The sequence below is a fragment of the Megascapheus bottae genome, chromosome 4 (assembly GCF_031878675.1).
Source record: "Megascapheus bottae isolate mThoBot1 chromosome 4, mThoBot2.hap1, whole genome shotgun sequence".
NCBI classification, from domain to species: domain Eukaryota; kingdom Metazoa; phylum Chordata; class Mammalia; order Rodentia; family Geomyidae; genus Megascapheus; species Megascapheus bottae.
In genome coordinates, this window is record NC_143512.1 from 75,803,094 (window position 1) to 75,947,272 (window position 144,179).

General features: G+C 37.7%; 1 long non-coding RNA gene, 1 other non-coding gene and 1 pseudogene across 2 annotated transcripts; 1 reads left to right on the forward strand and 2 right to left on the reverse strand.

Annotated features, from left to right (window-relative positions):
• Positions 1-59,171: 59,171 nt before the first annotated feature.
• LOC150064648 (uncharacterized) lies at positions 59,172-102,947 on the reverse strand. Its single transcript, XR_016535180.1, has 3 exons — positions 102,893-102,947; positions 102,119-102,329; positions 59,172-59,464 (listed from the first exon to the last, which is right to left on the reverse strand). It is a non-coding gene; the product is annotated as an uncharacterized LOC150064648 (long non-coding RNA).
• On the reverse strand, positions 67,346-68,061 carry LOC150064649 (dnaJ homolog subfamily A member 1 pseudogene; annotated as a pseudogene).
• LOC150064650 (U6 spliceosomal RNA) lies at positions 99,495-99,604 on the forward strand. The gene has a single exon (XR_016535337.1). It is a non-coding gene; the product is annotated as a U6 spliceosomal RNA (small nuclear RNA).
• Positions 102,948-144,179: the final 41,232 nt, after the last annotated feature.

A 144,179-nucleotide genomic window follows, 5' to 3' on the forward strand; every position in this document is an offset into this window, starting at 1 on the left:
TTGCATCTGTTCATTTTAAGTCATTGTTGATATATAAAAATTAGTCTGAAGATGATTTTATTACACCACATAACAATTATACAGCAATAACTAACCTCTCTACAGTACATTAAATGTTAATTACGCTTTAAAAACATTGAGTAAACTGTGGTAAAACAATACATAAAGACTGAAAGATGACCTGTTAAAAATGCTAAGATTTGAGGGTCTTTTTGTTGTTGTTGTGTAACAAAGTAAAATCACCCCAGAATTTTAAGGTATCTTTTTTTGGCAAGCTAAACTACAAAACTCTGTGAGAGGCAATAAATTGATATGATCCTAAACATTGCTTTAGTGGTTTTGGAATTAATTTGAAACAGCTTAACAGGATACGCTTAAATTTGTGGTATTAGATTTTTTTTAAGCTGTGTTACCTGAAAAATCATGGAATCCACCTAGTTTGATGTTGTGTTACCTAACTTCAGAGACCAGCAATATTTTGTACTAGCCTTGCTGTGATGACAGGCTGGTTACTATGAAACCCCAGTGATTTTTTAATATCCTTCCCAAAGGTCATTAAGTCCTAAATCTGAATGTAAATAATTTTCTCGTATCCTTCCCAAGAATCAGTGTGGAGGGACCATTTGTTTGAAATTAGTTGCACAGTGCATTGGACTTTCCAAAAATAGTGGACCATTTCATTTGGTAGGGATCCCAGTTTGTGGGTAACCAACTTGCATAGAGAAATGGTATCCATTTGGTTAAAAAAAATCAGGAGTTAAAAATATTACTCTTAATACTTAATATATTCTTTAGTTTTCTTATTTTGTAGTCTTCTTTTTACCAGGTAGGCCAAGAAACTCCTGTAGACTATTCTTGTCCGTTACTACTTTATCTGTCAAAAGTAATTGAACATTCAGCCCCAATATGTTTTAGCTGTGGGACATCTCACATTTCCTTAAGAGTTATTGCCTAATTTGTTTTTAAGCTTTGAGTTTGGGAACACTTGGACATTTGTATCCTAGTCCAAGCAGTGATTAAGCGAATCACAAATTCAAAAGGTGGTCTTACTCCGGAAAAGAAACCTACAACAGGAAGACCTTTGATACAAGGAGAAAACTAACGTTTAGACCTAGAGTTACTTTCCTTTGGCAAGGATTGTACATTTTTACATTATTGTATGTGTGTATTTGGTTATACTGTTTCCCCTACAAGTAGAACCAGTAGTTCCCCTGTACATGTGTGGATGTTCTAGCTAATTCAGAATTGACTTGGTTACTTTACACTTGTAGTTGATCCCAAAGTGTTTGCTTACAGTCTGTTAAAACTGAAATGTTGAAGTCTTTATTCTAGTAAAATTTCTGTAATGTTTAATAAAGACTAAATAAAAAGACTGTAAAAATTTATTTAGAATGAGATATGTGGAAGAAATATATTTTTAAGTAAACCAAGTGAACCCATAACACCAAAGAAAAGAACTGATAGATTTATTTATTGACAGTGATAGAATTTGGACTTCCAATCAAAATTTGAGACTATTGGAAAACTCTGTATCCACTAGTTTAATTTCCCAGTACTGTAGTAAGATTTTTCTGATGGGACTGAGGGTTAAATTTTATGAATACATTTTCTTACAAAAAATGATGTATATCAACTAGCTGGACCATTATTTTTCCAATAAACTGATACCCGATATTAAAGAATTCTGCATGAATAAAAACAATATTCCAAAACCCAAATAGACTTATGGGTTTTAATTTAACAGTCAGTAAAAAAACTCACTAGCCAAACTGATTTCAGATTCTACAGTGCAATTTATTTTTAACTGATTATTTCTTGGAGTGCTGGTGTGATATCAAGAGACAATTATATTTTTTTTGGAAAAGACAAGTAAAATATACCACTCCTTCCTCACTCTACATGCTTAGAACTAGATTTTTTCTTCATAAACTTTATGCTAAGCAATCTATCTGTATTTAAAAGAGAGTAGCAAAAATATAAAGCAATGCCACACTTCTCTCAATATTTTTCCCAGAAGTATAGCTATTTTAATGTTTTCAATTTGAATGCATTTAAATCATTACATATCAGTATAGTAGAATTTGCTGTATTTATCATTTCTTTACAGTGAAATTATTAAAAACATTTTTAACCTTTAAAAATAAATGCTAGGGGGGAAAACCAAGACAGGTGGGGGGTGTGGGGGGGAGGGAAAAGGGTACCAAGACATGTGAAAGGGTATCAATGTATGTGAATTAATGCACCTTCTATCTGGCAAATATCATGTAACCCTTTTACTAATTACAATAAAAAAGTAAATAAAATAAATAAATAAATGCTAAATGGGCCGGGAGTTTGGCCTAGTGGTAGAGTGCTTGCCTAGCATGCACAACGACCCAGGTTCGATTCCTCAGTACCACATACATAGAAAACTCCGGAAGTGGTGCTGAGCCTCAAGTGGTAGAGCTCTAGCCTTGAGAAAGCCCAAGGACAGTGCTCAGCCCCTGAGCTCAAGCCCAGGACTGGCAATAAATAAATAAAATAAACGCTAAAAAGTAGAGGTACAAGAAAGGCTAAGTTATCTTTCTTTGTGATGATCAATTTGAAACACAATACTGCCAAGCATTAAATACATTAATTTCACTATATTAGCAATAAATGAGAGACACAAAAGCCTTTTACAAAAATCTGTCTAAAGGAGTTGAATTTGCAATATTTTTACCACTTCTTATTGGAGTTTGAATTTATTTTCTGTCATGATTCTCTGGCGAAATTTTAAAAATTGTCATTTTGGAAAGTGCAGTGCAAGGAAAATCTTCCAGCTAAGTTTCTTGTCTTCAGTGAATTGAAATATTGCTAACATTTTTTTTATCAATGTAAAAAATGAGTTAATTATATTCATGAAAATGCCTCCATTCCCTTTACATTTACTGAATAAAATCAAATACCGGTTTGTGTTCTGAGTAGAGCAGAGATTGATTACTAGTGGAACACTCACATAAGTTAAAAACATGTCATGTTTTGTCACGGTCATTCACTAGACAAAACAATGAGCTTGGGGGAGGTTCTGTGGTTGTGTGCAATATGTTTGAAGATATCTTGTGGGAAAGATGGAGACATTCTCTGTGAATGCAGTGTGACTGTGCAGAATGTCAGTGCATGAATGAACCTTGTCACAGGTAGTCATTGATTTAATTTGTAGAGATTGCTGGAGATTTCAGGTATGACTTGTTTTATCACATGATCTGATCTAAGTCTTGGGCTCAATGTGATGTATAGAATTCCAAGAGCAACTATTATAAGGAGGGTGAGTAGAGGAGGTGAGTTTATCTACTTCAACTCGAAACACATGTGAGTTCCTGTGCCTACATCCAGAATTGCCTGTACAGAACAAGGGAGGAGGAATTTCATTACAAATAACTCATGTGAAAGAGCTACGGTGGATTCTGATTCCCAATAGCTTGCGTATCCTTAAATTTCATTTGAATCCTAATTTATATGTGTTCACTACACGTTCAACATGAATCAACAGTGATATGCTGACCAACACGTCAATGCCAGTGTGCTCGTAACACTGCATTTGAATACAAGAACTGGGAGTCCATGCTACTTCTGTGACAATCAGACACCTTGACATATGCTTTCTCCACATGGCTGCCTGACTTAAGAAGAATAAAGAGAAGCTGTGTATCATTCATTTAATCTCCGTGAAATAATACATTTGTATTACAAACACTGAGGAACTGAAGATAGTTCATCTGAAAACAAGACACGGGGTATGTTGCCGGAGCCAGCCGGCAGAGAATGGGGGATCCCCAACAGTGTGTCAGCTTGTGTGCTCAAGAAGCAGATGAAGTGGTATTGGATGCCCAGAAAATTAACTGGACCATTACATCCAATATTGAGAAAGTTAAACAGGGAGAGCAGGAGCAGGTACACAGCCCTTGATTTGTGTACCTGACACACAGGTTTGTGCCAGGCAGCATTGTGAAGGAAGATGTTCACAACACAACACAACTCCAAGTCTTGACTTCCAGAAAATCCTCAGATAAGCCTCCTGTAAGACCTGATGCCCGTCTAGGTTTGCAGTTGTGTTCACTCATCCCACAGAAAGCAGCCCACCGTGCTCGTGTGCATCCACTACGTCCTGTCAGTCACAGACACACCCCATGTCAGCTTTTGAAGGCACAAAGTTCATGGCTACAGCTCAGAAAAGCATGATGGCTGTTTTTGATTTCACTAAAGAATTCTAATAATTGATAAAGGTCTAGCTCTCTTCAACATGACTTCAAGGGATATGATTAGTAAAACCAAAAACTTAATGATATAGCCTGAACCCATCAAACCTGGAAGAACTTCTAGTAATCAAAGCTGAAAAGAAATGGAAAGATCAGTTTCACAAATTAACAAGCATTGGAGTGTCAGGAGGTAGACTGGAAGATGAAAGAGAGAAGAGACAATCCAAACCTTGGCTTACTTGAAAGGTTGTAATGAGACTCGGTTAGGCAACTTTTATTTTTCCTCCTTTGATAATAGTATGTGTCACCTGTTTCAGTAAGAATATATTTTAAAATCTATTGCTTTGTTTTTTAAGCGAGAAACGATTGCCTCTCTTCTCCCCCACATCCACCGTAGAGTGAGAATCACAGAACTGGCTTTGAATCATAGCTGTTTATTGTTGGGGACATTAACATCGCTCTCCTTAATGATTAGAAAACATCTTAGTCGTTTCTTATCAACACAGTGATCTAGATCTTAGTCGCATGACAGTTTCTGCTTTCCCCCCACCCCCTTTAAAAACAAAACATTTAAAGGCTTTTCCATTCTATGCTGTTTTCGGGCCAGTTAAAGAGTTAAGTAAGCTACAGTAGAGTCCTGAATTTAAGAACTAAAATTCGGGAAAGTAGCCCAGAGTCTGTTTCCAGAAAGAAGCAGTTCCCCTACACTGGTACAAAAGAGACTGTTGCCATAGCAACAGTATCTTGACAGCAGAAAAGATGGCTGGCGGGTACACACACAGTGCTCGGGAAAGAGGAAAGGGCCTCTCCACTCATTTCACAGATCTCAAGTTTCAGAGCTGCGTGGTCTATAATGGTGGAAATCTTTTGAGCAGTATTTATTTTGGTGGGAATTAGTGTAGCTCATAATTTGGCATAAACATGCTTTCCAATCTATCCTTAGCTATTACCACAGATTGTGGGCCAGATTCTTCAGCTAAACCTTTCTCAAGGTAGATTTGTTCAGTGTCATCATTCTTTTCCTTCCAAAATCTCTGATCAGATTCTTTAATCTTCCACCAGTTTCCTCTGTTATTTTTGTGCAGGCTGTGATTTTCATGTAAAACATTTAAACTGCTTTTCCTTTGACTTTACCCAATTCTTTGTAATTTATGTTGTCATCCAATTTTTAAAAGGCTAAACATTAATCAGCATCCAGTGTATACTGACTGCCTTTTTTCATTTAATCAAGTAGTCCTTGGTGAAATATTTTATTGAGGACCTAACTTCGGAGATTTTCCTAAGAAATTGCTGCTTGAAGTCAGTGTGCCTAAATGCAACATAGAGTGGTCTATTTATAACCGTAGGTAGATGGGCCTAGAGTGATCTATTGTTAGCTGTAAGTAGACTGATCTATTTATTAGAATGTTCTTTAGCACATGATCATAGGGTTAAGTTAGTTAACTACATAGCAATACAATTGTAAAAAAGAGAGGCATGAACCACTGGTTAATGGGCCAATTTTCAATACATGTTTCCAAGCCCCACTTCCACCTGCAAATATACTACTCCATTCTCAATTAATAATAATAAGTAGAAATAACAAAGTAATCTTTTCTTCTGTGTGCCCCAAGGGTATTCCATTACAGATCCATTATGTGGATGCATGACTTCTCAACCCAGTCTAGACATCTTAGGAAATTCAGCAATGCATATAAAGTAAATGATGTTCAGAAAATCAAGTTTCCTATGAAGCTTAATCAGTTGTCTATGACAGATTTTCTTTCTTTCTCTTTCTCCTTCTTTGTTTTGTTCTTTCTAGGACAGGACTTGAATACAGGGCCTCACACTCTCACTTGGCTTTTGTTCAAGGCCAGTGCTCTACCATGCTTCTACTTTCAATTCTTTTACTGGTTCATTGGAAATAAAAGTCTCAAGCTTTCAAACTAACTGTTTCAGATTTCAGTTTCCAGAATAGCTAGGATTATAGGCAAGCCAACAGTACCTGGCTATGTTTCTTAAATGTGACCTTTTCTTCCATTTTTTCCTGCTTGTAGGTCTCAAGTGAAAGTCAGATACACACTCGTCTAGCTATATCCATTTACTTACAACCTTGAAGTTGAAATGTTTTAGTCACTTCTTCATCAAAACTGAGGAAACAAACTAGATAAACTATAAAAGTTGAAAATTTTTAAATCTGAGATTTAAAACTGGAGCAGATTAGCTTTCAAATTACATGAATGGTGAATTATTAATAATTAAATGATGAATTTATATTCAATTTGATGTTAATGTGTATGTTTTGGGAGACATTTAAAATAGATATGTAAAAGAAACTTTAGACATGACGTTGATATAAACAGCAAATATTTTTACTTATTCATTTGTTTATGTGCATTTGTTTTGCCTCTATAATTTTGTCATTGAATGAGTTTAGTGTATTAAGGCCAAATTTTAGTAAAGCAAATAAATCTCTTCTTCATTTCATAATTTTAGATTTTATTCCTCATGTCTTGATTTCACAAAGATCAAGCTAGACATTTATCTTATTGCAAAAGAATCCATCATTTCAATGTTAGACAGGACTCTCCATTGTGTTCCTATACTATAGTCTTGAATATCAAACTTATATGAAAACAACTAATAAACGTAGAAAAGATCCATCAAAATACTTGACTGTTCATTCAGTTTAGGTCAACAATCTGCATAGCCATTCTAGAAAGTTAACTTGAAAGAAGGAATTGACCCTGTGAAAATATGTAATGGTGAAGACCAGTGAAGACCGAACAAGTTTGTTGGTTTTACAAGGACTGGTTTTGAGATGAAGTGCATGAGGTTACAAACTGAATGAGAGATACAAGAATTCACAGTAAGTACAATTCAGTTGAGAACCAGCCATGCCACCGGTAGTTTATTGACGCATTTAGGCTTTTATTATACTACTAAAATACATATAATATTATGTATAATTTGGACATCATAATTTTTTTGAAAAATAATTTTCTGTATATTTTTCAATATTTTCATATCATATTTACCTTTTCTAATGTTTATAGATTTTATTTAAAAATACACTTTCTTAGGGTAAAAAAATACATCTAATGCATCATTACCTAACTCATCCTTGAACATTTGTTTAGCATCTTGCAGTTTAGGTGTTTTGGATTCCATAGAAATGTTCTATGTAGTTCCATCAGGAAACAAACAATTTAGGGGTGGTGGAATATTCTTCTTTTACTTTACACTAAGACCTGAAGTTTTGTTACTACAAGCTCTGCTGCAGCAACAAAAGTGAATTTGTTCTCCCTGCTGATATGAGGAAGAAGGTGAAGCAACATGAAAGTGTTAGCTAGCCAATCTTCTATGCTAAAATCTGGCAAGGCTACTAAAGTAAATTCCTATACAGATGACACTAAATATTAGATAAATTTCTCCACATAGTTAGAAAAATAATTTCTAATGTTTTAAGTGAGGATGAAGCAGCAGCTCTTGCAGGAATTATTAATAAATAAAAGTAGAGAACAACAGCACAAATTCCATTCCCTTAGATATTAGCAACATGGTCAAATATACTGAGATGGTCCTGTTTTTTTAATCTTCTGATTTCTTTCTAGTTTGTTTTTGATAAAGGTTTAAGCCTGCCTCTGCTGTCAGATATTACATATTACTTGCATACACCAATATTGATAGCTCTTTGGCTGAGCTAAATAGTAGATGACTCACCAAGAGATCATCAAATGTGTAGTAGTAAAACAATAAATAAATGAAATATTTGTCTTTCTAATCTTGGTTAATCTCACACAACACGATTTCTATTTCTATCCATCTCTCTGAAAGTAATATAGTTTCATTCTTTATGGCTAAGTATCTCATTGTACATATGGACCACATTTGCTTTGTCCATTCACTGGATGACAGGCACCTATGTTGATTCCATAGGTTGGCTACTGTGAATAATGCTGCAGTAAATGTAGCATGTAGATATTTCTATTGTATGTTGACTTACATTCTTACATTCCTACATTCCTTCAGACTCCTTTCCTGATCTATAATAATGAATGAAATAAATGATAAGGCTTTGATTCGACACTTATAAAAATCTTAGATTCAATTACAATGTAATAAACAAGAGGACCACTTCAAGTCACTTAAGAGAAATAAAACAATTACTACTGGGCACAGTGGTTCATACCTGTAATCCTAGCTACTCAGGAGGCTGAGATCTGAGGATCAAGGTTCAAAGCCAGCCCAGGCACAAAAGGACCTGAGACTCTTATCTCCAATTAACCTCTAGAAAACTAGAAAACGGAAAGTGGGACTTGGCTCAAAGGTAGGGCATTAGCCTTGAGCTGAAGAGCTCAGGGACAATGCCCAGGCTGAGTTCAGGCCCCATAACCCACAAAAAAAAGATTATTTTTTCTGAAATTGTATCTGTAGCATTGAATTACAGCAAAACAAAACTATTATGAAGGGCTATGGACTCTACACACACACACACAGACACACACATATATACACACACACTTTTGGGTTTTTTTAAGTACTGAATAAAATAAGTATATAAAATTCTATTGGTGGAATGTAAATTAATATTTTCTCAATGGTAATCAGAATGGATATTCCTCCTCAAAAAGCCAAAAGTAGCACCGCTCTATCTATATGATCTTGCTATATCACTCTTGGACACAAATCTGAAGGATGATTTAGTATTTGATTTATAATGAGAGAATGGACCCAACCTCCAATTCCTGTCTTCTCACTGTCCTGGACGGGAATGTGAATCCAGTTCTCCTTCAAATTGGGATGGAATTAGTCAAAGCTCATGCACAATCTCAAGGATACAACTCCTCCTGACCCAGCTCTCAACATGATCTTAGACTATATAGGAGTGGGTTTTTTAAAAATATAAATAGCACTTTTTCTCCAGGAAATATTTCAGACAACACTCTACCTGAGTATAATTGCATCATACTCAGCAAAAATCTTATTTTGAGCAAATCAAAATATATTAAGCAAAAGAATGCATCCACTTCTCAGTATTCTGGGACTATGAACAGTCAGGCCCTTCCCAAGATAAAAGGAAGAACATCTTAAATCACTGGAGACTAGATGCATCATGAATACTGGTTCACTACTTCAACGTGAAGTTGGTTTTTGTCATGAAGAGTCACAGAGATGGTTAGTTAGCCATTTAGCCCATCTTACGCTGCTGGGGGAAGCTCGGAGGCATGTCAGAATAAGAATAGTCTGAATAAAATTGGAGAGAAAGCTTAGAAATGTATTATATTTTCTATATGTTTGCCTTCCTACTTGGAAGCATGAGTCAGCCTTAAAAGTTAATTCATTCAATAGCTCTTGAATCCTAAATAAATCCTCTGGCTAGATGAGAGTGTGGAGAATACTAAGATCATTTACAAAGAGGCTGTGTCCTCAAATAACTCATTGGTTAGAAAAAAATGCTGCCTGGTTTTACCTTTCATAATGATGCAGCGTGAACTATACATTTGCAGGTGACTGACCCAGTTCAGTCAGAAAGCATGATCATGAAATTCTGTAGTCTTGGAATTGCCTGGTCCTTCTGTTGGGGTATAACATGACTCTAGCCAACACAGCACCATTCACTTTCATGGCAGGTGTATATAAGAATTTAAAAGAAAGACAGAAATATTGCTTTTGTCATGTGGATTCTCATCAGGGTGTGATGGCTAGCTAATGTACTTAAAAAAAAGAAATAGAAACTCATAAGTGAACATAACACATGATCTGTTCACATGTTTTCCAAGATTCTACCTTTGAGTTGATTTGTATTAACACTACCACTCTGTGGCTCCTTTCCTGGTAATTTGTGTTAGAGAATCTATTTTCCATTCTATAACTGTATGGCCAAATATGAAAAATTGAATTATTGAAGACAAGAATATTACACAGATATATCATATTGATAGATTTGAAAGAGAAGGATACATCTTTTTTTCTGAAAGTAGATAGAGGGTAAAAATGGAAGAGGACATTAATTTTAGCAGCATTCTTCATATTTTCTAGGAATCAGCTAATACTCAAGTTTGGAGATCGGAGTCCACTCTGCAATAGTAAATGAATGGCTAGTGCCCAAACATAAGTATGAACGGTCTTTTGTTTTTTCATCTGTCAAGTTACCACTGAAACCTTGGCCAGGGGCACAAAGGGCTGTCAAGATACACATAAATGGACACAGCACTGCAGGCAACACATAAAGATTTGGAAACTAGGTCCTGTCAAGAAAATGAGATAAAGATCAGTGCAACTAAAGAACGAGGGCTGGGAGACAGGGGACCCTAGAACACTCCTTCAAGTGATCAAGTCCACCATGGTTTGATTGAGTCAAGTGTAAAGACTCAGTCCAGCCTAGGCCCATATTTCCTCTTAAGCATTGGTGATAATAGAAAGAACTAGAGGCGAAGGGAAATGGAAGGTAAGTGCATTACACAGGAACTGAGGCACACAAATGCTTCTGACCTTCTAAACGTCCTTGTTTAACATTGTTGTGGGGTCTCATTGGAATAACTTAGAATCCATCACTACATTTCATTTGTCATTTGCATGCCCACAAAAGTCTCTACCTTATTGGAAATAAAATCAATATGTTCAAGATGATGACTTTTTGTAAGAAATATGGTACTTAGGAGTTAGAATTAAAACAGCAAAATAGGGCCGGGAGTTTAGCCTAGTGGTAGAGTGCTTGCCTAGCATGCACTAAGACCCAGGTTCAATTCCTTAGTACCACATACATAGAAAAAGCTTGAAGTGATGCTGTGGCTCAAGTGGTAGAGCTCTAGTCTTGAGGAAAGCCCAAGGACAGTGCTCAGGCCCTGAGTTCAAGCCCCGCTACTGGCAAAAAAAAAAAAAAACAGCAAAATAAATTCTGACCCTTCAACATGTTAAATTAAAGCCCTGGTGGGAGATACCTGCTGGCTCTCACAGCTAGCCACTGGCCAGCTTTTGGGGTAACCTCTTGTAGGTGGCATACAACTTGACTGCAAGTGTTGTAGAATGGTTAGCTGAGATAGAAGGTTACCACGAAGGCAAAAAATGGTATTTCATTGAGGGCAAGTGAATTTCAAAAAGGATCCTCCAGTAAAAACATCTGTCTGTGAATCCCTTGGTAAGAAATAGTTTCCATACCCTGCTACACAGAATGAATAATCAGATCAAACTCAACCCATGCACAGAAAGACCCTGTTCAAATCAACTTCATAGACAAAAAAGACTAACTGGTGAGAAAGACATGAAGTGAAATCATAACTTGAAAGATACAGTCTATGGATACATCCCAAGGACTGGGATGAAAAGAGTAAAACAGGAAAGAAAGCGGTAGAAATGATGGTCAGCAGTACAAGGCATTGAAGATGACTGAGTTGAGCCTGAATTGGTGCCAGAAAAACTCCCTTAAAAGTGGAATGCCTGCCCACTGCACACATTTATTATGCTACTGCAGTATGCGGCCTTTTGAGAGCACTGTCTGTCCCGTGCTGCTGCCCCGTGGACTGAACTCATGGAGAAGAGTGACTGTGGACTCACTTGTGTGTTCCCAACACCTACCAGAGGATCGGGCATGGGAGAAACCAAAAATGTTTGCTAGAAGCACACGGAATGAACTATGACAATATAAAGCTCATTGGAGCACAAAGATTAGTATTTTAATCTAATCTAGGTAACAAAGAGAAAGGGAGAGGCAAATTGATTAAAGTAAAAATGTTTGTAGAAATGCAAATAGAATGCCTTTGTATGATATTTTTTATACTGCAAATAATTGCCCTATTTTCTTTTTTTTTGCCAGTCCTGGGCTTGGGCTCAGGGTTTGAGCACTGTCCTTGGACTTTCTCAAGGCTTAGCACTTTACCACTTGAGCCTCAGCACCACTTCCAGCTTTTTTTTTTTTTTTTGCTATGTATGTGGAGTACCGAGGAATTGAACCCGGGTCTTCGTGCATGCTAGGCAAGCACTCTACCACTAGGCCAAACTCCCAGCCCCCAATTGCCCTATTTTCCTGAGTAATTTTCGAGTATTTAAATGATGCTAGAAATAGGACAAGAAAAGGTAAACTTGTCTTTCTTGTAGCAAATCATATTTTCTTTTACCAAAGTTGTGTTTTGGGAGAAAAATTGCTTTGTGTTCCTCCTTCATATGTATGATCATCTCATGCCTGTTAATCTTTAACCAGAGCCAGGATCAGTCACAATTTACTTAACAAAGAAATGAGATCCCTTTGCACTCATACTAAGTAAAATATTTGTATTGCTTTATTGGACAATGAGTTCTATATTTTTAATCTGGTCTATACAGGATAATGTCCAATCTTAAAATGTCGCTGTAACCATTAAAGAACAATTTATTTGAAAATAATAATTCCACCTTTCGAAAGTCAGAATGCAAAATTAAAAATCAATTTAAAAAATCAGAAATCAGGATAAATCCAATCATAATTAAACTTGTCCAACAGTAAAATATGAGCTTATCTCTACACAGAGGCGCTAGCCATCCTATTTATATAACCAAATTAAATGTCTTTCAGTCAGAACCAAGAGCAAATGAGAGAGCTACCAAGTAAAACTGGAAATGTCAGTATTATTGTTGTTTGTGCTAGTACTGGGGCTTGAACTCAGGCCCACAGCTCTCTCCTAGAACAAGCTGACACTCTACTGCTGGAATCACAGTTCTACTTCTTGCTCATTGGTGGTTAATTGAATGTGATAACACCATAGATTTTTCTACCAGGGCTGACCTTGAATCTCAATCCTCAGATCCCAACCTCCTGAGTAGCTTGGATTACAGGTGTGAGCCATGGGCACCCAATCAGAAGATTTAGTCCTAATCAGTTTCTCTACTATTTAATGGAAGACAAGATAAACTGTCAAGGGAATTCCCTGGAGGGTTAAGGCCATTTCTTATAATAAGTATGTACAAAAGCTTCATAGTGTAGTGAGAAACTCGGGACTTGTGTTTTACTTGTGAAAAAAACAGAGCAGAAAACCTTGAATCCTCTCAGAAGCTTAATTGGGTTGCCTCATGATTTCATGTTTCATTATTGCTCTTCCCAGTTTCTGAACACTCAGGAAGTATTCATTTCAGTGATAAATCCTCAACACTTTCTGTAGCGTAGTGAAGAAAACTTGTTTTGGAGAGAACAGGAACTCAATCTAAACATCAACTCTTACTACTTCTGTCATCTAACTACAGAATGTTAGATAAGCAGTACCATCTCATTGGGTAGATGTACATAGTAAGTGACATTATATACAATTCCCAAATAAGGTGATTGAGAAATGTATCTAGTAGAGGATATTTTTATGCAAAAGATTTCATAGAAAGGAACATCCTACAAAAAGGGAAGAAACAAATATACACTGCAAAATAGAAGAAGTGCCACATAGGATTTAAAATCACTTGGGGCGAAAACTTGAATCAGTTTCTGATAGGCATACCACAGTAGGAGGCCAGTTATAAATCCATAAGTCCCATAACCCTTTGCCCTTCAGAAAATGATCACTTAGTTCTTTAACTCATCATGTGGTATATCTAATGAAACTAAGACTCATTGTCCTTTCTTGTTCCCTTGTCTCTGTGGGGAAAGAAATGCCTGTTACAGATAATGGCTGGAGTAATTTATGAAAATTGCTTCCCATTCACTGTATTTTGCAATGCATTCAGAGTCTGTCTTTATACATATGTCTTAGATAACTCAATTTGAAAACTACTTTGAAGTTCTGAATTTTGAGATGGAAAATATTTTTTCCAATTTTTTATCATACACATCCCTCCATTTATCCGGAGTGTGCCTTTAAGATTTTTCTCTTAAGTTTCATGAACATTTGGAAAATGCACTCTTGTGAATACATAAATACCATACAAGTATGTATCTATTAATCTCAGGATCTTGACCAGGGAATGGAAATAAAGAAGAAACAGGAAAAAAGAAATAAATGTTCTCATTTCCCTCCCTCCATACCCCCGCGGAGCACTAATGGGTTATAAACCCTTTCAGATACCTAGAGCAGAGAGAAAAAGCGTTGCCTTGGTAACAGGAAGACCAGTCCGTTGCATACTCTCCCAGGAGCATCTAATTTATTCAGCAAATGCAGGCTAGAACAGGTGGCTAACCTAGATGATGCCAAAAAACAATTGCTCTGGGACACAAGTATCCCCCATTGTTTCTTATATACAAAATATTGTTCTGTCTTATATAAAGAAAGAGGAAGCGAGACACATTTCAGCATGGAGCCTAACACGTAAGTGAACAAGAGAGCTATTGGCATTTACTGCTCCTGAATTTTCTGACAAAATGTGTGTTCATTTCATGAAACAATCAATACAAACCTAAGTCTACTACTTGCACTGAAAAATGGAGCTCATTCTAAACCCTGTATCATAAAAATCTCATGACGGTATATGGTATTTTAATAAGTCAACTATTGTTGTCAGTGTTAAAGCAAAAGATTTCATTGCTACATTTCACAACTTCTTGCACAGAAATTCTAATTTCATAAGCCATCAGAAACATATGACTATTTGTAATTAATTTTGAATTGTCCTAATTTCAAAAAATAAAGAGGAGACTAAGATAACCATAGTTGAAGGTCTACTTGTTATTGCATTAAATAATGTCATCCATTGTAAATATAAAAGTCTGGAAAACTAGTGATAAAATACAATCTTTTTCACATAGAAGAGGGACTTTCTTAGCTGGACCCAAATTTTCTCTTCCAACCAATAAATCTTGAACTTGGGAGAGCTGAATCTTAATTCACCAGGCTCTCTCCCTCCCTGTTCTGTTTATTTGCTGTTTTCTCTATCTGAGTCTCCTCTGCTAACATGCCCATAGGTTGATCCATGTTTTCTCATTCTTCAAATTGAGTCTTCTAGAGCTTAAATGTAATGACCATGTTCAATTCATCTTCATCCTCACAGTATTACTGGGCATCAAATCTAGTACCAGTATAAAATCATAAATGTTCGGTAAAAAGATGATGGAAGAGCAAATGTATGAAGGATATTGTGTCTTTTTGTTTTCTAGGTAAGAGATTGGACAAACTCCATACCTGACCCTTTGGCTCATTTGCTAGCACTCTACCAACTGAACCACAGCTCCACACCCTACTGTGTCTTATGTTACACCAAAACACAACTAGAGAACTTGAGAGGAAGAAAGTGGTTGGACAGGGGAAGGGGAGGATAGAGGGTATAATACTCATCAGGATGAATTGTACACAAAATATGACACGTTGAATTGAAATTCTTTGTTCACCTATTCAAAAATAATTTTAAGTGATAAAAAAACAAAAACAATAAAAGGGGTCACAATCTGTATGATTCTGATATATGATGAAACTCAGAAATTAGAATAAAACTAAAATTTAGACAAATTACAATGAAAAATGAATAATCTGTTCAGACGAAGTCTTACATATTTTTTGGTGCCAGTCCTTGGGCTTGAACTCAGGACTTAGGAGCATCGCTGAGCTTTTTCACTCAAGGCTAGTGCTCTACCACTTGAGCCACAGCTCCACTTGTAGCTTTGCTTTTCTTTTCTTGCCTTTATTTTGGTGGCTAATTGGAAATGAGTCTCATGTTCTTTCCTTCCTGGCCTGGCTTCAAACTGAGATCCTCAATATCCCCGCCTCCTGTGTAGTGTGACTAAATAGGTTGGAGCTCCTCTTTTTAAATATGGAAGTCAGGGTATCTCCAAACTGCTGACCTTGGGTATTCCTGGCCTCAGTACTTCCACCAACATTCCCGTGCTTCCAAGAACTGAGCTTGAAAAATACCAGGCCCAGCTTATTACACATTCAATTTTATATGGCTACTCCCAGCTCCACAGTAATTGCACATGCAAGTGTTTGTTGAAAGTGACATTTGAAAACAGGAGAGACCAGATAGGAAGCTGAGGTCTTGGCTTTTCTCTATTGATTTGCTTTTGAAACTCTCCAATTGTTTCCCAAGGTGACCCTTGCAGAGTGAGGATGTTTCCTTGGCAACGGGGATGAGTGCTTCCAGCACACAGAGAAAATGCATCTCTGTTTGTTTTGTACTCAGCTGCCACCCAAAGAACCTCTATTGCTTCAAAGAAAGCAAGATCCTCTCATTTTTAAGCACCGATTTATGGACTGTATACTCAAGAAATAATGGTAATTATCAGGCTTAATTTATCTCAATAAGAGAACACATTTTCTATATGGATGCATTTTCCATAATCCCTAATTCCCTGACACATGTGCCCAGGCGCACACACACACACACACACACACAGACACACACACACACACACACACACACACTTCTTTCTTACACATATATTACTATTTATTTTTTGCTGTCTTGGAGCTTGATTTCAGAGTGTAGGCTCTGTCCCTGAGCTTCTTTTGCTCAAGGCTTTTTGCTCTATCACTTGAGCCACAGCACCACTTCTGACATTTTCTGAGTAGTTTATTAGAGGTGAGCAGCATGGACTTGCTGGCCAAGGCTGGTTTCAAATTGCGAATCTCAGCCCCTCTCGAGTAGATCAGATTACAGGGTGAGCCTCCAGTGCCCAGCTCCCTTTTAACTTTTGCTTCAAGTATCTGTGTTTCCTATCTATTATCTGTCTTTTATACAGCTCTGTTTTATTTATTTTACATTTCTAGTGATGCCTTTTTTCTTTATCTTATCCTCCATTACACATGGAAATTTGGGCAATAGATCATGGCTTAAGAAGGCTTGATTAGGGATCTAGAGGCTTGATTGAGTTTGGCCTAGTGGTAGAGTGCTTGCCTAGCATGCACAAAGACCCGTGTTTGATTCCTTGGTACCACATACATAGCACATAGTGGTGCTGAGGCTCAAGTGGTAGAGCTCTAGCCTTGAGAAAGTCCAAGGACAGTGCTCAGGCCCTGAGCTCAAGCCCAGGACTGGCAAAAAAAAAAAAAAAAAAAAAAGGCTTAATTGTAACAACCAACAGTAAGATAGTACTTATACTTGTGCAAGATGTGCTAGAAAAACAAGTAAGCCTTGAAACCTATGTTGTTTATTATGTACCCTCCCCTTTCATTCAAATATGCATGGGAGTGTGTGTGTGTGTGTGTGTGTGTGTGTGTGTGTGTGTGTGTGTATTTCTTAAGGCAAGCATTGATGACTCATGCCTGTAATTGTAAAATTGTGACTATTCAAGAGGCTGAGATCTGAAACCAACCTGGGCAGGAAAATCTGAGAATCTTTTGTCCAAAATCTACCAAAAAACTGACATGGAGCTGTGGCTCAAGTAGTAGGGCTCTGGCTTTCATCATAAAAAAGCTCAGGAACAGTGCCCAGGCCCCTGAGTTCAAGCCCCATGATAGTCAAAAAAAAGTAATTACTGAAATTGAAGAATTTTGTTGGAAACATCATCCTAATACACATCTCTAGATACTAGGCTTATCTATATAATTAAAGAAATAGATTTTAAACTAGAGAATTATAGATCAAGTTACTCAAACTCATAGCTCAGATTTTCAGGTATAAACTATGAAGAGTCCTAAGAATAAGCAGGAAAATTACAGTAACTTTTTATCTCTGGCATCCACAAAACACAAAGTTTAAAATGTCATTCAACAAGAATTGTTACAGATACACGCATTTCAAATATATGTATGCTAAAAAGTTAGAAATTTTGATCTATAAAAGATGTATAAAAGTATTATATTCCTACTTTATATGAAAAAAATGACCACCAAGCGAGAGAGAGTAATGTGTATGTGCTGGTTAGTCATTAACTTCAATTTAATACTAGAAAGCCTGATTGGGCTTTGTTCACCAACTAAAATGTTCACCATGTTTTCAAAATAAGGGCTGTATTTTACTTTGTTAAAGGTTTTGTTTTTTTAATATAATGTTCAACTTCAACCATCTCTATAATTTTTCATCTACTGAGGCACATGCGCCAGTAAGGATGGTTCCCCTGTGAGAGCAGCAGCAGTTATCATTTACAATGGTGTAGTAAGTACTGGGATCCATTTTATAATGCACATTCAAGAAAATCTATGGGACAGGCAACAAGCATTGGTTCAATGCTTTGATCACACTGGGGCTTAACAGTGCTGAAATTCTCTAGGGGTGTCTCATGTTTCCCTCTTCATGCTCACAAGATGGTAGGGCAACCTTAGCATCCCAATCCATTTTCAAGAAAGAGAGGAGAGGGAGTCATGCCAGCCAAAACTCAGGTAGAGACAAATCCTTTATGGAACTCTTGGCAAGTTTATATGCATGAGTCACTATCCTTAACTAAAACATATGGCTATTCATTTTAAGCAAACATGAAAAGTTGATTTGATATATATATATCTACCATATATATACTATATATATAATATATATTGGATATTTATATCTAAGGATGAACTAAAAAGATTGTGTGTCTATTTGAAAATGTACATACATTTGAAGTGCACTTATATTTGAAAATGTGCATATATAATATATGATAGATGGTAGAAAGATAAATGGACAGATAAATAATGCATAGATACATAGAAGACCGTAGGTGATAAATAGTAGAGATAGACAATAAATATAGAGAACTGATTAGATAGATTGATAGTTGAGAAATAAACAGATACATATATATATATGTATATATATGACAGGAGATAGATAGATGATAGATAGATAGATAGATAGACAGACAGACAGATAGATGGATGATAGATAGATTAGATAGATAAATGTAACTGGAGAACTGGAAGATTTTAGGAGACAACCAATGAGGAAAGAGGTTCAGTGAGGGAAAATGTCCTTTACTGTAATCTTAAAATAAGGAAATAAAGTATTTCAGTGAGACAGATGACATGAAGCCACATATAAATATTTTCAAGTTCTTTTCATGGTGGAATATGAGATTCAATTCAGATAATAGGGCAGGTGGCTAGTTGCCAAAACAGACCAATAGAGGATGTATAATTGTTTAGGTAACATTAAGAACTAGAGTGCTTTTCTAGTAATCCAGTTAAGGTAAATTATCAAATGAACTATCATCCAGAAACCTAACTACTTCTGAAGTTGAAAGTTTTAAATCACTCCACAATATGAATACTGAAAATAATATGTATACATACACATTAGAAATAGCATAGAAATCAGAAGGATTGTACTACAAGCTATTTGACGGTTGACTTTCTTTCCATCACTGTCACACAATCTGGGACTTCATGGTTGCTAGGTGAGTTACTATAGAATCAGGTTAGCAGCTTCTAGTTCTTGGTTATCTTTGTCCCTCTTGTCCTTCTGAAAACAAGGGTGAAATCATCTGCTAACTCATCTGGATCCTTTCTAGAATATGTCTAGGAGAGTCGCACTTTGCCTTTGCCTCTATGTTCCTAGGGTTTACAACCGTGAACCATGAAAAAATAGTAACAAGTATTGCCAAAATAGGCAAAATTTAATCTGATGTAGGTCAGCTTTCTTTTACTTTGAGGAAGAAATCAAAAAAGTCTGCAAAACTCTACTGCAACATGGGTTGCAGATAGTTACAGATCAGATCCTTCTTAAGGAAAGAGCTCCTGGTGAAAAAGGATGACATTGTGAAAGTCTTGGGAGGGAGAGCCACAGGCTTACCCTTTGCCTCCATACCCAATATGCAATAGTTTGTAAAATAATGTCCTAGCAAGTGACTGTCAAAGTGATGACAATCAATACTTAGTTCAAACAGTGAAGATAGAATGGCAGGTTTCCAATGAACATTCAGCTCCTGAACCACATTTCTAAGAATATTTCAAATTCAGTTTTCCATCAAATTGGAGTTAAGCATACACACACACACACACACACACACACACACACACACACACACAAAGACACACAAACACACACCAGTAAGCATTAATAATTTCTAATATGAAAGAAAGAATTTTCTAAGAACTTTAGTGTGTTTTTCTTTAAGAAGCAAATTCAAACAGTCTCATGATAAATAGAATTCTATGAGAAAAAAAAAAGTTTCAAATTTTTTCTTTACTATCCAGGGACAATTTTTAACAAAATATAGGCTATACCACTTTGAATGGCTGGAAAATTTAAAACTTAAATTTATGAAAAATAGTAAGTTTTATTACTCAAATCATCTTTTAAATTAAAGTTGTGTCTAGTATAGTAGACAAATATATAACAGAATAACAGATAAGAAAGTATATGAATTTGCAATGGTTGAGTTACTGCATCTGTAGAAACACTTAACATAGGCTCTACTTGACACTTGTGATTCTCCCCATTATTATGCTACATGCAAACTTAGCCTTCGCTATGTACAGGATGTATTAATGTCCTATGAATATGAATGCACACATCACTTAGTGATTTCTCAAAATCATGAGGGGTGCAGTCTCCCTTCCCGCCTAAGTACAAACACAAAGACATTTTTAGTTCAGTATTTTATTCCATTCAGTGAAAAGGAATCAGTACAGAAGAGAGACAAAGAGAGAGATCCAAAGGAAAACATGCCAACACCAGACAAGAATAAGTCAGTGAGAAGCCAGAAGGCGGAAGCTTTAGGTGAACATTACCTTTTCTTCACAGTGAGAATCAGTGCTCCATGCTCCTGGCTGCCTTTTTTTTTTTTTTTCTACAGTGCTGATTTCAAGCCTCCAGCTGAGAAGGCAGCTGTGCAGAGAAGGCTCTGGTGGGCTCAGCGGGACTCCTCTGCTAATGCTAGCTGCTCCCACCACCTCACCTCAACCTTTCTTTCAGTTGTCATTAACAATGCCAGAAATGTGAAACGTTGCCCTCTGTCCCAAAAGATGGTACCAAGAGGATAGCAGGGACAGTCTCTCTAAAGACTTCAAATGCCTGTACCACCTTATTTTCTTCCTTTTTTTTTTTTTTTGTCTTTTGCTTGTTTGCCTTGTCACCTCCAAAGAGCCAGGCATTGGCTAGTTTTCAAGATATTTGAATTTCTGGAAAGCTTTCATTAATCATAATCTGCACGGAAAGTTGAAGCATATGGGAGGAGTTGTGTCTTCCCTCCCCTTCTCTCTGCCAGAAAAAAAAAAAGAAAAGGAAAGAGAAAGCAAGCACTCACTGTGGCTCTACAATTCTTTCCTAGATTACAGCATCAAAATCCAACTTGAGTACTAAAGAGAAATAAGTTCTATTTTATGCCTCTGAATAAAGTAGTGATGGAAAATTAATGCAACTTAAACTAAAGCTACATTTCTTGCAACACTCTGGAAAATTCAACTAATGGATATCTGGGATACTAGAGTCATATTGAAAATGTTTATAAAGTACTCTGGAAAAGAACTGAAAAATAATTTCAGAGAAAGTAGCTAGAAGCATCATGGTGTGATGGGTAGCTACAGGACAGGGCGAGTATCAGATGGCCAAAAATGACTCAAGGCAGAGATTATGGTGGCTTGTCTTTATAGTCAGTGGTAAAATAATTTTTACATTTTGCAATGTGTTTTTGAGTTTACATATACATGCTTAATGCATAAAATTACATACTTGTGTTAGTATGAATGTTTGAAGGTATTTTATTTCAGTGTTTTAAATTTTATTTAATTTATTTCAACAACTTTATATGTATTTTATTATATTGTTGAATGCATTTGAGAATATATTTCTTACCTCAAAGCTACAATCAGATGTAATTACTTGTAGGAGGGGAATAAGTCTCAGTTATTTTAAAAGTGTTTTTTTAAATTTATCTTTCACTTATTTGGTGAAAGATGTGGAATGGAAAGACTAAAATTCGGAATTTCCAAGTTATATATGTATTAGACATTTATAATTATAAATTTATAAACCAAGATTCCATTAAAATATTCAAATATTGTTGACATATATTCTCAAGGATAATGCATTTGTACATCAGATGAATTTCTGGTCAAAATATTTTGGAAAATAGAAGAATATCCTGACTACCACTGAGAAACAAATTAATGTGAATTTCACTGCTTAAAACAAACCAGTTGATGTTTTTTTGGAAATTTAAAAGCATTTATTTTATCAAGACTCTTTCCTTGCCATTTTTATAATTTCCATGTCATTTCAATTTTCCTTACTTATCTAGTCATAGTATACATTGTTGTGATTTTCCTAATAGCTAACTTTTTTCTCTGAAGCAAAGACAGCATATTTAAGAATACTTTTCAAATGAATAGCTGTATTCAATTTTTCCCCAAGACGCTTTTGAATTTAAAAATGAACAAGATAACTGTTAAGAAACTGAGCAGAATAATAAGGTCTAAATTGTAATATTTGGGTCATATTTACCACCATGCCCCAAAGTAATTTCAGGTAGCTTAAATAGTCAGACTTAACAGTAGAATTAATATAGCTTAATTTGTGATGAATAAACACAAGGCATGGTTGACACAAAGCAAAAACACTGGCTGAACTATATTAAACTTTAATGTGCTGAAACTTATTTTTTATGTTTAATTGACATGTAACACATACGTATTTATGGAGTAAAGTATGAACGTTTGTACATGTATGTCATATATAATGAATGGCCATGTCAAGGTAAATTAGCATTTCCATCTCAGATATTTATAATTTGTATGTGTCGAGATGCTTCACTTTCCTCCCATTTAGCTGATGCAAACCATTGCTACGTAATAATGCTTTGTTGCCTCTCCAATTATTTTGTGCCTTCCAAATTATTCCTCACCACTATTCTGATCTTAAAGGAAATTAACATTATTGGCTTTTCTATTTGAGAAGCTAAACTTATTTTTAGACTGGACTGTAAAAGTATGTTTAGTTTATTATTTGAAGGGATAATATGTATTCAATAAGACACATAAGGCTTCATTTGTCTAAAATATGAAGAGCAAATACAAACCTTAAACATGCATGTGGAAAAGATTCAACCTGCCAAATAAATATAAAAGCTCAAGTTAGGCTAAAATTGGATTCTATTTCTACTTACTAAACCACCATTTTCATCATATGCAATTTACAACAAAGTAGCATTATATATTACTATTGATAGTTCACACTGAAATAGCAATTGAGCAGGAAAACATGACAATACAAAGTAAAAAGAACATAACTACACATGTTTCTGGGATTCTATTGTTTAACATATTTACCCTCAGCCTATTTCACTGCAGAATTGCCAACAAAATAAATAATTCAGAAAATAAAATGTTGGTCCTGCCAACCTACAGTTTGAGGTAGGTTATCATAACAATGGCAAAAAAATATCAACAAAAAACAGGTGCTATGTGCCTGTGACCAGGTCTGGAGCAAGACATAGACAAAGGACTCTTTGGAACCAGGAAACAGCTGACCAGCCCCTCTTCATGCTACTCAAGTGACCTGTGCTTACTTACCAGTGACCCCTCAGCATGGCTCAGACATTACTCCTCCCAGAACACCACAGATTGAGAGCCCGTGGGTAGACTGGTCCTACTTTCTGACAGCATCCAGTTTAGCAATGATTCGTTCCTTCTCAGCCCTATGGTAACAGTCGTGCAAAAGCCCAACTCTTCTCCACCGCCTTGCCTCAAATTCCACCAAAACGTCTACAACTCCGCTTCGCTTTTTCCCTTCATTGCAACACGCTACATGAATCTCATTTGCTTCTCTCGGATGTGTTTTTAGTTTTTGGCTGGTAGAATCAATAACTTGTGCAGTGACAGTCTATCATCCTGAATATTATACAGCTATTCTAATGATAGCATGCAAAATAATAAAATATGGTAATACTCGCATGAAAAACATGGAATGAAAATGCACCATCTGTTATGGTTTTTAAAATACTAAGTTTATTGGTGTTTTTCCTTCCAGCCATTGCTTCCTCATTTTCTTTTCTACTTTTTTTACAGTTAAAATTTAGTGAAGATTGCTAATAAAAAAAAACAGCACTGTCAAATATAAGTAAAATGTAGCTGAAACCTCTCTTCCTTAAAAGTTAAGATGTCAGCATGTATATAAAGATCTCATTATTTTCTTGTGTTTATTTTGATAAGTAAATATATCAAAATAAATGCAAGATGGATGCATATTTTAATTAGTTTGCTGTCCCTACATTAATAAAAATAATAACTGATTCATCCCTCCACAATAATTTGGTTTCTTAATGCATATAAATAATTGATCTCTAATCATTAATGATCACTTGTGATGTGCAACAATGAAATAATTAGTGACAGCCATTCACTCGTTCATTCTCCCACTCTCAGTCATTATTTCATCAACCCCATACTGAGTTGCTTTAGTTTTCTCAATGTTCTCCAGCTCTAGGTGCCAATGAGGTAAAACTAAATATGATGAGCTGCCCAGCAGAAAGAAACTTGCTCTGCAGCAGGGAGGCAGAGAAGGCCGATCGCCGACAAGCAAGGCTCAGGCTCTTTGACCTACCCAGATGGTGCTTGGAGTAAGACCAATGGTGATGCACCACCCTGTAGTGGTCCTGCTATGGAAGAGGATGGGATGGTCCAAGATGACTGCAGTGAAGAAGTGATGCCCGCAGGATGCCTAATGGCAAGCATGTTATCAGGCACCAGAAAGATGGAAGAGCATTCCAGTATACAGAAGAGTATACAATGAAGAGCTAAACAGAGAAAGACAATTAATGCTCTGAGAGATTACAAAAGTTGGGATCAGTATGAGTGTAAGTTGTGAAAGATCTGTGAAGGGAGTGGAACTTGACATAGATCTTAGAAGACGAGTAGGCATGAGGTGAGAAGAGGAGAAGTTTCAATCTGACATACCTTATTATCAGCTACCTAGGATAATAGACAAGATCATTTTTTTGTGGGGGTCGTGGAGCTTGAACTAGGACTGGGCGTTGTCCCTAAGCTCTTCAGCTCAAGGCTACTGCCCTACCCTTGGGCCAAGCCCCATTTCCCATTTTCTAGGGATTAATTGGATATAAGAGTTTCAGGTCCTTTTGTGCCTGGGCTGGCTTTGAACCTTGATCCTCACATCTCAGCCTCCTGAGTAGCTAAGATTATAGGCATAAGCCACTGTGCTGGGCAAGAGAAATTTTTGCAGGATAATTTTTTCTAGTATTCACAGAGGATAAACAGATAAAGATAAATTGGGAAACACAATTTTAGCTTGGCAGCAAACACTACACATACGTTTATAACTACAAAATTAAATCAGAGCTCATGGGTACCAAACATTCATTGCTATGGTAACTAGCGGTCAGTTGATGCACTGTCTTCCTTTACCCAAGATGTTGGCCATACAGAAAATTTTCTCAAAAACTTACTGGAGAGTTATGTGTCCTAAATCACATATGCCATGAAGACAACATTGTTTTATATTAGGATTCTCCCTCTGTGGTGCACCAAAGGAAATTTTCTGATAGTGTCTACACCAGGATTTGGGCCAACCAGGATTTTTCTTTAAAAAAAAAATGAGAAGGCAATGCTTTTTTTGCAATTAACCAACTAAAAGAAAAGAAAAGAGAAAAGAAGTTTGATTTTTGAAGGAGAAAACTTTTGCCAAATTCCAGAGATATAAAAATGCAAAGTGCTGGAAAGGATACATTTCAAACTTTAAATTGGGTTTGGAAGTGTCGCAAGCCTAGTTACATATGGCAGGCACTCAGAGCACATGCCAAAGGAGGCAAAAAGAGTGTGAGAATGTGTGACGTCTGATCATGCATATGGGAAACAGAACAGGGAATAAAAAGAGAAAAATCCAGAGCAAGTGGGCCCTGTTTCTTCAGCGAGGAGAGTCAAATGAAGAGGAAGTTTTGATGTGAATGAGAATCCCAACAAATTCAGGTTGTACAAACTATCTTAGCTCGACTAGACCTTTTTTTGGCATGATGATTAGCATCCTTGTTTCATTTTATTTCTTGAATTTAAGTAGTTAGACAAAGGAGTTGGCATTTGACAAGCCAGTTATGAATCCAGTTTATGATCAGTTTTACCTTCCTGAGCCATGTTACTTCTTTCTCTGGAACCATTTCTTTCCTCTCTTCCACACATGTAGGAGAATCCTGTTTCTCTTGTGAAATTAAAGTACACAAACAAACACATAGGAGTCGGAACACAAAAACAATCATTTTGGTCTACAGCATATTTAAACTCACACTTTTCCTCTTCATGATAGTCAAGTATGCTAATTTGGAGGATGGATCAAAAGAAAAGGTTTCTGTTTCAGAAATTGTTGAAGGATTTTCTTTGAAATATGGCACATGCTCTTTGTTATTCTGTGAAAGGAAGCAAAGAGAACTCTTTGAATCTACTTTTAAAATGGTCCTACTTATAAACTTAATTGCATTCACATGTATTCAACCAAGAAAAGGATACTGTTTCAGACTTCAAACTCATCTTACTTGTTTAAGAGAAACCTTGATCTGATGAGTTAATTTTTCTATTTTTTTCTCAGAGGGTTTTCAATGGACTTTCCATATTTGATGAATTTCATTCATTTTGAACAAGTTCATACCCAGGCTTACAGTTTATTATATAATACTATATAATATATAAATTGTACTATATTATATATTTATATGTTGTATGTCACTTATATTATATATTATTTTTATCTCAAAGTTGTCATACAAAGGAGGTGCCAAGTAACAAAGCAGTGTATGAATACAATGAATGCATCTTGGTCACTGTTACCCCCCAACATTCTCACCCCTCTTAAACATACTTCTTCCCTTACTTTTCTTAATTTTGTGGTTTACACAATTCATTTTTTAAAATTATTTTTTCGATAAGTTCTTCACTGCATTCTCCCCCCCCCCACTTTCTCTCTTTATTCGTCTACTCCTCCCCCTGAGTATGAGATTCTCATCAACATTAAAAGCCCAACTTCTAAACTATGAAGACTGGGGTGATACTGACTTTCTGATATTAAACCTCTCAAAAATTGGAGTTTCTCTGTTTGGCATATATTTAATAAATGCATTTAATATCCATCCTTTGCTCTGATGCTTTTTATAGAAAGCTTAGCAATTGTACTGCTCACTGATTTTCCTTATACCCCACCCAAGCCCTCTTCTCTCTACAAAGGAACATATTATCAAATATAGAAATGAAATGGGTCCAAGAGAGTTACCTTCTATCTAATCCTTAATGTGGAAATGAGAGGTTTAAAATGTAATTTCATCTGACTACTCAGAGGTTCCTTTTAGGAATTCATGAATGAATAGTAACTGCGTATGTGATTGTGACCAAGGCAATCAAGTGACCATATAAGGAAACAGGGTAAAAAAATATCCCATTATGCATTGCTTCTTCCTTGCTGCAGATATTGCACACAGAGGAAAGCATGCTTGCCTATCTCTCCCATCATCTGCCCTTGCTACATATACTGAGACAAGCTCTTACCTGGGACCTTCTGATTTCACAAAGAATTGGACAATTTTTACCATTCAGAGATATTTGGATAGTGAAGTGACAAAAATCAGAAAGTCACAATATGATCTATTTATGTATTTTTTATTTTTAAAATCAAAGACATTTTCTTTACAAATTTCTATAATATTTTCCCCCCAAAAAAACTTAGTTGGTTTTTGTGTTGACATAGTTTCCCTAGAGCAAAGTCATAATTCTTTATTTTTACAAGTATTTCTTCAGAGCACCGAAGTACAACTCAAATTTCTAACTGCAAAAAATAGTACACATAATTGAGATTATTGGTAACTATGGTTTTTAAAAATATTACAAGACTCTTACCTCCAATTAACCTCTAGAAAATGGGAAGTGGGGCTTGGCTCAAGAGTAGGGCAGTATCCTTGAGCTGAAGAGCTCAGGGACAGCTCCCAGGCTGAGTTCAAACCCCATGACCCCCCCCCACACACACAAATAATATTATAAGCATTTAAGTCAGTTTATAATTTATATTGAAACAGTAATCTCCATAATTTATACCAGGATTGGGGCTTGAATTCAGAGTCTCATGCTCTCAGTCAGTTTTTTCATTCATGATTGATGCTCTATAATTCGAGCCAGCTTTTTCCTGGTTAATTAGAGGTGCCTTCTTCTCATAGATATTTCTTCCCTGGCTAGCTTTATACTGCTATTCTCCAGGTGTCTGTGTCCTGAGTAACTGTGATTACAGGCATAAGCCACTGAGAGCTGGCTAGCAACTACTATGTTTAAGGAAAAATAATTTGTGTTCTAAGATAACCTGCTTTACAATGTATATGGGAGGGAGGACTAAACCTTAAGACTTTTTAGAATACTTGTTTTGTGATATAATCCTATATATTTAAATAAATTTTCTGGTATCTGTTTATATTTGTTTCTTGTCATTTTTATTAACATTAATTGCACAAAAATTTCCATTGTGACATTTAGCAGTAGGTATGTAATACACTTTGATCAAATTCACTAAATTGCTTTCTTAACTACCTTCTCTTCTTCATTCCTTTTTTAACAGTTTCAGTGAGTTTCAGTGTACTACATATATATATATATATAATGTACTTATATCCATGTATTTCTAATTTATTAATTTTATGTTCAAAAGCTTCTGAAGTTATCATCAATATTTGAGACATAAAAGTGCTTATGGAAAAATCACCCAGAATGCCTGGGTAGCTGAGTGATTCAGTGAGGTCTAAAGGTCATTCTGTTTCATTTGATCATTGAAGACATTAAGCACAGCCTGCCCATTCCATTAGCAGTGATGGATCTTCCTTCCCTAGATGGAAGTACTGCATCATGCAGACTTTACAGAAGATGAACAGGATCATCACCAAAACTCACCAATGTTTTCAAAATACATCACCTTCTTCATGTGTTCATTTGTGATACATTAGCAAGCCTATTAACATCTCCATTCTGAATTATCTATCTCTCTTAATTTTTGACCTGCTAATAATTCAAAATGCATGAAAGTAACAATTAAATTCTTCTCTGTTCACTTCTTTACGCTGACCAGATATTTGGCATCTTCCTATAACCATAATAAGATTCATTTTCCTTCTTCTGCTTGGTGTAAATAGGTGGATATAAATAATTGCATGATGTTGTACTATAATTTCAATAAGAAAGTGACAGAATAGAGATGAGAGAAGACAAATGGCCTTTTTTCTTTAAATTATGAGAATATGGCTATCCTGATGTCACTTCAGATTATTAAATAGAAAATTATTTTTAATATATGAAAATCCACATTTTGCTTTATTCCTGACAGTTAAATTTCTAGTAGATGACTCATTTCCTGCTACAATCTACAGATTCTCTTTTTTGATATTAATTTTTTTGAGAAACCAGGCCATCATTTTTCTAAATTTTCTATGCTACAAACATAGAAGCACACATCTATAAATGTGTGTTTTATATAGTATATGCATATGTGTGTCTATGTGCAAATATACATAGAGACTACACATATGTATGTAGATAAGCATAAATACAATTTGTATTTGTGTGTATATGTACATATAGAAGTACATCCATATGAATGTATAAGCACATATATAAGTAGCATAGGTGTAGTATGTGTGTGTGTGTGTGTGTGTGTATGTGAGTAATCGTGGAAACAGACATTCACAGACAACAAAATGCTACCTGAATTGTTGCCAAAGATTTAAGTCATGTAATAATTTCCCTGATCCATCCAAAAAAAAAACCCTTCTGCCTCTCTGTGTTACTTCCGTACAATCCAGCTAAGATAGCTTCGAACCAAAGGTGAGTTTTCTTGACAGATGTGTGTTCCTACTAAGCTGATAATGACATTGTTGAAGATGAGATTTTTACTGAAGGCACAGAACACAAAGTAAAATGCCAAGGGTTGTCCCCTTCAGAGAGCTAGCCACTGAATTATCCATGAGTGACATGTGGCCTGACGCCATTCTGTCAGCAGTAGAGACCCCCATCACAGTCAGCAGGGAGATGAGGTCATTGGTTGGGTATCACTGCCTGTGAATTGTGAAGGGGGAGGGAAGCCAGCCAAGAAGGGCTACAAGAGACAACTCAAGAGCTTAGTTATATCTTTGGGAGTTAGGAGTATGGATTGGTTCGACAATAATTCTGAGTGTCTTTTACAACTGCTACGGTATTGGCATTGACAAATGCTGTGACAGGATCCCAAAACGGGCTGAGCTGGAAATGACCTCCACATCTCCATGATGGAAATATGAGCATCAGAAAGGAAGAGATTAGAGAACTCGGAAACTCACTGCCAAACTTCAGCATCTCCATGATGCAGCAACTGAAAAACTCAGCCTAGATATTTCACTGAATTTGAGCTACTAGAAGAGAGAGAAGCAAGACGGAGAAAGAGTGAGATAGACACAGAAAATGACAAGCAAGAATCACCCAGAAGCCCCTGCAAGCCAAGTCAGTCACAAAGAAGCATTCATTGCTAATCTTTGACATGATGGCTCCTTGGATCAGGACATTTGAATAGCTGGAGCAAGACCGTTCTCTGGAGTTTATTCTGGTGTTTATTGCCTAAGTACAACTGAAAAATTTCTGAGACATGAGAGCTCATCCAAGGGCAAGGAAGGAGAGGACTCTTTATCCTACTTTGTATCCATGTATAAAAAAAAGTTAATGGCAGAAAAGGGAAACATTTGTTATCTTTTTATATAATTGCACCCAAATCACTAAAAGGATTCTGAGATCAAGGCATCCAGTTTGAACCTTCACCATTCTTCAGACAAAGCCAGGTCTCTGATAAGTCACAAGGAGAAGACCCCATCACTTATGTGGCCTGATGAGTTATCCTATATTCCGGTAGGTTTGGATTTTACTGGGGACTAGTTCTAGAAAAAGAAAATGTATAAAATCCAGAAAAGAGGTCCAAGATCAATTGCGTGATAGGAGTACTCCGTAGAATCTTTTTATTTATTTTTTTATTTTTTGGTGATGGTCTCAGGGCTTGAACCCAGGGCCTGGGTGCTGTCTCTGATCATTTTTGTTCATGGCTAATGCTTTATCACTTAAGCCACAGCTTCTAGCATTTTTTGTTTGCTAATGGGAGACAGAGACTTATGGACATTTCTATCCTCATATCTTAGCCTCCAGAGTAGCTAGGCTTATAGTCATGGGCCACAAGCACTCAACCCAGATAGAGTTTTAAATGGTTTTTACAGAAATTGCCTGAGATGCAAAGCTTCAACAACCAGCCCACCACCTGAGGGTTAGAGAAGCAGCCATCCTCCGTAGATAGACATGCAGTAGGACAACACATCATTAAACCAAAGCTCACAACTTGCCCTTTGATAGCTGATCACCATGAAATGTACTACCAGCCTGGAGACTTTTTTTGCATATATTTTTTATTTTAATTAATAGAAGGGTTACATGATATTTGCCAGATAGATGGTGCATTAATTCCCATACATTGATACCCTTTCACATGTCTTGGTCCCCATTTCCCTCCCCCCCACCGCTTCCCCTCATCTTGTTTTCCCCCCTTCCCTATCCAATTTCAAATAACCAAATACAAATATATCCAATATATCACATAACAAAGTGAGATACTGAAACAATATGATATAACCAAGGGACAGGAAAAGAGATGAGAGATAACATAGTACCTTAAGAACAACAATCATTCATTATATGGCTTATGTTTCTATATCCTAGAGATCCTTTCATTTAGCATCCTACTATATGGCCTTTTGTATCAAGGTTTTGCTCTATTGCAAATCTCTGCTAGGAGAGCCCAAGGTTTCTACTGATTATGACAAAGGAGAGAAACCATTGAGCCTAAGTTCCTTTGAGTCTGGCTTACTTCACTTAATATGATCTTTTCTAAGTCTTTCCATTTCCTAACAAATGGAGCAATGTCATTCTTTCTGACAGCAGCATAGAATTCCATTGTGTACAAATACCACATCTTGTTGATCCACTCATCAACTGAGGGACATCTAGGTTGGTTCCTTATCTTTGCTATGGTAAATAGTGCTGCAATGAACATTGTTGTGCTGGTGGATTTAGTATGTCTTTGTTTCTGGATGACAGCCTGGAGACTCTTAAGGGACAAGAGCTAAAGGTCAAGGAGAAATAGATTATCAGTTCTCAAACACAGATAGCCTAGCACCCTATTACATTCCAATTATTTGGAATGTCAGAGAACTTTTTTATTTCTGTGCATTGTATTTACCACTAACATTAAAAACTGGAAAATATTTGAAATGTTCTATAAAGTATTTTTAAATAACAAGTAGTGTTTTGGGTAAATGCCTAGGAGTAGAACTGGCTACAATAAATCCACTAATACAATTATGTTCATTGCAGCACCATTCACCACAGCCAAGGACTGGAATCAACCCAAATGCCCCTCTAAGGATGAATGGACCCCCCCAAATAAACAGAAATATGGCATATGTACACAATGGAATCATTTTACTCACCTATTAGGAAGAGTGATAGTGTACCATATGTAAAGAAAGGAAAGAGTTGGGGGGAAATATGTTAAATAAGCCAGGCCTAGAGAGACTCACTTATATGAGTAAACTATATTTAGCTTATAAACTTGTAAATAAATGCATTGAGTGGTATGTAAATACATACGAAGTTACATATAGATATGACGGAAATATGATAAACTCAAGGGAGAACTCAAAAAGTGCAATTCCTTAGAAAGATAAAGCTGAAGTTTAGTAAAAATAAACCTCAGGAAGCAGGTATTTGAAAGGACAGGATAGGGATAGTGCGTCAAAGAGAAAAGGGTAGACAAATGAAAAGATGAAGAAAGGGAGAGTGTCGTCAAGAATCCAATGTATATCTTACAAAATTAACAAGAGTGAGGGATGGTGTGGGAAGAGAGTAGACGGGGCAGATAGAAGTGACATTGATCAAAATGCTCTGTATTCATAGCTGCTTTATTAAATGGCAATTCCTTTGTAGTACTAAAGACAATAAAAATAAAATGGAAAATACCTACTGTACACAACACAGAAAGAAAACAATGGCATTTCCTTTTTACATTAGGATAAAAATTAAGACAAATAGTTGTATTTTCCAAAGAAAAACAATAATGAAGGAGATTCGTGACTTTTTTCTGTCGATTATGTGTCATTACCAAGAATTAGAAATGACTGTGATTGTTCTACTACCGTGAACAGACTACACAGGTTAAGGATGTAAGAAATGTGGTTTGTGACTACATAAAACTAATACATGGAACTAATAGCTACATAGAACTAATCTTACATCCCTAAAGTTTTTCAGTGACTTATCAAAAACACATAAGGCATGTAGTACAATGGGACTGCATTGACTTGTGTAGTCTAAGATGGCTGATCTGTGGAATGTGTTTAAATATATTTCAATAATGAAATCAAGAAGATTTTTGCTACTAGAGCCACAGCTTCTGTTCCCAGCTTGGTGACATGATACTATGAGTAGAGCAAAATGGAACACCGAGACCAAGAACACACAGAAAGGCACAGCAGGTTCTTGAAGTGTGGATGGAAGGTGATTGCTTTGTCTTACCAAGAGAAACCTCTGTGACCATAGATGACCAGGTGAAGGGCATAGCATTAAAGAATTCTACATATTAGCATACAGAAAACAGAATTATATGCTGTCCCTTCTCTGTTTCCTTGCAAGGGTCATTAAGTGAACACTGGAGCAAATTAGTCTAGGGACTACAAAATTATCCTGTAATTGTAAGGGTAGTTGATAGCACATTATTGAACCTAAGAGTTGGGCTCATAATTTAGAATTAAAAGTGGGCTTACAAAATGTTGAAGAAGTGTCTGGGTTTGCCTCCTGGTCCTGCTATTGGCAGAATATGGGCCAGAAATTTTCTCTGCATGTCAGATATGTAAGATCTAAGTAGAAGAATGAAAGCTTCCACAACAAAGACAAACTATGTATCATGTGGAACAAATGCATAAAGTTCCAAGGTACAAAAAGTACTATTGGCATTGAAGACAAACTAACAGAAGGGGAGAAAACAGCCTACTTCAAGGTGTGTGTGTGTGTGTGTGTGTGTATGTGTGTGTGTGTGTGTGTGTGTGTGCGTGTGTGTGTGTGTGTGTGTGTGTGTGTGTACCAGCCAAGGTAAAAAGTCAGGAAGACTTCATCTCAACCAATAAGCCAGATGTAGTGGAGTATGCCTGTTGTCTTAGGTATTTGGGATTGCAGTGTAAGTTCAGACTTGGAGAAAAATGTGACAGTATTCTATAGACATAAATGTTTTATTACATAGGTTAACATGTATCTATGACATACAAACCCTCAGCTTAATTTTAATTATGTTCTAAAATCTAAGTGCCAGTGATTGTAGATAGAGATTCCCTTCTTGAATACTTGTTTGTTAAGCATGACATTTTAAATACGATGTAAAAATCAATGTTAATAAATTCTTTAATTAAAAAAATATATATCACTACAGCAAAAAGCTCAAATGGTGGAGTGATACCTGGCAAATATGAGCCCTTGAGATTAAACACTAATACTGCAATATATTAATACTTTTTTACCATACATATTTTACTATATATAGTAAAAAATACACTGCATGAGGGTAATAACACAGAACAATAGAAAACTATGTTCTCAAACATAACTGAAGCAATTTCAGTATCTCTGCAATGTTCTATTTGAAAACTTTTGTAAAGATGCCACTAGAGCATTATCTGTAATGTTACAAAGCATGGGGGGAAAGAAGATATCACTGAGGGATGTGCAATGTTCTAAATATCACTGGGCTCATTCATGCATCAGTTCTTTCAGAACTCTCCTCTGGCTGGAAACAGTGCAAGTAACCACTGGACAGCTCTAGTGTATATCCTTGGGAAATCTGTGCAGTGACATGTTTCTTAGATAGAACTAATCGCTCTGGAATTCTGTGATTTTAATAACGAATTAAAGTAGAACTCCTTTGGGGAGGAATGCAGGGGAGGGGAGTGACGAAAGAGGTGACGTTGATCAAGATTCATTGTCTTCATATGGAATAGCAACTCCTTTGTGCAATTACTTACAGAAGAAAATTTTACAAAGCATTTAAAATATAGTAGAACCCCTTTCCTTTAAAGGCACTTTCCAATATATGTTCTCAGGGAAGGTGATACTTTGCTGTCTCCTATTATACAGAGTCAAATGCAAGTCTCTGAGTGTGTTGTATCTGCTTCTGGGGGACCCTGTGGTACACACTTCCTCAAGTAGGAGACAAAACACCATGAGAAAACTTCTATATCTTGTGTCTATTCCTATCTTACCCAGTTCACCTAATGAATTCATGAAAAATTTGATCTATGAAAATGTGAAATGAGAAAAGAATAGCTGTTGATTAGTTTATCAATGGGCTCTTAACACAATCATTATGTTGATCAGATAATCCAGTTCTTAGAACTCTTAAAATAAATTTACCTGACACTGATGAAAAGGGAAGTTAAAGTTGTACTTTCTTTCAGCCCAAGTTTGGAAATAATGCTTACTCAGCTACACTCTAGAACAAACCTGTCTATCAAATTAAAAGCAGAAGAAAGACTCACCCACTCAGATGCTAATTGCAGAATTAGGCTAATTCATATACTACAGCAATAAATGTCTCCAACTGCCACTCTTGCTTGTATTCCACAATGCCTTTCCTTCAACTTACAAAAACCTGTTTCCTTTTCACCTTCTACATACTCCAGATCTGTAATTTTTAACTCCCATAGCCTAGAACTTTGCCATTAAATTTACACCTGACAGATCATTGCTGCACATTATCACAATTTCCAAAAGGAAGCTCTAGCATCTTTTCAGGTAACTAATCACACAGAGGCTGCTATGTTCAGGGTATTGCTCCTGGTATTTTCAGCCAGGATCTTTTTCGCAGACCTCACCTCTGGCTGAGGCGATTCCATGGAGCTTTTGCTGATATTAATTGAAGCAGAACACAGATTACTTGCTCATTCATTTGCTAAGGCAGTAAAGAAGCCAAAGAAAAGATGTTCCTTCTGGACTTTACTTTTGATGCTACAGCCCATATAGTTATACGTTTAAATATCCATTTGAGAAGTTGTTCTTTTCCTCAAATCTACTAATGAGGCAACAGAAACTCTGCTCTCTGTTGCTAAAGTCAGTAAATTTGTAAGTGGCAATTAAAGTGCCTCTCATCACTATTTAAAATCCTAAGTGCATACCACACTTTGCAGGCTAAAATTTTTTCTTAATGTAATTGTAGAGTCTTCCCTTTTAACGGGCAAAAATTTTAGCCAATTAAATATTTCTGTGAGTTAAAACAGCACGCAGCATGTTTCTGCCACTGTCAGCACTGGATGAGTTTGCTAAGCTCTCTACCCCTGCACCAAAAGGGGTACAGAGCTCATTGTCAGTCTCTCTTCCATGTCTCTGATTCTCTGACCTTTTAATCTGAAATACATTTGCACTTATTCCAAAAAAAAAGGAGCTTTTATAAACTGTCAGTGGGAAAGTAAACTAATGTAGCCACTATGGAAATCAATATGGAGAGATTTCTTTTTCTTTTTTTTGTATTTTATTGTCGGGGTGATATATAGAGGGGTTATAGTTACATTCATCAGTGATAACCCTTCCCATATTTTTCTCCCACTTTCCCTCACCTCCTCCCTATCATCTTATTTTATCACCTTCTCTTCCCTATATCAAGTAAACAGATTAACGTAATACAATATACCAGATACCAAAGTCAGATACAGTGACAGCATGAGATAAACCATAAGGGGAAAAATGAGAAAAGAAATAACTTCACATAATACATTAAGAATAAACAATCACAAAGATAAACCTCTTGTTATTTAAAAAAATAATTAAAAAAAAAACATGACGACCATATGATCTGCTATACCACTCCTGGACTTGTATCCAAAGGAATACAAATAGCAATCAAGAGAAATACCTAGATCAGACCACCATAGTTTAATCCAAGGATCCAGGGAAGACCAGACAACAGCGTCTCTCAATTCTGGCCTTTCAGGAAGAAACGCTCACATTCTCCCACTGCGAGAAGAAGACCATGAGAATCTAACTACTCTTTAACTACTTTTTCTAAAAGTTACTCTCTGCTCACATTTTACTAGCAAAATAAAAGTTTGGATGGTATCTACATTTAGGGTTTTATACTCCCCAAAAGATATGGGAGTATAAACCTCCAAATAGAAAAGGAGGTAAGGAAACATCATAATCCATACAAATGTTTGTCATGATACTCAAATTCACATAGCTTCCCATAAAAGACACCTTGACTTTCTCATTAATCTAGCATTTGTGGTATGTAGTTTAAAAATAAAATATCTGATGCTCTTGCATATTGGGTGCATACTGAAAACTCAATAATAGCAGAAATAACAATGAATTACAGAACAAACAAGTAATAAATATTACATTGTCAACTGGCCATGTAATTGCTACAGGGAGATGAATTTCCTCCATGGGAGAATAGCAGGACTGACCTGAGGTCATATTGTGCTAATCAAGGTTGGCTCCATGCCTGGCTGAGTAAATGAAGCATATGGAATGAGTTAAGAAAGGTGAAATCTCATGGAGCTGAAAGTAACTCCCCACTGCTCTGTCACGACATCTTCCTGCCTACTGGGCCTAAAACTCCCACCCTTAACCAGCTTATTTGACTTTCTCATCCAAGTTTGAACAATTAGGAGCATTGCCTAGAAAAAGGACAGAGGTGTTTAGGCAATGACGAGAATCCTAAAAAAGAAACAAAACCACAATATTAGGTATATGACTTCAACATCAGAATTAAGAAAACCATAAGCCTACTTCTCAATGCCTCTTGGATCATATCTTAAGGAATATGCTTAGAGAGTGCTATTTTTAAGGAAGTAATCAAAATGTTTTAGCTTATTAAAAGAAAATCAAGATAGCTAACTGCTGAGAATATGTGCTTTAATTGTTTTGTTTTGTTTTGTTGTTTGTTTGTTTTTGTGAGTCCTGGGGCTTAATGGGCACTGTCCCTAAGCTCTTCAGCTCAAGGCTACCTGCCAACTCTAGAGCCAAGCCCCACTTTCTGTTTTCTAAAGGTTCATTAGAGATAGGAGTCTCAGGTCCTTTTGGGCTAGCTTTGAACTTTGACCTTCACATCTCAGCCTCCTGAGTAACTAGGATTACAGGCATGAGCTACCAATCCCAGCTTGTGCTTTAAATGTTTTAATAGCATTGCTTATACTAAAATCTCCTAGAACTATCTTTTTTCAGTTAGAAGACCACAGTCTTCTAACTCTTTCTTGGGGCAAAATATCTTCTCCTGTACCTCAGTCAACATCCACTCCTGGCATCTACTTCAATCAGAAAATATAGAGTAAAAGAATGGCATCTTCGGAGGTCCACCCCTTCTAAAAATAAACCTAGTTTAAAGGATTGGAGTCTGATCTGAATAGTCAGTTCTTCACAGCATTAATTCCTCCTTTCTGACATGGCTTTCAGCTCAGTAATTCTCAAAAATAACTATGATTAAGGGTAGGTGTGGCATATCTCATCTGACTAGGCAGGTGCTACACTGGTGGCACTTTTTTCAGGAACCTGGTGTCTACCAGTACATTACTGGTGGTAGTTATTGGAGAAAAATCCCATGTAAAACCTGCAGAAATATTTTTAATAAATAAAAACTAAACTAAAGTGGCCAGCCATAACGAAACTTGGAAACATAGAAATTGGGTGATATTTCTCTAACACATAAAATAATTATACAGATTGCTGTCAATATTGCATAGTATTAAGATGAATGGCATATGATAAAACAGGCACAATACGTAAAATGCTTCTCTCATGCAAGAAGGGAATTGTATTAAGCCTTTTCATGTTTAGTTAAATTAGACTTGGCTAGATTCAATAATCAGATTAGAATGGAGACCTTAATCTAGTTAAACCATTGGGTTTTTTTTAAAGGATACAAAACTGTTGCAAAGATGAGGTGCTGAGAGAAAAATCCATTCTCTACTGGAGAATGGAGGTAAAAGATCTAGAAAACAAATGGTGGTCACAAAGTTAAAATTTATAGGAAAAGCTGGCAATTAGCTTTAAAGGTAACCAATTTCTGTCTCTGAAAGAAAAGCAACTTGATATGGAAGGGCAGAAATATACAGTAGTTCCTCCTTATCCTTGTTTTCACAAGTTTGGTTACCCATGATTAACTGTACATGATTATCATCACAGGGAAAGTTCTAGAAATAAGGAGCTCACAAGTTTTTGTGTCCTCTTCAGTGTAATGAGATGAAATCTCATTCCTCTAGTTCCATCTCACTCAAAATGTGACTCATTCCTTTGTTCAGTGTGTTCTCACTGCATGTACTATTCTCCCATTCATCTTCTGCTCTACTGATTTTCTGATCTCTTGTTTATACCTGGGCCTGGACCAGCCAGCACTGAAATTTCCCTGTTTATGCTTTCCTGGTACTTACCAGGGCACCCAACTTTTACTGAGATGGGCTGGCCTTGAATCTGAACCCTCCATTAACAAGTAGGTATGAATATAGGTAAAGTCACTGGGCGAATAAAACATTTGAAGAGAAAGAAACAAGGGACAAAGGGAGGGAAGGGAACAGAGGGGAGTGAGGAAGGGAGGGAGGAACTAAATTCATATAACTTACTAGAGTATTTGAAAATGTTCTGTTTACTTTGTAGTTGTTAATTTCTTTTTGTGCCTAAATAAAAATTAAACCCATCATAGATATGTATATAGGAAAGAAACAGCATATATATCATATACAGTTTATGGCCTTGGGGGTCTGGGAAGATGTCCCCCATGAAAAGGTCAAACCACTATACATATCGTTACTGGTAGTGGAGGAACAGCTATGATTTAGAAACCTTTTATATATTTTTTAATTTGCTTTATCTTTTATTCAATTAGTAAGTATTTATTCATTATCACACCACTGATACGTTAGGATAAATATTTATTTAAGGTTCATCCCTGAAGTGAGGAAACTGACTTTCGGATAGAACGTCACAGCTGAGACAGAAAGGTCAGAGAGTTTCCTACTAGGATGATCAGATATTCTCTTGAAAAAGTATCTTCGATTTCTTTCTAAAAGCTTGTGATTCCAATGTTTGGAAACTTTTTGTTATATGGATTGTGATACCTTTCACCAAGGTTGCCTATGAAAAAAATGAAATCAACCAATTAGGATTCTTTCTCCTACAGAGTAACATGAGATATTACAATCTGAAACATTTTTTTCATTTTTATAGTAATTAATAGAAGGGTTATATATATATTTTCCAGATAAAAGGTGCATTATTTCATAAACATTGATAATTCTTCTCATGTTTTTGTCCCCATTTTCCTTCCCCCCCCAAAAAACCCTCAAATCCTCAAAGAAACAACAACTCAATTAACAAGTAATTAAAGACCTAAAGGGAGACAAGGTCCTCAGAAAAGGACAATAGACACAGGAAGAAATGTTCAATATCTCTGGCCATAAAAGAAATGAAAATCAAAACAGCATTGACATCCTACTTCACCCCAATCAGAATGGCCATTATCAAGAAAACTAACAATTACAAATGCTTGTGGGGATATGGCCAAAAGGGAACACTACTGCACTGTTGGTGGGAATATAAACTTGTTCAATCGCTCCGGAAAGCAGTATAGAGGTTCCTCAAAAGACTAAACATAGAACTTCCTTATGACCCAGCAATCCCACTCCTGGGCATGTATCCAATCGACCACAAACAAGGCCACATTAAAGCTAGCAGCACAATCATGTTTATTGTACCATTGTTTACCATAGCAAAGATACAGAATAAACTCAGATGCCTTTTTGTGGAAGAATGAATCAAGAAAATGTGGGATATATACACAATGGAATTCTACTAATTCATCAAAAAGAATGATATACCATTCATAAGGAAATGGAAAGACTTAGAAAAATTATATTAAATGAAGTAAGGCAAGCCCAGCAAAACATAGGTTGCATGGATTCCTTCAGTTTTGGAAATTAGAATGTGCCTATAAATCTCTAACATACTGGATGTTAAAAGAAAAAAAATATACTGGGTCATGATAAATTATACAGGTCTCTCTAGTCATTCAAACAGAATAATACCAAATGAAGATATTCTTAGGAGAGGATAGCTTTAGCTCAATAGCTATGTGCATCTGACCACATAAACTAATATTGATTGAAATCAACTGTAGGAAATGGAAACAAGAGAGTTTTTCCCTCTTTGTTGCTGTCTTTTTTTTCATTTCCTTTTGTTTATTTATTCACTTATCTGTCTTTGGGAAGGTAACTAAGAGGTACAGAAATGGTGGGAGAAAGGGTGAGCAAATTCAACAGTGAAACTCACTTGACACTATGCTGAAAATGAACCACACAACTTGCAGAGGTGGCACAGGAGGAAAAATCCCAGAGAGAGCAAGGAAAGGGGTAACATTGTCCCAAAGAAATGTGCTCTTCTTTTTGCAATGTGATATTATTTAAGAAATGTATTCTTTATCTGAATGTTATCCCTCTGTAACATTACCCTTACAATAACAAAAAATAACAGAAAGGATAATCACAATGCCATCAACTAACTTATCATGATATCAATTTTAGAACCGGAAGCCCCGTAAACAGATCTAAATACAAAGCAGAATATTTAGAAATATCCCCACAATACAAAATCCAACACCATCTAAGTTACAGTTGCCACTTCTATCATCTGAAGAAAAGATGCTGTTAGTAAAGAGGACAGAATGTAGCAGATGAACGGTAATGCCTGAATCTTTTCACACTTTTAGCTATTTTTGTAATATTAATTTTAATTCTAGATGTTTCAAGGGTGTATTTGTCTTAAGAAAAATAATAAGAAGGGGCTGGAGTGGTAGAGTGGTTGCCTAGCATGCACAAAAACCCAGGCTCGATTCCTGGGTATTACATACATAGAAAAAGCCGGAAGCGATGATGTGGTTCAAGTGGTAGAGTTCTAGCCTTGAGAAGTCTGAGCTCCTGAGTTCAAGCCTCATGATCCCAAAACAAAGATAAATAAAAGGAAAACTGACATTATAGGAAGGTTAGTTTCCATGTTGGGGTGTGTGTGGGAGGGGGGAATAAACATAATTTCTTTCATCATGGCCTGACTAAGTATAACTAAAATCCATGGACATTATTGATAAATTAAAAATCAGTAGTGAGCTCATGATATAGCGTAGACATGGATCTACAAAGACTATATTTGAGAACGTAAATAGACAAGAGATGAAGACAAAAAATGACAACAAGCCATGCAAAACTTTTATCTCTCTGGCTTAGAAACCAAGAGAAACATGGCCTGGCAAGAGTAGGAACTTTTAGACAAGAGAAATATCCATGTAGCAAAATGCCACAGGAAAAACTCTGGGATTTTACTCCCACTCAGTTCAAAAAAGGACCAGATGGGACCAGAGAATTCCGCCCTCTCCAGCTTGAGGCAGGCCACAGCCTCCTCCATGGGTCCAGCTCACAGCTGGGGAGAACAGCCTGCATTTCCCACAAGAGTGGCACCAGAAGAAGCCTCATTAGGAAAGTGTGGCACCAACCGTCATGTAAAGGTGACAAAGAACCTAACACCAGTGTACCAGAGATGTTGTAATTACCTGAGAAAAATTTCAAAGCAGCCATCAAAACTATGCTTTATAAGAAATTTGCAAATGCATTTCAAACACAGGAAAAAATAGGAAACCTATATGGAACAATCTATAAAGAAGATAAAGCCAATGGCAGTTTTTAATATGTTTCAGATAAAGAGTGAATGGCCAAGACAGAGGAAAGACTATGTATTCCTGAAAGACAAGGAAATGTGTTACCCAGAAAAGGGAAAATATATATATGAAGAAAGAAGGAACTCAGGAACCTAAGCAAAAACAGAATCATGAACTGTGGCTCACACCTTTGGAGGATGAAGAACCAGGCCAATTGAGGCAGAAAAGACTTCAAGACCCCTTATCAAGCCAGGCACCAGTGGCCCACACCTGTAATCCTAGCTTCTCAGGAGGCTGAGATCGGAGGATTGCAGTTCAAAGCCAGCCCAGACACAAATGTCCATGAGATACTTTTCTTCAATTAAGCACCAGAAAATCAGAAGTGGCACTGTGGTTCAAGTGGTAGAGTGTTAACCTCGAACTGAAGAGCTCAGAGACAGAGCCCAGGCCCTGATTTCCAGCTAACCACAGACCAATAAATAAATAAATAAAATTTAAAAAGACCCTTTATCAGCTAAAACCTGGGCAGTGATGTACACCCTGCATCCCAGAAACAAGAAGAAGCCAGAAATAGGCAGATCAATACCTGCCCAGACAGAATTTTTCTCAGCAAAAATGGGTGGCGACATGATTTAACCACAGAAATCCTACCTAGGAAGCACGAGGCTGTGAGTTCAAACTTCGGTACCAACAAATTAAGACAAAATAATAACAACATAGCTAAAGCTTAAAACTCAAATCAGAATTTTTTGATAAATAGAAAAGTATCCAAAAAGACAATGCCTAAATCTTCCCCAGTTTAGTGGAGGACTATGCACAAATTGTTTTAAGTGGCAAGTCTTTTATACAACTACTATATAAAGTTAATTTTAAAACATTAAAACAAACCAACAATATAAGCCAAGGAATCCATACCAAGACATACTACAGTCAATTTTTTTTAATTAAAGGCATTTAAAAATTTGATCAAATATATTTCTCATGAAATAGAAATTAAAGATCACAAAGAGAAATAAACAGATATCATCCTGAGGATGACAAACTCCTACATTAGTCTCAAGGGAAATGAAGAGAACTCTTAAAATCTTAAAGATTGAGAACACTTCTTTAAAAAAAAATCTCTAAATAAACCACTTCTTATATTTCACTGGGCCAAATCTGATTCTATGTTCAGAGAATGCTTTGGGTTGATTGGCTTTAATTTGGATTTTTCTAAACCATTCTTTATAGCAAAGGAGAGGAATCCTTGATTCAATTAGAAATTAAATCCCCTCCTGATAAAATAAGACCCTCCTATTTCCCAGAAATCCTAGAGGTCTCTGCCAGGAAAATTTCCATCAAATCCTGTCCTTCTGATAACAGAGTCTGGCTGAGCTCACTGCAGCTTTCTAGAGTTCCATCTCTTCTTTTGCAGATAAATTGATTTTTCCCTGTAATTAAAATTCCTAAGTTCTAATAGCTGATATCTCCAAGACAGAATTGTAATGTCAGTAGGAAGGATGACATGATGACATGGCTCCTATGAGAGCAAAACCACTACCCTTTTTTTTTTTTTTTTTTGCTTAGCTCTCATTTAAGAATCTGTGTTTCATTCAACAGCCTTTTCCTCCAAATTGAATTTGCCATGCAGTGTGCCTATAAATTTAGTCATAAACAGCTCCAAACATCTGCTGCCAGCCTAGTCAAGAAAGAGCTTAGAATATTAGACTCGCTTGCTGTAGTTCTAAAAGGCTGAGATGGAAGGGCCTGGCTTCTGTGTGAGGGGTGTTTGTGCCCTTTGTACCCTCTCAGCCTCTCACTACAGAGCCAAACAGATCCTTTACACTAAAAACTAGGTGTCACACCTCATCTCCCACATCCTATTTTACAAAAACACCAACACTGAGTCTCTGCAAAAGGATGGCTTAGCCAAATCATGAGTATTTTAGATCCATCCCCAGGAAGCCCAACTGAAAAATTAAAACTATTTTTACCATACCTCTAGGATATTTTTTTCATTACATGAGGGCACTAAGATAATTTTAACTCAAAATTGTTATAAATTCTAAAACACAGCTCGACTATGTTTGTTCTTCTGACACAGGAGTTATTCTAAATACATCTGCCTGTGGTGGATGCCCAGGCAGCCACCCTGCGTCTCATGCATGCTGTGGTGTGTGTGCGAATCATCAGAGGACTTCTGTAGCAATGTGGTTAATGCCACCTGTAAATTTACAAATAGAGATGTGAAGGCCTTCTCCATGCTACCCCTTCTGAGGTTCTTCCGCTGTGGAGTCACCAGGATTTCTTTGCGCATCATTCCTTTTGTAGGCTTGGCACTTTAAGCAGCTAATTTGTGACACTGCCTGCCACAATTACACTGGAATGGAGACCAGAAGGCCAGATGCATCCAGGAACCTGAACGACATGCATGTCACCTCTGAAAAAATGTGTTCTTGCTGGGTGCCAGCAAATGGCACATGAAATCCTTATGAACTTTCTGCTAACAGATAATGAAATTTATGTCCATGTCAGCAAGGGACACATAATAAAATTGTGTAACTATGTTTTTGTAAAAAATCTGAAACTACTTTATTAATATTACACAGAGGGGGAAAAACCCCTCAAGAGGTGTGTTATGAAAACATAGCCTATAAATACTAACAAAAATCTAAATCTAGCAAGTCTAAAAATATGTCTGGATTTATCTTACACTATAGATTCTGATGATATCCAAGAAGGAATTTTAAAGAAAGTTGCGGTGAGTTATAGAACTCATTGCTAAAATATTTAATCTGGATTTGGGATAACAAATAATTTGTATTTCCCAAAGCTACCCATAATGTATCTAGAAAAGAAATATAGTTTCCCCAGAAAACAAGCTGTAGTAATTGATGATCAGCAAGATTCATAAATTGAGAAATATCACCCTATGTGGCAAAAAGAAGCCGAATTCTGACTGACTTGAGTTCTTGGGCTCTGGATGGTTAGTGATAATTTATTAAGCACTTACAGTGTAAAGACAACTTTTCTGGCACTGGAAAACAAACAATAAACAAAATAATGGACATGCCTATCTTTAAGAAATTTATAGCCTTCTAAAGTATAAGGAGAGTTATGGCAGTACACAGTGTAACTAATAAATAATAATGAAGGTTTTAAAGTCTCTACAGAAATTAAGATAATTTCATACCACCAGTATTCAGAGAAGTCTATTGGGGGGCATCTGAGGATAGGCCCATTTTTTAAGGCAGAGGGAGCAGTTAGATATGCCATGACACCTTTTTGGCTCCATGCAAGAAAAAAAAATTCTATTATGCATTTTTACCTAAGTCTCAATGTGTAAGGATGGTAGCTTTTTGTTCCTTTGAACTCAGAGGTAAGTCTACCTACTGTCTGTGCTGCACTAACACGCCCCTTCTTTTCACATTGGAGCAGATCGTGATGATGAAAGTTATAAGGCTATCGAGGAAGTGTGCCCTTTCATATCTACAAGGGCTATTTAAACTAATTACACAAAATATGAAATTTATTTCCCCAGCCACACTCACCATTTGAACGACTCTGAACCCACAGGGGATTATGGTGCCTGCACTGGTAGCACAGAGGGACACCATTAGACAAGATTGCATTTTTCTAATGACAGACTCTCATTTCCTCACTACCCAGTCTCTCATAAACCTCGGGCACGAATCTTTCACTCCAAAATTTATCCTGGTCCAAATTTCATTTTATTCTAATTTTTGTTTTCTGGATTTTTTTAATCTCTTGTTTGTATCAGGAAAAGTATAGATATAGATGTGACTTAATTTGATTATGCTTATCCTAACACCATTGTCTTAAAGACAAGGACATGTGTATCTATTGTGCTCAGACATACCATCTTCAAAACAAGACTTAGATCGTGGCAATGTATTTGTGGGTGAAATCCCAATCCTTATAGAGGAGAGGTAGGGCCAAAAGCAAAAGAGGGTAGAGGGCTCTTCCATGGAGGGGGTGATCCATGTATCTGTGAAAAATTGGAAAATGAAAATAGGCCTTTAGAGATGAAAGAACCAGGTCTAGGAACAGAGTATTATGAGACCCTTCCAATAGCATGTTGGAAGAGCATGTCACAGCTGCTACAGACTTGGTATATCCTATAAGAAGAGGAGCAGAGGTGCTCAAGAAAAGGAGTAGGGCAGAAAGAAAGGAGGCAAAGCCTAAGTATTAGTCAAGGGCCAGGTGGGGTAGGGCTGTGAATTAGGTACCTATTATAGCAGCATAACAAATTACTCCAAGATTTAATACGAAACAACACTGATGATCTCGCCTGTGGCTGCGGGTTGGAACTGGTGGTGAAGCTGCCCTGGATCTTCTACTTCAGGGGCTCTTGCACTGGGCATTCACTGTCTCTGTTCTTCAGTTTTCCTCACCAAGCATGCCATCTGTTGTGCGGCCAAAGCTGGGGTATCCTGAAAGCTCAGTTCTGATGGGTCTACTTTATTTTAAAGCATTTTTTGCATAATTGTACCCAAGATTCAAGTCACAGTGGGCTTTGCACTGGACTGTTGCCAGTGGCTGCTCCCATCCCTTGTCTTGTGGCTTCTCCAATGTAGCAACTTGCTTCATCACCATGAGAAAAAAAAAAGAAGTGGAGCATCATCTATAGAATTAGAACCTCTGCACACAGAAGGGAGAGCCTCCAGATCTGCCATGTTGCACTTGGTAGACTGCATGAGAGGTCTTTCCCCATGCTAGGACAGGAAGCAGGACTTGAGGGCATCTTAGAAGTCCACCTAGAACAGGGCCAAATGGGCCAGGAAAGGAGTTTTATGTGAAGAGTGCTCAGGGAAACTTGGGAAGGATTAGTGTGCAAACAGCTGGGATCTGATCATCAAGTTGTTACCTGGCTGCTTCACAGAGAAATATCCAAGTCCATGAAAGAAACAAAGGGATGGTAAGAGGCTGTTGTAGGTGTTTGTTTGCTAAGTGATGTAACCAGGAAGACAGTGTGTGGAAGTTAAAACCTTTGTGTATGGAAAAACCTGCAGTGTTAGTTGATAGGTATGACTACTTGTATCTTTATTGCGAATCAAACTATTTCTCCTATCAGGGATACTTTATTACACATCTGTCCTGCAATATCAGCTTGTGTGGAGAGCTTGATGTCACCAAGGTGAGGGTTCTAAAATTTGTATGCTATCAGAACCAGATCCCAGGTGCCTAGGAGGGAGACCAGTAAGAATGTCAAGAAAGTGTCTTCGGCTATTTCCTAAAGATTCTGCAATGACTTCTCAGAAATGTCAGACTGGTGTTACATGTACCTTCCAAGGTCAGCCTAAGTAAGACTTGAAGCCTACCTGTCAGAAAGCCAAAACGAATGCAAAGCCACTTAACAGGGGCATTGCCACAAGTCCTTGCTTGCTATGGATAGATTTTTGAGGAGTCACTGCTGGTGGTTTCTGTAGTAGAATTTCAGATTCCAAAATATCACCCCTGACATACCTGGGAAACTCATCCTCGATAACCACATGACCCAAGCTCTTTGCAAAGTACACAGATTGAGGTTTTCCTTCTCATCTTCTGTAGTGATGGGTAATTGGCACTGCCAAATGGCACTACTGTGTCACCACAGAACCTGGAGACTGAACAACCTATTTGGCCAAAATCTTTGAAATCTTATTCTTGATGCCAGCGCTCTGATTACCTTTTGCCAGCCACCACTGTGCTCATATTCCCATGTTGCACTGCATGCACTGGTCACTGAGGTCAGCAAATATCTCTGAATAGCTAGAGAAGTGGACTCAGAATGGACTCCTCAAGAGAAAATAGTAACTATAGGGTCAGTTACATTGAATAGTCTTGCAATAAATACAAGCATCAAAACCGCATCATAATAATGATGAATATAAGCATCACACAGCACATCATAAGTATGTATCAATTATTATCCCCAAAATTTAAACTGTAAAGAATAAAAATGAGAAGCTCTAATTTTAAAATGTTTTTTAAAAAATTACAAAAAATCTACATAGATTATGCAGCTTCCCCTCAGAAAAAAATAGTCAATCTGACCCAGCCACTGAATACTAAAGAAAATTGTTAGCTCAATATGTTCAATCAAGAAATATCTACCTGCTTACTGTAAGTCACTGTTGACCTATAAGGTAGAAAAATATGATGATAATGTTTTTAATCTTTCTACAAAGACTGCAGCTACAATAGTGTCTACAATGAATTGAGGGTGCATAGAATTTCTTGCTTGTTCACTAAGAAGAGTCCTCAAGAAGTCTGAATTTTATATTATATGCTGTAGAAACACAAAAGTAAATCCAAACTGTGGTCTTCCCAAAATATTATTCTGTTGAGTTGTAGTAATATGTTTCTATACATCTCTTAATTGTAGAATATTCCAAATAGATGACAATGTATTTGTTCTCCACTCATCTTCAAATCACTCCATAAAAGAACATATATTGCATTTTTGTGCATTGTTCAAAGACTGCTCTGGTGGTTTAAAAAAGACAAAAGACATCTAGTGAACACTGCCATTCCTCAGGGGATGAGCCCTACCCATCTAACAGCTATTTTAAGAGGCTGAAGATGCATTACCACAGGCTGAAATTACTCTGAATCCCAATTTGAATTGAAGTATCATCTCTCCAGGGTGTAATCTAGGGTCACATTTCCTTTCCATTTCTCTGACTATTAAGGCTGCCACAAGCAATCTCAGACCATCAAAGATCCTCTTCAATCTGTAAGTAAGTAAAATTAGCCTTAAAACTGGGCACCATGAAATTCATAGAAACAATAACTGGCAGTGCTAAAAGCAAATCACCAATTACATTCCAGTGTTGACTAAAGATCATAGTGACACACAGACATCATTAAAACATCCCATCTAGGTGGCACTAAAATCACTATGGTAGAAATGAATGTCATTGCTAAAACTTGGAATGGACTTGCATGCCACGTGCCTGTGCCATAATTGTTTTCTTTCTTTGTCTTCTTGTGAGGCAGTTCAAAGAACTGAGCACAGAAAACTCCATGGTGGAGCCAATCTCTGCAATGCTTGGAACATCTGAGATGCTGGTGATGAATACAGGAAAGACTTACCAATCATGCTTTCCAGCATGATTGGGACAAACTCACCTGCCTTCATTTTCCTCTCACCACTTCCTTGATACTATCATTGCAGGAATCTCATAGAATAAAAGCAAGGTTTTAAAAATTATTTTCTTTTATAATCCCAGTGTGTCATAGTAAACAAGGACCTTGCTCAAAGCAAATAACTAAAGTAGTGCATGCCTGGTGTTTTTGGAAACTACCAGTCCTTGGTAACCTGTCAGTATCAAAGCACTCTCCCTCTTCAGGACTGAAGCATTTGTTCCTCTAGTTGCTCACAGTGGTGGTAACCAAAGATTCTCAGTTAATCTATCTCTAGGAATTGACCTTGTTTGAACACAGTTGCTCAGACCTAGATCACTCCCCCTTCGTCGTGGCAACCTAGAGAAATAACCGGTCACTGTATGAATAGATGGACATAGCTCTCAGGGGGCCACTTCAGAGTCAGTCCTCTCTGGAAGTCTGAGGCCCACCCTTCAGCTTCACTCTCTGCCTAGTTCTGCTTACTTGACTGTCAGTGGATTTATGAATGAAAAACCCTATTTCTGTTCCTTGGGGACCATGGCATACCACAGCCTTCAATACTTCAATATGTCACTGCATACTTTTCTATACAGACAGATTGCAAAGAATTAATGCTGTGAGAAATGTTAAAATTTTAAACTAAAGCATGGCAGTAGAAAATAATACAGATGATCAGTTGCAGTAATAACAATATAACAGTAGAAAAAGAGCAGATAATCAATGATAGTGATGATGATTTGATAGTACCATCTTAACTGTGGAAGTAGTGACATTGATCAAGATGCATTTTATTTATAAACTGTTATGTTCAGCTGAGACCCCTTTGGACAACTGCTTAAATATAAGATATTTAAAAAGTTAAAGATATTTTAAAATTTTAAATAAATAAACTAGAGCATCATAGGAAGCATTATACAATACAGCAATATTCATTTAATAAGACTCTATTAACTCTAAATTGGTAATAGCTGCATCTTAAATAAAACTACATATTAGGGGCTAGGAGTTTGGCCTAGTGGTAGAGTGCTTGCCTAGCATGCATGAAGACCCAGGTTCAATTCCTCAGTACCACATACATAGAAAAAAGGTGAAAATGGTGCTGAGGCTCAAGTGGTAGAGCTCTAGCCTTGAGAAAGTCCAAGGACAATGCTCAGGCCCTGAGCCCAAGCCCAGGACTGGCAAAAAAAAATAATCTACATATTAGCTTCAATACTACATCTTTTTATGATTATTGGTTTTTCTATCCAATAAATAAGTGTATTATGAGTAAAAGAGTATATTTTCCAACAAAAGTAGCAGGATACACAGAGAGATTGAGTCATTTGCCTTATCAATGGAGCATCTGGCAGTTTAAGGTGAACTGAAATTGGCTGAACAAATGAGAAATGGCTTAGCTAACATTAACAATCATTAAAGGATGTAAATGACCTTAATTTCTGAAAAGAAAGGGCATATTTAATGATACCCTATTAGCTAACTGCTGTCTTATGTAATTATACAGAGGTGGCTTCAGACCCCCAAAATACTGGGTACAGTTGAGAAATTACCTCTCTCAGGTGACTAGCATTTCATGTTGTATGGTTCCTTTGCTTAAATAGGTTTTTAATTCTAGAAGATGAAAAAAAAATCTTACAGGCAGGCACCTCTTAAAAAGTTCTACAGAATTAGCCATTTTAGAATGCTAACTGACCTCCAGCGACAAAGTAATTAATTCTGTCGTATTTCTACAGTTATTTAATCCACAGGGAAAGAAGAGAGGAAATGACCTACAACCAAGTTCTTTTTGGTCACAGCAAGACATTTCAACTGTTTCTTATGCAATGGCTGCTGACAACCATTTAACTAAATATAGATTATTTCTTTTGTGTGTATCTCATTTCAAAATGATTCATGGAGCCCAACGCCAGTAGCTCACATTTTTAATTTTATCTACTCAGTAGGCTTCAGATCTGAGAACTGTGGTTCAAAGCCTGCCCAGGCAGGAAAGTCCTCGAGTCTCCTATCACCACATAACCAAATCCAGAAGTCAAGCTATTACCCACATGGTACAGCACTAGCCTTTAGGAGGGATAGCTAGGGAACACCATCTTCAGTTCAAGCCTCAGTATTTACATTTTTTAAGAAAGGAGTCATGAAAAGATATTGAAATTTTCACAACTATGAAAAATTTCATGAATATAAAGTCAAATACGAAATGTTCATGTCCCCAATATAAATTTGAGATTCTCTGACTAGTTGAAAGATAATATTTCTAATTGTTACTTCTTCCTTTACATATACTATAAAATACACTTTCAAAATAGTTTAAGGATTATTATTATTATTATTATTATTATTTAACCATGGGGCTTCCACACACATTTGATTAACTTAATTGCTCCATGTCCCAACAGACCACGATGAAAATAACCTAGCAAACTGTTACTTTTAATAAAGGTTTTATGGCAGATGGATCAACATTATTCATGAATGTGAGATTTTCTGTTTCTTACCTCCCAAACAAGTACCAGAAATCTGAGAGAATTCATAAATAGGTGCCAACATACTGATATTGACAAACAGAGGGCAAGGCCTACACTTACAAGAAATTAACATGTAACCATTTTATTACAAGGATTCAATCAATCTTTTCAACTAAAGGATTTCTATGTCCATGTCAGGCACAAAATTCAGATAGAAATGAAAACTGTATCTGTTTCTAAGGGTCATTTTAGGCTAGAAGACTGATTACCAAATGTTGGCTAAGCTACTTACACAGCTCTGGAGGTTTTGTTCTAGAAATGGATCCATATGACCAAGGAAATGTGACTATATTAAACTGGAAGAACCCAGACTTCTCACATGCTTTTGTGGACCTATTGGTAGCATGAAATATATCCATTGGTTCTTAGATTCTATGTTTCCATATAAGTGTTTCTCTTTAATGCTACACCTTTGAGTGAAAACGCAGATGAACAAAGGAAATTATAGACCATTTTAAGTAAAAACGGACCTGATCTGCCAAGTCCAAAATGGAAAGGTATTATTCTGAGCACCTTGCCCCAAAGCTGGCCTGTGGACTTGGGTGGATCGTGTCTCACATTACATTTTCTTGCCATTTATATACACGGGTCCCATCTGACACCATCTTCTAGACTTGCTTCCTTCTCTCTTTCTCTGAATTTCCCAGTTTGGGAATGCAATGGGTTATTTTAGAACTTTCAAAGAGGGGAAGGAGCCTCAAATTGGTCCTTCCGACAACAGGTCTCACTAACCTCGGCCTGAAAAAGGGTTCACCACGACTATGTGGACCACAAACACACCTGGGAAAGAGGAGACCTGACCTCCAGTCGTGGGAGTCTTAGGTGGACCCTTGGCAGCTGAGACCCGGGAAAAATGGGAAAACTCGCCGGGCACAGTTGCATTTCATCTGCCAGCGAGAAAAGAGGGTTCTCCTATCCACAAGCAGAACCCGGGGGGAAACTCTTCGAAGAAGGGATCTGTCTAAACAGTGCAGGGGACACAAGAAGAGGGATGGACAGAAGTGGTCAGGGAGAAACATGGCCCAGGAATCCTCTAAACCCCTGCTTATAAGAAAAGGATTTGTTGAGATGTCTTGGATGATTTCCTGCATGTGATAAGCACTCCTTCCGCAGTGCTATTGTACCAACTGCCAGTAATTGTTTACCCTAGCCTAGAGGTCTAGCCTAGAGGTCTCAAGAACGAAACTCTGAAGCCAGAGAGGGCAAAGGAAGACAAGAGAAGACAATGACAGTGCTGGAAATGTAGAAAGGATAACCAAGCACTAGACGTATGCAATTATCTTCTGAACTAAACTTTCTCATGCGTAATAGTAGTCAGAGATAGAGATGGACTGAGGCTTTGCTAGTCCCAGAGTTGATCAAACTGAGGTACTTTTTAATTTAAAAAAAACACAGAATTATTAATTCATAATGAGAAACGGTGTCCTGGAAGGAGCCTTTGCCAATAGCCCAGCCATATACTTCCAGTTCAACCGAATAAGATTCTTTTTTTCTTTTTTCTCTTTTTCTTTTTGGCTGCCCCTAGGGCAGGACTTAGAGGCTATCCTTGAGCTTCTTTGTGCTAGAGGCAAGCACTCTACCACATGAGCCACAGCACAACTGCCAGCTTTCTCTGGGTAATTCATTGGCGATAAGAATCTCATGGACCTTCGTTCCTGATCTGCCTTCAAACTGCAGTCTTCAGATCTGAGCCACCAGAGCCTGTTTAAGATTCTTTTTTTTCATATATTTTTATTGTAATTAATAGAAGGGTTACATTATATTCATCAGATAGAAGGTGCATTAATTCACATACATTGATACCCTTTCTCATGTCTTGGTTCCCATTTCCCTCCCTCCCACCCCCACCCCTCATCTTGTTTTCCCCCTTCTCTATCCAATTTCAAATAACCAAATACAAATATATCCAATATATCAGATAACAAAGTGAGATACTGTAACAATATGAGATAACTAAGGGACAACAAAAGAAATGAGAGATAACATAGTACATTAAGGATAACAATCACTCATTATATGGCTTTTGTTTCTATATCCTAGAAGTCCTTTCATTTAGTGTTATACTGTATGGCCTTATGTATCTAGGTTTTGCTCTATTGCAAATCTCTGCTATGAGAGCCCAAGGTTTCTACTGATAATGACAAATGAGAGAAACCATTGAGCCTAAGTTCCTTTGAGTTAGGCTTACTTCACTTAATATGATTTTTTCTAAGTCTTTCCATTTCCTTACAAATGAGGCGATGTCGTTCTTTCTGGCAGCAGCATAGAATTCCATTGTGTACAAATACCACATCTTGTTGATCCACTCATCAACTGAGGGACATCTGGGTTGGTTCCATATCTTTGCTATGGTAAATAAGTGCCGCAATGAACATCGTTGTGCTAGTGGATTTAGTATGTCCTTGTTTCTGGACAAAAGATTCTTTTTCAACTTCATTTGTTTAATCTAAATGTTCTCCTCCAGAGATGAAGCTTGTTTGGAGAAAATATATTACTAATATCCTAATTGCCTTACTAGATGTTATCATTTGGTATTGTTATTATATACAGATATATGGATGATCTATAAATTTATAGATAAATTTAAACTCTATAATATATAATTATATGTATTTATACTTTTATTGGTATGCATTTCATATTTTTAATTAATTCAATTGTGGCTCTTAAATCAGATACAAATTCACTGAACTTTTAAATTATGTTCATTTATTGGGTTGTTATTCAATATTCAAATGGCCATCACTTGTCATTGATAAATTATGGGGGAAGGACACAGCTATCCACAAAATTAACAAGAGGGAGGGAAGGAGTAGGAAGAGAAAGATGGTTGAGAATGTTGTAAAAGGTGATGTTGATCAAGATGCATCACATCATATTCATTAACCCCTTTGTTGAATGGCAACTCCTTTGTACAACCATAGTTAAGGATGATAAAATTATTTTCAAATATTTACCATAGGTTTATCAAAACTATCTGCTTTTCTTTGTTTCCTGTGCTTTATTTGGTTGACACATTTTTTTTGCCAGTCCTGAGCTTAAGTTCAGGGCCTGAGCACTGTCCTTGGATTTTTCTCAAGGCTAGAACTCTACCACTGGAAAGCCTCAGCACCATTTCCTGCTTTTTCTATGTATGTCATACCAAGGAATCGAACCTGTGCACGCTAGGCAAGTACTCTACCTCTAGGCCAAACTCCTGGCCCAGGCTGACACATTTTTTTAAAGGTCTAATGTCTAAGTCCTTAATGGTTTCCTCTTTGGTTGGCTAACTTATTTTTAAGTTCCAAAGGAGTAAAGAACTCTGCCTCTCCTCTTCTCCTCCTTCAGGCACAAGGTGATGTGTAATATAGAACAATAGGGCCCCTTGTTACAGTTTCAGACTATCTGGAGCTTTGTATGAGATCTAACACCAAATGGTGTCCTTTCAGCTGGAGAAGACAAACAACTCATCACTGGAGAAAGAAATGTTATTTATGAGCATTTTCTTTTCTAAACATTTGGCAAATACACCACTTTTCTCATTTTTCAACTGGCTATCAGTCCTGCAGACAGACAGAGACCTGACATTATTTTCTTGAAATGATATCATCAATCACTGCAGCTGCACACTCATGAATTGTAGCTTAGAAAAGAAGCTACATCAATGGTGAAGCACTGGACACTGCCACCCCTGAACACATCTTTACAACCTTCCTTCTCCATCACCTTCCCCTCCCACATACATGCTCTCTCCAATACAGTCCAATGCATAAAGGATAATTTACATTTGGAAAATGAGTCTTTCATAGAGAAGGAGAAACGGAAGAAGAAGCAAAAGAAAAAGAAACATTTATACAGAACCCAAATCCCTGAACCTGAGATTCCAGTAACTGTAAACCCTACATAATACTGATTTCTGAATGTTCATTTCTAGGTCATTTTCTCTTGTGTTTCAGTGATGGTCTTCTGTGCTTTCTCATGTCCCTGGCCTCATATCCTCTCTTCCTTCCTCAGCTTATCTCTGCCCATCCCAATCACCTCTCCCCTACATATTCATTCACCCTCTTGGCTCTCTCTTGATGGTAATGAGCAAATTATGCCCAATGTTTCCCTGTACAGGTGAACATGGATAGAAAAGGAAAGAAAAGCACAACCTGGTTCTAACTTAAATGTATAATCATCACTAATCTCTAAACAGGCCTTTAATGCTGGATCCTTGAAAGCAACACTGAGGGATTGCTAATCAGTTGTTTTGACACAGAGGTTTGTTTGAAAGAAGTGTAGTTTCTCCTCTTAGTATAGCTAACTGACCCTGTGTACCATCCCTTCTTGCAACCTCTCATCTGCAGATGAGAATCTACTTGGCCTCGTCAATCACAGAGGAGAGCAAATGTAATCAGGAGCCTGTCGGTGACATTCCCATTGCAGTGATGGTATGGAGAAAGGCCATGAGCCTTGACATGTTTGCATGTTTGACATTGTTGTATTGCTCTTGGCTGTGCTAAGCCCTACAGGATCTCACGACCGAAGGAAGTCTCTCAGGGGCCAGAAGTCTTAATGTACAATTAAAGATAAGCTTGATGTCTAAATAAATTTCTCTAAAACCAACTCTTTATTCTTCATGATAACCATTTCTTCTTGGGCTTTTTCCCTTCTCAAACTTTGAAGACAGTCTATAGATCCTCACTCAAAAGCCAATGACTAATTTTTCTTCCTACCGCTCTAAGAAGTTTAATAATATAAAACACATTTATATAAGCTCTCACCATTGCATGTGACTACTCACCTCCCTTGAGTCCAGACACAGCCTCTTCTCTTCTTCATTGTGTCCTCCACCCCACCCCACCCTTGCCAAGGCCTTTCCTTTACCTGTGCTCCCTATTCCAGCCTTCGTACCAATCAGAAAAGGCTCTGCTTCTCTCTGCAGTCATTTTCTTTCCAGTCCTTACTGGATCCATCCTAATAGCTTAGGAACATTTCTCCCAGGATTGAATGAATGAATAAGTAAAGCAAAACCAGTCCTGTGGAAATGGGAAGACCTGCAAAAGAAATTATACTAAGCGAATCAAGCCAGACCCAAAGAAACATAGGTTTCATGGTTTCCCTCATTTGTAATAACTAGAATGTGCCTGTAAATCTAAAGTAACCCAATGAACAGGAAGAGACAAGTAATTACTCCTGGAAATGATTAAACAGCAGTGACAATAAAGGAGGATATTCTTAGGAGGGGATCGCAAGAACTCAATAGTGATGTGCATATGATCCTATAAAATGAAGCTTATCAAAATGAACTCTAAGAAATGAAGTAAGAGGTATTTTATTACAGTGTTTATGGTTCTGTTATTTATTTTTCTTTTCTTCTTTGACTTATTCCTTTCTGCCATTGTTTTTGATATCTGTACCCTTTGTCTTATACGTAAGTTTATTTGATTTGAGGAGGGAAAGGGAAGCACAAAAATGGTGGGACAAAAGGTGAATTAATTCATTAGTGAAACCTGCTAGACACTAAGCTGGAAATAAACTATATAACTGGGAGAGAATGAGAGAGGGGTGTGACAGTGCTCAAAAGGAAATGTACTCATTAGCTGAATCATGTAGCTGTAACCCATCGGTACATAACCTTCACAATAAAACTTCTTTCAAAACTTTCCTTTGATATTTTCTTTCCAGTCCTGGGGCTTGAACTCAGGACCTGGACACTGTCCTTGGGCTTTGTCAAGGCTGGAGCCCTACCACTTGGACCACAGCACCTCTTCCAGCTTTTTCTGTAAATTGCTACAGCTTTGTGCATGCTAGGCAAGCACTCTACCCATAGGCCACACTCCTGGCCCCTCTCCATTGATATTTTTGTTCTTGCTCATTACTGTTCTCCATTTGTTATCATTTCCTTTACAACAAAACTTTCAAAATAGCATGTTCTAACTGTCTCCAATCATTCTCTTTTTATCCTTTTCTAGTCTAGATCAGACTTGGCCTATAAAAACCATCAGCTGATCTCATCTGTGGCCTCGAAGCTTTTTTCCACCATGGCTACCAGATCTTAACCTCACTTTATTTTATACTCTGGGTGTTCTTTCTGGTCTCTCTTTTGCTACCCTTCTTTATCTATGTTGGTAAATTGGAATGCCCAGTACAAATTCATACAGCCTTCTCTCCCTCCAGCCTATATTCTGGAGACTCCTAGAGTCAAATATCCTGCTCATACTTCCGGTCAACATCTAGATTCAAACCTAGATGTGTATCAACTATTGGACCTACCAACCTCTATGAGTCAGAGACATCTCAGACTTAGCCTGCATGTAACTGAGTTCCTGATATTTATCCTCTGTTCTTGCAATCACCACAGCAGTGCCATTCTCTCTGTTGCTTTCTCACTTTTCACATGATCTGATGAAATATATTGTGGCTACCTGCAAGGGCACATTCGGGATTCTGCCACTACCTGCCATTTACTTTGCTACAACTCTGTTCTAAATCTAATTATTGTCTCTCCCCAAATCATTGTCAAGAACTTCTGCTGGAGTTTTCTTGCCTCTTCCCTTGCCTCTCTGAGCCTCCTCTCAACTCAAAATCTGTTGAGACATAATAATCTCATCATTTGTTCCCCCTAGAGAAACCTCAATAGCTTCTATCCTATACAGAATAAAAATTTCTATTAAATGTAATGCATCGTATATACTCTGACATCTTCCCCTCTTAATATCCCCCACACTTTTCTTTATGTCCTATAAGTACCCTACCTCCAGGCTATCTCATACTTCCCATCTCTTCCATCTAGCATGCTTTTTCCTGGTATAATTGTACAGCTTGGTTTTTTACTTTCATAAAGGTTTTATTCAAAGTCCAACTCTTTCATGAAGGCTTCAGGGGCCACCACTTCAGACATTGCAGATTAGCTTCCACTGCTTTGGGCTCTTCTCCTTTGTCATCAAGTGAAACAGTGCATAGTTTCATTGCCTCCTCCATTCTGGAAACCAGAATTGCTTCTGGGTGTTACCCATAGTGGTGTCTTCGTCTTTCAAAGTGAAGCTTCCCAGACCATTCATGGTCAATAGACGGACATCTGTTGTTCCTGAGTGGGTCTAGGAAAGGGTTGGGTTGGAGTTGGAGATTAAGGTACACCAAGGAAGCTGCTGATTTCTAAAAAAGAAGTCATAAAGAGATATTGGCAGAGAAAGGAGCCAGAAAAATCCTTTAGGTATATGATTCTACTTTTAAGTTATTTCCCCTTCCAATATATCTGACAATATTAATTCAATTACTTTTAATTGTTTTTGGGACTAGACTGAGAATATGACTGATGCCAATACTTTATCACTAGGGCCCAGATTTATTCATTAAAACTTAATTTCAACAATTCACTTTTGTGTGCAAATATAGTTTATCATTAAAATAAATTTAAACCCATCCTTGCTGCCACGCTTCATTTCTTTTGGATCTCCATGTAACCTTAAACACATAATTCAGCTCCTTTACCAATGGCTATAAGAAATCCAGTTGTGTTGTGAAGATAAAAATTTGGATAGAATTCATGGAGGTTTGTTTCACCCACTCTAGGATTCTACTCAAAAGAAATCACAACCCATGTGTTTTATACCAAGTACATTATTCTCACCCCTAGTCATTGATTGACCCCCGCCCCCAAACAACTCTGTACCTCTATCTGTCCCCATTCCTTCTCCTTTATTGTATTTTTTCACTGGTCTGCACTTAGAAAGCACTGGATTTTTTCAACTAATATAAAATTCATAAAAATGCATTCTTCACAGGCAGAGTGCACTGAAGTATTAAATTAAAATACAGATTTATCTTTCTGAATAACGCATCATAAGAAAAATAATATTGATCCCACAGCCAGAAATTTAATCCACTGTGCACAAATTAAGTAAATGTCACTTTATTGTCATGAAAAATGAGCAAAGCTTCTTGATTTAAATCTTAAGTTCCTTAAAGTCATGAAAGTTATGGATATAAAAAGCCTGACACAGAAAGCAGTGGCAAAATCAGATGAAAGTGCTGAGACTAACCAACAGAGAAGGTTGACTTTGAAGAAATGCATACTCAAACAAGAGCAGAAATAGGCTTCAGGAGGAAACAAGATTGACTGTGAAGGGGTGCAGGTCTTGCTGCTGCTGCTGGTGGTTCACCCCATGTTCAAGACAGCCCCTCCTCCACCAAAATGAAAAACTCCAAAACCTTTTCAGTTTTATCATCAGAAAAGCGTGACTCATAAGTCCTGTGAATACACATGAGCTTAACATGCTCTGCCTGAACCTAAGACAAAGTTCCTGTTAACCAGAAAACTAGTCACTCTCAACGCAAGAAGTGAATCTATTTGTAAAACTGAAGTGTCTCTTCTTCTGCATAGTTTTGTTGTTGCTTACTCTGTTCTGCAGAGGGATGTAATTAAATGTATGGCCTTCCTCTGGCATTGATCTAACTCACAAAATGTATTTCTTCCTTTTCAGGGAGAGCAACTTAGCTCCCTCTTGCTTCAATCTTGCCTACACCTATTAGTCTGAACTTACTCTCTTTATTAGCTATTCAACCCCCAAAATGATTAATTTAGAAGAAATTACTTCTTCCGGAGTCAAAGTCTGCCTCACCCAAAGGCTCTGAAGCAGCAAAGGTCAGGCTCCAGAACAGACTGATAGCTAGCAGTTTTCATGACTGCCACTCAAGTGGATAGCATCATGATTCTACTTTATCTGCAGGTCCAACCAGAAGAAGCTTGAGATAAATTACATGTGTATGAGGGATTTGTCATGTTCTAACGAGGAATGGGGGGCTGCGGCACATTGGGCAGACCTCAGCATGGTATACAGATAAGTGCTCAAACTCATGGAGATTGACACAGGCTGAAATCTAGGCAGCTTAAGAGCACGTGCACGCACGCGCATGCACTCACACACACACACACACACACACACACACACACACACGCATGCACACACGGATTGATTTATGTCATGATGGATTGGGACTGGGGTGTGGTGGCGATTCAATGCGTTTTGTACAGTTCTCCCAGATCCTCACTTACTATCTCACACACCTGAATTTCATTCTCCCCCACTGAAAATTAGTTGTCTCCACAAATGGCTCAATAATATAAGGAAAGTCAGACTATGGGTGCATGTGTGCATGCGTGCATATGTGCATGAGTGCATGCCTGTGTGTGCATGTGTGTGTGTCTGTGTGTCTGTGTGTCTGTGTTGGTACTGGGGCTTGAATGCAAAGCCTGGTGGCAATCGCTAGAGCATGCATTTCTGAAGTATGTGTAAAGTGACTCATCTGTTTATCTGAATCTGTTATACAATGGATATTATTCAGTTAAATGCACAACTTTCTCTACAGAAAAAAAACATGGAGAACTCTATGAAGCCTTTTATCCTTATTCTTATTACTTTTAAAATGTTATGTTCTTCCACCATTGCTTACTTCTTTAATGTACCCCCTTGTGAATAAATACATATGATTCACAGTAAGTGAGGGGACAAGTAGACACCTGAAAATTAAAGGTTTTTAAGGAAGGCTTAATGCTACTTCTTAAGTTCCATTCAGTAAAGATAAAGTACTATGTTATCTCTCATCTCTTTTGCTATCCCTTGGTTATCTCATATTGTTACAGTATCTCACTTTGTTACCTGATATATCAGATATATTTGTATTTGGTTATTTGAAATTGGATAAGGAACGGGGGAAAACAAGATTAGGGGTAGGGGTGGGGGGAGGGAATGGGGACCAAGACATGTGAAAGGGTATCAATGTATGGGAATTAATGCACCATCTATCTGGCAAATATCATGTAACCCTTCTATTAATTACAATTAAAAATATATGAAAAAAGGTAAAATTTATACACAAGAAATTCTTACAAAGTCAATAAAAATGGTAAAAAATGATAGTATGTGATGATGTGATGAGAAGGGAGAGGAAGAGGGGGTGAAGACAATAAATAACTTGGAACAAGATATAGTTGGTCCTTGTTTTGAATGCTTGGCATGTAGCTTTGTTGTTATATTCAGGAAATTTTGAATATAATATAAATTTCAAATTTCATGGTTCTTTCCATTATTTCATCCCCAAGTTATAGAAGGTCCAAGCAGAAAATGATACACACTGCACAGAACCTCCTAAAAACAGAAAGGACACAAATATGGAACATCTATGATTACCTCAGTTTACCCAGTGTTATGAACAACTTTCATCTGGAGTTGTAACTTTCCAGTTAGTTCCAAATAAATACTCCACTATTTCACAATAACCACTTTAAGAGCAAGCATTAGATAATTTTCTAAGATAAGGTGATATATTTATTCTAATATTTATTTATACATGTTTTGGGACAGTATTGGGGTTTGAACTCAGGATTTCACACTTACTACTCAATTGTCTACTACTTGAACCTATCTCTAGCCTTTCTTCTTTGGTTCCTTTTGAGATCAGGTCTTCATTTTTTCCCCAGGTTAATATGAACCAAAATCCTCCTATTTATGCTTCTTGCTGTAACTGGAATAAGAGGCATATACCACAGACCAAGCTTACCTGTTGAAATCAGATATCTTGTAAGCTTTTTGACCCTGGCTACTCTCAAACTAGGATCCTCTAGATATCCACTATATCCAATAGTGGCACCCAACTGTGCCACTATTTATGTGTTAGCCACTTAACATGTATGAAACAATGTTACAAGATTTTCAGATTTCAATCTTTTTAGTAATATCTTCCAAATTCCATTTCCCCACAATGCTTGACTCATGCATGGTATGATTTTGCATGACAGGAAGATTTATAGGAACCCATGTGGTATGTTATAACAGAACTGATTGTTGACATACTTTTTGTATTTAATGGAAAGTCACCAAAACAAAAAGATCATGAATGGTCATATTAAACAATCCTGCAAGAAAGAAGAGATAGCCAGCACTGAATGATTAATAATAAATAAAGTGCATCTGTAGAAGAATAGATTTTTTTAAAGAAAAGTTGGCTTGAACCTGATAAGAATGTGTATAGGTTTTAAATGAGAAAAACACAAAAACGAGGGAATAGCTGGGGAGCTGGGAGGGGGTTGCAAAGAGTAGCAGGCAAATGGCATGCACCAAATGAGCTCAGGAAATGGTGATGTAACAGGAAAAACCCAAGTGCTGGCATTTTTCTAATGAAGCCAGTGATTTCACAATCCATCAATCCTGACTCAGACTCATATTTTCCATGCCAGATACATTGCTGACTAAGGTAGGGCAAGCAAGAGATTTTGTAAGGAACATGGAAGATGGTCTCAACAGCACACACATGGATATCTCCACTCAAGCCCTTTCTTCTCTGCAAAGATTTGCTGCCACAGAAGGAACGTCTCTCTGACTATAACTATTCTGAGATACCCCCATTTTCTTGTTATTTTAGTATCTGCCTGAAGATCATTTCCCTCTCCTAGAATCCTTCATTCAGCTTGTTTCTGCTACCAGCTTGGGGCGAGGGGTGGATAAATATTGTTCCTTTCGTTAGGCAGGACGAATGCTTTCTTAGGGGATTCATGAGAAGTTAGGATGAAAGCCAGATTTTATTCCCAAGAGAGTGAGTTCTTGGAGTTGAACCACCACTGGTACCCTTGAGAAAATTGTAAGCAGTGTAGTAACAAGATGTAGAGTTTTCAATAAAAATTAATTCATGGGTCAGGGTTAGCTTCACAGACTTGAAGCTGTGTCATCAGTCACACAGGGGTCTGAGCTCAGAAGAAATCTGTCCATGACACCATGTTCCACTCTCACCATCAACATGGGACCCCGTGCCTTCATTTTGCAGTGAGTTCCTGATATTATATAATTGCTTTGGTGTTCCAGCTGCTACCCAACTACCTGTTAAGGTTATGTTTTAAAATTTACAAAGGAAATGGAGAAAAGATATCAGAGGTGTTTTGCTGTTGTTGCAGTATTAGGCAATGAGATCAAAGTCTAAATTGCAATCATCAGCTCACAGACCTGACATCAGAAGATGTAGGATCTGCATCCCCAATTTCCTCACCCATCAAAATCAGCTGTCTGAGGTTTACTTTCCTCACAGCTCATGGCAATGACTTTCAGCCTCCTTGGGACTTGGTTCCCAACACCTGAACATATTTGTCAAGGTCATGGTGGGAAATACTGCATTTAACACTATCTGATTGAATTGAAATGAATTAGAGTCCACACTAATAGGGAGAGAAAAGAAATGAACCTGCCCAGAAGGAAATAAACAAGACTTGGAGCAAATCCTAAGACAGGACCCAATCTTGACAAAGGAACAACTGATCCAACCCAAGAGGTGTCACATCACAAAAGAGGTGCTCACTGAATAGTTTCTTAAATTGAGTGACATCTCAAAAATTTAAATAAAAAACCCGCTGTGAGAGTATCTGTGCTCGCCTCTCACCACTCCATCCACCACTCTCTCTCTTCACTGTTAAGTCTAAAGATCCAATTACTTGTAGCTTTGGCATATTTTTATTCAACTCACCAAAAAGTCACTCAGGACATAAAATTGGATGCTACAGAAGATCTGTAAGCCTGGCACCAGGCGTTTCCATTTCCAATGGCCTCAAATTGAGAAAGGATCCAATTTTCCTTTGAATCTTAGTGTTTAAAGGGCCTTAAAGGATATAATAAATATTAATATACATTTGGAGAATTTTTTATAGAACAGATACTGCATTTTGTCTGTGGGATAAAAGCACATGGAAATCCACAGACTATGAGGCTCTTTCTCTGACTCTGTTACTAGTAAATGCACTGGAGTATAATAAACCCTCCCCACCAGGGGCTCATCAAAATCAAAATGGGCAAACCAGATAGGATCTATAAGATCTCTATCTGTAATCCTACCTACTAAGGAGGTGAAATCTGAAGATCCAGGTTCAAAGCCAGCTCAGGCAAACAAATCTGAGATACTCTAACCTCTTATTAAACAGCAAATAGCTGGAAGCTGAAACATGACTCAAGTAATGAAGCACTAATTATGAACAGAACAAAAAGTGAGTGAAAATTTGAGGTCTGAGTTCAAACTCCAATATCTGATGCATGCATGCTTGTGCACACACACACACACACACACACACACACACACACATCTTTCCCAAGTAACCAACTATTATTTTTCCTTCATGCCAGGAAAATTACATCTCCAATTCCAAAGAACAAATAACAAAATTCTCTGTAATCATCCCAGGCCTTCAGTCCAATATATATCAGGCCATCTGTGTACCATTTACTGTTGATTTCTAATGAGTTTATTTTCTTACTCACCTATTTGTGGTCACTTCTGTTCTTCCTGTCATTTATTTGACTCAAGATATTGGTGTTTTTTACTTTGTAATCAGTATATTAAGGAAACATTCATATATTTCAATAATTGCTTAAATTCTGATATCCAAATTTAAGCTTATGAACATATGCCTTAAAAAGATAGTTAAAGCTGGGCCTGGAGTTTGGCTTAGTGGTTAAAGTGCTTGCCTAGCATGCACGAAGACCCGGGTTCGATTCCACAGTACCACATACATAGAAAAAAGCCGGAAGTGGTGCTGAGGCTCAAGTGGTAGAGCTCTAGCCTTGAGAGAGTTCAAGAACAGAGCTCAGGCCCTGAGCTCAAGCCCAGGACTGGAAAAAAAAAGATAGTTAAAGCTATTATTGTAATTTGCTATTCTACCAACATTGAAATACTTTGAAGCAAATGGTTTAAAGTAAGCTGTAGCACATCTAAGGGACACCTTCCTATGTTATACATGCAACTTTTCATTGATTGGGTCTCTTCAATTGTTTTTGCTACCCAACTGAAAAAGTCACTACTTAAGGGCTTTATCATGGTCCAACAGGGAAAAAATATACCTATGACTAGTCAACATATCTTCGTGTTCACTTTAAGAACACCAGAGAAACAGCCCAGGCCATCAAGGGTATTCATATCCAAAAAGCTACAAAGTATCTGAAAGATAACTTCAAAGAAGCAATGTGTGCCATTTGGGCTTACAGTGGTGGAGTTGGCAGGTGTGCCCAGGCCAAGCTGTTCAGTTGGACACAGGGTCAATGGCCCAAAAAGAGCACTGAGTTTCTGCTGCACATGCTTAAGAATGCAGAGAGTAATGCTGAACTGGAGGGTTTAGGTGTAGACTCCCTGGTCATCGAACACATCCAGGTGAACAAAGCACCCAAGATGCGCCACCGACCTTACAGAGCCCATGGGAGGATTAACCTATACATGAGCTCCCCGTGCCACACTGAGATAGATGATCCTTACGGAAAAGGAGCAGAGTGTTCCTAAACCAGAAGAGGAAGCTGCACAGAAGAAAAAGATATCCCAAAAGAAACTGAAGAAACAAAAACTTATGGCACGAGAATAAATTTAGCATAAAATAAATGCAAAAAATAAAAAGATAGCACAGAGGGGGTTTCAATTCTAGAAGTGCAAGCCCTTAGAAACAGCATATGATAAACCTCTTCATTAGAAAGGTATCATTTCTGTATCATTGTTAACACATGCTGAATTATGGATTATGCCATTCTTCAAGTAATATTTGAGGCAACAAAATGAAAAGGCATTAAAAAGAGTCCACTTAATACAAATAACTAGATAAACCAACATTTCTCTACAAATCAATTTCTCTTTTTCAGATTACTAACCAAATACAAAGTTCTAGCTCCACAGATGAGTGATAAAAGACCATATATCAAGGTTAACACATACACTAGCATTTCAATTTAAGCTTGTCCATGTACACAGCTGAATCAATTACAAGATGTGGTTTAACAAATGTTAAAGGAACTACTTTAAAAAGTAGTTTTTCACAGGTATTAAAATTTCATCTTGCATACTGAGGTCCTACATACAGCACGAAGTCAGAGCATATATATTCGTGCTTATTCTTCATTTAACTTTAAAACACTACGATAGTTGAATACTGCAACAACAAAAAAAACAATAGCAAGTAGTGAGCTTATGATTACAGTCCTTCACTCATTCCCTACTGCATTTAAAATGCCAGCAGTGGTGCTATTCACTGATCCCATTAGGTGGTCTGAGCTGTGTTTGTTCATTGTCCTCATAAGCTTCTCCATTTTAATGGCGCCATCTTTCCTGATTTGTATTAAAGTCCACCAGTTCTACCTGGCACATTTCATCAGTCTCTTCTATTTCCTTTCTCTCAGCAAGTAGTTTTTCCAACAAAGAGAGTTTATCAGGAGAGAGGAAGCCATTTTCAAAAAAGCTTACCTTAAACTCAATGATTAGGCGCCCCCTTTCATAGGGCCGTCAATAAATTCGCATGTCTTCATTTAACACTCACTTGGTATCCCCATGCTGTGGAGATACTGATGACTGTGGTTCGGTTGTCAAGAGCAGAGATTGGCATTTGGAAGCCATTCAATGCTTCCACCAGTTGTATGTCCATACACATGAAAAAAAGGGAAAAAAAACCTCATCATGTTGAAACAGCATGGTCCTCCTGAGCTAATACAATGCTGATATCTCTGGGCTCTCATCCTAGTTGGTGATCTCCTTCACCGTGGAATGTTATCTTCTGGCCATCTTTCATGCCTTTGTCAATATGAACTTCCCAGAATCTTCTTCTCTCGAACTATCTTTCTCCCATTGCAACATTTACCTCTATCTTTAGGACTGATCCTTTCCAGGGCCCTGGACACTCCATGCACACAAGTCTGAATGTGCTGAACCACTCCAGGTCCTATCTGATGAATTCGTGCTTGCATCCCAGTACCTCGGCGGTTGGGACAGCACTCCACTGACCCCCTTTTTTCTTTACCACCACAGCCTTCACATTTGTCAGCAATCACATTGTTTTGCAGAGTGAGTTTTCTTGTTACACCGTTATATAAATCTTCCAAGGTATCTGAAAGCTGATGCACAGCATTTTTGCCTCGCCTTTCTCTCTGCGTCCTTCCTCCTCCTCCAAAAATCATATCAAATTGTCATATCAATGATGTGCTTAGGGGGAGCCAAAACCACCACCTGCTCCACCCTCCTTAATTGCCTGTTCTCCTTTGTCATAAAATTCTCTTTTCTTGGCATCAGAGGGAACCTCATAAGCTTGAGAAATCTGTTTAAACTTTTCTCCCTCATTTGGATTTTTATCAGGGTGTTACTTCAAGGCCAGTTTCCTGTAAGGCTTTTTCAGTTCTTTCTGGGTTACATTGGGTTTGACTCCCAAAATATCATAGTAAGTGGTTTCCTTCACCGTTTTGTAGCAGGTGAGCAGACTAGAGCCAGTGGGGGGAAAGGAGCTGAAGGGAGGCAGAGCTGAGGGCAGCCTCTGCTCCTCCAACCTCTCTGATCATTCTGGAAAGCTCCCTTGACTTAAAAATATCCTCTAATTTGATATTGTTTCATAAATATTCTGTTTTCCTCTATATATAGATCCATCCTTAAAAAATGAATGAAGCTATGAAAATCAGGACCAGGACTACAGATTTGTCAAGTTCTTTTCCTTAAATTAAAATTTCCTCAAATTAAATTTTCTATCCATGCCATGAGACAATGTCCTTTCTCCAACATAACCTGTCCTCTTTTGCTTATCAGAATTGTCAGCATGTCTAAACAAAGGGCATGTGTGACTTTGGTTTCCTTGACAGCATGACTGTTATGACAGCACTTGTTCAGAGATGAAAGCCAATTTGGCAAATTTATCTTTTTTTCAAGTAATGACTTAAAAGCTGAGAAGGATATTTTGACCAACAGGGTGACTTCAGAGGTGCCAGGAAGTTTTCCAGCCTGCACTTCCCTAGCTCTACCTCCATCATTATCTTCATTAAAATTCGAAATCCTTTTAATGAAGGGAGCTCAACGTTTAAGGAGAGTTTGTGTTCAACTATCCTAGGAAGGGTTAAGGGTTATCAGTGCATCCTCAGTTTATATTGCCAAGTACTTTTTCAGCATATATGGTGTTCATGCTCTTCACTATGTACCCAACACAAAGGCTGAATGTTGCTTTCAAGATGCGATAAGAGAAATTGTTTTCACCCTTAGAATCAATATAAAATTCAGCTTATTTCAAAATAAATAGGAATGATGTTGTGAGGTTCACCCCCAGAGCACAGAATTCTGGGGTCTCTTCTCACAAAACGGAATATTCCCAACTATGCCTAGAAGAAGCCTGCTTAATAGTGAAAAGTTTTTTGTCAGTCACAGGGCTTGACTTGATATTCTATTGGCTCTCCAAACTGAGACCAAAACGCATCTACCACTTTGAGTCAGAGCTCCACTTCCTATTGTGGAAATTTCTAGATTCAACAAGCTCATCCTAAATCAGGTATCGTAAAGCAAATTCTGTGTCCTTAGTTCTTTTGTGGGGGAGGGGGAGGGCGGAGGGTCATGGGACTTGAACTCTAGGCTTGGGCACTTTCCCTGAGCTCTTTAGCTCAAAGCTACCATCCTACCCCTTCAGCCATAGCACTACTTCATCTTTTCTAGTGGTTAATTGGAGATAAAAGTCTCACGTTCTTTAGTGCCAGGTTGGCTTTGAACCTTGATTCTCAGATCTCAGCCTCCTGAGTAGCTAGAATTACAGGCATGAGCCACTACACCCTGTTGTCCTTAGTTCTATATCCTGGAGCTTAAAAAGACAACTCTAAGATTTATGTCTCATGCCCTTCTCTACATGTGACACTATTAAATAGCAAAACCTTAGTGAAGCAGAAATCAGATGTGTTTCTGCCTCAACTTGGAGACCCAATAGAACATTTGCTTTGCCTAGTGGAGGAGGGGCTTGTGCATGGGAAGAATTATGAAGTGATCTAAAGATGGACAGAGCACATACTAGAGTTTCTGCTTTTATTTTTGTGTTGAACATTAAAAATCTGTTGAATTTTGTGTTTTAATATACACTGTAAATGAGCCATACATTTCTAATTACAAAAATATACATATAAGACAACAAACATGTATGGTATTAAGGTTTGGCGCCATATTTAAATAAGCAGGACTTGAACAGGAGAAATCTGAGGATGTAGGACTTCTAGGAAAACTTTAACTAACTCACCAAACCCATCCAGATTAAAGGCATTCTCCATTCCTGTCTTTATATTATCAGAAGATATATTTATCTGTGCTTACAGTGAAGTAGCCTGCACTGATTGCTTATTTATTTAGAGCAATTCTCCAGCTAAATTCTCAGGCATATTGGAGAAAAATAGCACTCTAAGTTTTCCTCTGAATTTGTTATTTAGAAACTGACATCAAAACATGAATCCATCCACCAGTTAGTGGATGACTTTGTAAATAGAATGAAAACTCAAATATAAAATACAGGCCAAATTTGCTGTCATAACCAAAGGTGTAATAAGCTTACTATCAATATACAGAATAAGACTAGAAAACTACTGATGGAGAACATTGAGGAGTGACACAACCAAATTTTATCAGGCAATGGTTTAAACAAGAAATACGAAAGAAAATCAGGAGCAAAGGCCAAGTCCATACAAAAATTCTATCCTTTTCATTTTTCTTAGTGCTACCTGTGGTGGCCTGGTGACACTGCTACTGAGATTCCTACCAGGCTAGGTTTTGCTCCCAACACAGCTCCATAGGCAATAATTTTGGGCCCAGCATCTGTGTCTCATTTTCTAGTGAATAGGAGTGTTTGTGGGGGGAAAAATGTGACTAATTTAGTAAAAATGTCAAGTGCAATTTAAAGATACTTCTAGCAGTTGGCTCCAAGTTATATTTGAAGTCACATTCATATATAGACAAGATAAATGGCACTCTTCAGTAAATAATTTCTGAAAATTATCTATTAATACATAATTGAGTCATATCTTTGGAGAATGGCCATGGAATTTGGTGAAATGTGGTTTTAAAATGTAGTTGGCCCTATTTTGTCATTTTATATACTATAATGTTAGTGAAAGCGCATATTATTTATTTTTGTCATATTTGATCCAAGTAGAACCATGAGTTTATCCATTTCCTCATTTTTTCATAATTCAAATCAGGAGTTGGCAAACTCGTGCAGTCTTGGGGCCCCATCTAGCCTGTGGCCTGTTTTTCCTATAGCTTATGGACTATATTTGTAATGGCTGAAAAAACTTTTTTAAAGAACAATGTGTCAAGATACATGAAAATTGCATGAGAACCAAATTTCAGTATCCCTACATAAAGTTTGATTGAAACACAGTGTTAGCCATTCCTTTGCACAGTCTCTAGGTCAGTTCTTATACAATGGAAAAGTTGAATAGCTGTCTCTGTTATTCAGCCTCCTCATGGCTGTGCTAATATGTCTGAAAAAACAACTTGAGAGGCAAGATTAGCTTTGTATCTTGGTTTCAGAGATTGTGACCCATAGTCACTTGGATCTATTATTACTATGATGTGGTGAGGCAAAACATCATGACAGCAGGCATGTGGTGGAGCAAAATGAAGAGAGAAATATCCCAGATCAAGAAGCATCCATCTTCCTAAGCCCTGTTCCCTTGACCTATTTCCTCTAATTAGGCTCCATCTTCTTACCAGCCCTTTCTTCTATAAACTCTTCAAAAGATTAATCCATTTAAAAAGTAGATCAATACTCAAGCTTGTGGGGGGTTATTTCATAGGCAAATTATACCCATCCCAAAGACTGAAATAGTCACAATTCTGCCCTGACCAACTTGGTCATGGTTACTAAGGAGTTTAGCATCTATGCTTATCAAAGTGATAGATCTATTATTCTTTTTTGCTGTTGAATCCATGTCCAATTTGGAGAAAAATGGAATCCTTGTTTCACAGGGGAAAGTTTGAGGAGTACTGGAATTAGTTTTTCTTTAACAGTCTTGGAGATTTAGCTGTGATTCCTTTGGGCTCTGGACTTTCCTTAGAAGATTCTTTAATGCCATTTCAATTTCAATTTGTTATAGATCTGTTTATTTCATCTTGGCTCAATTTTACTATGTTGAGGTCATCTTGGAATGCATCCCCAATTCTACCAGGTTTTCCAGTTTGTTGGTATGAATGTTTGCAATGTGTTCCCTCATCATGCTCGCTGCTGTGCTATTTATCATTACCAGCTTATAGTAACTACCCAAATGCCCTACAATGAACAGGCAAGAAATTTGGGGGTACATCTATAATATAATGGACTATGTTATGTCATTTGAAAGGAACTGGATGAGCCTGGAAAAAAAATATGTGCTATGCTAAGTGAAGTAAATCAGACTCAGAAGGAATTAGACCTAAAATACAAACAGTCTTATACAGGACCATCTTCAAATGAACACAACCAAGCTGATTAACATATGGTGCAAATTCTTATGATGGATCTTTTGGGAAATTAACTGAAAGTGTAGCAAACTGAACAGCAGGAAGCTGGAGCATGGTTTGTTGAAGAATATAGGGCTTAGGGGAAAGGAGAGATGAATGGAAAGAGATGGAGAGTTGGTGAATGCAGCCATCTGTGAAAATGGAATCAGGTAAATTGGGGGAATGGGCAGAATTGAGATAGATGGGAGAGAATGATGACACTGATCAAAATGCATTGTACTCCGAAACCAAAATGTTGACGTGAGACCCCTTTGTAGGACTATGTAAGGATAATAGGATCTATCTGACTCTCACTAATTTTTCAAAGGAGATGAATTCTGAATGACTTTACTATGTTTAGGTATGAGAGAAATGAGGCAGATTTATCTCATGTATCTATAACTATTCTAATTTCTTGCATGGGTCATTTGTTCTACTCTGTCTTTAACTTAATTAATTTTAGTAAGTAATTAATGTTGCTAATTCATTACACAATTTTCCTACCCTCCGTAGCACTTTATCTGAACAGAAACAGCTTCAATTGTATCTGAACCAACCTTGCTAATTTAGATTTTATCAAAATGAGCTGAAGAACTTGTTGAGATAGAATTAGACTGACAGGAGGCAGTGGGGAGGGGGCATCTTGCCTCCCTCTTCACTGAAACTCTTCCCCTTTGCTGAGCACTGGCTGTGGAAGCACTCTCTCCACCACAGCCCTAGAGTAAGGGCACTTCAAGAAGATGACTGGTATGACATTATTCCAGAACACGGTCTCTTCACATTGGACATGATCTAATGGGACAGTTGATTATTACACAGCAACTTCATCACTCCCAGAAAACTATCACCAAAGACTTATACTGACAGGGAGGCAAATGAGATGCGATAGGACTTGTTGTTCCAGTAGGCATAGGATTTAAGCCTCTCCTCTGTCTTGGATTTTTTTCTTTCACCTGTGATGTTTTTCTTCATGCAGTCTCCACTACCCCCCAGCCTATAGCTGCTCCAGGACCATCCTCACACCATTGCCATAAATTGTGTTCTGTTATTACAAAGCACTTCATGTAATATCTCTATTAACACACTTGCCACGTAATACTACAATTCCTTCATGCTCTGTCTTTTTTTGCCAGTCTTGGTGCTTGAACTCAGGACCTGAGCACTGTCCTTGGGCAGTCCTCAAAGCTAGCACTTTACCACTTGAGTCACAACACCACTTCTGACTTTTCTTTGTGTATGTGGCACCAAGATAGCGAACCTGGATCTTCGTGCATGTTAGGCAAGCATTCTACCACTAGGCCACACTCCCAGCCCAGTGTGCTATCTTTTTTTTTTTTAACATATCAATATCTTTTGCTGGTGGGCTAGCTTCCTAGAGGAAACCTGCATTCTTTACATCTTCAGATCTTATCCCCAGTCAGTGACAAATGACATCTAATGTATCTTACTTTTGTATAGCAGTGAAATTTAAATGCAATGTGAAAGTGCTTTGAAAACTACAAGTGAGATGAAGTCGTTATTATTTAGATATGTTAGGCTATACTTTTAGAGATTTGACAGGTTTTCTGCTCAGTTTATTACTGTTGAACCACGCTGACCCCTGTTCTCTGTTCTCACCTCAGTGCACAACATTGCTGCTGACTTTGGTCCTGAGACTCACCTCCTTATCTCATGTCAACATTGGTTTAGCACTCCTTCTAGCTTTATGTTAACACCTGCAATGGCTGAGAGCTCCAGCTCACGCTTCCTGTGTTCAGACCCACTGAAATTTCCCTTAATGCAGAATGGAGAAATCATGTAGGTACACATTCGACACACCCTGGAATAAATACTTATTCTTGTAGTACATTAAAATCTAGACTTGTATCATGCAAGTGTGAGAAATAAGCGTCAGCATAATTTGGAAGCTATAGCATCAGTTGATGTTGAAAAACAAAAACCATTTTGCTACCTACCCATACATAATAAATTTCTACATTGAAAAAGTGAGTTGAAATATTTTTAAAGCTCCTTGAAAAGGAAAACAGAACATTTCCTTAAAAGTACAAACAAAAGATAAGCTCATATCGATACTGTATCTGACTTTGTTACCTGATATATTGTATATATGTTTATTTGTTTATTTAAAATAGGAAAAGGGAGAAAACAAGATGATTGGGAGGGAGTGGGGGGAGGGAAGTGGGGACAAAAACACGAGAAGGGTTATCAATGTGTGAGAAGGAATGCACCTACTATCTGGCGAATATAACTAACCCCTCTATACATTATCCCAACAATAAAAAATAAAATTAAGAAAACCTTTTTAAAATTAAAAAAATAATAAAAATAAAAAGCACTAAAAAAAGAATTACAACAAAAATCACAATTCATGCATTTGAAATTGTAATTATTTTAAAATAGGATTGATAAAATTACAATTTTAAGGCTGGGAGTTTGGCCTAGTGGTAGAGTGCTTGCCTAGCATTCATGAAGATCTGGGGTTGATTCCTCAGTACCACATACATAGAAAAGTGCTGTGACTCAGATCGTAGAGCTGTCGCCTTGAGAAAGCCCAAGGACAGTGCGCAGGCTCTGAGTTCAAGCCCTACGACTGGCAAAAAAAATATTATAACTTTAATATTAATTCTTGTGTAAATATTTCCTAGCTCTGTTGAATTATTCTGTGGAATCACAAGGTATTTAGTGCCAGGGCCAACCGGCAGCAAACCAGGGTTCGCAGATTGGGGTTCCTGAAATTGGGGGCAAGGACAAACTACAGCCCCCGTTAGAGAATACCCTAATCCTTGTCTCGTAGGGTGAGACTGGGGTTGGAGTGGCTCTAGCTCCCCCTGTGCTGCTCGGCCTAGTCCCCTAAAGGGGAGGAGGCCTTGATCAAGTAACTGCTTAGTGACCGCAGCACTAGGACTAAACATATACACTCCCATTTTTTCCATGATATCATGACCCCATAAATTAATTGGCAGATGATCCAGGACAAATGGCTGAAAATGACCAGAGTGCCCTTCCTCATCTCTCCAAACAAGGATCGCACTGCTCTGCTGTGGGTCAGTTGCTTGCCCAACCCCCTGTAGGGAAGTCATAGAGGTTGTCAGGGGCCATTGGGCTGGCCAATGTTTTTTAGATATCACAGACACATCTGCTCCAGTGTCTAATATTCCTTTAAAGGGCTTTTCTTGTATAAATATAGTCATCTCAGGCCTCTCTTGTTTTATGCTTTGTACCCAATAGATATCAGAAGATCTAAATCCTCTCTTAATAGTCCTACGATGTGTTACTCACCACAGGGAGGGGTCCTTCACCTTCGTCCCAGATTTTCAGGGTCCCTGTTCGGGCGCCAGAAAACAATAAGACAATAAAGCCATCGTCTGATGCAAGTCAAGGTACAGTTTGATTCCACTCTGGCTCCCAACAATTTAGGAGCACATTTTGTGACTGATGATTATCAGCTTCACTCCAGCTCTGGCATTCTATGCTGCACAATGTTAGAATGTTTCTTCATTTTCCTTCCTTTCTTTTTTGCCAGTCCTATGGTTTGATGTCAGGTCCTAGGCAATGCCTTGAGCTTTCTTCAAGGCAAGAGCTCTACCACTTGAGCCACAGTATTACTTCCAGCTTTTTCTGTGTATGTGACTCTGAGGAATCGAACCCAGGGCTTCATGCATGCTAGGCAAGCACTCTACCACTAGGACACACTGCCAACCTTGTTTCTTAATTTTCTACATCTAAGTTCTGTTATCTGAAAGACAAGGATAACAAATGTTAACTCATAAGGTGGTGATAAGGAACTAGTGGAATCAATAAAAAGTATTTGAATCATTGGTAGGCTCAAAGCCTTTAGTAATTCTAATCATCTTCATCATCGTCGTCATCATCATCATCATCATCATCATCACAATCATTGCCATGACTCACATTCACATTTGCGTCACTGTTCTCCAGCCAGGCCCTTTTCCTCCTGCCAGACCTTCACCCTGTGCCCCTGCACTGGCATCCCCCAAGATGACATACAGTATAGACTCTGCTATCTGTATCTAGTGATTGTCATCAAAGTTTCTAACACTAGTCTAATGACACATTTCCAGTGTTGGTTTCAACCTGAGCATGAGAGTTAACTGCTTTTAATTCCATTTATACAAGCAAAATTAGGTAACACCATTTACTAGGCTGAACGAGCAGTCAAGCATTTTTATGAATATGGGCCATGTTTCTAGACTCTGCTGTCTCTTTCTCTCTCTTTCTAGCTCTCTATTTCTGTCCCTTTCTCCCTCTTCTTTCTTCCTTCTCCCTTTTTCTCCTCTTCTTCCCCCTTTCTCTTACTCTCTTTTTCTGTCCCTCTCCTCTCTCCCCTTCTCCTTCCTCCTTTCTTTCCCACTCCCCCTCTGCTGTCAATCATCTTCACACAATAAATTCTACTATTGTTTCTACCTCATGCTGAAACATCTCTTTACCAACTGCTTCTGACACCTGCTTTAAAAATCCAGAAACAAATTGACCCTGAGCCCCAAGGAGAAAGGCTCTCTTCCTCCACTCTTTTTGCTTCTCATCCTTGTCTTTATTCTTCTCTTCTTCTTCCTCTTCCTCCTCCTTCTCCTCCTAGTTTTCGTGTGTCATTTTCTTGTCTCTACTTTTTCTTTCAAGATGATAGGTGGTTGTCCTGATCTTATACCCTCAAATTTACAAGTAATAATTGCAAAGTTAACTCTTACTCTCCAAGCTGGAAAAATAACGGATTTAAATAAAACTGATTAAATAGCTTGCATAGAGGAAAGTTGTACCTCAAGTTCCAAATGAGCTACATTTTAGCTCATTTAAGATCCAGATAGATGTCTCTACACTACAATATTCTTTATCTGAACTTACAAATTGAAATTTGAACAGTAAGGGAGGCTGTACATAACTCACTCCCAGATCAATCTTTCCTAAAACTTGCAATATACTGTCTGGTCTGTGGACCCCTTGTTAGGGTAAAGCATATATTAGCTTTATGTATTTGACATGTTCCAATATCAAAATCAGGAAAAGAGAGTACATTACAAATAAAAAGAAGAAATTATTTTGAAGATTTACTAGTGTCTTCTGCCTAAAGTTACACAAGCATAAATTTTGATTGTCAGCTCTCTACAAATTTAAAGCTAAAGATAATAAAATATGATGTCTTATAACATATGCTCCTGTTTTTCTAAAAGCCTATTTTCTTTCATTTCCTAAGATGATAAGATTTAAAACTTATGATATCGGAAGCCAAGATATTCTCGTTGGAAAAGTCTTTCTAGCTTCTTTTATTTTTCTGGTTGTATCTTTGATCAGTCTTGAAAATATGGTTTAGATTTTTGCTTTGTTTGGGGTTTGGGGTATGAATATATAAATGTCCTGGCATATAAATTAATATAGAAAGGCTACTTTTATTGAGACTAACAAGAAGACACGGAATTTGATAATACTTTGGTAATGTTTTTCAATGGCTAAATAGTAGAATAAATATGCACAAGCCATGGGAAAGCATAATTAACAGTACCAGTAGAAATCACAGCCACTGCAAACCTCCCACTCTCTCTGGACCCAAATGACCCTTCAGACTTTGTCCTTTGAGAAGGCGGTGGTGGTGGTAATGAGTCTGATGGAAAAGAAAGAGGAACATCCCTATGCAAGAATGTAAAACAAGCCACACAGGTGCCCACACAAAAGGAAAAGCGTAGGACCAACCCAAGTATATGACAAGAAGTCAACTGACTGCACCACTAGGGAAGCAAGCAATAGAGTAGAAAGAAACAAGTGCTGGGATCTATGCAGTCCTTGCTTCTTCAAACATAAAAGATTATCCACAATTTCCTTTTTTAAATTTTATTTTATTGTCAGGGTAATGTATAGAGGGGTTGCACTTACATTTACAAGGTAGTGATACATTACTTATTGAACATTGTTACCACTTCCCATGTTCCCATGAGTTCTAAAATCCAATCATCTCGCACTAATCACCTCCTTTCAATCATTTGCTGTTTAAAAAATAAAAATTTCCCTCCTATATTGGTTGGGAAGGAAAGTAGTAAAATAAAAAAAATGTTTTTAAAGAATCTGTAATGAGCTTTGTCTGTCATGCTGTATGGAAGTAACTCATTTCATGCTTTAATTGCATTTTTTTAAATTAGCAACTTCAGTATAATTTTTAAAGGGTAAAAGAAGATACCAATAAAAAACTAGAAAAACAAGCATATCTATTTTTATATCACAACATTCTCATGGAACATATAAACAATAACGTAAATTTTACCTACTTTATCTCTTTGTCTATTGATCTTCAAATGTTGTCCATTCTGCATTGACAAAAAAATTTCTTCAATTATAAATTGGCCACTATTTATCGAAGTACTTTGTTATTGTTATGTCATTAGAAGAAAGTATATATGAAACTGACAGATGCCTTTGTATAAAAAGTAATGCATAATATATTCTAGCATTTGCAGTTTCAGTCAAAAAATAATGGTCTCAGTATTATAAAGGTAAAATGATGTCAATTTCAATGTAATAAAATTATAGAATTAAATCAATTTATTTAAATTTTATTTATTATTTGAACAATAAGTGATTAGTCTAGCCATGTTCTCTCTTGGGGTTATAGAACTGATTTTCATTCATACAAATTAAGGAATGGATAGTTTTTCTACTTTGATAATGTTTTCTTCAAAATTATACTTTTCACTCTAGGTCTCAATTTGATAAAAAAAATATTCAAAGCAATTAAGATTACACAACTATTAATTTTTATTAGCCATATCCAAGCTAGAAATGTGAACCAAAACCTTTTGTGGTACATTACTGTAAAAAAATCCTTTTTCCTAACTTTTATGGAAATTTGAATATTCCTACCTGTACACCTTTGGCATTATACTTCATATTACTCAAGCTATTATCATTTGGCAGGTGGTCTAATCTTAACTGGCTGACTAATTCTACTCCAACTTTTTTTTATCAATTTCAGAATATTTGTTAAATAAAATCCTGTTTAATTACTTGGTTCCAACATATGAAGCTGTTATAAATGCGCTTTCTACAAGCCATCACCATGGGTAAAATTCATTTTCTGGAAGGAATGAAAGCGAACATCATAAGTCATTGCTTCTCTAATGGTAGGAAACTATGAACAGCATATTCAAGCAAGGAAAGAGACATTTCTAGCAACTTACTTTCTAGAAATTCATGGTGCTCCTTATCAAATGTAAGCCAAAAGTCTAGAGGTCTGAAAAGATAAATATATTTCAAGCAAACAATTGACTTCATTACCTAAACAATATGCTTGTGTCTCTTGGTCTATTTTTGGTGTTCCCATAGGATTAACTCAAAGAATCAACAAAATGTATTCATCACCAAATAAATGCCCACCAAGAAAACATAGATTCCAGCACCATCAATGGATAGTGTTTTGACCTGTGTCCTGAAGTAGATGTGGGGAAGTAGTCTTTCCTATTTGACCTCTCTGAGCACCAGTCTTCTTCCACAGATAACAGCTTTTATGAGCTGGGAATTCTTTTAAATCATTGCAACCGGATTTCCTTTCAAAATGCCCTTCTCTGACATTATTCCCAGAAAAAAAAAGATGTCCCAATAGATGAAGCATAAAAGGAAAAGATCTTTTGAAAATGCTTCAAACACTAAACATCTTTCAGAAGTTCTATGTAAAGGTAGAGGAAAAAGTAATTAGAGGTGGACCATATCATATTCTCCAGTGATCTTTCTCCTAATTAGCCAACTCCTAGCACTCAGGTACAATTGAAGGAGAAAGTTCCACCAGTATTGATACAGCAGACACTTGGATGGGGACATCAGGCTTCTTTTTCTTGGTAGACATCGTGCCTGCAGAAGCAGGTGCTTGAAGGCTGTGAGAACTCCCTTCCAAAAGGTTAAAGCTATCAAATAATTTACAACACAAGAATGGCTTTGACACACTAACTTTGGCCTTGTACACATGAAAAAAGATAAAAGTGGGGGCCAGGAGTTTGGCCTAGTGGTAGAGTGCTTGCCTAGCATGCATGAAGACCGGGTTTGATTCCTAGGTACCATATACATAGAAAAAAGCTGGAAGTGGTTCTGAGGCTCCAGTGGTAGAGCTCTGGACTTTCGAATCTCAACAACAGTGCTCAGGCCCTGAGCTCAAGCCCATAACAGGCAAAAAAAAAAAAAGATAAAAGTTGTTCTATATGAGCTCCCATATGTCCCAGCAATTCTACTACTTGGCATTTACCCAACCATCCAGAAACAAGGGCATACTAAATCCACTAGCACAATGATGTTCATTGCAGCACTATTTACCATAGCAAAGATATGGAACCAACCCAGATGTCCCTCAGTTGATGAGTGGATCAACAAGATGTGGTATTTATACACAATGGAATTCTATGCTGCTGTCAGAAAGAATGACATCGCCCCAATTGTAAGGAAATGGAAAGACTTAGAAAAAATCATATTAAGTGAAGTAAGCCAGACTCAAAGGAATATAGGCCCAATAGTCTCTCTCATTTGTCATAATCAGTAGAAACCTTGGGTTCTCCTAGCAGAGATTTACAATAGAACAAAATCAAGAGACATTAGGCCAAATAGTATGACACTAAATGTAAGGACCTCCAGGATAAGGAAACAAAAGCCATATAATGAGCGATTGTTGTCCTTAATGTACTATGTTATCTCTCATCTCTTTTGCCACCCCTTGGTTATCTCATATTGTTATAATATTTCACCTTATTATCTGATATATTTTATATGTGCTTAATTGGTTATTTGAAACTGGATAGGGAAGGGGGAAATCAAGATAAGCGGGGGGAGGGTGGGAGGGAAATGGGATCCATGACATGAGAAAGGGTATCAATGTTTGTGAAGTTATGCACCTTCCATCTGGTGAATATAATGTAACCCTTCTATTAATCACAATAAAAAATTATTTTAAAAAGTTGTTCTATGTGCCATCACAACAATCATATACATGTCCTGAAGACAAAAATGAATATTTATGAGTCTGGTGGCATGCAGATCCCATTTCACCTGGTAGGCTCAGTTTAAGGCAGTTGGACAATATCTCAGCAGTAGATTCAGGTTAATCAACACCCTCCACATGAAGTTAGGCGCAAGATTCATCAGGATCCCAGCCAATAGCACTACCCAGAAGACTGCCAAATGTGCCAGAGGCATACATTTCATTCAGATGAGACAGGGATCGGGAAGACAAGAGTGCACAGAGTCCCAAGTGAGTCAACATGTGTGAAACATACGTTATTTTCTTAACATCCTACTCTGTAAAAATTTGAACTTTCTACAATTAATCAGAGATAGTTTGCTGGTATTCTTCTATCTGCAACCTCTAGACATTTGCTGGGTGTTAGTGCTTCAAATTCTAACCAACTACTTCTGGAATATTCCTTGTTTAGAGTCACATAAATATTAGCTAATATCTGGAAGAGAATATCTACATGTATATATATATATATATATTGTGTGTGTGTGTGTGTGTGTGTGTGTGATGAAAAGCAAATCAGTCAACATCATTTTCAATGAAAATTTAAGGTGTGAATAAGGGTAAGTAATCAATTCCCTTCTTCCCAAAATATCTACCACTATAATCATTGTAAATGGCACATTGGAAAAACAAATACTCTTTTATTGAGTTGGAATGACTCAGAAAGAACATTCTTCTCATATCCCTGTAAACACCACCAATAACACCATAGTAGAGACTGAGTTCTATTAAAATAGTTCACGGATGACCTCTGGTTCCCAAAGTTGGGTTCAGGTAGTAGTTACACAATACCTCCACAGGCTGTGAAATTGCCTTTATTCCAAACTTCATCAAATACGCATGATCACAAACCACAGAATGTCATGCAATTCCTGCGCTCTGTTCCCTATTGACAGAGTTATGCTCAGGAATTACAAACACATATACACTCCACATACACACTGCTACACAGACACACACACACACACACACACACACACACACACACACACACACATGCTTTACTTGATAACTCTTGATATAAGGATGTTTAGGAATCTGGAATAGCTTTCCTTCAGTACTCATCAACTTTTCCTGATGGCAGATGACCTAACAGAGATATATTCTTGGATTTAGCTTGGAGGACATGTCTGCTCAGCTCCCAGGTTAGGCACGGCTGGAAGCTTGCCCAGAATGAGGATTCCCTGTCGGACTGAATCTATCTCACTGATTAACTTCCTCTATTTCTTAAGCCTAACTATCAAGAAGGCCACGGTTGGAAACGGAAGCCTCTTAAATTGCTCGTATTTAGAAACAGAAAAGATTAAATTTCACACCACCTTCTTAATACCTAGCAGCCAAAGCAATTTGATATCAAAATTACCATTGCAGCTGCTTGTTTAAATACAAGCTGAGAAACACCTGCCTGTCCTGTATGAACCTTTAGCCATGCCACTGCTCCAGTTGCCACAGCTCTGTTTTTACTTTGCTCAAAAAGATCACTATTAACACAAAACACTGCCTTAAATTAACAATACTTTCATCTTTGTGTTGTAGCAGTAAAGACAAAAGATCACAATTTGCTTTCTGTCCATCACTGTAATTGTACAATGTGGAGCAGTTTTTAATAACGTATAGGATGACTGCTGAAATTTTGATTTCAAATTAATACTAAATATTAAGGTATCCGTCTCTAATTTTTCATGAATATGATTATGCTAAAATATTATTGATTATTCTAAAATTCAGGTGCAAGTGAACAATATTTCTACTTGCTAAACCCAATGGTTTACCTATAGCTAAATTTCTAAACACATACAAAAAGATGTGCAATGCCATAAAATTATAGCCATGGGACTGAGAAGATAGCTGAGTGGTAGAGTTTTTGTCTACCATGGCAAGGATCTGGGTTGGAGCCCTGGCACTAAAAAATAGAGAGAGAAAGGAAGGAAGAAAATGGAAGGATGGTGAAGAAAGAAACATCAAATGCTATATGGTAGCCAAGTTAAGGGCCCAGATGCCTCTCAATGGATCAGTGTATCAAGAAAATATAGCATATATATATCTATATATACATATATACACGATGAAATTTTATTCATGCATTAAGAAGAATGATATTATATCTTTTTCAAAGAACTGTATAGACTTGAAAAAACTATATTAAATGAAGTAAGTCAGAGCCAGACAGACAAAGGATGCATGTTTTCTCTCACATATGGAAGCTGGAACTAATTTATAAATGTGCAAGTGAACACATATGGGGTTTTATATGTACATACAAATGTATTAACTAAAGTACTATGTTTGCAAGTGAGAATTTAAGCAGTGTGATTCCTTAGAAAAACTCATAGTTCAACAAAATGAATGCCAGGCGTTTGTTACTTGAAAGGTATGAGGAGAGACAAGCGAAGCGAATAAAGAGTGAGGAGGAGAAAGGGGAGCATGTATTTGTAATATTCAATGTATATCCTATGAAATTAAGACAGTTGAGGAAGTAGTAAGGTTAAGAGGGTTGTTTGATAATCATTCTTTTGTACAACATTCAAAATAATAAAATAGAATTTTTAATAAATGAATACATCTAGTGATCTAACGTGTAGCATGATTATGAGACTTACTCATGTCATGCACTGGCAATTTGTTAAAAGAGTATGATTTTGTTCTCTTAGCATAAAGAGTGAACGATATGAAACGATGGATATATTAATTTGACCAACTGTCATAACCATCTCACTATGTACATCCAAAAAGCAGACGTGCATCTAAACAGATGCAATTTACAAAGGAAAGTAAAACTACATAAGTACTGCTCATCCACTAAAAATAATAATAATAATAATGAAACCCACTTTAACAAGAATACTGTGAACAGCTCTTGCCTGCTTCTGGTCTGATAATTTCAAATATGGACTGAATGCCTTTCCTACACTACTGAGAACTGTCACAGTCCTTTCAAAGTTTGCACAGCCCTTGCATGCTTTATCCTTCCTGCTTTCAATATGTTGAATATCTCTAAGAGTTCCTCTAATGGGAAGATTTTACCAACATTACTTCCTCTCGATAAAGTTATCTCTTTGTATCAACCAAGATTCTCACCTATTTCAGACATCAGCCACCAAGTCCCCTTGGTTGCACAATGAAGAGCAGACAGATGATAGAGGTGTCAACAGTTCCACTCTTGTAAGTCCAGGTGCTCTCTAAGCACATTTCACTCCTCCATATCCTTTTTGTTCTCTTTCAGATTTTTATCCATGTTAGTTAGATTCCTCTTACTAGTACCTGATTGTTGGAATGCCATGTATATTTGTTATTAAAAGCATAGAAACAGTGCAGCCACAAACTTTGTTAGCTAAGCATGAGCCAGGTAATTAGTGTGCAGTGGCAGCAGACTTTGAAGGACCTGGTATCACTGATATCAACCATGATGCACATGTTGTATGTACACAGCGGTATGAAAATCTAGCAGGAACATGTATGCTTTACAATATACTAGGAGAAGTAAAATATGAGCCATATTGTGGGTGTTATCTATCTAGTCTGTGGTAACTGAAATTCGTGAATTTTGGAATTATTCAATTGAAACATTGGCTATTTTCTATCCTTTTATTACTCCTAGTATTGAAATGGAACTGACTGACTATAAGCCAAGCTATGTCATTGACTCTACCAAGGAAAAATATATTTCATGAAAATAATATTCTCTTGGTTCTTCTATCCATTTTTCTTTCTAAAATAATACTAATTATTTATTCCATTTATCATATATAAATCTAACATTATTCAACTACCTCAGGAACCATAATAATAAGGCCAACCCCATTCTAACCAATTTTCAGTATGACTGCCTTAACATCAGAACCCCGAAACTGTCAGAATTCTCCTTTGGAGTGGAAATCTATCATAGGAATTAATATCCATCTACTAAGTAAATATAGGCCCTATGACTGGGGATAGCTGCCAGGGTCACAGCCCTGAGGCTCTTCGTTGACCTCCTGTTTTCCTGAGGTTCCATCCATGGCTGCTAAGAAGTATTCAGGGAAGTGCAGCAGAATTCCACTGAAAGATCCCAGCACTGGGTTATAACATAGAAGCTTGGGTATCTGAAACTTCCAGAAGTTATATAAACAGCATTCAAGCCACATAATAAATCTCTGTGTGCTTTAACTAACTGGAGTAGAACTAGCTAGAATGGAAACAAACATTTCTAACAAGCATCCTGGGAGATTCATGTGTTAACACAAATGTCATTCAAATGGCACTCCACAGCCAACTACTTTCTTTCCTGTATCTATTTTCCAGACATAAAAAACAATTTAGGTGAAAAGGAGATTACCTTAGACACAAAATAAAAGTAGCTCAGCTCAAAACCAATGAACCACGCATGTTCTTCAGCTCATCAAAGTTCTTAAATTTAAATCAATGAGCCAAAAAATTCAGACATTTTTATGTTCAAATATGTTTGGATTCTCCCATTTGGTTAAAAAATTTCTAGTTCCTTCTACTTTTCACAATGATGCACTGTTAAGATTGAAACCCATATCTGTCTCTAATGTAGAAAGGCAGGCAATGCCAGATTAAAAAGTAGTAATGAAATAAAACAAAGGTCATATTTTTAAAATTCAGTATGAAATTGATGGATATAGAGTGTAGCAAATGAGGTTAGAGAAATGGGAGAACAGATGGGGAAATTTCATCATACAATGATAAAATATAGAAAGCCATTAAAAGATTTTGATGAGGAAATGATAACCTTAAATCTATTTATTTACTATACTGGAGTTTGAATTCAAGATTTGCATTTGCTAGGTAGGCGTTCCACCACTTGAGCCTCTCTACCAGCTCAAATGAAGTCTAATGTATGATATAATTCATTATAGTTGAGAGTTTTGAGTGTGATCACTGTAAAAACTGAGAAATATGTAAGGTGATCAATGCTCCCTTGATTAGAATGTGATGCAATGTGGCATACCTATATAGAGACACCACACGTACACATAAATAGGAACTATTACACGTCAATCCAAAATCTAAAACAATGTGATCCTAGCCAAAAAACCCAACATGGAGATTATGCAAATGATCCTCACTGATATTTTGAATTCTTTTCTCCTGGCAAAGATAATCTGATTGGGAAATGAATCACACTCAAAGAATGTAAGTGGCTTTACTTGTCAACACATTGTAGGTTGGTCCTATCCTAGACTGTCTCTCCTGTTCTTTCCAATATGAAGACTATTATTCTTAGAGAAAAGACACAAGTAAAATGACTTGAGTATTTCCTCTTACTAAAGGTTGTTTATTTTACTTGTTTGTCTTGTTTCTTTTTACCTGCTTTACCCTTCTCTGTATGCACTAATTCTAACTGAACGTATTGAATGAGATACCACCAACACTGGAGATAGGTTTAGTGATGAAGCTGTGGTCTGATGATGAAATGATACCTCTATCAGCACGAAACTCTCAAAGGTTTGACAACAGACTTGCTTAAAAATAGTTTCACAAGGACATAATTCAAAATATAGAGGCGTCCCTTGGAGGCCCTATCTAAGACTTCCTGGAATGACACATTCCAAAGATTCCCTTTCTTCTTGAGTGATGCAGAAGCATTGAAACACTTTATGGAGACTCATTTTTCTAGACGCTATTTTTTCAAGGCTCACAAGAGTATTGTTTAGAAAAAGAGAAGTAAAATTTTGATATTGCTGTAATTTGAAAATTAAATGTCCATCTAAAGGCTCGTGTGCTCAAGTACTGGTCCCCAAAATGGAACAATATAGAGGTGCTGTGAATGTGGGAGATCATTACCTTCATGTACTTGAAGTGGATGGAAAGATTTCAGCCCTTTCTCTTTTATGCCCCCTAAGCTAAGCTGAGCAATTTTTCCCCCACAAATCACCCGCAAGTGCTATTGACGATTCCCAAAGGCCTAAAAGCAACAAGTCTACCCAGTTAAGGACCAGAACTCAAAAAGAGTGGGACAATACATTTTTTTTCTTGAAAAATGTCCCAAGAGTTTTGTTATAGTAATGGAGAGCTAGGTGCCTGGACCCATGTGATAAGAATGAGTAGATGAGCAGTGACAAGGGAAGTCTACTTGTTAAAGCTGATCCTGCTGATTTTCATCAATAACAACACACTAGTAACATGAACGCCAAAAGGTAGCATAGAACATCGAGGGGGCAGGGAGAAGGCTTAGAAAATCATATTTTGCCTATGGTAAATACAGGAATACAAATAAGAATTTGTTGCAGGATTTCAGTCTAGCATAGCAAAGAAAATACAAAATTCATTATGGTTGTATACACTTGAGGACAGAAATCGGTTTCTTTGGTGTTTTCGATATTGGTTCCTGGAAAGTGCTTTCTGACATTATCATCTGAGCATTGACCAACCATTTTTTCACATAACTTTGAGTTATTTGCTTGAAATGTCAAGGCTGAAGATAGTGAGCATGTGTGAGCACACACATGCAATTGTCCTAGCTAGTGTAAAGAATTGGTAAACTAATAAAGAGAAGAAAGGGGGGACTGCAGTCAAAAATTCAATGCATAGCTCACAAACTTAAGAAAAATGAAGGAATGGATGGGTTGGAAGGAATGGGTGAGAATGTTGAAAGAGGTAATATTGGTCAAAACGCAGTGTATTCGTAAACGGCTTTGCTAAATGGCAACTCCTTTGTATAACTACTTAAAGATAATAATTTTAAAAAGAAATAAAAATGTTAAAAGCATTAACTCATCACTTCCCAACTTAAAAGTTTAATGTCCACAAGATGATCAGCACAAGCTGGTTTTCCTAACAAAAATGTCTCTTTTGTTTTTTCAAAATAAAATCTACTTTGTTGTCCCTTCATCTTTCTTTACACTCTGAAGGATGACAGATAAAGCATAACAAATAAAAGGGTATGATCTCAGCAGCAATAAAAACTAGTCCTCCAAATTTCAAATTCCTACAGGCCAAAATATTGTATTGGAATAATAAGCAAACCTCAAATGTGTTCATGGAACAAAATATTTTTAATACTCTAGAAATTAGAAATTGAGAAAAGTTACAAGAGATAATCCTCTGCAAATAGAAACCTATTGATTTACATTTTAATAAAAATTGGGCATTGCCTAGGAACCCAGACTTTTTCATTTTTTATTATTATCATAGTGATGTATAGAGGGTCAGAGTTACATTGGTCAGGTAGTTATATTGCTACCACTTCCCATGTTTTTCTCCCACTCATCAGTATCCAAATTTGTACACCTTTCTTCTTATTATTATCCCTTCCCTTTATCTCCTTTTCTAAATCCTAATTTATATCATTTGTCAAGCCCATGGATGATGAAAGTAATAAAAACAGGCAGTGATGGACAGACTTTGTTGTAAATATAGAAACAAAAGGCTTGGAGCAATATCTGAATTTTGTGTGCTTGGCAGTGATGTAGATGATGTTCACACAGGATGGACTTGCACTGGAAGGTATGACTATAAATAAATTGTTTCCCAGAAGAAAAGAACTAAATGGCCCAAAGTTGGGCTAGATCTTCCCCTCCTCTGTGCTAATCAGACTTGAGTTGGATATCCTCTTATTCCGATGAGAAACATTTAATATTCTGGGTATAACCTGGAGCAAAACCTTCCATGTGCATGGGAACTGACCTGATTTAAAAGTACTTAGAGGGATATAAAAGTAGTTCCACTGATTGGTATAAAGAAGTACTTGAGGGGCATAAGTTCTACATCCAGCACTACTACCTCACCCGATATAAGACCACTTCCCTGTGCTGTATTCCAGCATCTTTCTACCTCCCGTAACAATACACGTTTAAAAAAAAAAGGAATATTTTGCCTAGATAAAAGCTGGCTCAGAGAACTGTCATGCAGTTTTTAGAACCTTTCCTTATTGAAAGAATTTATGACTTTATGACTGATAAATAGTGGATTCCAGTATCACTTTTCAAGGGGGAGAAAGCCATCTTCGTCCACCCACAATGTAAAGGAACTGTGTATTTTAAGACCCGTGGGCTCAAAGATGACCAAGGAAAGAGAAGTGCTTTCAGGGTTTGTTGGGAGATGAAGGCCTCAGAACCAGATAAAGGCAAGCATTCGCCTCATCTCAATGAACAACAGGGAGGTGGCCTCCTGGAGATGAGGAAGGGGGTTGAGAGAGAAGCCCTACCTGGTGTTTCCCACCCCTCAGACTCTGTGTGTGTGTGTGATCTTCATCAAGCCGCAGAGTGTCTCAGCAGCTGTTCTAGCCTTCTGAAGGCATATTCCCTTCCTGTGGGCCTCTAAGTCTTGAATCCTCTGCTCACAGTATAGATTAAAATGGTCCCTTACTGGATCTATGCTTTTACCCAAATTCATCAAGCTGTAGCATGGTTAACAACATAGCTACCATTCATGTCTCAATAAAGTAGATTTATGAAATATTCTTTTAGCCAGACATGGTAAATCCTACATCCCTGCATTCTTAGGACTTCAGATTTTGTATTCAAGACCAGCCTGGGTTATGTAGTTACATAACTGAAATAACTAGATAGATAGATAGATAGATAGATAGATAGATAGATAGATAGATAGATGGGTGGATAGATAGGCAGACTGACCAATAGACAGACTTAAATAAAACATATCCTCTTTTAATACAAATTTATCAAATCTGACCATGTCTTCTTGAAATTTATTAATGTAATGTTTCATCCACACACATCAGACTCAGGAAAGCACTATGCACTTTTGTATCCATCTTTCAAAATCTGATATTCAGTATGCATGTCCTTCCAGGTGATCACAGGAACTAATTTATCAAGCGTATCTGCCCCTGAATACTAGCAAAGAGTGTAGATTGGATGGAAATAACCAACAGTAGGAGCCAGCATCACAGACATTGGCTTCCTATCCTTGCTGTTGCCAGGATTCCCACACTTCCCAGACAGTATCTAATGGCATCACACAAATGCCTAAAACATCCCCACTTCCGTCCTGTTGCCTTAAGGATGAATTCCAAACAATGCAATACAATGACTCATAGTTGACCCTCCACAGTTAGCCCAGACTAGCCTTTTCATCATCGACATCTTTGCTTGCCAAACCCACATTGAACCAGAATAGTTTTCTTTTTCACTAGTGATTGTACGATCAGGAATTAGGTGGGCTGCTTTGCTTTCTTCAGTCTTCTACCCAATTCTGCACAAGGTTCAAACAACTTTTGTTGAGATCTATATAACACTAAAAAAAAATTGGCTACTCTGTATTCTGATGGTATCTTTCTACTACTTCAGTAAAATTCCTTTTGTAGAAAACCCTGGTAAGTGTATCATTCTACAGATGGCTCCTTGAAGATATAACTTCGTATTCATTTTAGTTTCCCAAACTATTAACCAGCAGGCAGTTTTTTAGAATAATCAATGTACCAACACATAAATTACAAGTGAAATCCTTAAAGAGAAAGATATGCATCAGAGAGACTGTAAGGGAACTTGTAAGGCCCTATCTTAAAAATAAAGTAAAGCAAACTCAGAGCTGAAAGCATCAGCCTCACAAGCGCAAGACTCTGGGTTCTACCAAAACCAAAGTAATTTATAACTATGTTTAGAAGTATATACTTATATTTACTATATTTAGAAATATAGACCCCTTTTTAAAGATTTCTTTTGATGAATGCTTGGCAACACATGCCACTACCATTCTAAGCATGTGACAACTATTAACTCTTGTACTTCTGTCCAAATGAGGGAGAAATCATCACTCTTACCCCATTTTTCATAAAGGAAAACCAGGGAAGTAGATATATAAATTCCCTGAGGTCTCAATATTACCAGAAAGCTAACACTGGATGGATGCAGCATTACCACTGACTGTTCTGATTTAATGGTTATGTGACTGTGTCGACTCAACTGAAGACGAGGGGAATTCAAAGTGCAATTCACCGAAGATGTTCCTATACAGCTACCTCATATCTCTAGTTCAATACAAACTGAAGTTGGCCTCCATGAACCCCCATAGTCCACGTTTAAGATATCTCCATTGGTATGATGGAAATGAACTTTACAACTTGGGAGGGGTTAAGGGGAAGAAAAACATGGGAAAGGTCACAATGTTTGAGAAGTAATGTACCCACTACCTTATGAATGTAACTGTAACCCCTCTATACATCACCCTAACAATAAAATTTTAAAAAAAAAGATATGCCCATTGGTTATGCAAAAACCACTGTTGAAAACAGAAAAGTAAAGTAGGATGAGAGTTTCTAACCTGAGGTGCTAAGAGATTTCTGCATAAATAACCATTCACTCCAAGCCCATTGGGATCGCTAATGTTTTTCCATAGGGTATTGGAGCTCAGAGGTGAATATAATTATATCTCATTACAAAGATCAAAAAATATGCAGGAAGACCAGGAATTTGAACTGAGTCAGGAAGCTCAAGCAATCTCATGTATGGAGTAGGTCAAGAAATGGAGGGAGTGATGGGGAAAAGTAGTCCTCTCCAGTTGCTTGGAGAATGGAGAAATTAAAGGGATAGGGATGCAAAGTGGAATCACAGTGTCAAAGAATCCTACATCTTTATTCCATAGCAACCAGAAACCTTTAGGCTCTGGAGCATGGAGACATCTGAATCAGAACTTCCTTAATCAGCCAGTGCTTCCTATAAAATTTTCAGGGATTAAAAAAAAATCTATTAAGGGCAAAATACCAGTGGCTCACACCTGTAATTCTAGGTACTCAGGAGGCTGAGCTCTGAGGTTGATGTTTAAAGCTATGCCAGGCAGAAATGTTCATGAGAGGCATCTCCAATTAGCACCAAAACAGAGGAACTATGGTTCAACTTGTACAATGCCTGCCTTGAGCAAAAACGTAAGGGACAAGCGCCTAGACTCAAGTTCAAGCCCCATTACACCCCCTGCCACCACCAAAAAAAACAAAAGAACAAGAAACTATGGTAAGTTTTAAGAGTGAAAATTCATATTGCTCACTTTAAATTAGTTTGTATCTAAGGGGTATATCTGTCTCCAGATAAGTACACAAACTTCAAAACAAATATAAAGAAGAAAATATGATTGTTTTGTTGGAATCTTTGTATTCTCTTTAAGCAGTTGTACAAAGGAGTTGTCATTCACCAAAGCTGTTTATGAATACAGTAATACAGTGCATGTTGATCAATGTCACCCCTTGAACAATCTCACTCACCCCTCCCAATCGGCCTCTTCCCATATACTTCTCAATTCTATGGTATAGGCAATGAACAACTACCTACATCCTATCCCCTTTCCCCTTCATTCTTCTATCTCTAATCCTTTGGCCCTATCCTATTCTCTTGCTAGTGCCCATGTCCTGGTACTTATATTGTTAGGATTTGACTTAGTTTGACTTAGTTGACTTTAGCTTACTTAGTTTAAAGGAATTACATTGTTTGTCTCTCTGTAGAGTCTACTAGTTCAATTAATTCATTTGTAGCTACTTGGTTACCACTCACTGTGTTTATGTGTAACCACTCTGGAAAGCAGTACAGAGGTTCCTCAAAAGACTAAACACAGAGCTGGGAGTTTGGCCTAGTGGTAGACTGCTTGCCTAGCATGCACAGAGACCCAGGTCCGATTACTCCGTACCACATACATAGAAAAAAAGCCCAAAGTGGTGCTGAGGTTCAAGTGGTAGAGCCTTGAGAAAGTCCAAGGACAGTGCTCAGGCTCTGAACTCAAGCCCAGGACTGGTTAAAAAAAAAAAACTAAACAGAACTTCCCTATAACCCAGAAATTCCATTCCTGGTCATCTAGCCAATAGATCACAAGCAATGCCACATTAAAGTTATCAGTACAACCATGTTCATTGTAGTATTATTTACGATAGCTAGGATATATAATCACCCCAGATGCCCCTCAGTGGATGAATGAAGAAAATGTGGACACACACATACACATATTGGAATTGTACTTATCCATTAGAAAGAATGATACTGTGCCACTCATAAGGAAATAATAAGACCGAGCAAAGTAAGCCAGACCCAGAAAAACATAGGTTACATGATTTCTCATATCATGGTAGCTAGAAATGTCTATAAACCTAAAAGAAAATGACATTTTCTTAAACCATACCAGATGGTTATTACAAGAAAGATAAAATAACATATGTGCAAACTTGGGTTAGGATAAACAGGGAAAGAGACTATTGCTATAGTATGCCAATGAAATCTCTATTTTGAGTTTACATAACTAAAAAAAATCATTAAGTTAAAATGAATTTATGGAACCAGTTAGTACCAAGAAAAAAATCAAGCAACTAGAACTGTTACCTGTTTCTTCTTATTGTTTTGGGGTTTTACTTTTTTTTTTTTTCAGTCATGGGGCTTGAACTCTGGGCCTGGGTGCTGTCCCTGAGCTCTTCAGCTACCCCCACTTGAGCACCACTTCCAGTTTTCTAGTGGTTAATTGGAGATGAGTCTTACAGACTTTAGTGGCTTTGAATTACAATCCTCAGATCCCAGCCTCTTGAGTAGCTAGGATTATAGGCATGAGCAAATGGCACCCAGATGTTACCTGTTTTATTATTCAAGCTTAACGTGGAAAGGAGATTTAGGGAATGTATACAAGTGATGCAGTTAGAAATACAGCCAAATTCAAATAATTTACCCATGAGTCCTTGTTCTAACCATAGAATCATTGATCTAAGCACAAAATTCAAAAATCCATTGGACTAATGATTTTAAATATACTTTATTTATGGAAAAGACAATATGGTAGTATAATCCTCTTCTTAAAAGGGCAAAGAATGGTTTTGGAATCTACTCAGGGGAAAAAACTCTTTACATAGAAAATAACAATTAGGCAGATGGTTTTTATCAAAAGGTAGAGGAATATGATGTTTCCTCAGTAATCAGGAAATAAAGCAATTGTGAAAATAATAATCTGAGAGTTGACACTCCATAAATTGTAATTAGTAATAAGAATGTAAGAAGCGCTATAATATTTTGCATTCAATGAATTATACTTCAAGAGTCTGAAAATCATTTTAATAGTAACTATAGTTGCTATGTTTATTGTAGGTCTACAAATAAACCTTATACTTTGTAAGATCTTTTGAATTATAAACTTAATCTCTGCTATCCAAAAGAAAAAATGCTTCTATTAAATCACTGCTGCTGAAGAAAACAAGGCTTAAAATTCTACACATATGTTTCCCCCTAATTCCAGAATTATATTACATTAATCCTAAACCAGAATTATACCAGCAAATTCATAAATTAGGAGATCCCATAGATTGCATCACTCATATTGAGTCTCCTCAGTTAAGACAGAAGCATCCACTAAGTAAGGCTTATATCTATAATGATTGGCTTACCAGGCAAAGCATACTCAAATCACCTCAACTCAGGAAGGTCTTCTGAAAGTACCGAGAGATGTATACATTCATACAGAGATATAAAAAGTATGTACAAATAGGTAGTAAATCATATACTCAGAATTTTATAGACGTCTTATATGGGCACATTGATCCCAAATACTAGTGGATCATGGTGGATCTTTGGTACAATGCTTGCAACATTGGTTGGTGATATCATGCCAGGATTCTGCTGGACATAAAATCATGTAGATACACAGATGAAGGTCTTGGAGCTGAATAAAAGATATCAAGTGCATTGGTTTAAGGTACGTATTTATCTATGAAGGTAAGTGATCCATGGAACCATCACACTGATTCTGACGAGAAGCCTCACTCTCTTACCTAGGGCCAAAAGTCAAGGTCTCCACTGGAATAGGCATCACCCTCATGTCCTTCTTTCCCTTGAACACTTGTTTGCCTCTCACTTTCTACTTCTTTCCCCTTCAATGCTTCATGCCAAACGAGTTCATTTCTTCTATTAAACCAATATGTAGATGATATGTTCTCATCTGTCTGAAACTGCTCAAAGTCTAATTCTTAAAATACATTTTCTGCTTCAATCCCCATTGACCTTGTCTTCTATTTCTGGTTCTTTTAGCAGCGCCTTTTCTCTTTTTGTTTCTAATTATAACCATTAGGAACTCTGCATAATGCTGGCTCCACAGGAGGTATGACGATCCCGAAGATCTGAATGCAAGTGTGTTTTAGGGTTGGCTTCAAAGGAGGCATCTACATTTTCTCACAACATGGAAATCAGGATAATGTATTTTTAGTGTGATATAGAGGATTCTTTTCCAATGGTCAGAAAACTTCTGCTTCCTCTAATTGTGCTTTCTTCTCAAGTCACAAAAGTTGTTAAAGTTAAATCCTATTCTTTGAGATGTTGTTACAAATATTCAAACCCACAAAATGTTGATAACCTATTAACTATTTTTTTCTCCTATGGGAAATATTTCAAAGCAGGGGACTGGTAGAGAATTTGGTAGACAGCACCATTATTTATCTAGGCAGCTTATTCGGGATGTATTTATTGAACAGTGCTCATTCATTGGCTAATAAATGGTGCCTAAGTCACTGAGAGGTTAGACAAAGAAATACAAGATAAGATCTGTGCCCACACCAAGCTGATCCTTACTCTATTTGAGAGGGTAAGAAATAAAATCAACAGCACGAGGGTAACAAGCTTTATGTTTATGGGCACATAGCATATTAACACCTCACACATCTCAGGCAGACAAAACCATAGTTCAGAAAAATAAAAGGACTAATATTAGAAGTCAAGTGAATGTCTCAAAGACCTTGTAAATAAATAGCAAAGCTAGGTTTCTTTGTTAAGCTGTTTTGGTGTTAAATATAGGTTTTCCAACTATATTATTACTCTTATCGGTTCAGGTTGGTGGCAATTTGCGGCTGTAATCAGGAAAACAGAGATCATGCTGAGAAGTTTCATAGAAGGAATATGACTAGTGAAACTACCTGCAGAGGTGTTTGAAGAGTTGAATGGCCACAGACATGCCAGACAAGGAATAGCCCAAGTGTGGAGATGGTATGATGATATTGGCCTGGCCAGCACAGAAGGGAATGTGAGACATTGAGAGATGCCCTGTAGGTCTGAGACCAGGAGATAGGAGCCACAAGCTGGGAGCTAGGAAACAAGTTGCATTAGATGAGAGATAACCCAGAGACAACCAAGAGAAACTAAGACGTAGGGCCTTCAAAATGATTTGTTGTAGACATGCCATACAGGAAACTTTTAATAAAACATTCCAGAGACTGGGTTGTGAGAAGAATAATAGGACACCCTTTGGAATAGCTGGAGAACATAAGCAATCTCTGTATCAGACAACACAAATCTCTAGAAGCTAGGGATTGGATGCTGGTCTAACTTAAGAATTAGCCAAGGCATATACTCTGGGCTGGCTATTATGTTCGGGTTGACCATAATCATATACTTGTTGGTATACTAAGGCTTAGGATTGTAAGCACTCTGGGAATGTGAGATGCCAGATTCAAGAGGACAGCTCTTTTCATGGCTGTCTGGCACACACATACATACTCTGCTATTCCACATCCTGTCTTCCCGTCATAGAAGGTCCTCTTATTTCCTCTCTCCCTTTCTCTTGCCTTTCAAGCAGAACACAAAAATCCAGGTGAGACAGCTGCTCTATTTTCTGGTGCCTTTGTGATTCTTCATTAATAACTCTATTACAATCCTGGCTACAATATACATATAATTGACTTTTCATGGGCTACTAATTCATGCTATCTGCTCATTTCTTATTTAACTATCAGTTATTTAAATTTGGTATAAAGATACAGTCTTGGCAAATGCAATAGATATCCCTAGACAAATGAACAGAATTGCAGATGAGATAAACATTCACGGGCTAAAAACTATTTTGTCTAGGTATGTGTAAACTATATAGATTATATAAAAAAGAATCATAATTGCACATTTCAAACTCTTTGGACAAGACACATCATTTGCATTTTTTAGCTGTAGGAAACTTATTGTAAATCTCAATAATGATTTTGGTGGGCAATTGATACCCTAGTTATGTGTCTTGTTAAGCATATAAGATGAGATAATTGTTTCTGTTCTGGACAATTACTCCTGAAAACCTTCATTAAAAACTCAACTTTGGTAACCAAAAAAAAAAAAAAGAAGAAACTTATTGTGTTAGACACTATTCTAAGGTAAAGAGTCATGATTCTTCTCCAAGTGGTTCAAGATCTTTGAAACATTCGCATCTTTTCTTGTTTCCCTTGATCGCTACTTTCCATTCTTCATTTCACATAGTCATTTGTATCCTTGTCACTTCATTATTTGGTTGTTATTCGATAAATAGTGAGAGTTGGTGTGACAAAGAACAGAAACCATGGATGCAAAAATCCAGTGTCAGTAACCCTTCTATTAATAAAAAAATTCAGTGCCAGCCCTTTCCAGTTACTTCCTCCACCACGTATAAACTGTGTAAAAGTTTTCCCCAACATCCTGTCCTACCTAAATTCTAGTAAGAGGTGGAGTCCTTCTCTCCAGGTAACATGTGATAGGTATAACTACCAAGTATGGTCACCATTAACAAAGGAAGCATTCATCTAGGTAATCTTAATGAATCTCAGAGATGTGGGAGGCACAAAGCAGTCATAAGTCTTTTTGAAGGGTCATTCCAGGCAGCCCTGAAAGAACTATGCAGGCTCTTAGCACAGGTAACACACAGGCTTGCCTTGAATGGCAGTGAGTATTAGAGAAATTGGATGGGTGATCAGACCATATCGCCTTCTTGCTCCTACCTGGCAGCTCACACCTAGTCTCACAGAAAATCAGACCCTGAAAAATGTTTCTATGTGCAGCCCATTTTTAGGATATAAACATCCTTCATGAACTTTCCTTTGGGATTTTCAAGAGCACTTTTTCTGTCAAAATCAGACTTATGGAATCGACTACTTTTCTTGCATTCCTGGTGCAATCACAGGGGGTCTTACTTCTACCTCCCTAGAGGAGAAAGTCACATACAAGGAAGATCAGAAGAGAAAAAGCACAGAGATTAATCAACAACACCATGGAGTTTAGCTCTCTGTGGGTGTTAAGTTCTTAGTGTTACTTACTCATCAATTGAGCAAGTTAGTGTTAAATGTTTTTTTTTAACCTAAGGAAAGTGTAACCATAAGAAAGATAGTGCCTTTGATTAAAAGATGTTTTTAAGCTGATTAGGTTTTCAGCACCAAAATTGGATCTTATTAGTTCTCTTTTCCCTTGTATTAAGTAATAAGGTCTGAAGACCAACAGCAAATAAATTTACCAGGGGTTTTTGTTAGGAATGAGGATACTTAGGACTCACTCCCCACCCCATCCCCAAGCACTGGGTCAAAACTGGGTTTGCCACAGTCCTTGGGGGATATGCACTGACATTAGTGTTTGAAGATCAATGCTCCACTCTGAAACCCAGCACTAGCCCAAACCCTCACTCATGCTAATGGGTTGGAAAAGTATCTGGACAGCTGGAATCTGCTGTGTTGGTGGTTTCTGGTAGCCACCAAATGGATATTCCATTTTCAAAACATAATTGAGATATGTCATTAAGGTTCATAATTTAAATAAAATTGGTATGTAGAGCATGAGAATTAATAAAACCACGTGTAAGATAACTGGTGCTTCTTGTGCATACAGCACAGAGAAACAAAAAAAATGGAAAAACAAGACTGGTTTCAAAAATAATTTGGAAGCTTAGTAGGAAACCACTGCTTCTAGCAGCTAAGGTGATGATACTTTCTGATTGAAAGGTGAATTCTGAGCTCTGAAAGACACCTATGAATATATGACAATATAGTTATTGTACAGTTAAATGTTCCGGCATCAATGATTACCTCATTACTAAGGACTATTTGTGACCTACATAGCAGCTATCTAATTCTAAACTCATTTTTCTAGACCCTATTCCTAGATGATTCAGCAGGTTCAAGGAAATTCAACAAAGGCTTTAGCCACATGTTCCTAATCCTATCTAAATAATCTCTAAATAGTATCAATAGGCTCAAAATCTTAATAGGAAGCTAATACAGTGCTTGCTTTGGCAACACATATCCTAAAAATGGAACGATACAGAGAAGATGCTTAGCATGGCCCCTGCACAAGGATGACACGCAAATTCGTGAAGCGTTCCATATTTTTTAAGACATGAGAAAGGGTATCAATGTTTGTAAAGTGATGCACCCTTCATCTGTGAATATAATGTAACCCTTCTATTAATTACAATAAAAATATATGAAAAAAGAAAGCTAACACAAATATAAAAAATACAGTGCAGTAAAATGCACCATGCATAGTGCAGCCACTATGACAACAGCATGACAGTTTTTCAAAAACAAAGAAAATAAAAGAAATGTTATATGATGTAGCAATTAGTTATATTAGTAAACATTCTGAAGAATTGTAAACAGTCTTAGAAAGGGAGCTCTACACATATTCTAGCATATTATTCACAAGAACCTCATGGTGTAAGTCACTCAACCAACCAACCAACCAACCAACAGATGAAGGAATACAAACTGCGTGTGTAAATGTGTTCAGTGGCAGACTATGTAGCCTTAAAAATGAAGAAACTTCTGGAACATGCTGCAGAAGAGATTAAAAACTTGTTAAGTGAAGTAAACCAGTCACAGGAAGGATAGAAATGGCACCATTCCATTGATTCAGGATGTCTAGAATAGGCAAATTCATGTACAGGTTGCTTGGACATGGCAAGAGCAGGAAATGGGGAGGTTTTGTTTAATGAGTGTAGAATTTCAAGTTTGTAAAATGGAAGAGCCAATTGTTGGTTGCAAAACAATGGGTGTGAGACAAACATCCACAAACAGCCTTGAAACATCCCTGAATACTGTGGAGATGCTCAACTTTGTGTTAGGTATATCCCACCCACTATATAAAAGATTAAAGAGTGAAAGAAATCCACTCAGAGGAAGATAGACCCAGGTGTTTTCTAGAAAATCCCATCTTGAGGACACATGAATGTTCAACTTCACTTGAACTTTGATATGGTCATGTGCCTAAGTTCCACCCTCAAACTAAAGCACACTTTCATAGCCATAGGTGTCCCCTCTACTCTCTTGTCCAAGAGGCAACTGGAAGCCTTTGACCACGTTTCCCACATGAAAGTCAGGACAATGTCCTAAAAGATAGTAGAAGTGTAGGATCAGAGCTACACATCAATCTGGAAAGCTCGACTCTCCATTAAGTTGGAGATAAATGAATGCTGACCATTATATTATACAGGAAGAATTTCACTACCTAATTTACAATCTCAGGTTTACCATCATCAGACCAGGTAATCTCAGACAAGTTGCTATCTGGATAGACGAGAGTTTGAACCAATACATTTTCTACAACCCAAATGCTCACATTTAAAAAAATATTTCAGAGAGTAGTTTCAGAGAGTGCAAGAGAAAAGGGTAGATATCAGTGAGTTTGGAAGGAAAGAGGATCATCAAGATGTGAGTTTACAGTCTCCCATTTTAATCCCTTTTCAGCCAAAGGAACACTGTTTCACATAATGTCCATCCAAGGAAGTATTTGAATATAGAAATTTGTGATTGCTTTGCATGCGTGTATGAAAATAGAATAACAAAACCTGTTAACATTATTTGGAAAAAGAATTGAGAGGATCTAAAAGGGAGGGCCAAAGAGGGTAAAACTATAGAAAGTCCATTATAAACATGAATGAAATTTCACAATGAAACACCTTTATGCAATCAATATACTCTAAATTTTAGAAAAAGAAATTTGCAATTAAAAATATTTAAAATGAATTAAAAGCTACTAAGTTATAAAGTTACTATGATTCATCTCCATTCTGCAATCTATGTGTACGAGCCTTCAGGCTCCCATCAACCAAACTCTGTGGACTCTTTCACTCAGCTGCCCTTGTGAGCAGTGACATGAGTTTCAAGAATGACCTGACAAAGTTAGTCACAGACTTCATAATAATAAAATGTAATTCTCTTTGCACAAATTAACTAGATTATCTAGGGAACTAATATGATGTTGACCTCATTCATACTCTATGTGAATAGACCTACCAAAACATATAACAAAGAATGGCTTACTGCTTTTAATAAGCTCTTTCATATCCATTTGAGTTTCTTCCTACTTGTTTTTTTAAATAATCTTGGACAACAAGTAGCACAACTGTTTCAGGAGGTCTCTTTAACCGCCCATACCCATGTCTCATTCAAGGATGCCCATCCCATAATTCTTTCATACAGTAATTTTTCCTTTGATCCACAGAGAATCAAAACCCCATCTGTCTGGATCCTTATAAGTTACTGTCAAGAACTGTAATTTCTTGGTGAGCAAACTTTATTCCTTGAAATTTTTCAAGTTATCTCTAATAAAATCATCTTTAGTTCAAGTCATAACAGTCATGATACTCCTACATGATTTGATTTAATACTACTTTTAACAATTTTACCATATTCACTATCTCCATATACATCTTCCATTATCTTTTAATATGATTATTTATAAAATCTGAACCATCTTTGTCATACAGTTCAATAAAAAATGACAGCTCCCAGCTCCCAAAGCACTCAGAGCTGATGCCACGGGAACTGATGTATTCTTTCCTATCACATCCTTATCACTCCAAGACAAAGTAAATACACACATTCAGTAATGCTGTTCACTTACCCCATGGCTATGGATTTGATTGGATTTCTTATCTCTTTCATGATGCACGTATCACATAGGCACCATCGCTATTTCTTACAAATAACAAGAAGCATCACCAATCTGCTGAAATCAGAGCATGCCTCTTGGAGCAGCAGCTTAGCCAGCTCAGCAGTGGGTTCTCTGAGCCTCATGACATCTCCATCCTGGATACAGAAGAAACTCACCCATACTGAGGGAGGAGAAAAGCAGGAGGGCATCAAGGACAAATGCCCACATCCACTTCATCAGAGCACCACTTTGCCATCCTTCCTGGAGCCTTCTGGAAGATTCCCATCAGGGAGACCTCAGAGAGGTCTTTGCCCCTCAAAGTGCAAAAGCTCAGTTAAGGAAGAGGCTATTGATTTTCCAAGTTCCCCTTCCGGCCTAGTTTCCCCTCTAAGCCCTTGGCACAAGACTTGTTGCCTATCAGGGATTTTTACAGACACTTAAGTTGATCAATGTGTTTGCAAAAGCAAGTGGCATAGGTGTAAGGTTAGGACTACTTACGGGTAGGAAGTAGGGAAAGTTCAAATACCACAAGGAAGTGGAAGTGAATAGAATGGAAGAACATTGTATGTATGGAAGCAGAATAAAGAACCCACTAACTAAGTGAAATGGAGGGGATAAGGAAGAATAACAGAGGAGGTGAAGTTGATATATATATATGCATATATATGGAGAGAGAAGTATAATAACTGCATACTAATAATTTTAAATGTCTTTTTGAAAAATGAAAAATATTTCATTTACTACCATGATGTTTAAACTTCTGATCATGCCTTCTTTAAGGATGGTTGGAATCCCTAAACTTGACAGCCTTGAAGTTCTAATAAGGCTATGAGGTCACATGCCAAACCACACCCAATGACCTTGTCTGGGTGGGGCCGGTCTAATAACCTGAGCCTTTTCTTTCTTTCTTTTTTTTTAATGGCTTTCTTTCTTTCTTTCTTTCTTTCTTTCTTTCTTTCTTTTTTGCCAGTCCTGGGCTTGGGCTCAGGGCTTGAGCACTGTCCTTGGACTTTCTCAAGGCTAGCACTCTACCACTTGAGCTTTAGCACTACTTCCAGCTTTTTTCTATGTATGTGGTACCGAGGAATCAAACCCGGGTCTTCATGCATGCTAGGCAAGCACTCTACCACTAGGCCAAACTCCCGGCCCAACCTGAGCCTTTTCTAGCGGACTGGCACTCTGGAGTCCCACAGCTCTCCGGCCAGAAAGAGCTTGCCTGTTAGGAAGACACCCATGCTGCTGGCTATATAGGCAGAGGGAGCCACAGGATCAGATTTTGGCCCCTGATTTCAGCTCCTGAGGTGGCCTGTAGGAGCCAACAGTATCTCCAGAGCCAGACAAGCCATTGTGACTAGTGTCACAATGATAGAGACACTAGTGCGTTAACTGAATCAGCTTGAAACCAAGGCAAGAGCCACAAACCAGGCTGACTCTAAATGTCAACCCTGAGTATGTTTAATAACTTTGCAAGTCCTGATTAACCTACTTTGTTACCTATCTTAATCTTTTTATGAAGATATGAATCCATCCATACCTGAGGCAAACAGGTAAAGCTTTATCTTAATAAGCTTGCCTTTTATTTAATGCTTCAGCCCTTATGTTTAATACTTAAGATCCTAGATTTTAATATTTAAAATGAAGTCATGCCATTTTTGATAAGGGTTTCTTTGACTTGAAGTCTGTTATTTTAGTGATTCAAGAATACAATGGTGAGAAGGGGAATCAATGTGTGTGATGTAATGCACCTTCTATCTGGTGAATATAACTGTAACTAACCCTTCCATTAATTACCAGAAAAAGAAAAGAAACATGGGCTATAAAAAAAAGAATACAACAGCATGCCCTAGAGTTCGTTCGTGTGACAATAACATTTAACCAAAGCTCATTTAATATTACTTATCAATATTGCTGTAAGATTAAACGAAGGCATCCTAATGACTTGAGTTTATGGAGTTTTGAGAATAGACCTAACAAAAAACTAATAAGATAGTCTTCAGAGAGGTGTGAGTTAATTTATGGAGAGCAACATAAACTGCTGTCTGCCTCCAATTATGAAAATCTAGCATTCTAAAATAAACTCCAGGAAAGAAGATCCCTTTCTTCCTTGTTATGTTATTGAATGTTGTTATGATCAAAAAGATCTATTTCTATCTGTTTTTTAGATATTACACCAAGAGTAGAAAAGAACAGAATGTAAAGTCCAACTTGTAACTCACTTGAGGGAGATTGCTCTTCTGCAAAAGAAATGCCTCTAGCAAAAATAAAAATCAGAAAAAAACCTAAAATTTAGAAGTTGGAATAACCTGAACACTTCTTGAAACCCTCAAAGTTGCCAGTTCCTTCATTCCAATCCAACAACTATTAGATTTTCCTGATCATTTGTCTGCTATACTCGGGATGCATCTTCACGATGAAAATTCTCATTCACAGGGGCCCAGTTACATTTGCAGCAGCCTAAAACATTTTACCTCTATGTTCCTCAGAGGAAATTCACCATGGTACCACTAGCTAACACTGATGGAATGTTCTCCTTATGCTCTGCATGAAGTTCTTCATTCCATACCAACAAACCTACACAAGGGAGACACTTCAGTGCTGACATTTAACGCTTGACTAAACTGAGGTCCAAGGAGGTTAAAATAGTTTCCCAGAGACACTGATAGTAGATGGAAGAGTGGAGACTCTGTGTTTCTGTGCCACAGGGACCCTGCTCTCTATCTCACATCTGGATCAGAACAGCTGTACTCGCAGTAGATAAAATCTTATAACACACACACGCACACACACACACACACACACACACACACACACAAACACACAGAGAGTAAGACTTACTGCAGAGAACTGGGCATAACTGACACAATTCTCTAGGCACAATTTCTCCCAATGCTTCCTGAACTTACCTTTTCCATTTCATATCATCTGCCTTATGCAATCTAGCCTCAAGACCCAGGTTACAGGGGCCGAGAGCTTGGCCTAGGGTAGAGTGCTTGCTTAGCATGCATGAAGACCTGGGTGCGATTCCTCAGTACCACATACATAGAAAAAGCCTGAAGTGGTGCTGAGGTTCAAGTGGGAGAGTTCTAACCATGAGAAAACCCAAGGACAGTGCTCAGGCCCTAAGTTCAAGGACTGACAGAAAAAAAAAAGACCCAGGTTACATATCCCCTCTAGATTTTGATAGAAAACTTGACTACTAATTATATGCTTTACCAAGTTCACTCAACATGTTGACACTTATCAATAAAGAATTACTTTATCCAGCAAATTCTACTTTCCTAGCAGTGAACAGGACATGATCCTGAGTCATTTTTCCTGGTAGAGTTCTGTTAACCTGTCCTCAAGTCTGTGGCCTCCTCCTAACTCTTAGGTTCTCAAAGACAGGATTCTAAAAGTTAAAACATTCAGAGCCTATGGCAAGCATGCCAGAAAATGATGCTGTTTAGGCTAAGCTAAAAATTATTCTATTTTGTAGGAAGATGTAAACAGTATTACTCCTACATAATAGTCTCAAATTATCTGAAGGCTCCTGGAACTATTTATTCCTATGCTTCTGCTACCAATATCACTTAGGTTAAATTTTGAATGTATATTTGTACTTTTTGTTAAATTCAAATACAGGGTTGGGCAATCTCAGCTATCCAGGAGGCAAAGACGAAGTAAATGTTCAAGGCTAGCTTAGGACAAAGTTAACTATTTATCTGAGAAGTAACCCAAAAGCAAAGGAACTGCGAGTTTGGCCCAAGTGTTAGTGTACCGGCCTATAAGTGTGAGGCCCATAGTTCAATCCCTAGTTCCTCTAATTTCATAAAATACACTATGTGAAAGCAATTAAACTTTGTCTCATTTCTCTCTCCTACACACACACACACATACACACACACACACACACACACACCATAGAGATTCCTACCACAGTATATGAGCCTATAATAGATAAGAGTAAAGGAGATAGTATATATTTGATTCTAATATTTTGCAGAATTTTCCAAAAAGATGGAAAATGGCCTCACATTTAACTAGAAGCCAGCAATCTGGACTTAAACACAAGAGAATAGAATGTTTGTATAATTAAAACTACCCTAAGATTATACAAAGGAAAGAAATTATAATGTTCTTAGGAAATCTATAAATCAAGAATCTTTTGATTTTACATTCTATTGGAGTGCTTATAAGGAGTCAGAAGCATCTCAAAATTTCTTTCTTGAATGTGTTCACATAAACACATGCTATGTTTCAGCTTAACCATATTTCTACTTTTATTTTCTTTCTAATATAGTTTTTAGAGTAACTGCAATTTATTTTTTTCCATGTTCCAATGTTAGTTAACAACAAAGGCAGCCTAACCCAACTCCACATCTGAAGCAAATAGACACACACACACACACACACACACACACACACGCGCACGCACGCACGCGCACACACGCACGCACACACACACACGCACACACACATCCTCATCCAAAATGCTATGAATAAATTCAAAAGCACAGGGGTAATCAACAACAGTCCAGACACACACTTAAGTACATGCATATTTACATTCTCTTTGAATTAGTGTTTTCTGCCCACTGAACCATACGACTTTGCTAGGACACCCAGTACATTGTTACTGATCAGCAATCACCAAATGTTTAACTGACAGTAAAAATAGCTTTGTGTTCAACCTATGAATGATATCCAGGTCAAAGCAAAGCCGCTTCGAAGCACAGAGCTATTGTCCCATCCATTGTTCCCCTATTCTATGCTGTAGCCAGCCAACACAAATCAGCCTTTCTTGGTGGGGTTTATTACCTTTTTATCACAGCCATAGCTACCCCAGCAAGAATAGCAAGCCTGACTAAAGCAGATAATAGTGTTACGGTTCTGGAAAGAAGAGTTTGAATGTTGCCAACCATTGTTGCCAACATCTCCTGCCAGCTGGAAACACAGCAGGCATCATGGGACTTCTCACCAAAGCCATGTTTGGTTAGCTCCTGACACCCACAGTTAGATAGGACTTGTTAGATACTTGTTAATAACTTGATTCCCTCTATCTTCATTTCCTCTTGATTTGGAATTGTCCCTGATGAATTGAGATCTCAGAAGCCTTTATTTTAATCCTTTGATTTATAACAGGGTGTATGTATTGAATAACATGTAGTTTAAAGTGTGATATGGGTTTTAATTTGATGTCTGAATATATTCATTAATCCATAAGTAATTTATTCTCTTGACAACAAGGAAAAAAATGTAATTTGAAGCAGGAAATTAATTTGATATTTATAAAACTATGAAATTGGAAAAATCTAACTCCACTATTATCCTTGCGTTATATAGAATTGGAGTTCAATAAGTCTAAAAGATTCTCCCAGGACACACAAACCAGGTTACTATCCTAGATTCATCAATATGTTGGATTTTATTACACTGACAGCAAGAATTAGTCAATATATGCCAGTGGTCTTAAGACATTAACAATTTTTTCATGATAGACATGACTTTTATTTCAGAAATTGGTCATTAATTCTCTTCATATTGATTGACAGAGTTTTTTTTAAATAAAGAAGTACAGTAATTCTCAGAAAGTTAGCTAGTCTTAATCCTAAAAAATGCATAAGCACATGTTAGTCATGGCTCCATTGCAATGGCAAAGAGTTGAGGAACACGACTTCAAGATCAAAGGTCTACTTTGGGCTCATGTTTTCAGAGACTTGAGTCCATGGTGAGGCCGCGCCATTGCCTTGGTGCAAGCTGAGGCAGGCAGTACAAGAGGAGCAAAGCTGCTTACCTCAGGGTTGCCAAGGAAAACATATGCCTTTCAAAGGCACACCCCAGGAACCCATATCATTCAACAAGCCACCTCTTAGGTCTTCCCCAACATCAAATTATGACTCTATCAATGGAGTAACCCATTGATAAAGGCAGTGTTGTCATAATCCAATTACTTCTAAAAAGGCTGATCAGATATCAACCACAGCAAAGTAGAAATTTCTTATCACAGGTTAGAAACCAATACACACTCCATTCATAAACAATATCATTCCCATACACCACAGTAACTAGAACACTTAATAAAGGTGGGGCTTTTTAAAAACTGATCTGAAATAGTCTAGAATCTCTCTTTCCACTGCCAGTCATCAGATATCAGAATAATGTCCATGAAACGCATTGTCACCTGTCATTATTCAGAAAAAATTTCATTGATAGATCTTGCAATAGATCAACATTGTGAGATAAATAACTTAAGAAAATAGTTATCAATCCTAGGTGGACATTTGAAAAAAGTCCAAGGAATTTAAAATATTTCAATATCTAACTCACCATTGTGATCAATTAATTAAAAGATCACCAGCAGGATTGGGACTAACATAGGGACTTTAAAAAAAAATCTCTATTTGCAATAGAGCAAAATCTTGATACATAAGGACATATAATGTGAAGCTAATTGAAAGGACCTCCAGGATAGTGAAACAAAAGCCATATAATGAATGATTGTTGTCCTTAATGTACTATGTTGTCTCTCATCTCCTTTGCTGTCCCTTGGTTATCTCATATTGGTATAGTATCTCACTTTGTTATCTGATATATTGAATTTATTTGTATTTGAATATTTGAAATTTGATAGGGAAGGGGGGAAAACCAAGACGGGTGGGGGGTGTGGGGGGGAGGGAAACGGGTACCAAGACATGTGAAAGGGTATCAATGTATGTGAATTAATGCACCTTCTATCTGGCAAATATCATGTAACCCTTTTACTAATTACAATAAAAAAAATAAAGCAAAAAAAAAAATCTCTAGGTGGGCCCATTGTTTGACCTAGTGGTAGAGTGTTTGCCTAGCATGCACAAAGACCCAGGTTCAATTCCTTGGTACCACATACATAGAGAAAAGCTGGAAGTGGTGCTGAAGCTCAAGTGGTAGAGCTCTAGCCTTGAGAAAGCCCAAGGACAGTGCTCAGGCCCTGAGCTCAAGCCCAGGACTGGAAAAAAAAAAGTCCCTCTCACTCTTAAAAGGGTTTCTGGGGGATTTCTGTTGTTTTGTTGTTGGTTCAAGGCTAGTATAGCCTTGAACTCTTGATCCACCTGTCTCTGCCACCCAGGTGCTAGCAGGTTGCCACTCTGCCTGGCATGACTCTTGGGAAGTTATTTTTTAAAAGACAAAAGCAGTTATTAAAATTATTATTAAAATGCTGCCCTAGGTAATTAGATATCGAGTATTCCATTTTATACTTTTCCAAACTCCTCTGGCCATTTACTTCTATTTTAGCCACAACAAAGTAAGCAGAAGACACTGATTTCCTTTGAAACATAAAGTTTGCTTTTCAAACTGAAGAGGAAGAAAATTCTTGTTTTACCAATGACAAATCATGTGACAAATGCAAGCTCAAACCAAATGCATTACATAGGACTAGTTTATTTTTGCAATTACAACACATCTTGTACTCTGTACACAACCAGTGCTATGGTAAAGTTGCTTCTCAATGTCTGTTCATATTGCATTCTTTGAAAGGTCTCAATACAAATATTGATCACTTTACCAAGAGAAGTACACTTTTTAAAAAATCTATCCTTAGAGGATGAGAGCCATCATAATAGTTAGATGAAAACAAATAGTTATGACAGGCTTCCTTGGAAAATGCATTAGTTACTGAGAGGAGAATAAACCTTCCAATCAAACACGATTCATGAGAATAAAAGACGCTTTTTATATTTCATTCTTCATTTAATTATGTAAATAATTGTCACCATTTTTCATTGCTTACATGATCAATGTTTATACATTAGTATAGTCCCAAACATCTTATTTATTCTCTGACTTCTGCAAGACAACTCATTTTTGAAGGATTTCAAAGCCGTACTATTAATCCTACTTATACCAGCTCATAAAAGATGTTGGTCATTCTTCTTGTCTAAAGAGAAATGATAGTGAAGAAACAATTGAAAGGAAAATCCTTCAAAAAAGAGAACTCAGAGCAAATAATCAGCAATAAAAGAATCAAACATTATCATTCCATTCATCTCAAATGAGTTCCAAAACCCATGTGGAAAAGGTAAAATGCCAGTGTAGCAAGACTGGGGGGTAATGAAAGTTGCAGAGGTTGGACTAGTGGAATACCTTCTGCTTGGCTCTAGTTATCTGTTTAGACATTAGTGTGTTCAAGAAGGTACTTTGGCTTCTTATTGCAAGAAGATGATCTGAAGATACTTTATACGCATGAATGAAGACAGAACAATGAAACCTGTAGAAAAAGCTTTAAAAAGAGGAGGTTAAGGGAGGGTGATGGAGGAGGTGGGTTTGGTTAGGTACATTGTGTGCGTGAGTGGCTATGTCTCAATGGAACTCCCCCTTGTGCCGTATTATATGTTGATTAAAAAACTTTGATAAAGGGTGGGGAAAACCCTGAGAAATGAAGAAAATGTTTCGAGCAATGTTTTCTCGTGAAGACAATCTTACCACAGTGACCTGGGAAAACCCATCTACACTGGGGAGTAGCTGCATAGTCCAGAAATAACGTTCAAGGGTCTACCATACTAATTGTATTTTTTTCCTAGAAAATGGCATGTAGCTGCTGTTGAATGTTTTGACAGTCATTTGGGAAAAAATATTCCAGGAGAAATTCAGTTTGATACATGCTGAGAGTATATTTTTTGTTTTTTTTTGTTTTATTTAAGATTTTTTATTGTAATTAATAGAAGGGTTACATGATATTTGCCAGATAGAAGGTGCATTAATTCACATACATTGATACCCTTTCACATGTCTTGGTCCCCATTTCCCTCCCCCCCACCCCCACCCCTCATCTTGTTTTCCCCCTTCCCTATCCAATTTCAAATAACCAAATTCAAATATATCCTATATATCAGATAACAAAGTGAGATACTGTAGCAGTATGAGATAACCAAGGGACAGCAAAAGATCTGAGAGATAACATAGCATCTTAAGGACAACAATCATTCATTATATGGCTTTTGTTTCAATATCCTAGAGGTCCTTTCAATTAGCATCATACTATATGGCCTTATGTATCAAGGTTTTGCTCTATTGCAAATCTCTGCTAGGAGAGCCCAAGTGAGCGAATATTTTTTTAGGAATTCAGCTTACCTTTACCCACAAGGATGACAAACTTCATAGTTACCACATATGTTCTCATGTGAGCACACACACACACACATACACACACACACACACACACACACACACACACACACACACACACACACACACACACCTCTTCCTTGACCTCACTGAGACCCTCTTTCCCCTAAGGATTCTAGTTCTCTCAAGTAGAGGCTGGAAGCTCTATTTTCTGTCAACTCCAAATACCCAGTATCAGAAATGGACACAGTGAAAGGTTCTCCTAATTGGTGCCACTTCCGGAAAAATGGCCACTCTGATTCCTCAGCTGCTTGATAACTAACGCTGATTCTTTCATCATCACTGCTCCATCCATGTAAACATTTAGCACCAGAGGGATGGGGTTATAGCCCAAAAGTAGAAGCTCAAGGATCACTCACCAAATCCCAGTACCAAAAATGGAAAATCAAAGACTAAAATTTTAGCACCTGACAGCCTTTCTTTCATCCTAGAATCACATGAATACAAAAACAGCAAGTACCTTGGCTCCTTACCTTTATCCTGACTGACATTTTCCCTCACTCATTGGCACAGCAAACATTTGGTCATCATTAGTAACCACATTACAGGTCATTCCCCAGTAGCCCATTCTCATGAGCTTTAAGCTCTTCCCTTTTTAGATGACTTATTCAACCTTCTCTTTTCAACATTTTGCTCTATGCCCATCCAGTAACACACACACTTGACATCCATCAGCAGCCTCAATTCTACAGCACCTCCTTCAGGACTTTCACTACCCCTCACTCCCAGCTCCGAATTCCATCTGACCAATCCCTTCATCCCTGAAGTCCTTAGGAAGAGCTGTCTAGACTTCTAAGCTTAATAATCTTCCTATTAAGCCACCTTGAATGTTTCTTGTTCTTAGGATTCCTTCAGATCCAAGAATTACTTTATTGTCATTATGTTGCTCTGGATTGGAATATGGAAGGTCTGTCTTATTTTAGAAAATTAATTGATTCGGATGGGAGTTTAGCCTAGTTGTAGAGTGCTTGCCTAGCATGCAGGAAGACGAGGGTTCAATTGCTAGGTCCCACATACATAGAAAAGGCTGGAAGAGGTGTTGTGGCTCAAATGGTAGAGCTCTAGGCCTTGAGAAATCCCTGACAGTGCTCAGGCACTGAATTGAAGGTCTGGGACTGTCAAAAATTTTTAAAAGATAAGGTAAGAAGAAAAGAAATTGCCTGACTATAAACACCACAATACAAGTCTCCAGATATGTCAACTAGCACTATACCCAAAATACCAAGAAAATGTGCATGAACTGTTGCACAAACAGAGGGGGGGTGGGGAGAGAAAGAAATTTCTGTAAACATATACCTACCTGCATTGACTGTAGAAATAGAAATGAACGAAAGACTTAGAAAAAAATCATATTAAGTGAATTAAGCCAGACTCAAAGGAACATAGGCCCAATAGTCTCTCTCATTTGTTATAATCAGTAGAAACTGGGCTCTCCTAGCAAAGATTTACAATAAAACAAAATCTAGAGACATAAGGCCAAATAGTATGACACTAAATATAAGGACCTCCAGGATAAGGAAACAAAAGCCATATCATGAATGATTGCTGTCCTTAATGTAATATGTTATCTCTCATCTCTTTTGCTCTCCCTTGGTTATCTCATATTATTACAATATTTCACCTTGTTATCTGATATATTTTATATGTGATTAATTGGTTATTTGAAATTGGATAGGGAAGGAGGGAAATGAGGACCATGTCATGAGAAAGGGTATCAATGTTATGCACCATCTATCTGGTGAATATAATGTAAGCTTTCCATTAATCACAATAAAAAAATAACACAGGAAAAAAAGAAATAGAAATGAACATGTGTGGTTAAATTTCTTTCTTCCTAAATCTCAAACCAATGGCAGAGACTTTTTGAAAACGACAACAACTGTACAAACACCCTATTCCTGATTCACAAAATAGAAATGCCCACGTATACTGTTGGGTAGTCTTTCAGTGAAAGAGACATTTGCCAGGAGGCTCAGCACTTCCTGTAGCAGAAATTGAAAGGGAAAAAAAGACTGTGTAGGGAAAGATCATTGGTTCAACAATGCTAGGAATATTTTTAAGCAATATAATAAAGTTGCAAAGGAAGAAATGTTTGGAGGAAGGAACCAGCTAAGTAGGAGGAGGGGAAGGAGTTGATGATGGGCAGGGTAAATAGTACAGGACATGATACACAGGCCTGAAACTATCACAAGGAAACTTGCTACAAACTGTTGAAAAGGGAGAGGAGAGGAGGTAAGCCAGTTAACAAAGATCAATATGCATCAGATGAATTTGGTTAAAATATATTGAGTGCATATTTTAGATAACACAATCAAATCCCTTTACACAAAACAAGAAAAAAATCACAAGGCCACTAAAGGTTAGAAACAGTGGGAGGAGGAAAAACAGAAAAATAGTGGATAGATGACAAAAATGCAGATGGGAGTTCCCAACTTCTGTGGCACAGTTTCAAAACAACTAGATGAGAAGTGTTTGAGAGTTCCTACATGTAGAAATAATTGTCTCTGAGGAGATGGAAATGCTAATTAGTCTTATCTGGTAATTATGTATTATATACACGTTCTAAATCATAACACAGTTCTTTATAAATATGTATAATTGCTCTATGGAAATTAAAATGAATTTAAGCTATTACAGTACATACCACTTTATGTTATAGCTAAGAGTAAATAAGTTTCACCGTCTCAGTAATGAAGTTCATGAAAACAAGACTGACTCTGACTCTGTTTTGTATGCTTGGTATATAGTGTTGTAGTTGGTATATTGTATGCTTCACATAAATGTCTGTTGAAATAATTAAAGTTTTAATCTTCAAAACCGCTAGGAATATAAGAACATGATCAGTTTCAGGCTACATGAGTTTTGTGATAAATGAGAGCATGTTTTTGGATTGCTATGGAAGGAATCAGATACCTGAGATGGTGGAGGGAACTTTTCTTTCAGGATGAGGGCTCCAGAATCATTTCTCTCCACCAAGAAGATGGAAGACACTAACCTTACAACACCTGCCAATGGCGTCCGATAAGCACTACAGTCCTCAAGGGCATCAACCCACACCCCCCAAACACACTGTTGATAGGTACTCTACCCTGAGTCCTCCCAGTCTCCCCTTCCTATAATTCTGAGTCAAGTCTGAAAAAAGAGGAAGATGAGTGTTGAAGAATGAGAACCAAAAGTACTTTTCAACCCACAAAAAAAGAAAAATCAGCTAACCCCATTGTCATAGACAAATGAAAGAAATGGTCCTTGTGAGGTATTTCCTAGTTATTCCTTGAACCAACCAGGGTCAGACCAGGATGAGTGGACAACCTGGCAGTTGTGAACTTTGTACACTTTGATCATGTAGAAATGTCTCCAGAGTTTAACTAGAGAGGAAAGAGGAGACTCAGGGAGAGGACAGCGAGCTTAGAAGACAGAAATTCAACTACACGGCCATTGCGCAAGCACTGGCCTCAGACATGCAGATCACACTCTAAACCTCCTAAATCTTAAAACCTGTTTTCCCCCAATGTAGTTCAGCCTGTTTCTTTGAAATCGAGTCCTGTGACCCCAATGGAATCATTACAGTCTCCATCATATATGGAGCCACGAAAGACTTTTAACCAATGCTACCAACAGATAATTTGGAGTTCAAACAACCATTGCATATAATCAACAGAAATATCAAGATCTATGCAGACCTACAAAATATTTTGAAAATCACCACATATCGTAGTATACTATAAAAATGGGTAGAGAGGCCGGGAGTTTGGCCTAGTGGTAGAGTGCTTGCCTAGCATGCACGAAGACCCGGGTTCAATTCCTTGGTACCACATACTTAGAAAAAGACAGAAGTGGTGCTGAAGCTCACGTGGTAGAGTTCCAGCCTTGAGAAAAATCCAAGGACAGTGCTCAGGCCCTGAGTTCAAGCCCAGGACTGGCAAAAAAAAAATGGGTAGAGAGTGCGTTTTTGAATATGCATGTGAGCATGTGAGTGTGTGTGTGAGAGAGAGAGGAGGATTAGGGGAGGGCAGGGAGAGAGACAGAGTGTCCTGGGACTTGTACTCTGGGTTCTGTCACTGAGGATTTATGATAAAGGCTAGAGTTCTTCCACTTTCAGCTTTTTTGGTAGTTAATTAGAGATAAGAATCTTATAGGCTTTACTTCCCCAGGTGCTTTCCAAATTGCAGTCCTCAGATCTCAAATTCCTAAATTGTTGGGATTATAGGCATGCACCACCAATGCTTGACTAACTTAAAATATTTTAAAAAAAATCAAAATGTACAATAATATAGAATACATATTGAAAGACTGGTGGTTCAATGTAGTTTATATAATATGATTTTGTGTCATTTGTGTCATTTCAATATTTGTAAATTTAGTCTGATAAAATATTTTTAATTTTTTTGAGACTGTCCACATCTTAGAAAGAGTAAATTCACTTGGCAAAGAAGATTGCAAATAATTCCCCAGGTGTTTTAAGTGTGGAAAAGTGTTCTAACAGGATCCGTGTATATGAAATCAAATCACTTAGCTCAGCCACCTGATTTACCCAGAACAAAAAGAAAAAAAAGAAAAGAAAAAATAAAAGAAAGGAAGAAAGAAAGAAAGAGCGAGCCAGCGGAGCTTTAAATTTGCTTATACAAACATCCTCCCACAGATAGTCTGTGAGGAATGACTACAATGGAATTTGATGGTGGTGAATCTGAAAGCAAAGGAGAATGAAAACAAAAGATTATAATACCCTAACACCCAGTTTACTTTTTAAAGTTGTATAGAAAGGCTTTCTTTTTGTAAGCATTTGTCCTAAAAAGTGAATTAAAAATAGCCATACCTAATCATCTCTAAATGTCTTCAGCTAAAAACACACAAAAAACAATACAATGTATTCTTTAAGAACTTGTTCTTGTAGCTCTGAAATTTATGGTTTATGAAATTTATGAATTTATGGTCTATGAATTTTGAAATTTGTGGCTGTAAGATAGCATGATTTACCTCTTATTTACTATACTGTCTTTCTATATTTGGCACTGTTTAATTATGGGAAAATGTTACAGGTTTAACTTTCATAACTCATAATATCTCTCTACTGCCTTTATCTCTAACTGCCATGACCTAAGCACTCTTAAGTGAAGATGTAACTAGATGTGTGGAAAAATGCATCATAGAGGTTCCAAGAGAGAAAGGACTAGGTTGAAAGGCAGACAAGGAAATGTGAGACTGGCTGAGTGGGCTCTATGTATTAGAAAATACTAGTATTATTTAAGTGACCCATACAATTGCCTTGAAAACATCGGTACTGGTAGCCTGGACACCAGGACTAATCTTCAAACAGCATGGAACATCTGGATAGGATAGCATGTATCAAGTTAAGGGGAAGTCTTAAGCAAGCCCTTACTTATCAATATGTTTTATAGTCAGACATTTTCTTTTTAAAACATATGTCTACTCGTATACCACAGAATGAAATTTGAGTTAAGGATGGATTGTAAATATGATAACAGCTACTGGTACAGCACATCAATTATTATGTACTTCCAGTATTTTTGTTCACTAGGGGGAACTTGGGCCATGCCTGGTCAAGTATGTCATTGTCAGACTCACATAATGCAAGATTTATTAGACAGTTTTAAATGGAAAGGTACAACTATGTAGCCAGGATGCTTTACATAGAGAATAGTCAGAATACGATGGTGGTATAAAATAGCAGACAGAAGAATCAGACTGTGCCAAAATTAAGGTCTCTAAATATTCAACTCCAAGCAGCATATGTATTCAAAGCCCATAGAAGGATGCCCTGAGATCACACAGCATTTCCTTAGACATGGGTGCCTTGAGTGAGCGGGTGAATAACTCCCTCGAGGGAGCATGTTCCTAGGTTAGCATCCAGATATTCTTGACTCTTACCCTAATGTTTGGAAAGGATTCTCTATGACCTGCCTATGCTCAGTGTTTGCTATGTAGATGAAAGGGGGAAGTCAAACTTCATGTGTAGCCAGAATGCGTGCCATGAACATTACATTCCCATAGAAACATATAAGTCTGAACTTGAATCACAACCATGTTTTTTTAATTTAGAGATCATCTTAATAAATATTTCCTTTACTAAAGTAATTAATAATAATTGATGAATCATATGGCTACTACAGTATAGTCTTTATTACTACCTATGACAAAAATATAAAACACCAGGGAATGGCGACTTTCCTGTCTACAACTACATTTTAAACTGAACTTGTTACATATACTCACACTTTCTTAATGAGTCTCATCTAAACCTTCTCAGAATGAAATGAAAATCTGAACCAAGAACAGTGGCACACACCTGTAATTCCAGGTGCTTAGAAAGGCGAGATTAGCAAGACCATGATTTAAAATCAGCCCATGCAAAACTTAACTAGGACTGCGATCCTCCCATAAAAAGTTCTCTTGAATAGTTTAGTAGAACTCCCAGTTTATTTGCATAGGCTGACATGTGCAACAAAACACAAGAACATACCTGAAAAAATAAGGTGCAAATGAAAGCTAGGAGCTCATGTGGCTCAAATGGTGGATCACCTGCTTAGGAAGTATAAGGTCCAGAATTAAAATTCAACTATGACCAAAAAAAAAAAAATCAACAGACCTCTTGGTTGGAAAGTTACTTAAAAGTTCACCCAAAAGGATTTGCAGATGCAGTTTAGCAAATTTCTGCTAAACTCACTAAAAAAGACAATGAATTATGAAACTAGTTTAACTGAATAAAACTTCCAGAGGGCAAAACATTATCCCTAGGTAAGCCATCATCTTTCATGGGCTCTTCTTCCCTGGGGCCTCTGCCAGTTTGACCACATTTGGAAGCTCAAGGATGGTTCACGCAGAAGGACTATAGGAGGAGAAATAGAATTTCACAAACTTTGCAGCATTCACCAAGTAGTCACAATATCTCAGAAGTCAGTGTATCCTTACATGCTTGTCCTTAAAATGAACTTGCTGAATTCAGAATCTAAGTGAAGTGGTGTCTATAAAGTATATCAAAATCCAGTAAGCTCAGTCATTTTGAGGAACACCCCACATGAAGAGAGTACTGACTCAGAAACATGCTCATCTCCCCAGTCTTCTCTTAAATGTGAATATAATGTATGGGAAGATACTGAAGAATAGACTAAAGTTTCTCACCTGTCAGGACAGAGATCAAAGTCTGGGAACCAGACCTGAGAGCAACCAGAGGGGAACAGAGAGTTCTTCTAACACATCAGCTCAGCCCCTAGAGCTGAAGGGCAGAGCACCTGGTGGTCTGTGCCTCACAGAGGGAAGACAGAGTCTCCTCTGGTAGAAATCACATTCCACAGAGTTGTGGCATGCACTTAGCTTGTGATACCTGACATTCAGTAACAAATTAGTAACAGGAAAGGAGACAAAAACATGTCGTCAGTTATCAAGTAAATTAAGCAAACAATATACCAGATCCAAAGGGGGAAAAAGGATGTGATCATTATTATTGAAAGATGATGTTTTACACGTGCCTATAAGCAACAGTCAGGAGACCAAGGTAGGAGGATCATGAATTGGAGGCCAGCCTGGAAAATCATTGAGACTTTGACTCACAAACAACAACAAAAAGCTAAACAAAATAAAAGAACCAGATAGACTGTATTTGGGTATAATCATGATTAAAGAAATTGGAAGAAAATGTGTATTGAAAGAGATGGAAGGTTGTGGAAAATAAGACTGTAAACACTAATTCTTTTTATTTTTCTTTTATTCAGTTGGTTGAGGGACTTGAACTCTGTCTGAACCTGGGAGCTGTCCCTTAGCTCTTCCTAAGCTCAAGGTTATTTCTCTATATCACTTTGAGCCAAAGTGCTACTTCCTGTTTTCTGGTGGTTAACTGGAAATAATAGTCTCACAGACTTTTGTGCTGAGTCTGGCTTTGAACCATGTTCCTCAGATCTCAACCGCTTGCATAGCTAGAATCACAGGCATGAGCACCTGGCAACACGAATCATTCTAAGATTAAGCTAAAATTAAGAGCTCATTGACTGAGTTTAAGATCTGCTAAAATTGGTTGCATAGTCAAAAAATAGACAAGTATAAAATATTTGACAAATGCCTAGAAAGAACAAAAGAACAAATGATCATTCATGTTCAAGTCATAGTAAAATACTCTACACCCTTGTCATTTAAATTTCTATAGAAGAGAGTAAAAACAACATGGTATTAAAATAATACAGACAAAAAATAGTTCCAAAATTCTAAAAACAAGAAATCCTCACATTCAAGAATCTCAGTGAAACTAAATGGGATCAAGATGAACAAAACTACATGTAGGCATTTCACAGCCCCTGTTCTGTGGAAAAAAACAACTATGATTTCAATAAGCCACATGGCCTACCATGCACAAATGGAATTGTGCTATTGCTTTTTGTTGTTGGCAGTACAGCATCATTTTTGTTGGTGGAGCTTGAACTCAGGGCCTTGGACTTCTAATACCACTGAGACATTCCTCCAGTCCTGTTTTTCGCTTATTTTTTCAGGCTAGAATCTCATTTCACAGTGGAGCGTGAACTTGATCACTGATCAGCCTGTCATTGCTCAGAGCACAGTTATGGATCTTGAGATATTTTCTGTCTGGACTGGCCTCAAACCTTGATTTCCTATTTGTGTCCTAGAAAAGCAGATTTAAGTCCCATATTTAGCTACAAATTCTTTTCTACTGCTCCTCACTTTGAAAGGAAATTCATTCCTACAGATTCAAAACAAAACAAAACAAAAACAAGTGAGGGATGAGTAAATTGCTTATGGCTTGAAGATTGTAGTTTTTTGTCAGAATGAATAAAAGCCATTTGTTCCAATTACCCCATAACTGAGAAAAATGAAACAGTTTCAAAACGAATTTCCATGCTCAACTTCTATGAATCAATTAAGATACTTGAGAAAGTAAGCACCTTAAGAAAAGCAGAATTAAGAATAATAATTCTTCACTCTAACTTCAAAAACCTAGCTACAGTTGGTCAGGGCACTGGAATGACACAGAATTGGGCATAGTTAGGAAAAGAATCAGAAGAAATGAGCCAACATGTATTCAACCCTTCAAACGTGCTAGACATTCTTCCCATTCAGATCACCATGGATAAAAAAAGAAATTTACACAAATCACAAGTGGATATGAAAATGAAATCATTACCTTACTTACAGCTCCATAAAGTGGTCATTTAATGAAAATCATTTCAGCAAGTCCGTTTTACCTTCATTTTCTTTCCATCTAGAAATAAACATCCACTCCAGCTACTGGCTTCCAGGTTGGATGAGAGTGTTTTGGATCCCAGCAAGATGAGCTTGATTTTCCATGTGTCTTGTTTTCAGGATTTAAGCTTGTTCTTCCTCATCCTTTCTCATCCCAGAAACCTTCAAGCCCTCTCTCTTCCTCCTCTACAATCTCCTCCCCAATTTCATCTGCCTAAGAAAGGCACAGCTTCCCAAACTGGGTCCCTCCTCTCTTGCATACATATCCATTTCCTTGTGAGCTGCTTTGGGAAACAGGGATAAGAAAAACAGGAAAAGATGGAGACAGGAAGAAATGAGAAAACTCACAGGAATCCATGTTTTCTAGAATATTCTTTGTTCTGCCCCTGAAATTGTAACTAAGTACAGTTGGCATGCTACCATCTGCCCCTACAGTCACCCATCTAATTCCTTTCTTAATTCTATCCAGCGAGGAAATTCAGTCCTACTGATGTGATGTACACATCATTTGCAACCGGCTTCCGGTGCTCAGTTCTGTTCTGGGAAGAGGTCTCTGAAGACTCTCCAGCTGTTGCCTTCGGACTATGGCATCTCCACCTTCAGGTCCATTTGCACCCAGTACCTCTCCCCCGTGCCTGCTTGCCCCTTCAAGAGAAAAGAAAAAGAGACAACCAAGAATTTGAATTGGACATGTTAGAAGACCCTTGATCTTTTTGGTTCATCATTTGTAGAAAATAGGTGTAATAGAAGATATTCATAATTGCTGGAATAGTTAGGCATACACCTTGAATCTAGATAAAATTCAACCCAAGATGAGAATGGAAGAGGAGAATTGAAAAAGAAATATGATAAAAAAACTTTTTAATACATCATAAGAATATGTAAGAGCAGAATATGGAGAAATCACTGAAACCTGTTGATCAATGCAGCAGACAGGGAGAAATAGACCCTGTGCTAAGTAAGGGCTGGCAGGTGGGGACTGGATTGGCCTAGAGGACAAAGGAGGTTGGATACTGCCAAAAATAGATGATTTGCAACTATGAAAATAAAATCAACAAATCTCTTGTGATTCTATTTTGTGGGGTGAGGGAGGCAGAGTCTCATAGTAGAGGTGGGATTGATTGGGATATAACACATGTGTACAAGTGAACCAATGAAATAATCCCCATAAATGAACATAAACTAATGAAGAGAGAGGGGAGGGAGGGAAGGAAGAAAGGGAGGGAGGAAGGAAGGAAGGAAGGAAAAGAGAAAGAAAAGCAAGCAAGCAAGAAAAAGAAAGAAAGAAAGAAAGAAAGAAAGAAAGAAAGAAAGAAAGAAAGAAAGAAAGAAAGAAAGAAAGAAGAGAAGAGAAGAGGAAGGGGAGGAGAGGGGAGGGAAGGAGTGGGGAGGGAAGGGGAGGAGAAGAATGGGGAAGGAAAGGAGGAGAGGAGAGGGGAGGAGAAAGGAGGGGAGGGGAGGGGAGGCCAAAGGGGAAGGGAGAAAGGGAAAGGGGAAAGATTGATTTGTCTGTCTGCTGGTTTCGAGGTTGGGAAATTGAATGCAGTGCCTTACAGAGGTAAGGAAAGAGCTCTCCCACTCTGAACTCCACCCAAGATGCCTATGACTCCTGTTTCACCCAGGGGTGTCATTACCTTTCCAAGCTAAACAGGAGTTACCTTCCCCAACCTTAACCTTTTATCTAAATTGTATTTACTGTCCTGTGTGTTTCACGGTCATCCTTTCCATCTCACTCTTTCCTATTTTGTGTTAATCATGCCTGCCAGTGACTTTTGACTCATCTTAGGGAAAATAATTCCATGTCATCCTTGATGTGTCCTGGAAGAAACACACTTGCTGATGTTGCAAAGGTTTATTTTCTGGGGCCTAAAGTTTGGCCTAGTGGTAGAGTGCTTGCCTAGCATTCACGAAGACCCGGGTTTGATTCCTTGGTAAGACATGCACAGAAAAAGCTAGAAATGGTGCTGTGGCTCAAGGCCCTCCGTTCAAGCCCCAGGACTGGAAAAAAAATTTTTATTTTCTGTATTCCTTAATTTCATTTCATTGATGGCTCACTCTATTGTTTCAAGTCAATGTTGTTTCACATCACTTTTCATCCCCATAGCAAAGTTCCAGCTTGCATGCAATAAATGACTTCAATAAAAGGAAGGAAGATTTCACTTTATCTACTTTGTGTTCTTCCAACTTCGATTTCATCCTGTTCAGCATCAGGAGCCGGCAGCAGTCCCTCAGCTGGTTTCGCTCCTCCTTCGACGTCTTCCCTACTTCTCAAATCCATCTCAAGCCCTCAGCATGCTGACTGCTGGGAGATGTCAGGACTCAGAACAGAAGTTTAAAATTGTGTAAGAAATTACCTGAGTGACCTCAACTTGCTTTCCCCTTTGGTGTATTAATTGTGGTTTGCTGAAACTGAAAGCATACTTTAAGAGTTAAAGCAAGCGTGATGATAAATCATGCCAAGACTCATAAAAATGTGCACCATGTCTTGCAGATACCAATAGCTCAAGGGCAGGGAAACCAAAGCAGAGCAGATGTGAACTCACCCCCACAAAGCTCAGTCTGAAGACAGCACACAGGATTGTCTACCTCTTACGGTGGAACATAAACCAATAAGTAAGTCCAATAAGTTACTTATTTAAATCTCCCCCAAACTTGTATCACCTAGTTTTGATTGCCTTAGTGGAAAATAAGGGTTATGAGTTACAACACAGAACTTGAGAACGACTCAGGAGCAAGCCAAGTCCTTGTCCTTTGCCTCCTCTCCTCTTCTGTGTGGTCTGAGTACAGTTGAGAAAGGAAAGTCAGGCTAATGGTAAAGAGAAGATGAAGGCAGAGGCGGGATGAGCAGATCAAGATGCTCTGTTACTGGAGAATGAGAAATACAGAAAGCTCCAGTCCTAGCAGTCTACAGTAGGGAATTAGAATAAATTGGTTTGAACTCAGAGGCTGTTTTATTTACTTTTTAAAGAAACATCAAACGATTTCTCAGAGACCTTCTATTCCAAGGTTCCTGAGTAGAATATAAACGTTGAAGCTCAAAGTCTTCTGTTCCTGAGAGGTACACAGAGCCAACGCTGTAGGATACCCCTCTCAGACCGCTTTATCAAGTCGTGCCCTCCTGAAAATTTTTTCCAAAACATCTATCACTATGACTCCTTTGTAAGAAACCAGAGCATAAGAAATGAACCCTTCTCCAGTCATCCTGTGGATTTCAAAACCACATAGAGAAAGAGCCAGTCCTTACTGTAGCCTCTAGCTTGGCTGGACAGTTCGACCTCAGGCTATAGGTCTTGCCTTCTTCAGAATCCCTTTTTCACTTTGTACTAACCATGTGGTCTCCTTGCCTTTGCCCTTTCTGTTCATCTCCAGACAATTTTATGACTTATTCCTCTCTTGGTTGATATAGTCCCCTCCCAATGAGGCCTCTCCAACCAAATTAGCTAAGTTCAGAAACTTATGAATCTCCAAGACTCTTATTCTTTATCCTGCTCTATTTCTAACATCTATCAATATTATCTTCTTGTATTCTATATAATTTCTTTTGTCTCTCTCATGGAAATGTAAGTGTCCTGAAGCCAAGAAGTTTTTCTTCTTTTACTCATTGCTATGGATCCTAGGACCAAAAATTATGTCTGTTGCTTATCAGGACTCAACAACAATTTCAAGAGCACATGAAGGAAATAGACAAGGCAACGCCTTCTTCCTGAGTCACTGTTATCCCTGTGATAACTTACCTGAGTCACTGTCCCCTCATTTTCCCATTTGAAGATAACCATTCTTTCCTATAAAGACAAAGTGATACTGTATTATAAAAAAACACTCTTAAAAGTACATTTCTATAAATCTAAAAAGTTATCATTATGAACATCATTGCTTCAATGATTTCTCAATGATCTTTCAATGAGCAAAGAGAACTAATAGAGGATAGATAGAAGTATATTTTCCTTAGAGACATAATACACAAATGTAACTGTTTGTATGTATTCATATGTATCCTATTCATATCACATCTAGAAAGAGGAAGAAAGAGAAAATAAAGGTGAGTTCAAATCATCCAGGGATAAATTTGAGGAAAGAAAGATCCATGTCATGGCTTTTCCTGCTTCCAATTAACAACCTGATGTTAAACAAACAAAAAACAAAAAAAAAAAAACAAAACAGGAACTGACCAAAACCAATACCAAGCACAATATTTTACTTAATTTAGCTTTTCTCTTTCCACTTAGAAACTAAAATAATTATAGCTTCTTCTGAAATAAATTCTCAGGCAGAATGCCAGCATTGTGGGGGCCAAGAATACCAAGGCCCTCATTAGTCTCTGAACTGGATTTCACGTAACACTGGCTGCTCAGCACTGAGTGGACCCAGAACTGGGTGAGTTGTTGACACAGGGAAGTTTTCCACTAGGGAAAGACTGACGTGGGAAGTTGAGTTGCTTATCTCATTCTTGATTTGTGACTTTAAGGATGAGTGGTCATTTCAAAAGAGTACATCATGGGTTTCTTCACTGTCCTGCACAGTTACTAATCGACTCATTGTGTACCATGCCCAAAGGCCAAGTGTGGGTGGCTGCCAAACCTGAAGGAAGGGGTAAAAATCACTAGGAGATCTGGTAGATAATGTTTTTACATTGCATAAGGTTGGCCTATTCAGTCATTTAAAGCCTTGGGGGTACTGGATCTGTTTCTGGTGTACAATAGGTCCTTCACAGAGCTTGTTTGAAAATAAATCAATATTACAATTAAAATGAGTAAAAATTTAAAACCTCTGCAAATTAACTCACAAATATGAACATTTCTAGATGAAGACATTTCTGGAGATAGACTTCAGTCCCTGTGATGGGACTGGAGCGGGTGATAGACTAGGTATCTTTTTATTATGTTTCTCTTTTGATCTTTTCACTGGTCCTACATTATTTTAGTAATGTGTCCAAAGACTGATTCAACCTCTCTCTCTCTCCCACTTTAATAAAGGTTCATTAGTGGATTAGAAGAGATTTGAAACTGAGCCCAGTGGAGTCAGCAGAGACTAGCTCCAAACAAGCATTCAGCACATTTGCAAAGTAGCAAGCTAGTACGTTGGAACCGAGCCACCACTGATAAACTTTGGGTGTAGCTGAGGGTGTGGAGCTCCAACAGAAAGACAAAGCATTTCTATCTCTGAAAGGGTGAATGGCAACCTGATCGTTCTCAAACAAGCAAGGTGAAGATGATTGCAGTCACTTTAAGTCAACCTTGGCAAAACACATGCTATAGCATAGACAATAACAAGGGGGTGAGATGATGGCCCACCATGTATTATCCTAAATAAGCGAAAACATACAGATTCTAGCCTGTACTGTTCTGGGCTCCCATCAACCCCTTTGAAATCTGTCAGACCTCAAATGTAGCCAAATGTAGCATTGCGCATTCTTACTTCCTACACAGAGACATGCCGCACACATGTGTGCTGGTGTTTTCAACCCATTAACTCATGTCTTAGTTTTATGTAAACTTTCTCCCAGGGATGGGGGGTGGGGGTCTATTTCTGTGTGTTTGTCAAAATGATTTCTAAGACTTATGACATTGTTTAATAAAGAAGTAAAAAAATACTATAACTTCTCTTAATAATTTCCAGATCATAATAAACTAACATTTAAGCACGTACTGTAAACTTTTCAGAGGACTTTATAGCTATTAGCTCATTTATTATTCAAAAAACGAACTTGTAATGCATTATGAGCTGTTCTCTCAGTTGTTTGATGCAAACCATTTCTATAATCCTATTTTACTCCCAAATTCAAGCAGGAACTAGAATCAGTATGCCAAGGAGGCTTCTGCACAATTTCTGTGCATTGTAGTGCTAGTCACAGTAGCTAAGTGATGGAATCAAGTGATGGAATCAACCTTACTTTCCTGTTTGAAACAACAGGAATAAAATTGGAAAATATTGTACACTCTGTGAGGGAAATAAGCCCAACATAGAGATATAAATGTCACATCTTTTCACCTGTATATGGAAACATCATTTTCACTCATAAAAGTAGGGAATAGAATGGTGTTCATTTCAGGCTGTAAATGGGGGAAAGGGTGATGATAATCAAAGTGTTCAAAGCCTGAGTTACAGAAAAGCAGTCTTTATTCGCATCTGCCGTATGTCCTGCGAATATAATAACTAATGTGAGTATACTGTCCTCTTCCATGGTATGGTAGGGTAGATCTCAGTTGTTCTCATCATAGACAATGTCAAAAGTTAGAGGTCATAGTTGCTTTATCTGGACATTACACGTTATGTTAAAAAATATCATGCCATCATAATTAGGTACAGCTGTAATTACATAAAATAAAAATTTATGTATGCCTATCCAGGAGGCAGTATTCAGTTCTATACATGAGTTCTGCTTATTGGAACTTTCAGAGAGCTTTGATTTTATGTAAAATGCCTGACTCATCTACAATTATCCTATTTGTTGCCTGCATACAAAATAGAGCTGCTCACAAAATACAGAAGGAAAAAAAGAACAACTGAGATGAAACTTCATTTTCTCACACTATTCGTCAGCAACTTCTGCTTTTTAGACTTCCTTTTTTTAAATGCATTATTAGCCAAAGACATTCTGTTACTTGTAGCCAAAGTTATCCTTCACAGGTACTGGTATTATTGCATTCACAGAGGTGGAAGCTAAGGCAAAAAAAAATATATGATACAATTTCAACGAAGTTCATTGCAGCATTATTTACCATAGCAAAGATATAGGACCAACCCAGATGCCCCTCAGTAGATGACTGGATCATCAAGATATGGTATTTATACACAATGGAATTCTATGCTGCCATCAGAAAGAATGGCATTGCCCCATTCATAAGGAAATGTAAAGACTTGGAAAAAACTCAGACCCAAAGGAATACAGGCTCAATGATGTACCTCATGTGTAATAATTAGTACACAACTAGGACTCTCCTAGAGAGTCCTATATGATACTAAATGAAAGGAACCCTAGGATATGGAAACAAGAGCTTTATCTTGTGTGATTATTGTTCTTAATGTACTAATGAGAGGGTGTATCAGTGTGGGAGAAATAATCCACCTACTACCTGATGAATATACTATCCATACTACCCTTCTATACATTATCCCTACAATAAAAAAATATGATACAATTTGTGGAAGATCATGCAGTGGTTAGTGGAAAAGCTTTGGTTAAGCCCAGGCTCACCTTTCTCAGGACCACAGTGGTATGCTGAGGTACTCCTGAAACTGTTTAGAAATGTGGACACATTTAAAACAAAGTATACCCCTCAGGTTTCAAAAATATACTTATCATTATTATTATTATTGTCCTTCAAATTCTCTGTAAAATTTCCTCAATAGGTACAGACATCCAAAGATAAGCTCTGAATTTCACATCACTTTGCCACCCTGTTGCCAACTCTCCTAAGAATAACACTCATCATAGATGTAGCTAATGCATTCCTTGAAGTCTATTTTTTAATTTTTTACAGAATTTTGACATATATATATATATATGTATAATGAGAGGGGGAGGAAGGGAGGAAGGGGGGAGGGGGGGAGGAAGGAAGAGAAGGATAGGGAAGAAAGGAGTGGGAGGGAGAAGGGAGAGAAGAAAGGGCCCTGCCTCAGTCTTAATGTTTTACAAGTCCACAATTATCCATATCCAGGCCTTCCATAACATTGTATAAACGCTCCATCTTCAACTGTCTGATACCTCACCCTGGCTGGAGCTGCCACTGGTTACCTTAACCTGTTCCTGAGCCTGGATAGGAAAGAGAAGTACCCACTCCTCCTTAGTGCCTCCTGGAGTTAGTTCCAGCCCCCCGACTACGCCTCCATAGTGCACTAGAATTTATACTCTGAAGGTCACGCTGAGTACCAGGACTGGGCATCAGTTCAGGGACAAGGACGGCACCCAAGAAGTGCATGGATTCTTTTACCTGGCCCAGTGCTGCTTTCCTAGGATGGAAACAGACACAGCTGCTGGAGAGCACCCACACCCTGATTATGAGCACTTCTCCTTCTCATTCACTTGGAAACAGAATGAGTTCAGGACTCATTCAGGGTTTCCAGCAGCCCAGAACTCACCCTTGAGCTTGAGTTGCATTTTGGGTCTCCCTGCATCTCCCATGCTGTCACTACAGTGCTGCCTCAGGTCTACTGGACCTGAAGTGGTAAGCCATCTAGTGCAGCTCTTGACTAGCACCCAAGAAGAACTGCTCCCCTCATCCACTGCAGGATCTATACTTTGTGTGCTATTTCCTGAGGACTGGCTGTGCCTATCTTCTCCAATCCATCCATATCCATTCCTGTCTTCAATTAGCATACTGATGTTGTGCTCTCTTCAGGTTCAGCTGGCAAGTGAGGGCCAGGATTCCTCAAATGTATTGGACCATGTTTCTTATCTTACATTACCTCTAACCACCCCCACTTCTACTCCAATTACTGACAACAGGGAAAAACCAGGGTTAAAAGCAAGATATAGACAACATTGCAGAAACACCATGAGTGGAGCCCAGAGAGTTAAGAAGGCATAGCTGGAAGATATGCTGTTTTATATGTACACCATAACGTTCCAATAGATAAATTTAATGTGGCCATAAAAATAAAGGATTGCTCACATTTTCCTGCCTTTCCTATGTATTTGTGGTCATCTTCAGAGAAGCACAGGAACAGCCTTTGAAAGAGGCATCGGAAGCCAGTATTCACTTAGGAGGATGGATGATGCATGCTAATGACAGCTCAGCATGAAGCAAATGACATCTGGGAATTAGAACGACATTGTTTCTACACAGACAGGTTCTAACTAGCTGAAGGTCTTGAATAATAACAGCATTGGTGCCTTTATCTCACAGTGAGGGATATGAAAGCACTCAATAACAACAAATTTGAAGATAAAGAATGTGAAAAGATTAACCAGGATCTAAAACACAAGAAATAGTGAGCAAATGAGCTCACTTCGTGTGCTGATGACTGGACAATAAATGAATATATCCTGCCTTTTCTCCCCTATCTTTTCAAATTTTTCGTGAAGAGTCACTAAGTTTCACATATGCTTGCAAAATATGCAAATTATCATTAGATAAATTATTATATAAACAAGAGACCCTCCCTCCCAAAAAGTGTTTATTAGTGTCTACTATACCCTAGACGTGACCCTAAAAACAAGAGGTGTTCAAATTCTATGGTTCAAATTCTATGGTGTATGTTCCCAACGATCACAGCATTGCTCTACTTTCTAATATCTTGATCTGTTTCTATTTCTGAAGAATCATGGGACATAGAAAAATTACAAATGAAGAGTTTGTCAGGCCACAAATTTTAGGTGTTAGAAAAAAGTGCCAGGCAAAGCATAGGGCCATCGTAAAAGAGATTCTGACTTCAGCCCCAAAGAAGCAAGTCCCTGCCACCTCACAAACACCCTTAACCCCTAACATCAGAACTAAGAGAAGAGGAAGCCTGGCTTCCCATGTGAGCAATCTGTGGAAACAACTTCAGGAATGAGCTGCCCATTGAACAGATAATCAAATGTATAACAACACTGTGACAAGCGAAGAAGAAGAAAAGACATTTCCAACGACAGAAAGGTTCTGGGGTCCATCCACCCAAAGTCAAAAATAGAGAAAATGAAAATGGACTCTGTGTGAGGTCTCAGGAAATGCAGTTCAGGAAACACGTTTCAATCAAGAGGGGTCTGAATCAGAGCTCTCGAGAAATCTGAAAACTTGAGAATTTATTCAAGATACTGAATGCTAAGAAGAAACAGTAGCTATGAGACAATGAAATTAACAGGGCAACAAAGTGAAAAATCAATATTAAATGTATGTTTGATAATCCCTTTCTACATTTCTTGAGCCCCTGGGCATTATGTAATTGCCTACTCATCCAGTCATTCCCTATGGCTGCCATGAAAAGCAGCAAAATTAAATCAAAGTTCATATTCCTAGGCAGTGCCTGGAATTGTGTATAAGTCCTGACCCCTCAATTTGTTTCCCTATACTTTGAAGAGTTCTTTCAGTGTTGTTTTCATAGTCATCTTCCCTTTATTTTCACAGTGGCAATGTCTAGGAAGTTTTATTAATTACAATAAACCTTTGAAAGGAAACATGTGATTTGAGTCCTTGTCACTGGTTCTTAGACAGCTGCATTCTCAATCAGCTGGTTTGACTGTGCTGGGTACTGAGGGTGAGAGGAGTTTGGTGCCTTTACAGGGCTTGTGCAAGCACTGGAAGCTGGAGTCAGAAGTCCTGGCTCCTAGGTCAGTGATTTCTCCTGATGAATCTTCTAATATTTCTACCTAGAGGACACTGGACAAATGAACACTCAGAAAGCCCCATGGGAAAGGAGGGATCCAGAGCTACAGCTTGATACCCACGGAAAGTGACAAGAAAAGTACATGCAATTACATATACTATCTTTGTCTTCCTCGGCTAAGTCTGTTTCTGGCCTCATTTTCAACTGAGAAACGTGAAGCCAGGAGGACGCAGAGTGTAAGAACTTGTGGGCTCTTCCTCTCTTCTCCCCCATGAAATTAGCCAGTCTTTTAAAAATAGAGCCAGAAGCCTTCATTTCCAGTCTGTGCCTGGATGGGTCATATGTCTCTGCTGGGCGTTTTCTGCATCAATTGTACTTGACTGAATTCTAATGCCTCCCTTGGGTGCTCAAAGAAAGCATCCAGTGACCAGGGTCGGGTAGACCTAGGTCATCTCCTTCCTCTCTGCTTGGGTCTGTCTTACTAAGGAATCAAACCTCCTCTTTGCTGCACATCAGGAGAAATGCACTCCCTGCAAAGCATGAAGGAAAGGAAGAGCAGCAGGGCTGGGAGAGTCCTGAGGCCAAAATGAAATCCTCACACCTAGGACACAAAAATAAGTCAGAGATGCGGGAAGGGTTAGGAAGGGCTCAGCCTACAGCAACTCTGAGAATGCATCCAGGCTGGAGATGAGTCCTTCAGTCAAGGTCACTCATCTGTAGGCAAGAACGGACTAGTCGTGAGACCTGATGGTCATGGTGTTCTGCAGAGATGGACTGACTGATCTTAGTTCTTGCACATAGTGTCCCTGAGGGTAGCAGGTCTGGGAAAAGGATAGCCTTGCTATGTGTGCTTCCACCAAACCAGAAGATACAGCACCTGAGGCCATTCTCCATCCTCCTAACTTGAAGCAAGATTTCTTGGAGACAAGGCAGAGCAACACAGTTTCCAGGCTCCACAAGAGCCACCATGTTGATGTTTTATGAGCAGTACCCAAACACTTTTTCCACAGGGGGAAAAAGCAAGTCAATTCCACAGGGGGAGGAAATGTCATTCACAATCTATGGTATGGGCAGACTGATGGCTCTTATTGTTGTGACTGTTAATACTATTCCTATTGTGCAATAAGAATATCCTATTTCTTTCACCCAATTATTATATTTAAAGGCTTTAGGAATCATTGGGCCATTTATAAATGATGAGATCTGTTTCACTTTAAGTTGGCTTCTCCCTACTCTTGCCCCTTGTGTTTGCCTAAAGTAGGATTCCTGATGGCTCAGATCTGACTGTCCAGAATACTTAAGGACTGAGTTATGTGGGCACAATTCCCACAGATGGTTAGATGTGGAGTTGTTATTGGTGGATCATTCTGGCCTCACTTAAATTTCAATACGTGATCTCACCCTATAGAATTTCCCCAAATGGTGCTTCTTTTGGGGGGACAAACTGGGCTTGTCTTTGTCCTATGTTAGAAATTCACAGAGACTGCCTTCACTGCTGTCTACTTGCATTAAAATCTATCCTCATCTTATTCAGCAGCTCACTGCCTCAGGTTCTGCTCATATGGGCTTGATTGCTGTGGCTTTTTAAAATAGCCTATAGCATGTATGTTCCCCAAGTCCTTCAGTCTACCACACTAAGGAATGGAATGCTTTTTGCAGCCCAGCAACCTGATTGAAACTGCCTAGAAAGCTTTTAATAGTGGCTTGTTCTTCAGCCACAGACACCAAATATGTTCAATATTCTGTAATGAGCACTGGAAAGACCATTTTGCTTTCTTGGCATAAGAAAATTGGGACAATCAGACTGTATATTTAGCTGGCATTGCATCAGGACAGATTTGCTTCCTTAACCTAGAAAAAAAATAGAAATATAACACTAACTGACTCAAAAGCTGGAGCATGTGTTTATTTCCTGAATCAGCCAGGTTTGTCATTGTATGCAGAGCTGAAGACAGAATTTGCTCATAAAATCTTAAGATTCAACACATTGACAAAAAATTGCTCAAAAAATTTCTCTACATGGTTCATACACATCTCTTTTGTAAGCTGGGGACTTGACTTTGAAATCTGCTTCTACTACCATAGAACAAAGACTTTTTTCTTCGGATTTCTAGATAGTTCAAAAAACTACTTAGTATATACTGTATACTAAGTGCCAAATGCTAGAGGCTGTGTGCACAGTCATAAACTGAGAGCCTGTGGTTTATTCTACAATGTAAGTTCCATAAAAGTGGGGGTTGGTTCTACTTGTCACTGCTCTTACTATACCTTAAACGGAATGAATGTGCTACTTATAGTCAAAACCAGATCATCAACTTTCCCATGTCTGATTGTGGATGGAAGAGCAATTCAGTAGATCCGTAGATAATAAGTGCTAAAACATTTAAGAGGGTTTAACACTATCAGTAGGTACTGTTCATTTATAGATACATATATAGATATATGTGTGTGTATTTTATATGTGTGTCTATATACATATTTGTAGTAAGGTCTTATAACTTAGCCACAAATTAAGGGATTAAGGAATACAGGAAAATTGCTCTTAGAATAAATAAAACGTGAAGTTTCTAGATGCATCTACTCGTAACATTTCCATCCACCAATCCAAAGCCTTATTTTATGTGGTTATTACTTAGTACATGATATTCAATTACTAGCATTCAACTCAACAGCACTGGAACTCGTGGGCAAACAATGGTGACCTAACATATTTCTCTGTCAGGCACATCTTCGACCTCTTACCCTTAAAATTGAACACTAGGCAAGATTTCAATACTGTACTTAGAAACTATTTTGAACAACAAACTCATAAACAAAAAAATGTGAAGAAATGTGTCACAAGATGTATTGAGAAAGATGCTTATTTACACTATGAAAGCAGAAACAAAGAGACAAAGCATTGCCCTGTTGAGTCCACTGGAAACACAAGCACTCTCAAATATCCTCCACCTAGCACACATCCAAACACAACCCTGACCAGAAAGCTGGTGTGGAGTGCAGGATTGCAATGGGAGCACCCAGGAAAATTCACAAATATAGATCCTGTAAATGTGTGTGTGTGTGTGTGTGTGTGTGTGTGTGTGTGTGTGTGTGTGTGTACCCCCACATTTCTTTAGGGATGCGTACAGATTCATTTAATTCTCAAAACAGTCTTCTGAAGCACACAATAGCCCTTATAAACACATTTTTTTCTCAAGTGTGTGGATAGATTTAATTTATCAAGAATTGAGGCCTAACTGGCCTGAATCCATATCTGCACAAATCTCCTCTCCCTGGCATCTATTTACATTGTAGTTAGTGGGCTTTTTCCCTTTTTTCCCTTAATTTCATATTCTTAAGGGACTTCAATCATACTCTCCAGTTTCCAGCATAAGCTCTTGTCCAGAGGATCTTTATGGTTTCTTTGAATAGCTTAGATGAGATTTCAGTGAAATGCATAGCCAATGTGTACATAAACTTTTCAACCCTCGGTATTGAAAAGGAGACTAACCAATTGATAGATGATTGGACTGCCTCCACTGCATAGTGAAGAAACACCCATTCCTTTACTGACAAAGCCAAGTGGAATCTCATCTGTAATTGTGGGTTTTATTCAATGTGTAATTTCCCAATCAGACATCATATATATTAGAAAAAATGACTGCAATTCAAGCAATATTAAAATCATATGAAATTTTACTTTTTTATTAAAGGGATTTTTTATTAAGGATCAAAAGCAAGCTTCAAGCCCTCTTCAGTTAAAATGAGATCGCTTTGGCAAGCAATGATGAGAAAGCTCAGTCTCCATTTCTTCCCCCTCGTAAATGTTCGCCTGCCAAATTTCCATCAATGAGTAATTTGACACACTGTACAGACTAATCAGTTTCTTAGCAATAGTCATTATTACATGCTTCCAACACACATAGCTACTGGGATAACGGTGTAGCTACCTCTAGTAAAAAGACATACTCAATCCTGGAGTGATAGAATCCCTCCCCATAAACTTCTTCCTACTCAAGACAACTGGGAAATGTATTAAAATGTTAACATAAACTATACAGTAGGATCTATAAGTTGATGCTCAGTATCTTGACAAAGTTGAAAGAGGGAGGCAACCATTTGGCAATGAGTACTAGAAAGGAAAACCATGACCAGAGAGAATGCAACCACGAGCTTCAACTCCTTCAAACTAGAATAAAGTATGGGATAATTTCACAGGACTTTCTTGGTTCCCCAAATTATGATTATTTGCAGAAGTAGCAAAGCCAGGACACACTGAGTTTTCAAATCAGAAATTTAGGTTTAAATATTTACTATTGCTTACAGATCACGCATATAGCTGCAAATGAATTTGAAATCATCACTGCTCTACCAGTTTAACAACTGGCCACCAAGCAGAACATAAACATGGCCAGTCTTTAATTATCTCACAAACCATAGCTACCAGCTAGGTGATTCCACATGTTGTATAGAAACAAAATAACACAATGAGAGATGTACATTTTTTTCCTTTCCTGCTTTCTATCTTTTCTATTTTTGAACTATTTTTATCATCCTAAATAGGATGGCTTTTTGTTCTTAAGTTTATCACTGGCCCCATCAAGATGGCTGTCACAGAAACTCTACTATATCCTTACAGTGTTGCCTTTGGATAATTACAAGAGAATAAGAGATGAGTTGGAGGGCTCTTCTCTTGGACACAACTTTTCCCCCAAAAAACAAAATCTTTCCTAGAATCTCTCAGTTGGAATTCTACGCATACCCTATTGGCCAGAAAATATTCTATAATGTGGTTAGCAAGATAAATAGTAAGCTTAATTTCTCCTGGAGATGGAGAAAATAAATTTCCTCATTAAAAAAAAAGAAATATTAGCTGGGCACAGTGGCTTATGCCTGTAATCCTAGCTACTCAAGAGGCTGACATCAGAAGATCAAGGTTCAAAGCCAGCCCAGGCACAAAAGAACCTGAGACTCTTATCTGCAATTAACCTCTAGAAAACAGTGGAGCTTGGCTCAAGGAAGGGCAGTAGCCTTGAGCTGAAGAGCTCAGGACAATGCCCAGGCCCAAGGGTAGGGCGGATTCCTTGAGCTGAAATGCTCAGAGACAGCAACCAGGCCCAAGCCCCATGACTCACCAAAAAAAAAAAAAATGTTCACCTCTGCCAAGTGATACTGATATTCAACACTCAAACAGATTTCAATCATTTATTGTAAGGAAAAAGAGAGAAAATGGAAAGATCAATTAAGACAAATCCTTAGTGATATCAAAAGGCAAAAAATAGAGGAAGGGGGAGGAAAATCAACAAATTCAGATAGTTTAGAGACTTGAAACATCATATTGCTTAAAGAACAGAGGCTCTGATTCTGAAATGTGTCACAAATTCTAAGAATCCAAGAACTAAAAGTAAATACAGGTTGGATAAAACCATGAAATTGATAGCTTCACATTTTGCATACATTGATATCTTCAAAGAAATTGCTGTACAGGGGTACTTACATTTTAGTCTGTTCTTAAAGGAAAGACATAAACTTAAATTTGAAACATATCTTAGTAAGCTCTCACTCCTACCAAAATATAAGAACTCTGTCAACCACAAAAGAGACACCATTCCTAACTTGTTTCCTTTGGTATTTCCAATGTCTAACACACAGTAGGGATTTTTAAGTTTGAGTCAATCTCAGAAATGAAGCTGTGGTTCACTTGGAGATAAATTAATGTAAATAACCATCTATTAACTCATGAAGGAAGGCTACAAATCTCTCTGCAGCCTAGAGGTAAGAAAGAATGGTACTGGGTGATGAGGATTTGTTTAGCCCAAGAACAGTCATGGCACCTTAAGCAACATGATGCCATTGTTTCTGAGTAACTTCTTACCTAGTGATTTTGGTGCCACTTAGATGGAAAATTCACAGACTTTCTATCCCTAAACGTTGTCATCACTGAATGCCCCTCTCCAGAGGATCCAGGCCTACTCCTCACTTCTTGTATAAAGGGCGAAGGGGACTTGCAGATTTGGGGAGAAAACAAGACTTCCAGTGGTGTCCCAATTGTTCCTGCTAGGCAAGCCTTTCTTGTCTTGGACTATAAGCCTCAGTGATGAAGTGTCTAGAATTTTCTGGCTTTCTTCCATCAAATTCTTGATTCTCTTTGATATTTGTCAAGCTTACAGCTTCTGAGTATTGTTCTTTGCCCCATCCCTGAAAACACTGTAAAACCCTGACATTGAGAACTTAATACTTTGATACCCAGCTACTCCCTACTCATTTTATGACCTTCATACCCATCCTCTGGCTACTGCTATGGTAGATCTGCCTTTGCCCCCAAAGATGTTCTCCTGTGCTCTCTGTTTTGCCAGTTCCTGTCTTTCTCTGTCACTCCAGGATTTAAAAAAACTTTACTGCCCTACATTGACCAGTCCAGCCCAAACCCTCAACTCAGCCCAAAGAGTGCTCTGTGGTTTGCCTATCCTCCCTCGTGCTCTTTCATTTCTGACCCTATGTCAAAATGCTTTGCTTTTCCTTGGCAACTTCAAGCTTCAAATGTGGCATTCCTTTCGCCGTGCCTTTTCTCTCTAATTTGTCCCGGCCCAGTTCCTCAAAATTGTCCTAACAATATTTGTTTTTAGTAAAGTCTTTTTTTTAAAAAAAAAGCCTATCCGTGTCTCACCTGCCCAATCTGATTTACGTCTTCTTTCTACTGTCTCTCATGACTTCCTCCTTTAATTTTTTATAATCTTTAAGTAGTTACAAAAATTGCTTTGAATTTATGAACATAATGCATCGTGATCAATGTCACCCTTGTGTTCCTCTCAACCCAACTTCTCCCCTCAATGTTCCTAGTTCCATTTCCACATATGTACTGTAAATATTATAACCATTGCACAGAATTTTCTTTCTTTTATTTGATCTGTATTAGTCTAAGTTAATTGTGCAAAGATTTTTCCATTGTGATATTTATATACATGTATATACAATAATGCCTGGGCATTGTCCCTGAGCTCCTTTATGTTCAAGGTTAGGACTCTACAACTTGAGCCACAGACCCACTTCCAGTATTTTCTGTGGTTTAATTAGAGATAAGAGTCTCATAGATTTTCCTGTGTGTGCCGGCTTCAAACCATGATCCTCAGACCCCAGCCTCCTGAGTAGCTAGGATTATAGGCATGAGCTACCAGCACCTGGTTTTCTTACCCCCTTTTATAAAAACTATTTTAATGAATTTTATTATACTATTTTCATATATACACTATTTCATACATACACTTCTATAATATTCACCCTATCCTGTCTTGTCACCCCCTATACTCTTGTTATTCCACAAAAATCCACCCTTTCACAACCTCAAAATAATCATTATATTACCAAAAGAAATCCATCACAGCAAGGAACATGTGTGGCTTACATTTGTAACCCACAAGATGTTAGAAGACAGTAGTTAAGTGACAAACACTCCCCAAAAAATACTGTTAGCTGACATTAGAAAAATTATAGTAGCAACAAAAGAAACTTTTCCTGCACTCCATATACATACTCTGTATGAGTTTATTAACACCTCATACTGTCATTACTCACCCTTGATTGCAGGAAAACCAGCAAATATCCCACCATAAAGATAGACAATATTTTAAAGTTGGACAGAGAATGCTCAAATGAAGAGAAGCTCTACACTGAAAGGAGAAACAAAAGGCAGTAATTATTGCCATATAGTTTTCAAGTGAACAACATGGTGTTTCTCTTTAGGAAGGGGGATTTCCCGAACACTGTGAAGAAACCACAACGTGGTTATTAGTTGTCTGAATTATTGCATACTAAAAATTGGAGTTCACATGACCTTGATCAATACACATTGTACTCACAAACTGACACATTCAATTAAAATCCCTTGTACAACTACTTAAGAACAACTAAAATATCAATAATACTAAATTCAATAAATATAAGTGTAAACAAATTCTAATTTCTAAAAGAAATTTGAGTTTGGTTCTATTTTCATACAAGAAGCAAGCTAGTAGAACAAGTTGTAGCCTAGAATAATCACATATGAAAAAAGAATCTATTAATCTTACACACTGCATGTATTGTTATATTATTATGAAAATTCTGGGCCCCACACAGCCCTGTGTGTGTGCTGCCACATAAGCATCTGTAGTTTGGGATAGAATTATAGCTAGCCCGTACAACCCCATGGAGTCTTCTTCTCCAGATCTTATTTCTCTTTCAGAATCACAAGTACCCTGCTGGTCAAGAGCTTTGAGCTGTAACTCAATCCCTGGTTAATTGGGAGTAGTTTAGGTCAGTCAATTGACCCATTTGGGTCTCAGTTTCACTTGGAAAAATGGGATTAAGTGAGTGCTTTCTCAAACATTTTGTTCATCAGCAAAGCCCTTTCCTTCTTCCCAGAGAAAGTGTTATTAGGAATCCCACAAAAAGGAAATATGAAGATTCAGTCTCCTCCCTGCAGGAACGCCCCGGACCTCTGGGAAGGCAATGGGAAGGCTATAGCAGAGGGCAACCATTTGATTCTATCCCAGTGGGGCTGGCAGTGATGAGGTCAGCAGGCCAGCTGTACTTAGAGGAGTCCTCTCCTTGGCCTCAGGGAAGAGTAACATATTTACTCTTGCTTGCAGATCTGAAGGCAAAATGGTTATCTGTCCTGTGAATGCCTTGAAAGAATCCGTCCCACCTTCCTGGTGATGATGTTGACCCACCTACTTAAAAACAGACCAGAGTGCAATGAGATTTGAAGTTTACTTGCACAAACAACAATCTATGAATCCTGAATGGAAGTGCACTGCAACAAACCAGAAGCTCAGGGACTCCATGGAGTGAATGATGGGGCGGGGGTGTTTCCAGGACAGACACACAAAATATGGGAGGTATTTGGCTGTTTAGAGCTAGATGGCTGTCCCATGTGGTCAACTCAATTGTAAATTCTTTGTTCTAGAACGGCAAGGTTGTTGGCTACTTCCAATTGGTTAGGCAAGCGTAAGAATTAGCTCCAGCATCTGTGGTTATTAATAATGGCCATCTAACCGGGGGGAAGATGGGTCTCAAAGTTGTTCAGATTTGCATTTCTTTGATGGCCAGAGATGCCAAGCATTTCTTCATATGTCTAATAGCCGGTCTTATTTCATCTTCAGAGAAGTCTCTTTTGCAGTCCCAAAGGAATTTTCTTATGCTTGCAAATCAAACTCTGGTTAAGGTCACTTATGCGGTCTAATGTTTTGTATTCTTTAGGATCAGTCTCCATTCTAATTTATACTAACTTTGTTTTAAATGTTTTTAATCTTTAAGTAGTTGTCCAAAAGAGTTTTAATCCATTTATGAGTTACCATGAATCTTGACCAATATTAACCCTTTCATCAAGCTCTCCATCTCTCCCAACCCCACCCACATATGTACATTAAACATTATCTTTATATTTACCTACCCTTCCTCTCTCCATCCCTCTCTACATCTCTTTGACCTCCCCTTCCTACCAACAATCAGGTTCTTGATATTCATTTCATTAAACTACTTGTTCAAAGTAATTACACTTTGCAAACCTCCCCTCGTATAAACTACTTTTGACAATATGCTTATATATGTCTGCATATGACCCTGCATATATTTTCATATAGTTTGTACTATCTTATTTCTACATATGAGAGACAATATGTGCCTTTTTGTCTCTGTGAGCCTGATTTGCTTAACATAATTTCTTTTCCAGACCCATCCATTTTGCTGCAAATGACATAATATTATTTTTCCTGGTAGATGAGTAAAACTTAATATATTTATATGTGTGTAATATATATTTATTTACACACACACACACACACACACACACACACATCACCAGAGCTTTGGTGAATCGTGCAGCAATGAACGTGGGTGTACAAATGTCTTCACTGTATCCTCATCTGTCATCTTTTGGACAAATGTCTAGGAGTGGTTTCACTGGAACATAGGTAATTCCATGTGTAGTTGTTTTTAACTCTTGGATTAGCATTTCTGAATATGTTCCTGCCCTACATTTCTACCTATTCAGCTCCTCCTAAATGGCCTACTGCCCTCTCTGGCCCCTCAGATAACGGGGCCTCCCCTTAGCACTCTTAACTTGCCCCAAGACACCCACTCTTTATGACCCCCTCACCCCAGGTAAACTTGGCTTAGAGACCAAGGTAACTCAGATTCCTCAACAGCCACATGAGAAACATAGGGAAAATATGAAGCCATGGCCTCTTTATGACCTAAAGTCAGGAAATGTCTTACATAATCCTATACAGCTGAAGTATATCAAAGCTTTGCTTCTCCTCTCACCCACAGTCAAAGTACAGATGATATTTCACTTTCCTCACTCCCAATTCCTTAGACAAAGTGAGAACATGCTTTCAAACGAGCTCTAAATTTGGCTTATTTTAACTCTTTTAGAAAAAAAAGAGAGAAAATCTCACTTTCCTCCTTCTACAATTTATTTCAAAATTTGCCAAGGAATCCCCATTGCATTATTTCAATTTAAAACAATCTCCTAGCCTACAAGATGCCCACCTGTTCTTCAGTACCCAGGCAGCAGCTGGTGCCTTTCATGCTCTATATCCAGGATTCACCTAGAATCACTTTACACATACGAGTAAACAAAGGTCAAGGAGAAACACAAAGCTCCCACCAAGCTCAAGGAATTACTATCATTCTTTACCTACTCATTCTCAGTCTTTATCTGTACTTTAACTTCGGGTATCTCAGACATATGCTTTGGAACCCTGTATATTAAAAGTGGAAAGCAAAGTACTGGTGTTCATGTCTGTAGGTATTCAAAAGACTGACATCTGAGGACAGCAGTTCAAAGCCAATCCAGGGCAGGTAAGTAAATGAGATTCCCATCTCCAATTAAGCCCCCTAAAAGCCAGAAGTAGAGTTGTGACTTGAGTAGGGCACTAGCCCTCAGCAGTAAAGCTTAGGAGAGTGACCAGTCTTGAACCCGAGCCCCAGGACCAATACTGCCTCCCCCAAAATAAAAGGAAAGGCAGATAATGCATCTCAAGGATCTCCATAGTGCTTTCCATGTAGCCCTCTGTAATATCCTTCTTCTCTCCTAACCTTCCCATTCCTCCAGCCCCATCTTGAGGGGCTTAGATATTACTCTTTTGAGGGACTATTGGTGTGGTGGCCTTGAACTACTAGCCCAGATTAATTAATGGCTAAGAAGTTTGCTGGCAATATTAGTTCACAAATAGGCAAGGATTCTGCTCATTGGAATGAGGAAGTAAGACTCCTGATCATTCACTTCCTCTCATGAAGGTTCAGAAGCTACCCTTGGGAATGGAGAAGGGGATTACTCATCAATAATACATGAGGACAGAAAGCCCTACAAACATGGTTAGGCCAGCTGGGGGAGAGGGAATGGACAGTTGGTGACATATGTCAGATAACATGGCTCTTCTCAAAGGCTCTATCTGCAGGGAATTTTCATTATGCAAACTGATTTTTCTCCTCTGGGTACTTCTAATTTCAGAGTAAATTTCATACTTACAAATTCTGAAACAGGAAAAATAATCCTATTTTTAAATAACTGCTCTGTTTTTTTAAAAAATGAGATAAAGAATTAAATTCAATCAGGAGACCCCTGTGTGTGTGAACAAGTACATGGGTCATTTATGTGCATGCTTTTAATGAATATAAGCACCCATGATCCTTTTGCCCCTCTCTCTCTAGCCCATGATTTAACTAATTATATCTTCCCTGAATAAAAGTATTCTGACCCCTAAGCAAATGAAGAACTTTCCATAGCCCTGTAGGTGCCTGATCTATCTGTTTGGCGTTAACCTTAGGGACCAACCCTGGCGAATGAGAGAAATGACCTGGAATCAATTCAGATCCCAAATGCATCAGCCACTTCAATGCGGCCCTTAGAGAAACACCATGTTTCATTCCACCCTGGCAAGAATCTTGTCTACCTTATCAGAGAAAAAAAAGATGGAGCTCACCTCATTGATGACCAAATCTCAAAGTCATAATAATTCAACCAGGGGAAGAAATGGGCAGATATTTGAAGGCCAGAGCCAGAGATGGCTTGTTCTCAAAACAGCAACCCCACAGAGAACAGGCACTGGAGGGATTTTGGAAGGCAAGAAACTTCCTGCACTCGGAAGCAGCACAGATGTCTATATAAGCCACGCAATGAGCAGATCTTGAATGAGTAAAAAGAGGCTACTAGTGAAAGTTTTATTGTAAAGAAACCACAGATTCTTTCTAGCATCTATAACAAGATAAAGGCCTATAATCAAGCAAGCTTTGAGCCATCATGACTGAACTGATCAATCCAACTTTATCTGTTATAGTTTCATAGACCATGTGTCTTAAAAGGAAGACATTTATCATCTCACCATTTGAGAAGTCTATGAAGTCTATGATTGAGGAGCTGGTAGAGTGATTTCCACTTAGGGTTATTCAAGGCCTTTCAATCAATACTGGATGGTTTACAGCTTTCCATGGCATGACACATGGAAATGTCCTCTACATCTCTGCCTTCCTCAGTGCAAGATATTCTCCCAGTGCATTCAACTCTTTGAGCAAATTGTTTTCTTTACAAGGACATCAGATGTATATGACTTGGGCCTAACCTAAGGATCTCATCCAAACTACACAAACTATTACCAAACAAGGTCACATTCTAAGCCTGGGAGCTAAAGCTTCAACATTTGAAGATCAGGAGACTAACCCCTCACATCTATTCTAGGGAGCCATGCCAATATCCAAAGGAAAGAGAGCGATACAAAAAAATTAAAAACTATTTATGAGCTATCCATTGAGTGTATGTATGATGGCACTGTTAATGCTGAAACATAGAAATGAGGGACCAAATGAGGCTAGATTTGGTTTAAAAAAAAATCAATGAGCTTATGATATGCCATATTTAGAATTCAGCCTGTACTACACCTAAAGATTAAAAACAATGTGCCAATATCTCTCTCCAGCAGAGCCTTGCATAAGTCCATACTGCTGGATGTTATAGACAAAAGACTCTAAAGTCAACATGGCACCAGGCTTTTACTACTTATTCAGAGCAGAAGCACTAAGGAAGAGCTCAAACCAGGCTTCTGCAAAAGTATTTCCTTTCTCCACATATACAAAATACAGTTCTCTCTTCTATGAACTCCAAAATTGCACTGCAAACACTACATCAATTTGAAATGGAGCATCAAGATAGATTCCCCCGCAATACATTCGTTATGTTGATCTATGAGACCACATTTAAAAGTCTAGGTATAATTCAGACTGTGAAACTTAAAGGTAAACAAAAAAGGAACAAAATGCTGCTAACTTACTTTCTTCAGACTTCTGTGCTACAGGGTTAAAGAGTTGTACGCTAGTATTGTTCTTAGTAGAAGCATTCTGGAAGCAACTCCTTGCTTACTAAATGAAAAACAACTACCACAGATAATTTTAAAGATATCATCTATTACATGTCAATGTCACTGAT